The sequence below is a fragment of the Leuresthes tenuis genome, unplaced genomic scaffold, assembly GCF_036924035.1.
Source record: "Leuresthes tenuis unplaced genomic scaffold, fLeuTen1.0.hap1 SCAF_16, whole genome shotgun sequence".
In the NCBI taxonomy this organism is placed as follows: Eukaryota; Metazoa; Chordata; class Actinopteri; order Atheriniformes; family Atherinopsidae; genus Leuresthes; species Leuresthes tenuis.
The window spans coordinates 9,728,353-9,872,531 of NW_027325370.1; the positions used below are offsets into that span (position 1 = coordinate 9,728,353).

The following is a 144,179-nucleotide window of genomic DNA, read 5'->3' on the forward strand; positions in this document are numbered from 1 at the left end:
ACCGTGAACGGTCACTTTGTTCATCATCCTCCTTTACGGTTCTCATTTTGTTTTGTAATATTGTGTATGTTGGCTTCATTAAAGACTTAGTATTATTTCAGGGAGAGTGGTGGACGATACTTGTAGGAGTCCGTGTGATTTCCGATAAAATTGTTAGCCTTGACTTTTCTTTATCAAGACTGTGACAGTTATGTACTTGAGTACACGTGAAATATGCTGGTGTCCCAGAGCTAATTGTGCACAGTTTGTGCTTGTAGGTAAAGTTAACGGCTGAGAATAATCATTAAGGATGTAGCTTAAAGTAAACTAATCCTAAAAGTTCAGCTTTCTTCTTGGCACCGGAGTGAGATGAGCAGTGGCTTACCAAAACACAGTCTGTTCCGATCTACAGTTTTAGATACATTTCCTCTGCTGCCTTCAATACACTGAATTTACTTTTGTGTGCGCATGGCCTAAAGTCCTGAACCTCCCAGACAACTCATGGTCCTGTAACAACATGTAAGGGAAAGTGGAAAGGAACATGGTGAAAATTAAGTATGACCACCACATACAACAGCTTGGGAGTACACCATTAAAAGTCATCTCACGTCAGTTTGGTCTCTTTCAAATGGCACTGTACCTAACTCGACCTTGCTGCCGTCAATTGTACAGGAAATGATTTCCTTTAACCACATACCTGTTTTGGAAGCTAGGATTTTGAACTGAAATAAATGATGATACACATTATTTCACAACTCGTCATTGTTTTTTCCTCATATCGATCGGTTTATTTGTTATAATGAAAGAAGAGATATTTATACACCTTATTTCTCTAATAAATTAATATATATCTCTTCATATATATGTAGGTAATTGTATAAGTAAAACAAACAAGCACAATTCCCCTCTTAATTTTACATCTAATTTCAATGATGTTGTATTTCAGATTGTTAACTATGTATTTGTAGACGTTCTTTGTCTCTTTTCAGTGGTTTCACATCTAAATATGGATATATTTTGTATCATATTGGTCATGTTTTCTCCGTCATTTAGTGTATCGTATTTAGGACCAGTTACGCCGTGGCTTCCTGTCCCGGCTGTCTATTGGATCGTTTATAAATGTATGTGGACATTGTGAAGTTGATCAAATACACGGCAGCCGTTAGTTAATGCCGCACGGTAAGCTGTAGTATCCTAGATTTTGTCGGTAGACGGCGCTCTTTGCGGTGACCCTTGGTGATGCGGTGACAGCGGTGCGGGGAGCGGTAGGTAGAAATCCTGCAGTGTGGCGTCACGTTCGAAAAATGGAGAAAGACCACACCCACCGCCTATGCTTCCCGATATAGAGGTTCGCCATTGGCTCCTCGACTCATTCGTCATCCATGGGTGCTCGTAGGTTGGCTCCTCAGCCTGTCAGTCCGTACGCCGTTGAGGGAGTTGACGTAATCTCTTCGGTAAATCAAGGCGATCCATCGATTTCCATTTTCGCTTGTGTGCAGATAGACGTCCGCTTTCCATCCACCTTTACGGGAAAATTAAAGAGACGCCGTCTTCTTCCACAAATCCATCCGGCGGAGGATACCGCTATAATGGGTGTTTTTCACGGAAGTGGATGTTGTAGCAGTTTACGTTCGCGCAGATTCTGATTTAAAAAAAAAAGAAAAAACAACACGTCCAGACGCCCGCAAGCTAACGTCGGTTCTCGCCTCTGTCCGGTGGTGTCATATTGGTCAGAGTCTCCAAAACGTGTGAGTATGGATGAAAGAAAATGTTGACATATTTAAATGTGAAAGGGTTGTTGTGTACGTGGTTATTACAGATTAATTTGTGCTGGTTTGCAGCTGAGTGTATTAACTAACATGAAGTCACATATCAGCGCTTCGGGTTCACACAGCGGGTTTTATTTATGGGAAATTTGCAAAAATATATAGTGTTACTTGTTAATTAGCTCTGTGTTTGTGCATGGCTGGACAGCTGTTAACACTCCCGGGGTTAGTTCAGTCTCATGTCTGTATCCTTAAGCTACAGCTGCTAACGTTTTAAGTCCTAACGCTAGCTAACAGTGATTAAGTTAACGATTATCATTTCAAACTTTGACCGTTTTCGGGTTTAATGGCAAATGCTTGTTGTTTTTTTTTTTACCCTTCCGTGCAGGATAGATGTGAACAGAGTGTTCAGCCTGTGCTGCAACCACAAACATGTAACTCCTCCCTGCACTATCCCACAACATGCAGCAGTGGCGGATTAACCCGCTTCCTAACATCGGCGAAATTAAGGTTGAAATTCAGGCATTTAAGCTCTTTGTCTGCACGGGACTAAGGGCGTCAGATGTAGCACACGAGCCCGGCTCGCCGTCCCACCTTGGCCCTCACCGAAAAGGGGGTAGATAGAATTTCATGGGCGTATGCTTCAGCAAGTATGGCTGACTGCAAGGACATGGAAAAACATGGGATATTTAGGCTGTGTAGTCACTGGGTGTGGGACGTATAGCTTCAGCTGACAGTGACCACATAGGGAAGTTGTGTTGTGATCCAGTAAAACTCAAAAGCCCATCGACCTGCTGCAGTAATCATATTTTGTTTATGGCTAAAACGCCCTCCTCCCCATATTCTGTGGATTTGATATAAAATACAGCACATTTCATCTTTTATTGGCTGTTAAAGGTTCGATTGGCTGCTTTGTTTACAAAATATCAAAGGTCTCAATGGCTTTGGTCGGCCATGTTTGTTGTAGGCTGTCTTGACCAGGAATTGGGAGGGAGGGCTCTTTTAACTGCTTAAATTTCTGCATTTTGGCCGAACCTGAGATGTTGTTATCACTAAACGGACTCCTCTTTTCTCCCCCACCTCCTCCAGGAGGGATACACAAGCAGTCTTACTGGGAGAAGGCCCTGAACCGCAAACATGTCCGGGGCGTCTGTGAAAGTCGCTGTTCGAGTTCGGCCATTCAACTCCAGGGAGACGAGCAAGGACTCAAAATGTATCATTCAGATGCAAGGCAACACTACAAGTAAGTAGCCCTCTGGCATGCGCACAAGAACACCCACGCAAACCGAGCACCAGGTCTTGAATTGATGCGGGTTTGCCTGTTGAGGGAAGTTTGGTGTACCGCACATCCTCCCGCGGAGTCTTTGCAAAGTACAGCAGAATGAGCAAACTGAATAGTGGAGGATTGGGGACAAGCAGCCTGAAAGAGAATAAAAGGCTTACAGAGTGAAATTCCTCCTCCTCTGAAGGGGCCTGCGTGCCTGAAGGGTCTCTGTGTGAGAAGATTTCAGTTGGTTCATGCTGGGAGACCCAGGGGTCGTCACACAGCCTGACCTGCTGACACCCACAGTTCATCTAGGCTTTATCCCGCAGTTATAATGAACCTGTGTGTTGCTATGGTGTTTATCATTGCCCTATCTCTGAGCATAAAAAAATAATCTTATGCTTAAACAATATAGTGAAAGAGAATTGGATCAGATTCAAAATTCAGCAAGTATTAAAAGTGTTTTAATTGAACGATTATGCTCTCTGAATGTATCGCCCAGGTTTACATACAAACTATAAAGGTTTGATGTGTGGAAGGGGCCTTGCCTCACTATTTGGCATCCACGTGGAATCTATGACTTTAAGAAAGGATTAATATCAGCAGAGGAAGAGGAGAAGACCTGAATGTGGCTTTTTGTTGTGTGAGTCAACCTGCTTTGGTGTGACTTTGAGTCATTAGGTACAGTTAGGTGTTACCTGCCGCCTTACTCATGACTGGGCTGCATGTCCCATATGAGCTGGCAGACATTAGTATGGAAACATTTAATGACCCAGTAACATGACAGCATGTGACACCAGAAAGTCGTTCTTCCAGCAGGCTCTCTGACTTTCCTCGAGTCGTGTCTCTCAGTCTGATCAACCTCATTAGACTAAGCCTGTATGAATCTTCCATAAGATCAAGTGTCCCTTACTAGATATAGCCCACTTGCTCTTTATCTCTCACACTCTACCAAAGAGAGGCTTTGTGTTAAATCCCCAGTTCTTTTACTCCATATCCTCTGGTTTTCATTATGCCAATGTCACTCGAAGGAGCTGGAGGGTGACTTGTGGTTTGTGACCGAACTGCAGTGGCATATGCAGTGTTTTTTTTTTGGGGGGGGGGTTGGGTGTTTAGTCAGCGTGCGTGTAAGGAGAGAGAGGAGTAGGCTGCAGCAATGCCTACTCTACCTCCTATCACATGGGCAGATTGCAGAGCAGAAAGGGAGGCTGGCAGGCAGCCATACTCTTCCTTCGTCAGGACTTCATTGCAGATGGTATGCTGAGAAAGCTGTCTTATTAGGATGCTGAGAGTTTGAAGTGGCTCTAACGTACATGGATTAATATAGCTGAGATTATTTAACATGCAGTGAGAAAACTGACCTTTCTGACGTCTTCTGTCAGATTTACCAATGACGGACAACTTGTCTTTACTCTAAACTATTCGGCGTCAGTTTGTGCGTAAGGCAAAGAGCTACTTTGCTCATTGTTGAATTGGACTGTCACAGTATTTTTGTCATATCGTAACATTTTCATTGAATTTTTCGATTTGAGTAGTAAGTGTTTGCGCAAAAACATATTGACTAATCTGAACAGAATTCGTGCCCGTTACCGTCATTCTTTTTTTGTTTTTAATTCATGTTTTGATAGAAAAACAAATCATAGAAAAGGCTTTCTGTGCAGAAGGGTGAAAATGTTTTTTTCTCCAGTGAATTCAACATTCAACTGATCAAGTCCTGCTTTGCAGAGAGCAGATGTAAGCACACAACAGAAACTTCTCAAGCCCCCCCAGAGTTCATTGTATCATACTATTGCTAATAGACAATTCAAAGAGCTGTTAAAATCAAGTTTGGTGGTAAGCTAGCGCTAGCCAAACACAATGTCAGCAATATATGTCCAAGTGTGCTATTTTCGGTGTTCTTTGGATTTAAACAGGGCTGAAAGCAGTCTGGCGGAAATGGCATATTTCATGGAGTTGTTTGGTCAGCTCGTAGGTGTTTGGCAGATGTGTGTGAGAAGCCATGACACTCCCCCTATGGGGACTTACTCAAGGGCGTATGTGCCTGTCTGTGTGCATGTGTCAACAGCACAGAGAAAGACAGGGCTTGGGGGTAAAAGCAGGATATGCTATCTGCTCCCCTCCCTTTAGCTCGTCTTTCTACCACGCACAGAGGCTTGTCAAGGATGGGGAGCAAGCAGAGGGGCAGCAAATTGATTATCCTGTGTGCATAGCCTCCGCAGGCAGACTTGAAGTAAGCAAAGGCCTCTTTCAGCAGAGGCTCTTAGACATACCAGAGATAATGTAATTATAAAGGAGAGACGCCATAGGCAGTTACACTGATTTGTGTTGGTGCTTCAAATGTTGAATAACTCCAGCACCTCCAGAGTCTTCATTTGGGCGTGATGTGGTCTTCACTTTGGTCTCTGTCTTCTTATGCAACCTATGCGTCATGCTCCCCTTCAGCCAGTGAGCTGACACTCATGAATGTAAAGGCCAGATGTTACGAACAGAAGCTGTGCTCAGACTACTTTCCCTGTTTTTCCCTTTAAGGGAGAAGGATGGCGTTCATCGTGTCCAATCACTAAAGACCAGTTACTTTCCAGATAACATTTCGAAGAGCTGGATTTTATACAGCGCTATCCCCTATGTGAAGAGTAAACTAAATGACAAACTGGTAGAGCAAACAGAAGGTCACCACAACAATTAAACCGTCACCTTTCAGATATAATTCTGACGAGTGCCCTCTCAGTAACTGCTAAGTGGATGGTGACCTTACAAAAACCCTGCAGGGAGGAATCTGCTCAGCTCCAGTGTCGGGTACACATAGGAGGAGGCCATCACCACAACAGAAATAACAATGAACCTACCCTGTATGAATGAATTATAGAGTATGCTTGTGGGACAAGTGGGGAGCACTGGTTTGTGTGAAGGATGGTCATCCCTCTGCTGAACCCTGTGTTGGCAGGGCCGAATGACCCGATTAGGCCCAATAATCCACTGGCTTGCTTCAGGTCGCCACGCCCTACTGCCATAATCCGTCTGACCCTTGTGGGTGCACACATGGGATGTTGCGTTCCTCATCAGCTCCGGCTTAGATTGTTTTGGAGCGACACATGTACTACGCACAGATCAGACTCACACATTTCAGATTGACCGCCTAATGACTAGGGAGGACGGGCTGATGTCTGTGTCCGTCATCAGCTTTTTCTGTGTCACCACACTGTCGGGTGACGCGCACAAGCTCACGCTGAGGCCCTCAGCCAGTTCTCAGTCCATCGACCTGAGACGGCTCACTGATGCAAAGTTCCAGAGTTGGCGTACCAGTCTGAAAACTCTCTGAGGGCGAGTGTTCGAAGCTAGAAAGACGCTGTAGGACTTTTTGGATTGAGAAACGGACTGGTCACAGCATGGAGAGAATGTGGGTTAGCTTGTCTTCCGCCAATTATTTGGCGCGATCAATAGTTTATTCAAACACGATGGCTTTTGTTGCTAAAAAGAGCATCATTTTGTGCTATTCTAAAGCCCAAATTATAGTCCTGGCTTTGGTTACCATTAACGATGAATGTGTCACCTAATGGTGAATTTATTTATTTCACTTGAGTATGTAAAATAAGGATTATACCCAAAGAGACACGTATGAATGTTTTTCTTTTCTTTAAAAAAAAAAGAAAATACAAAAAAATTTAGATTTCCTGCTTCCACAAAAATGTACTGCTGTATGAACTCTCCACCACATTACATAGAAATTCTCAGTTTTGAGCTGTGACGTACTAAATATGAGTGTGAGGAGTCTGATGTGGCCACCGCTGTCATATGTTCTGCTGTTGTCTTCCTTCCTGGACTGTCAAAGACATAGCAACCTTGTTCTTCTGCTTCAAAAATATCTTTACTGAATGAATAAGAGCCTGTTTTCTTTCATGTGCTTTACTTTTTCTAAGCATCATGTGCTTTGCTGCCTTGTTTTGCTTTTCCTGACGTAGGTTTTTGGTTTTTGCGAGTTTTTTGATGCCGAGCCTCGGCTGTTATCTAACGTTAGACCGTCGTTATATGTGGGAGGATTTGGGTCGCGTTAACCCAAACGTGTTTATTTGAAAAATAAATCCTCGTTTTGTGTGGCTTTCCGTCACATCTGTATCATAGAGTTTTCAGTTATGCGAGTCTTCTCTGATTATTTGAGGGACATAAAAATCCCAGTTAAGCTATACCACTGTTATTTGGATCAATTCTTTCTTGGTGTTACGTTCGTGGACCTGTGACATAGCGCTATTATTATGTTCAAACCAAAACATTCCCGCTAGCACCAAATTGCTTTTCATCAATAAGTGTTTGGAAATGAATGAGAAACCACAACGGGGCAGCACACATCCTGAATAGGCTGAATGCTGGTGTACGGTGCTTAATGTGGCAGTAGTCAAACAAAGTCTTCTCATGATTAAGTAAATTCCACTTTGCCGACCAAAACCCTTGTGGTGTTCCCTCCACAACTTATATTAGCTCTTCCCCATATATATATATATATATATATATATATATATATATATATATATATATATATATATGTATATGTATGTATGTATGTATATGTATATTTTAAAGTGACCATCATAACATTTGAGCCCATACGGAATTGTCAGTTTACTTAAGCAATAACCCACCATTTGAATTGTCCAAGTGCAAAATCTTGTCTTTATATTTCCAATGAAAAATCTCAGGCTGTTTAAGTAACAATTTGGTTGGTAATCACCATCAATTGCTTGGGGATCAGGTGCCTTTTACATGAACTATAAAAACACAAAAAAAGGCTGTACATCTGGAAAACCGGTGTTCCTCCATAAGGTGAAGTCTCCTTCTGTCAGGTCTGTGGTTCATTGACTTTAGCTCCTGAAACCAGTGGAATGCTAGCTGCAATAACCAATGTGGAGCGGTGATTCTGGATCATTGTATCTGTTTTTTTCCATCCATCATCTTTGCCAATGTTTTGTTCACCCCCGTTGTATATGTTTTTAGCCCACCCTTCGTTTCAGCCTGTGATTGAGCTCTGCAATCTGAGTGAGCCTTTTGTAGAAAATCTGGGGATATCGGAGAAGCTGACTTGAGGGGGGGAGGGGGGTTTAAACATTGCTACGGCAGCAGAGACAGTGAAAGTCGTGCACGAGCGCTATTCACGTGGCTGACAGCGTGAGGCAGCATCTCATACCCAGCTGAAATGATGAGGTTTTTTTGTCATACTGATGGAGGCTGGATAATACATTCAGTTTGCTAAAACTGAAGAGAAGGCAAAGCTGTTTGTATTTGTATCAGTGTGTGCTTTCATTTCAACACACACAAAATGGTAACCAGCGTGAACAAAACTGGAGGGAACTTGCCCCAGTGTTCTGTGGATTTAGACTCATGGTCCCATTTGCTTCTGAGTCTTCAGACTGACTCAGAATGATGATGTTGAGATCACTTCTCTGCGGTGGAGTCATATCATCACTTGCTGCACCTTTTGTTCCTCTTATTGTCTGGACTTGTCTCCCTGATGGCATTGCGTGATGGATGAAAATGTAAACACGAAAGCTTTGGCTCAGAGTTGCATGCGCGTGGCAGTTGGAGGGAAGCAGCGTAATGCTTGATCCTGTGCCGCAGCTCCCTCGCATCTGACTTGCTAATGGATGTTACGCTCACGTAGGCCTATGTGGCTGGATATAGATTTATGTACTAATGAATTTATAGCAGAGCGTAATGCCCTTGTGCTGTCGGTTTAATACCGGCACCCTGTTCTCTTCACACTACCAGCAGACTTTTCACTTGTCCTTTGAGGTCGTTGCCACAGCAGCCCACATCCATTCGTCTCTGACTTGACAGTAAAAGAAGGGGCTCAAAAGCAGATAATGGCATGTTTGTTTTCCCGTTTTCACTGTCCTGGCTTGGTCCTTCTACCTACTCTTGGTTCATTGCCTAAGTCGGGTTAAATGGCTGGACTTTCCCACATTCAACAGCGTGAAGTTTTCGTGCCCTCACGACACCGCTCTCTTTCCAGACTGTATTGTTTGATTTCCTCCCACAGTCTGAGGGCTGCATTCAGACGCAAACTCACGAGCTTTGTAGTCGAGGCACGGCGGCTTGTTGGTGGCATGATGCTGATTTTGTATTATTCATGAGTAAAGAAAAGTTTGGGGACTGGCAGCGTAGTATTTTTAAAACCTAAATGATCCAGAAGAGCTGACTGCTGATCAGGTTGGCCACTAAAATCCTGAGCTGCTTCAATATGGAGCTGCCTCATTCTGCCATTTAAATACCGTGAAGCTAATTGAGATCAGTAGAGCATACTCGCACGCTTGTGAAAGCCAACCCATGCTAGCGCAAACGGTTTCAGACTCATTACTGTTCTCCTCTGGAAAAAAGGAGGTTGTGGTTTGGAATTAACTTGAGGTATCAAGTTGTTTTCTTGTTTCACATTTTAAACGAGGGATGCAAATCAAATGAAAAGCTGTGAGATTCTCCCAGATTCACGTGCCCGCTCTGTGCTCATGATGTCATGATTATATAAAGCCAGAAAGCATTTAAAGTGAACTGCTGAGTGGAGGCTAGTTGAGGAAATCCAGGTCACTGCTCTGTAAAATGGGAGCCTGTTGTGCGCAGTGAATACGAGGGCCTCTGTGTTTTCCACCGTCTGCACAGACTGGTTTACACTGTTCCCACTCAGTCTTTGTGCCTGGATAGTATGATAATCTGCATGCTGTTTCAGACAAATTACAGATATGGAAAATGTGTTTCCCTCTCCATGAGTTAGCTGCTGGTCAGCAGCGGCAGATATTTGGGAAGCCTTTCAGGGCAAGGTGCTCATTTTAAAGTCATGGCTCGCTTGAGTTGGAATCTGAATATTTTTTGTGGGAGAGAACTTTTCTTACTGTTCCTGCTCTAGGTTGCTGTTAATTATTAGCATTACCAGCGAAGTCGATGACCAAACTGTTCCTTCGTAACCCCTTAAGGATGATAACACATTTCCAAAACAGCAGCTGTTTAGGAATAGCTTTCTTTTTAATCCTTTTGTTTCTTCATGCGGAACATGCAGGCCCACTTCCTTAAATCTGCTTGTGACTAGGCCTACACAGGAAATGTTCAGCTGCCAATACATGACGTGCTATTTTTGAACAGGAATATGTTGCCGCAGCCTTTTCATGATGCAGGAAGTGTTGGATAAGACCTCTGACCTTTGAGATGGCATCGGCAAGGAGAAAAATATGCTCACCGGGTCTGATCCATGTAGAGAATATAAACCTACAGTTTTATTGTTATTTAAGCTCTGAAATCATGATAGCGTTGTGTGGATTGTGGGTTTAACCCCTCATGTCATCATCTGAGAGGCTGCCTGGTATCCCTCTTCTTTGTTGTGTTTCTGTGTTTGTTTAGCTTCTGAATGGATTCCTGCTGGCTTTGCATGTTTTCCCTGTCTGGTGGCTTCTAGAAGCCTCTCTTTAGTCTATTATCCTGCACTCTGCGAGGGAGTCAGTCCGAGGTTGCTTATATCAAAGGGCCTCGCAACCCTAGTTAGGTGTCAGTGTCTGGGAGCTGGGAGCAATGTATGGTTTGGCTTAGACTTCAGCGGAAAGATTGGGCGGCTGAAATCTGTCCATTCCTTCCTGTCAGTGACAGTCTGTCGGCATGCAAAGCGCTAGCTGCCATCTGCTGCTGTATAAATAGACAGTAGGACAGGGCTGGAACAGCTGGCATATAGACCAAAACTGTGACCTCTGTCGCTGCTTTCTAGCCTAACAGGCAAACTCACTCCAGTTATTTTATTTATATGGAATGAATGGGTCACTTTTTTTCTTGCAATGCATGTAAACACACAATATGACTGCCTGTACAGAGTACACCGTATGTCTTTTCTTTCTATTAGGAGAAAGTAGGTAAAGCAGTGTGAAAAGGGTCATTGTAACAGTGGGCATTGGGCATATAAAGCCTTGTTATAACAGTTTACTTAATGTTTCGTGCAGGCTCTGCTTTCAGCTGAGATACCCTGCTTTTTGGTGCTTTGTTCTCGCTTCTTCCTGTGCTTTTTCCCTTCTCCTTTCTCACAGTAGGAAGAGGAAAAACGACGTTATCAGCCATCTGCATAGTGCTTTATTATTTTGAACTAATTACCTTCTCTCACAATTCCAGTAATATCTTTGATTGGTAGAGTTTAACAAAGGAATTGTGTGACGTGGCGACTGTGATATAGATCCCCGTCATCTCCCCTCACTAGGCAAGCTCATCTGTTTGCCTGAAAAATTCCAGTCTTCATGGCAGGAAAACTCAGTGGGTTATTATTTAATTAAAGGCCACATGACCTCGTCTCACCACAGATGAAAGTGCACTGCACTCAGTTGGGCAGTTGAGATGCCACATGTTAGTTTCTGTTTTGTAGATGTTGTGCATCCTGTGTTGTGGTTGCAGCAAGCTCAGCTGTTTGTCAAATGCGGACAGCCGTGCTCAGACTCTACTTTTAGCCCTCAGCTTTGAGCCGCATTCAGTGATAACTCTTTCACCTGCGCTGCAGCCTTGGTAACCGAGCCATCACACACACACACACACACTCTGCCAAAAAAACATGCAGCAAGCATTTCTGTGGCCACCTCAGCATGCATCCAACGCAGTCTTTCTGTTATCCGTTTCAAGACAGAACAACGTATTAGCATTACTGTGGCCGAGCTCACGCAGTCGGGTCATGTCAGCAGCTGCTTTGCTTTAGCGCTCATGCACAAACTCTGACACAGGTGGGCGGTAATAAAGTTGTGTGTAGATGCAGCATTATGCTGTGATGGTACAGCTCTTCTCTTTATGTGGTGGGCATGACAAACATAAACCAGTCTCGAAGTCCCGTGCTGCCTGAAATGATCAGCCAGTGTCGGCCATCTTTAAGTGGCAAGTAATTTATTGGTGGACTGGTTAATCGGTCTGCTACCACGCTGCACGTAAATCTCTCTTACGATAACTTATTGGTAAAAGAGATACCTGCAATGTAGACGTACTCATCACTACCACATGACCTTGATCAAAAGTTTATCAATTATTTAAGGGGCCATATTTATGTGGACGCCACTGACCTCACAGTAAGAAGCAAATCCTGTGCAGCATTGAACTCTCTGACCGCTCTGTGGCATCAGTCGCATTATTTAAGTTTATTTTCTGCTTGTTCAACAAGCGTTAGGACTATCTGCTCATATGCTGGATTTGGTTGCTTTTATGGGGTTAGTAACAATCTTCCATGTGTCTCTGATCTGAGGCGACACTAAGAGCAGAGGATAAGAGAGGGGCAAAAAAGATTCTGAATAACATCAGATTAAATATTCTAGTTTCCATCCAGATTAATATCTATTATCTAGGAGAGAAGATTGCTCTAAACTTTTTCATTAAGCCCAGAAGAAGATCATTCCATCCGATTTGTTTAATTTATCTTTAGGCTTTATTACTGCCTTTAGACGGCCATTTGTAAACATAATCTACATAAATTAAAGAGCAGCAAATTGGTAATTACTGTATCACACAATATTTATAAAATGGAATATTTAGAAGCTTCGTATGAGATGTGATGGACATTAATTTTGAGCAGAACACTTAGCGGTCTCTCGTGGAATAAAAAGTTAAGGTCACTAATGCTGGTGTTGTTGCTGAAAAATAAACACTGTCATTAATGAAATCATCTGAGATATCGGCCACATGTGTACAGTTATATCACCCTGCTGGCTACGTGCAGAAAGACATTAAAGCCATTAAAATGCATCAGTGTTGCTGAAAGGAGCTTATGTGCTAATTGCAGCTCCATTTCTTTGGAAGCCTGTGCTCCTTTACCAGCTCATCCATTTGTTGGCCTTTGAAAGTTTCATGTATGGATTTTTTTTAATGCATTTATCCTCTTCTTGTGATCCAGTATAGACACTGATCAATCTGAGAGAATAGCTAACTGGTCCTTAGATGGTTACTGGAAGAGAGAGGCTGATGGGTTCAGCCATTTTAGGCTTGTCTCAGGTGAAAGGGGCTAGCTTTTAGTCCCCATCTGGTGCTCAGAGACCCCCTAACAGCCTAATTATGGAGGGGTGTTTTTGCTTTCCTGGTGGGGTTATAAACCCTTTAGATGGCAGGATGTGGTTAGTTTACTCGTATCCACCTTGCTTTGAAATGGAGAGCTCCTGTGGAGGGCTGGCAACTGATCAGTTTTATATTCTGCAACAGGAGCTGAAAATATAGAGCAGTTACATTTAGGAAAAATGGGAGTCACCCTCTTTGCCACCCGGTGGCTTCTCTTCACAGAACACGACTGCATTTCTCAGTCCTGAGAGAATCGTGCCTCTTTAGTTAGATGGCCTGATGATGACTCATTATTTGACCATGTGCCCAAATACCTTTTTGTGTCAATAATAATTTTGTGTTGAATCATAAACTGCATTTTCTGTTTTCGTTTTGTTTTCATATTGCCCACGGAGTCTGACATAAGTGGCTTCACGTCTTAAATATCCCAAAGCTTTGCAGACGGAGCCTCCGACGTGTTTCAGAGACTTTAAACCATCAAAAGCTTGAAATCAGTATTTGATGTATGACTGTAATTGTCTATAAACCTGGATTTCAACTAATTTTAAGAGCGCTGCGATAAGGAATGCTTGAGAGGAGAGAAAAGGGAACGCAGTGTGCCGCATCCTCCCCTTCTGTGCCAAGTTGAAGTTGTTATGGCAACCGGAGTCTGGTCTTATACCTGTTGCCATGGTTGAGAAAGACAAATTGATGACGTTGTTTATGAGACAGCAGAATGTGTCTTCCATTTAAAGTGCAGAGTGAAACTCCGGGTGGAATATTTACTATAAGTGGAAGGCAGAGGGACTAACTGTCTAACGTCTGGGTTTGAGTTTGATGTGTAGGTGCAAGTGTAGTGACTATTGAATAGAATATAGGGACATTTATTGTAGGGGTGTACAGTATGTAGTTGATTATAGGCTGTGAACTCGGGAGGCAATCTTTGAACAAAGCACAGAAAATAAATTTAATCCCACCTACTTGTCAGTCTTACCATCGTCGTCCTTCAGTTGGCACAAATTTTACATCTCCATTTGTGTAGTGGTTACATTCCTTTCCTCGCTTCACTTTTATAGGCTGCTCAATGACAGACGCACATGTCTGACGCACTTACAAGACGACATGGGTGAAGCAGCTATCTGTTCTGAGTGGGCTTATGAATGAGATGTTTATGCCACATGAGCATGATTCACCTTTGGAGCTGAGCAGTGTTCCAGTTGCTGCCTGGTTTGACACCTTTTTAAAAAAAAAAAAAAAAAAAAAAAAAAAAAAAAAAAAATTTAACATAGAAAAATTCACTCTGGTCTCTTCTAAGAGTCCCAATGAACTGGGGGAACATGAGTGACTCAGAAAGCTCACATCATGCTTTGTCTTGCCAGGACTCAGCTCAGCCTGTAAGTTTAGTCTGTCACCATCAGTCTACCGGCTTGTAGTGGGCATTTCACACATATCCCACATGTGCCGCCATCTTTCTGTTTTTTACTTCTGCATGGTTTTACTGACACTGAATCAGAGTATATTCTGCCTCCTCATTAATAGCCACTGTAGATTGTTCCAGGAAAGGGTAATAAGGGCATCAGTAACCGAAACCTCCCTTCATTTCTTCTCTAATTATAAATAATGCCCAGTCTCTAATTTCCCGCTGGAAGCAGGTCAGGGGTGAAAATGGGCTTTATTTAGCCACCTGTCTCGCTGTATCTTCTTCCAGTACCCAATATGGAAGCTCCCTCTGTGTACCTTAACCTGCAGGTCCGAGACAAGCAAACGTGTCTTTTTTTTTTTACGTTTGCAAGGTTGTTACAATTGCAATAATCATCACATATTTAGCAGCTAGTGAGCTGGTTTCTGAGGACATGCTGTGCTTTTCTGTCAGCATGATGTGACCCATGGAGGGCGATATGCAATCCCTGTCTCTCCACTTCCCCTGCATTATTGATAAGTGCACTGAAATCCTCTCAGCACATAAGGCACTCTGTTGGCGACATCTTGATGCAAAGCCTCTCAAGCACCCTCGTGTCCAGGAGCTGGACCTGGTTTTAATTTGCCCATTAACGAAGTGCAGAATTTGCATGAAAAAGGGCTAATTACCGCTTTGCGGTAGGCACTGCAGACTTGCTCAAAAAGCAAGTCAAAATGCTTTAAATACTTGACATGCACAGTTCCGTCCTGCTTTGTCTGATTTTATTTATTTCTTTTTTCTTTTTTTTTGTTAGCCTCTTTCTCCCTCCTTTCTTTTCCCTTTCATACCCATTTCTAACTGTGGAGGTTTGCCCACCTGGCCTGAGAAAACTTTACCCATGAATCAAGACATCTTTAGTTAATTATGGCTACAAATGTCTTGCAGGAAATTAGCATCATTCTTCTCCCCCGTCACATATCCAGTGCTCAGTCTGAGAGGTTGTACACTTGTCCCACGGGTACCAACCAGCATGGTTTAGGGGGGGTGACATACCAGGCGTGGTAGCAGATTCTTTGTCATTATGAAATGTGTGTGGCCGTGGGGAATGGCTGCGTTGTGTGGAAACACTCTGTCAGCAGATGCTGCACAACAGGTGAAATGTTGCGGTGCGAGTAGGCTGTGTTGCTACTCAAACTCTGTCATTTTGCTGTGTTAATAGCCTATATGATATCCGTTTAGATGCTGATTAGAGATGACATAAAAGATGAATATTGTGCAGTTCCCAGAAAAATAAGAAAGTCACAATGTGTCACTGATCCATGTGACTTATGTTTCCAAATATATCGCTGTTAGTTCTCTGATTGAGGAACTGGACAGTGAGGCGGACAGCCGTTATACAACAAGCATAAGAATGAAGTCGAGTGTCAATTGGGTCTCATGGTTTTTAAAATGTGGTCTGAAGACAAAAGCCAGATGAATATAAAGACATTTTTGTGTCTTTTGAGTCTTAAATTAGAGAATGTAAATAGATAAATAAAAGCCGCTTTTGGTAGATGTTTATTTGTGGGAGAAGTTGAGAGTTTTACTCTTTAGTCCACTCTTTGAGTAAAAGACCATAACTAACTTAGCTCAAAGTAGCCTTTGAATGAAACTATAAGATCATAAGAGAAGTTGTTGACATTTAAACCAGATGTTTTTTAAACCACATTACTTGTGTTGCTCCTTCTCCACAGCTATCCTTAACCCCAAAGCCCCAAAGGAACCAGCAAAGACCTTCAGCTTTGATTACTCCTACTGGTCACACACCACAGTGAGTTTTAACGTGTTCTTTGCTCCATTGTCTATGATCTAAAAATATTTTTAAAACTTAACAGGATACATCACGTATTTCCTGTAAAAAGATGGAACGATTTTGTGCTTGTGTACATTTTAAAGTATCCCTTTCTTGCCCCACAGCCAGAAGATCCCTCCTTTGCGTCGCAGAATCGTGTGTTCAATGACATCGGCAAGGAAATGCTGGAGCATGCTTTTGAAGGTTATAACGTCTGCATCTTTGCCTATGGCCAGACTGGAGCTGGCAAATCCTACACTATGATGGGCAAGCAGGAGGAGGGACAGGAAGGAATCATTCCCATGGTTTGTAGAATACATCCTGTAGAATTTAAGATAAACCTGACTTACTTTACTAATGCGGTCTCTTGTCTTAAATCAAATTGCAGCCTTAAAATTTCAGAGAATTTCCGTTTTCACCCTTTGTTGTGTCATATAGCACCATGGCTCTGCAGATTTTCCTGCTTTATGCCTTCATTTATCTGAGTCCGGCTGGTTTTAGCCCTTGCTGGTGCCTGTACCTGCCATCTGACTTTCCAATTTGCATTAAATGGTTGTTATTTTGCTGTCTTTTGTCCACATGTCTCTCATCCCCACTTAACTTTGCCTTTACTTCTCAACATGCACTTAATTCGGTCTAAAAATGATTGTTCTCTGCTTCTCAGCTGTGTGAAGATCTGTTTGAGAAAATCAATGAAGACAACAACAAAGAGGAGCTCTCGTACTCCGTGGAGGTAAGTTTTGGAGATTTTAAGTCTGTAATCCCTGTTGTTACACCCTGCTTCCTGATTCTTTATTGAGCTATCCCTTGTCCTCTCCTAAGCACATCGGGTAAAAGTCAGACAAAGAACACATATTGAATCAGCCTTTTATGTTGTTGGGCTTTGCCAGTACATTTTTTTCTCACACAGTCCCAAAAACAGTTCGATTTCATGTAAGAACATCATGTTCTAAATGTCAAATATCAAATATCTTGCTATATAACGACATGTCTACATAACCGAGAGTTTCATAACGATATGTCTAATACTGACCTCATGTTACTGAGTGGAGGTATGGTTCTGAAGCACCTGAACTGATGCTGTCACATTGGAAACTGTCCCTAGGTCAGTTACATGGAGATCTACTGTGAGCGGGTGCGAGATTTGCTCAATCCCAAGAACAAAGGCAACCTACGAGTGCGAGAGCATCCGCTGCTCGGTCCCTACGTGGAGGATCTTTCCAAGCTAGCTGTCACCTCTTACACAGACATCGCTGACTTAATGGATGCAGGCAACAAGGCCAGGTGAGCCAAGCACTGGGATCATGTCAAGATCTTTGGATGTGGTGACGTGGTAACCCACATTTTCCGTGTTTAAGGCTGACAAAAAGATAAAAATGTTCTGGATCATCAGTTATGAGCATACTATGAGTAGTAGCTTCCTTTTTTTGTATTGCTTATTTGTAATAGTAGCTCAGGCTTGATCTGACGGACTTTCATCCTTTATAGAAAGAATGGCAGGTAATGAGTATGTTTGAATCAAATAAATGTATACCACTGATTGCATATTATGCATCTGTGTTGTATGCTTCTCTGAGGGTGTCATGAGAGCTCCTGTGGGGAGGGGTGAACAGCTTTAATCTTTCTGTGCTGAGTCAGAGGGCTTATTTCTAGAACGTGGCGTGTAAAGCCCGTAACTCCCCTGTGGCCATTCTTCTGAGTGCGCCTTGTGCATTTCTGTTTGGTATTATCCACCTCCGCTGCACAAAGTAATCCCTCGGATTCAATTCACTCTAAAAGGTGTAAAACCCAAAAATGATGCCATTTGTAATGGCCAAGGCCCTGTGTGCACGCCTAACTATTGTGGATAATGCAGCAGAAGGAATAAAGATGCTCAGAATGTTTTGTGTTCACAAACTGTAACGCTGTGTGCTAACCTACAGAACTGTGGCTGCCACCAACATGAATGAGACCAGCAGCAGGTCCCATGCAGTTTTCACCATCGTCTTCACACAGAAGAAACACGACAGTGAGACAGACCTCTCTACAGAAAAGGTCAGAAATACAGCCATCTTATTGTTATTTAACAACGACACATTCACACTGTATGACACTTGAGGCCTTGATGTCGTGTTTTTGGGAATGCATATTTTCACGACATTTTTTTTTTATTTTAAGCCTGTTTAAACCTGTTTAGTTTCTTTAATTTGATCTTAATCTCTACTATGGTTCCCTTAAGCTGTTTTCACACATGACTTGAGATTTAGGACATTGCCTGATGGCACACAGAGGAAATAGTCTGTGTCAGATGTGTTCTCATATCTGCAAATATTCTATTAGGTGTAGCCAAGGGGGTTGCCCCCCCCCTGGGTGGAGCGCGCAGGCGGCAGGACATGACACTTATCTCTCCACTTAGTTATTTCCATTGGCACCCTTGTGGTAAATGATTTCCTTCTTCAACATGGGTGTTTCGTCCAGTTTTGAGCTAGTCGTATGATAGAGACGTCATCAGAACACACACACACACACACACACACACTCTCCAGACAAGCACTTGCTCTGTTCACAGAGGCTTTTGTTGTAAGGAAGCTGAAAGGAAAAAGTCTGCAAGACATTTGGTCCCGCTGATGTGGACTTTTGCAGCTTCGCAGAGATTTGTCTCGAAAATTTCAGGGATGTTGCGAATGTGTGAGAACATCTGAATTCAGTTCTAAATGTGAAAGGGGGGGGATTTTAGATTTGGCCCTTTGCACTTCCTCCATCTGTAGAGACACAAAGACCCCTGTGTTATTGTAAAGACAATACTTATTGTATCTGACCACTCTATCAGATTTTACTGCCACGCTGCAGTTCACTTGACAGAAATTTGAGAAAGATTTGCTCTTCTTTACAGATGTTTTTATTTAGCCATTTGAAAGTATTTTTGATTTTGTAATTGATTTTTGGTGGTCTCGATATACTTAATCTTCTCTCTCTTTATAATTTAAACTGCAGATGAGAATCAGTTGGGTTCAGTTTGATTAAATGTGATTCAAAATCCTTCTTAAAACAATAAAAAAACTGAATGGTTCACAGCCTTGTTTGTGACCTTTGTGACTATGTTTAACATATAAATGACGTTTGATAAGGGAAACGCACCTAATTAGTAATTTATTACTATCTATGTTGTTTTCTTGACGCATCCAATAATTTCACTGCATTATCCTGCAATCTTTTTCCTGTACATGAAAACAATGGATTGAAAGTGTAATTTATTGACCAACGTTATTGGTTATTTGCGTTTTTTGCAACAACAACAACGCCCATGCATGCTATTTTCCTGAATGTTATGTGTCTGCAGTGAAGAACAGTCTCTGCAGCAGGACCAGCACGAGCTAAAGCAGTCATCCTCAGCTATTGTCCACTCTTGTCCAATTCTGCTGTGCTCATTTCAGGAACATATTCATTATGAAAATCTGTTTTTGCCACAGTACAAGCAGATGAGCCTTCTAAATCTGTGAATCATCTGCCCTCCTCTAATTCAAACGTATATTATTTATAAGCTTGATGCATCTAATGCGCTCACTCCCTCCCATCAGGTCAGTAAAATTAGTCTGGTAGACTTGGCAGGAAGTGAGCGTGCAGATTCCACTGGAGCTAAAGGTACCAGGCTAAAGGTAAGACTTGCATCTTCAGAAACACCTGCAAACTGCATTAATAGACAGTTGGCTGATTTTATCTTGATGAGTTTTATTTGTACTTGTAGGAGGGAGCAAACATCAACAAATCTCTCACCACGTTAGGAAAGGTTATCTCTGCCTTGGCTGAAGTGGTGAGTATTTCAGTTTTGATTTTATTTGTCTCATCTCCCTTTTTCGTCCTCCTTTACAGTCTGTCTTTTACCCTCTGCAACTTGACCCTGTCTTCTCAAGGACCTGGTATTTGTAGCCTGACATGCTGTAATGTCTGCTCTCTGTTTTCTCTTCTCTTTTCCTCGTAATGCCTGCTTACACAGGATAACTGTACCAGCAAGGTAAACCCTTTGACAGCTCAAGCATTAACCTCTAATTCATCCCACGAGACAGGCTCGACAGCCTTTTGCTCTGTGCAGTGTAAACAGATGCAGCCATTTTATCACCTGGAGTGCTGTGCTTTTAGGCACAATGCACTGTTACTCTCACAATCATTACCCTCTACCCATTTTACTGTTTCATCCTAATATTGAGCAGTCTACCATCATCTTAAGTTTTCATCAGTTCTGCCATCAGTTTTTTTTCCTCTTTACTTGCCTAATATTTCTTTCTTGTTCTTTTTACTGCAGAGCAAGAAGAAGAAAAAGAGTGACTTCATCCCATACAGAGACTCTGTTCTGACCTGGCTACTGAGGGAGAACCTCGGTATGAACATTAGTGTAACTTGATAAATATACAGTACTGGTGAAATTTATACCAAGACATATAGCAAGACATACCGACCCATTTGTATAATGGAATAGGATGGAGGGGTGAAAAAAATGACTGGAGCTAGTGTACATTACTCTCTGCCATTTTAAGAAGAACACTGTCAGCAGACTGTAATTCACCACAACTAGACAAGGACACTCCTCCCTTCGGTTCGTGCATTCATAGAGAAGAGAGATGTGCAGCCTAGCTTTAGTCTCAACTGGCATATGTAGTACATAATATTTCAGTTTTTAGTTTATTTAAGTAGAACTCTTGTACCTCGTTCTGCTCTGCAGCTTGTTTAAAAAAACCCGCTCGCCCACATTGTCACATAATTGACACCTCTACTGAACTCTTATTAGGTGGAAACTCCAGAACTGCCATGGTCGCTGCCCTCAGTCCTGCAGATATTAACTATGATGAAACCCTCAGCACTCTACGGTAAGCTTTCTGTTCGGGGCATAGATACTTACTCACAAAATTATTACAGTTGGGTACATAATTATGGAATATGCCAATCTTTCAAACTTATTTTTTAGCTACGCCGACCGAGCCAAGAACATCAAATGCAATGCTGTCATCAATGAGGATCCCAACAATAAGTTGGTGCGTGACCTGAAGGACGAAGTGGCTCGACTGAAGGAGCTGCTCCGTGCTCAGGGCCTGGGAGACATCCTGGACAGTGAGTTTTACGCCACCACACGGCCTTTACCGTCTGTCAGGGCCTTCCACAAGCTGGCAACATCTTCTATCTTCATTACTGTCTCATAGCGTTCAGCCATCAAAGTTTGTTTTTCATTACAGGGCTTGTATCTGTACATGGTACAAAACTAAAACCTTTAAAAAAACAAACAATTGAATTATTCCTCCTTTATAAATATATGTATTTTGCAATAAATGGGCTGATTCCTGTTGAACACAAATGATGAATTTATTTAGTGACGTGTCGCTGGTTGTGACTAACAACACAGACGGTAGCTTTAAAGCTACATTTAAATGTCACACACCATTTGCTGTACACTTGAGTAATGGTTCTTATCAATTAGAGACATAATATCCCAATTAATAAGTTCTAATAGCTGAAGTGATTAATAGCCCGCCTACATGCTAATGCCTGCTTAGATGATGTGTAATGACGTGGTATTTAACAAGTCAGTCCATGTCATTTATTCTCATCCTTGTCATTGTTTTCATCCAGTTTTCTAAGAAATCTCAGTAACCTTTTCCTCTCATTCTGCTGGTGCTGACTTCTGACCCTTCTCATCTTTTCCTGCCTCCCCTCAGTTGATCCTATGGGGGATGATTGCCCAGGAAGTGGAGTCAAATGTGTGTATATGTGTGCCAGTCATGCATTGTATATCACTATTTGCCCTAATTATAATGGCTAACATTGCTTACGACCCCCATCACCCGTATATCAAAACTGCTGCCAGCTTTGCATGTAAATGCTTTTAAAAAAGCAAAAGCTTAAGAGCGTAAAACTCTGAAATGCAAAGCTTCAGTAGAAGGGCTGATTTGGCAGGGTTAGCACGCCACTAGGTTAGCATGCTTTGCGCTTGCTCTTTAATTGTGGGGGTGAGGCAGCTTTTTGCAGGCTCAGATCCAATTGTTTTACAAACAAATTATAGAATTCCCCTTTTTAGAAACATAATTTAGAGTAGCATGTCCGTCTTCCCCACCCCCAACGCAAATGCATCATTTATAACCATTTCTCATTTTCTGTCACTCACTCTCTGAAGCTTCTTTTGTTGCCAGTGGCTCCTGCTGCTTTTTATTGTGTTTTCTTTTACTAATCCTCCACTACAGGTGACAGTGCTCAAAGCTTTAAAATGCCACTTCTGAGTCCTCAAAGTGAGGCTCAGAGCAGCAGACGGAAAGGTGCATAATTTTATATTTCTAAGTAGCCGCACCAGAGGTGTGCATGTATACAGAGTTGACTAACTTAGTGTGCTTTAATAGTTTGTGTTGAGTAGTTTGGTAGTGTGCTCTGATCTTAAACTTCCCTAACACATCTGCCCTTTTGTCCTCTCATAACTCTTGGCAAAAATGATGGAATCACCACTATTGGCAGATGTTCATTCAGTTGTTATCTTTGGTTAAAAAAAAAAAAAAAAAAGAATCATACAAATCACAGATATGACCAAAATAAATGTGATTTAAAAGCTGAACGCCATGGTTTTCCAAAACATAAGTCAGAAAGATTGAATAAAACAAAAAAGTAGAGAAAAATATATGGACTCGTGCGGAAGAAATTAAGGAAGTCTGAATTTGAGTCTGCAATTGAGAGTGACAGGAAACATGGCCCCAAACTAGGGAGCTGGCAGTGGAAACCGTGGAAAGAATTACAAGTACAAGCACAAACAAAATGGGAAAGCTGTAAAAGGGAAAAGTACAGGTCGACCAAGAAAGACTCAAAGCATTATGTCTTGAAATAGAAAACGTATGGGCAGAAACAGGACTCAATGTTTGTGATCAAGCTTTAAAGAAACAAAAACAGCTGAATGAAATGGGATTTACCAAGCTTACAGTGGGCTAGGGAGATGATTGGACAAGGAGACGGTGTTGAGACTTTAGTTTGGTGCTGGTCAAATCAAACGTGACTGATGACCTAAAGAAAACAAACGCATTTCCAGTCTTTGATGACATGGAGTTGATGTCAGGTAAAGGACCAGCGGCGACAGCAGGACACTTTCCTCTTTTGTCGTTTTTCAGGATGATGATGGTGCATTTTGTCACAGAGCAAAGAGCATTTAAGATGTTCCTTGAAAAAAAGAAGACGCATCAACTCAGTGACATGGGCTGTAAGGGGTCCAGATCTCAGTGCCATGGGAAAAAAATGGTCCACGTCGAGGCGACATCCTGCAAAGCTGATCTGTTAACTCCTATACGAGAAAGTTGGAACCTGACTGATGAGGAGCATTGTTTTTCATTAGGGAAGTCTTCAAAGACTTCACGCTGTCAGAGAAGTCGGAGGCTAAAACAAGGCTAATGTCAAAAGTACAACAGTTACGTTTTTGTAGTTTTGTTTTACAGAGACAGAATCTTCAGCTGATAAATAGTTTTACGCCATATCTTTGTTTTTTTTTGTCGTTTTAAATTAACTGAATGAACAACCTCCAAGAGCAGTGATTCCATCATTTAACCTGGAGGTATATGCTAATAATCTGTGAAAATGGTCTGAATTTTTCGTGTGTTTCACTTACTCGCTCTTTGTAATTTGCAGGGTAAAAGCAAACATTTTGCTCCTGCATTGTGTTCTTGTTAAGCTTAATAGCTCTGTACTTTGGGTGTGTTTCTCAAGATTAAGAAAGCCCGTTTCTTCTAAAAGCCTTAACTCTCAAGTTATTTAACCTATACTTGTCTGATGGAATTGTCGGCTCTTTCTCAGCACATTGTCTGTTATCGTAGACATCCTTGGAGCCATTATGTTGACATGAGCTGCCTGACCTTTGAGTGAGGCTGCAGTGGCTTTGTTATGGTGTGTGTGTGTGTGTGTGTGTGTGAGTGCATGTGTGTGAGTGAATCAATCGACTCAACTATGGGCTGAACCTTGGCAGCATGTCTGTTACTCTCCTCTGCCCCATCATTGGACCCTCATGCAGTCTCCATCTCCCTCCCATCCTGTAGTTGATAAACTTATAGCAGTTTTCACACAGCGTCTATTCATTCATGTTACAGCTCAAGACAAAAAGACCAAAGTGACGCACTGTGACTCGTTTGATTTGTGCAAACTAAAAACTAAGAGCTCAGAGTTCATTGCTCCAATCTCTAATTCTGGCCCTAAAAAGGATCGGTCCCCGGAAGACTCTTAAAGGAACTTTGGACATTTTTTTTCTTTCTTTTTTGCAACTGTTAAACTTGCTGGAGTGAAAACTGCTGCTCTCAGTTGCAGACCATCATGCTGGGTGTTTGTTTTAACCCTTTGACGTACAATGTGTGTCTTACGTTGGTCTTTCCTCCCCTTTGTCTTTTCTCTCTCCCCATTTTTCCTCTCCCCTCTTCCTGTTTGGCATTTGGTTCCTCCATTTTATGTGTTTATTTCCTCTATCCTATATCCTGGGTCTATCCCACCTTCCTCTCTGTTGTTCTCTTCTTCTTTCTCTCTCTCCTATTGTTGGCTCAGACCTCAAAGACATTCAGAACAATAAGCATAGATACTTGATAGCCTCAGAGAACCAACGCCCTGGCCATTTCTCCACAGCCCCTATTGGTTCCCTGACAGCTTCTCCATCCTCTGGCGCACTGAGCAGCCAGGGGGGCCTGACGTCAGTCACCAGCATCCAGGAGCGAATCATGTCCACACCTGGAGGAGAGGAGGCCATCGAAAGACTGAAGGTAAAGTAGATGATGTCGAATGCAGATCTCATGTTCCTACACCAGTGAAGAGAGGAGAGGAGTCTCGCAGCCATCTCCCCACTCTTTGATTTATCTTTTGATTGCACCAGAGACACAAAAACTTTATTTTATTTTTTAGTTATTTCTTTTCCTCTTCTTGCCATTCAGCCCCGGTTGAGATAATTCTCTATAATTCTGCCATTTAAAATCTTAACGAAAGCCATATGCTAAACTGAAAATTCCCACAACAGCTGCAAAACTTACACATGATTTAGGCTTGCCTAAGGGCTTAAAAAAGTTAATATTTTATATGTATATGTTAAGTAATGACGTTCTTTTCACCTTGCTCTGTTGAATATCTGTGAACTATCGTTGCTATAATCAGAATCTATTGACTCATGTTGCACTGTTTGATTTAAATGGCATAAGAGAATGAAATGCAAGACCTATAGTAATTTCACATGTGGCCTTGCGTGGCAGGTGCGTAATTTAAAGAAAAAATTCTCTTCGCATCTTTGAATTGATAAATGGATATGAAGGGAAAAATAAAGAATTCACAACACGTTGAACTAAAAGCGCTCACACACCAGGCGGTGAGTTTGTTGAATAAATTATTTCAGTGTCAATGTGACCCCCCCACAGAGTTTAATAAAAATTTGTTTGGCTTCTCAGTCCACATGTGGGCTCTGAACTTTATATCGCTCTGGCTCTCAGTGCACACTCTCCGTCTGTAGATAAGTCAGCACACAGGACTGCAACAACCAGCCATGAAGAGCTGCAGTTTCCATAGCAACCATGGTGCTCAGTCTGTCTGTCATCCCAATGACGTCAAGCACCGACGCAAATACGGAGGAAATGAGACAAAAATAGATTCAAGTCTTATTGGCTTTTAGTGGCGATATTCTCATCGTAAAGTTGTTGTTGCTATTCCTGGTGACCCTGAAAAAAACCCATTACGCTGACGGTTAACCTTTATAGTTCTACTACAAGCGTAGCTCTGTTGACCGTTTTTTTTTTTGTCTTGAATTAGTATATTCTGCCTCATTAAATATTTACAGTTCAGTCTATCATTGAGTAGATCAGTATTCAGAGCAAGGAGCCACTCTCTGCTTTTCAAAGATCAGATGTAGTTTCTGTGCTTAAGGAATTATAAAAGCTGGTGAATGATGGCTGCATACATCTTTGTTACTCCGTCCCTCCTTTTGGAGAGTTGAACCCTGACCCAGTTGTCTTGTCCCTGAGAAAAGAGTATCTCAACTTGAATAAGAAGACTGATTTGTCACCAAACTAGATTTGTGGCCACCAAACACTGCTAATAGCTACGATTATATTACACGACTTGTGCTTTCCTCACTTTTTGCCTCTCGTGTTCAGGAATCGGAAAAGATTATCGCTGAGCTCAATGAAACCTGGGAGGAGAAGCTGCGGAAGACAGAAGCAATCCGCATGGAGAGGTCAGTATCATCAGACAGTCCTGCTCGTTTACATCTGCATCTCTCGAGGGAGGGGGGCGGATATGTGTCCTACGTGTGCATCCACCCTGTCAGTCTTAATTGGGATTTATGGTCTGTCTGAACTGCATGTCAGATGGTCTGATTAGCCCTGGAAAACTCCCCCCACACCTTTGTGACGTCAAGGCTGGAGTCTGTGTCACCCATTGTCTGTTACTTTCCAGAGCAGACAATCGGACATTTACAGCCAACTCCCGCTGTGATTGGCCAGCTGCGTGAATGTGAGAGGCATTGTGCTTCTCTTTCTACCTCTCTTTCGCTCCCGTCTCTTGCTTAGCTGTTTGTGGTACTTTTTAACGCATCCAGCTAAATGTAATACTCTGGATATCTCCTCGGAGAGATCATTTGAAAATGAGCGCCGTTGGCCCCGTTTGTAAATGATGCCTCTCCCTCCTCTCATTTAAAACCGCCACTAACACTTTAATTTGCAACATTCTTAAGAGCTTGTCCTCGAAGACTATGATTTGGCCTTTAAACAACCCTTCGAAGCTCTGTCACCATCATTTCTCTCCTCTGTGCCGTCTTCTCTCTCTTCGCCTATCTGTCTCTCCGGCACCAATTCTGTCCATTTCCCTTGCCTTCTTAGTCGTCACACACTGCTGCACAAACACCCCTGTCACACCCTTTCTCCCCCTTTATCCACTCATCTGTGGCTGCAGACATCAGCCATGTGTTACATGTGCACCGATCACCTGCTCTTATGTCGCGCACCATTAGTTTTCAGCCTCTTCTGCTTTTGTTTAAGAAAAGTGAATTTGTGAATAGATGCGCGACTGTTATAGAGTGCAAGAAAATACATGTGACCTGTCTGACTATGAACTGCCATTGCTGAGTCTCCGTGTGTTCTGCCTTCGTCACAGGGAGGCTCTGCTTGCAGAGATGGGTGTGGCAATCCGTGAAGATGGCGGCACGCTGGGCGTGTTCTCTCCCAAAAAGGTAGGGCAGATTGGATGGGAAAGAATGAAACGCAAGCTTTGAGACCGATGACAGGGTGACTGTGTCAAATTTTCCATGGGCGTTGATACTCGGTCCTCCATCATTCAGTTTTCCATGTTATTTCTATCCCATGAGAATGCCACCCCCCCCTGAACTGTCACAGTTTTTTTTTCTCACAATCTACTTTATCTTCCTGTCTTTCCACCTTTTTATTTATTTTCTTCACATGCTCAGCTTAGCCACGAAGGGCCATTTGATGAGCAGTATGATTGTTTTTCTGCCACTAAGGTTTGTTTAATTGAATAAACAGACAGAGCACCTTTTCTGCACCAGAACTAGCCCCAAAACTGGCACTTTAGTTAAGCCTTTTCCGTAGTTTTATTTGAATGTAATGCTTTGTAAGTTAGATCAAACTTTACCTGTAGCTGCTCAGATCCCTCAGTGCTATCATTAGACTTATTCGATTACAGGTAGTAATACTTTCCTTTCCTAATGATACTATTCAACAACAGATGTGCTTATTGGCAGAGTAACGATAATGACTGTGTATCTTTAATCACTGACAAATAAACTCTCTGCTCTGTTTCATCATTGTTAGAGCTGTTTTAACCCCCTTCAGTCTTCTGCCTCTGTGTCATGTGTTCCCCCCTTTCTTCAATTCCATTTTTCTACCATTGATTTTTCTTTTTTCTTTTTCCTCTTCTGTCACTCGCCATGGCTTAGCATTTCAATGAGAAGCCTTGTGATCTCTATACAGACTTTAATGGGGTGTTTTCCCCCAAAAAGGTTGGTGGGAGCTGGAGTAGCTTTTAGGATTGTTTGTTGTCTTTTCAGACCCAAGAGCTGTCATGACTGTTCCTGTGCTTACGTTTGTGTACTGTGTCACTGATGGAGTGGCATCTGTGTTTGAAATATATGAAGCCAGACTCGTTTTATTGACTGTCCTTGTGTTGATAAGATTTCCACATTGCTAGATGTAAATGAAAGAACTGTTATTGTGCTGAACTGTCTGTCCCTCATGTTCATCTGCAGACTCCACACTTGGTCAACCTGAATGAGGATCCTCTTATGTCAGAGTGCCTGCTTTACTACATCAAAGACGGGATTACAAGGTAACCTAAATCTAAATGACACTGAAATGCTGCAGTGAATCTGGAAAAGTTTGTATTTTTTTTTATCTCTTTGTAGGTCATGCAAGGGGAACCTTGAGAATCAAAGATGCAAAATTTAATTAGTTTATTTATTTTTTTGACAGTCTTAAATGACTTTTCTCCTCTCTTTGTCCTTTTGCTCCCTTCTGGAGACTATTCACTTTGAGTATTTTGTTACATTTGCACCCCAGGGGGACAATAAGTGATGAAAGAATCGATTGTGCTTTAGCCTTGCCGTCTAATAGGTGTCGGTTTAAAGGTTCCATTTAGCTTCTGCTGCTGACCTTTTCGCTGAAATGGTTGACAATGTAACGATAAAGCAGTACGCAGTCTCAAAATGGCCTCTGTGACTGTTTCAGGGTGGGCCAGGCTGATGCTGAAAGAAGGCAGGACATTGTTTTAAGTGGAGCTCACATCAGGGAGGAACACTGCATCTTCCGCAGCGAAAGAAACGCCAATGGAGATGGTGAGACTTAATTGTATTAGTTTGCTTGCTGTGTGTTTGATTTAAAGTAAAATTTTTAAAAAATCCTGTTTAGATTACTGACAGACACTCCTAAATGAAAGCAACTGTTTATTGAGACAGTGAGCTTATTAGACTGAATGATGATTGATTGGTTGCTTTGTTTTTGCTGAAGTTATTGTCCTGCTGGTGCCCTGTGAGGCATCAGAAACCTACGTCAACGGCAAGCGTGTGGAGGATGCGATCCAGCTTCGTTCAGGTGAATATCCCATTTTTGAGTGGAATGAAAATAATAACTGAATATATCGTGATATTTGTTTAATCTCTTTTTGGATCAAATCTCTCTCATAATAACTATGATAAGGCCCTTCTCTGGACTTCGTAGATACTAGCTGAACAGCATGTCTCGTGCTCTCACACTTTTTCCTGCCACACATGTGTCCTGCCTTTGTTTAGGCAACCGTATCATTATGGGAAAGAACCATGTCTTCCGGTTCAACCACCCAGAGCAGGCCAGAGCCGAGAGGGAGAAGACGCCATCTGCAGAAACCCCCGTGGAGCCCGTGGACTGGACGTTTGCTCAGAGAGAGCTGCTGGAGAAACAGGGCATCGACATGAAGCAGGAAATGGAGAAAAGGTATTCGAGCTGTCCTGCTTGCTTTGCTTTCAGGAATATCTAAGAGTCTGTCTTGGCAGTTGCACATGTTCAAATATGGATTGTAAAGGAGGCTTCTTTATTGTTAAATGAGTTTCAGAATTATATATATATTTTACTCACTTGTGCAGGCTTACTGAGATGGAAATCTTATACAAAAAGGAGAAGGAAGAAGCAGACCAGCTCCTGGAGCAACAGCGACTGGTGAGTTCAAATAATCTGGAACATAAAGAGGCCCACTTTGTGAATTTAATGGATTCAATTGGTTTTCTCTTGGCATTATTTTAGCTGTTTGAGACAGGTTAGTGCAGAGTGGGTTTCAGAGGAGTCAAGTTATGATTGAGATTTTTTTCTATAATCATTAGAAGCAGTCTGCTTTTTTCCTCTATTTTGTGTGTGATTTGGAGGGAAATGTTATTCCACATATTATAAGTTAAAGCATGAATGATTATGGTCAATTACAATTGGAAAGCTTGTATTAGTTTCTTGGATGATAATTTAATTTGGTCCATTGAAATCTGGTACTAATTCTGACTCTGACACTTGAGATTTGTGTGAATCACACTTTTACTGCTAGCGCATGTCTGTTCCTCTTGCATGGAAGTTTCTCTGGTTTTGAGACAGATGAGCTTTTACTTGCCTTCATCTGGAGTTTAACAGATTTTTTTATTTTTTTTTCTGTAGCAACTTGATTAAGTGAAAGTTAGATTTTAAAGCTTTCCCCTCTCCAAACCCCCGTTTCCCCTTCCTTGTGTCTTCTGTAGTGGATCTGAATCTTGCAAAACAGCATATTTCAGCTAAATTTGACAACAAGAAATTTGAAAGTGGTTCAGTATTGGCCACCATTGAAACACAGACCCCTGCTATTGTGAAAGAAAAAACCAAAATGCTGCTTTTTGCTCGGTTCACGTTAATAGCATGTTCTCTTAACTCATTCAGTACATGTTCTTGACTAAGTTGCGGTGTTTGCTGTTGAGCTGGTCAACTCTGAAGTGGCTGTTGATTTGCTTGGATTAGATTTCTACTCTAGTTTTCTTGCTCTGTTTTGTCCTGAGTTTCATCTCCTCAATGCAGTTGCTGACATGTACAATGCATTGTGATAACATAAAATCCTGCTGTAGTTTTTGACAGATAGTGACAATGTGGTTTCTCATTGACTTCTTTGGCTACCTTTCTTTGCTAGTCTAACTTGGCATTCGTGTAGCACACTGGGGGCTCGGCTCCACAACAGAGTTATCACCGCTCACAACTGAGTCAAATGAATCTCTCTCATACTCTGTGGTTTTTACGTGCAGAAATACAGGCATAAGTTGTCCAATTCTTGCCACAGACACAGTCTCATACAGAGCTGAACATCCTACTGGTACCTACTGGTTGTGATCTGTAATGTTTCTTGTCTACGAAAAATGAGAAACTGCATTTTTGTTTCCAACTAACAACTTTCTTGTAGTGGATTAACACTTGCCCTCACTTCTGCCTCTCCTCTCAACTGGCTTTCTTATCAACTGCAAGAACACTCTGTCTTCTAACTCACCGCTAATACTAAAGCAACTCAAACCTTCTGGACTAAAGGGGGGAAAGCTCCAAAGTCCATCTACATGCATGCCTCTGTAGCATGTTTGGGATCCAGCTGTCAAATCACAAATTTTTCAGTTAAGAAGAGGAATATGAAAACATTACTGAGGTGCTCCAATCAGCAACTATCATCGATTGATATTTCCTTTCTAATCATGATAGACATGCTTTACCTTTACTTTTAATATCGGTATGCAACACTGGGAACAAATGTGTAAGAAATATATTCCCATTACTGAGAGCCATGTTTTTTATGTGAATATTTAAAAATATTCATTTCCATATTGAAATTTCTCTGGGAAAAAATACAAGAAAGAAAAACTGGAAAGAAAGTCAATGAAGCCACAGTCTGTTGTACGTTTGGGTAATTTAAAAACTTTTTTTTCCCTCTCTGGCCTCATTTTGATTGTAATCTGGAAATGATGCTGCATGGCATGGTGCCATACATCGTGGACAGTAATGATGTATGCAAAATACATACAACATTTGAGTTTAATAGGCTCCTTTGGCAAAAATTCTAAATCTTAAAACAATAAAATTCTTGGATTTAACTTTGACTTGAAACGTGGTTTAAGTTCCCATGTTGCATATTTATACCATTTTTATTCATTCTTATTTTAAAACCATCCTTTCATCCTCTCCCTGATTTCCCATTTTAATTTCTCCTTTTTTTTTTTTGGGAACCATTTGGTTTGTGTCCTGTGTTGTTTTCTCAAGGATGGAGACTCTGATAGTGGGGATGACTCAGATAAGAGGTCTTGTGAGGAGAGCTGGAGACTGATCACTTCCCTGAGGGAAAAGCTACCTCCCAGCAAGCTGCAAACCATAGTGAAAAAGTGTGGATTACCCAGCAGTGGGAAAAGAAGAGAGCCAGTTAAAATGTACCAGGTCCCTCAGCGACGCCGCATCACGAAGGACTCCAAGTGGGTGACTATCTCTGACCTAAAGATCCAAGCAGTCAAAGAAATCTGCTACGAAGTAGCTCTTAATGACTTCCGCCACACACGGCAGGAAATTGAGGCACTGGCTATTGTGAAGATGAAAGAGCTTTGTGCTAGCTACTGCAAGAAGGACCCCAACGAGCGGGACTCGTGGAGGGCAGTGGCTCGAGATGTTTGGGACACTGTTGGAGTTGGTGATGAGCGCATCGAGGATGTCTTGACCAATGGGCCTCGACCAGGAGGAGTTGTAATGGATGAACTAAAAGTACACATTGATAAACTCGAGGACATCCTGCAGGAGGTGAAGAAACAGAATAACATGAAGGACGAGGAGATCCGCGCTCTAAGGAACAAGATGGTGAAAATGGAGAAGGTCCTCCCGCTCATCACCCCAGAGAGCCAAGAAAAGCCTCCCAGTGGGGGCGCTTCTACTTGTGCCACTAGAACTCCTAGCCCTCGAGAAGGAAAACCTCCTTTGCCCGAAAAGCCTGATGGAGAGGATGCAGAGTTGCAAACAAGCCAAAGTGCTGGAGATGATTCAACCCTGAAGCGAGGCCAAATGCGCTGGATGCGCCAAGAGCAGGCTCGCCTCAAAAGTCTGCAGCAGCAAGAGATCTCTAAGCAGCTCCGCCGGCATACTGGACCACATCGCTTTATACCACCAGAGGACCGTAAGCTACGTTTTCCCTTCAAAAGTAACCCCAAGCACCGCAACTCGTGGAGTCCAGGTACTCATATCATAATTACAGATGAGCAGGTCATAGAACTAAAGGTCCCCAAAGAAGCTGTAGAGGAAGAGGAGGGAGAAAACGAGGCTGACGTAGCATTACAGCCTAGAGACCAGATGGAGGCTTCAGTTATGCACACCATGCCTCCTCTGCCAAGCCCGTCAGTTCAGCGCAGAGGCAAAGACTTCGAGCAAGGTTTAAACCAGGGTCACAGGCACAACTATAGGAACAACCAGCACCAGCAGCCCCACGAAAGAGGCCGCAGCAACTCTTTTAATCACCGTCAGCGACCTTCTGGCTCCATGGAGTCACTGCAGCAGTCTGAAAACAACAGGAGGCACACGCAGACCATCTACCTGCCCCGCCACCACCAGAACCAGCCAGCATACCCCCCTCCTCAACATCAGCAACAGCCCTGCCACTATAACGGCATGATGTATACCGACGGCAGCTTCAATGGCTACCAGCAATACCATCACGCTGACCACGTTAACCACCCCGTCAACTTTCATGCACCTCCGCGAATGCGCAGGCAAATGTCTGCTCCGAATCTGAAAGCCAGCAGGGAGACGGCAGTCTGACTTGTGGAGAGAGGAGTTAGTTTCGTACACTTTAAGTAGGCAAACGCATTACAGATCACAACAGCAAAATTGACTGACTTTTGCACTTGATCAGTGTGTTACTGGTTGATCCAAGTATTCTATGTACTATAAAGCAACGTTTTCTCATCATCCTCATCCTCATCATCATATTTGCCATGTTCATCAGTTTTTTGCTGCACTGTGTGTGTCGTCATCATTAGCACTGGGTGAGCCGTCATTAGGATTTGCAGCCAGCCGATGATCATTTGGACTGTTTTTTTCGCAGGAGAGACATGCCACGCCTGCTCAATTAGCATGTGTGACAATTCATGACTCGTGCTTTGATTTGCCAAAATTGTGCTCATGGTTGATATTCTGAGTTTACATTTTTTGCCATTTTTAGTATTGATTAATGATGAATGTTTGTAACCACTACACTATGGATACATTGAATTTTCTTAAGACTTGTTGTTGCCGAAGCGAGGAACAGAAAGCGGTCTCTATTTATTTCCCTCTATGTATAATTAAACTGAATGTCAGGATGGGAAAATAAGTCCTCTTTGCAATATTTACATCTTGTTTTGTACCTCAGAAAGCATGTTCTGTCATAAGTCATCATTGGCCGTGATCAGCAATCAGAAGAAAATTTTAAAACGTATATTGTATTAGCTTGATGCGCCAGTCAACTGTGTGCCTTTTTAAACTGAGACTGAAATGGTGTTAAATGTAAGTGGTATTCAAAAAGTGCCTTTTAACGCACTAACTCTATTAATCCTGCTATGCAATTGCTACTCAGTGTTTTCTTTTCCCCTCGTTAAGTGTATTTGCAGGGCTTTAGCTGAATATTGTGAAACTCACCTAATCAAAACTAACTTTTGTGCATTAACACTCTTATTTATTCAAATTCTTGGTAAGCCACTACATTTCTTGATCTATTACGTTTTCCTGAGCTTTTCTTTTATATTTTGATTAATTTCACATGTATAACTGCCACCACTTGTGTTACAGTATTTTCCACTTCCTGGAGTCATGATTAAGCTGTGTATTTAGACACACTTTAATTTCTACATGTTTTATTTGATTCCTATTTTTTTTTCAAACTTTTCATTGATGGTTTGTTGTCTTTGGATGCTGGAGTTCACTAAGATCTCAATGAACCACTATAGTGAAATGCTAGGACATAGACCTAGCTGATGATTTAATGAAAATTATCCTTGTGTGAAAGTTTATCTGTGAACAGTCCATACTTCTCAGAATAAGACCCTCTCCTGTTGTGATTAGCCATACATTATGAGCAAATCTATGATTTGGTTTAATCCAGTCTTAAAATTTTAGCTTTGTGGTTCATTGAGTAAGCACAGAGCTCACTGTGTTTCAAATGGATACCCACTGAGTGTTGTCATGGTTCCCAAAGTCTGGCCTTTAAAAATGTTGGAAGAGGCACAAAGACTTGAGATGTTTGCATGATTGTTATTCAGGAGAAATACCCATATCAAAAGAGATTTTGAGAGCTGCCTTATTTTTGCTGCCGTACACTTAAAACGGTGTTTATGAAATAACTTGTCCACCTCATCACCTCTGTTATTTGTGCTTCAGCTGATGCTTCCAGTTTGCAGAATGTTCAGTCTGATTTTTCATTTTTTTGTATTTCTTGCTGCGATTGTAGCTTCAAAAGATCCCCATTAAGTATTGTAACTCATTATCAGGTGGCCTTTAGATCATTTTATTAAAAACTGAGACATTCAGCAGCATGGCAGAGGCCTTTTGAAGACTATCAAAATGTTAATGGAGTGATGACATCATTTAGTTTTATAAGTTTCAACTGTATATTTTCTGCCTAACTGTGCCACTTTGACTATCTTTGCATGCAGCAGCGTACATATCTTCAGCCCTCATGTTTGCTCCATTAAAGAATGGCATTTAGCTTATACTCTGCTGCTGATGTCGACTATGTAAGCTGGAACGTATATACAACACATTTGAGCTAACTGTTCTAATCTTTAAGCCAGCTCTCAATTCAGCGTGCCTGAGTGTTGTACGTCTGCTTTTTGGATCCACAATATCAATGCCTCATTGTGGCTGTGTAGAGAGTTAAGCTGCTCCTTCCTCAAACATTTATTTGCAAACATATTTGAAAAAAAAAAAATTATAATACCCCTTCTATGTGTTGCTAGAGGTTTATTTTCAAGGATGACTGAAATAAAAATGACCTGCTTCACGTGCAGTTATTCGTTCTGAACGGGTGGTGTTTGTTTTTCTGTGCCAGGAAAAACCAGTGTAGGGACAGAATAAAGTGTCGACATGTACAATACCAAGAGTCGTAGTTTGAGATGCTGTAAAACAATTTATTTCAAGCTACTGTATAGATTTCTATAATGTTTTACTATGGTTTACATAATTATCCCTCGTAAAAGCAGACCTCTTTATAATTCTTTAATTCTTAAGACTGTAATCACTGAATCTAACATCGTGACCATGTTGCACGCATGCTTGGAAATTTACGTTGCGATTCAAAGACAAATGGAAGTATTTTCAAATAAGTCATGTAAAACAGCCTCAAATGCCGGAGCATGTGGGTCACTGTGGTAGTTTTTAGCTGCTTTAAGTAAAACAGGGACTTTGGGTGATGGGCTGTTGGTAGGATACCAGCAGGGAGGAGGTCAGCGACAGATGAAAAGGCTGCATTGTCTTCCCAGAAGACTGAACAAACAGGATGAGGTCATCGGGTCCGCAGCCTGTCCTTCTCTGATGATGATGGCGCCCCTCATTGGATTACAGTTGACTCAGCTTCTACCAGCACCTCTCCTCTTCCATTGCAGCCATTTCTCTATGAGGATGTTGGTTCAGTTATTGATTCAGAACATGTGCTGGAACAGTTTGTCATTTATTGCACTTCAGGACAATTACTTTATAAACAAAAGCATTTGAGCTCCATGTGTGTCTGCTCTTAGGATCTTGATTAGAACAGATATTTTTGTTGTGGGGGTGGGGTCAATTTGTAGTTTTTTTTTTTCTTCAGATTTCCATGGAACACTTTCCTTGTACTCTCAATCCTTTTCACAGCAGCCTTTGATGTTCAGAGTTATTCAATGCATCTCATTCTACGTTAGGCGTGATCCATTCCCCTGTTACTCCGCAGCAGGCTTCATTTGGTCCAGCAGTCAAAGTCTGCAGGGCTAGTTTTTCAGAAGTAGATTCCATGCGGTTATCCTGACATCGAAATATGAAATGTGGTTCTGATGGCTCGAGGAGCTCACCTGTCGTTGCAGCTGATGGACAGCTGTCCGTGTTCTCCTGTGTGTTGGTGTCCAGGTTTACGAGAGCAAACTGCAGGAACTTCAGAAACAGGTGGAAACTCGCTCTCTGGTAGCAGAGACACCTGATGAGGAGGAGCTGGAGGAGGAGGAGGAGGAGGAAGGTGTGTATTGCTGACTCCTCAACCCTGTAGATATTTCTCTTACAGTGCACACTTCATGTCATCTGTATAAATTATGTTTGTTTTCTTCCACATTTCGTGTCCAGAGCCTAAACTACTGGGATGTGCGTATAGCATTTTATACACGATATTATACTTAAAATCACCTTTTTTTTCCTTTTTTTTTTTTCAGATTAAAATGTATTAATAGTGCCATACTAATTACCCACAGAAGATATCAAGTCAAGACTAGTCCATACATATCACATCATCAGATTCCTTTAAAGTGAAACGCAACTAATCCTCTATAACTTGAAAGTAAAAGGACCATACATGAAAGTTTTCTTGTTTTAGCCCATTAACTACAATGTGTCCTTAAAAGTATGGCACCATGTTTCAGAGTATCCCAGGTACATACTGGTTTCCATCACGCCTTAGGTAGATTCAGTTTGGGTTTTCCAGCAGCAGCGATTGTGAACTCAATGCTTTTCTTCATCCGATTTTGGAAATTGTGCTATAAAAAGGTCACTGAATACCTTGGAAAGAAAAAAGAAAAATAATTGTGGTCAGTTGTTACAATCAGTATTGATTTAGTATAAAGAAGACAAAATACTGAACATGACTAATGTGAGAGAATGGATCTGTGGGGGGTTTAAAACTATCAAAACAGCAAGTATGGTCCTTTTTTTTTTGTTTTAGCAAGTGTTGAGTTTAAATTTGTTTTATACGCATAGTGTTAACTTCACCTCTGCCTGCCGTCTGCCCACAGTGCCGTGGACTCAGCATGAGTTTGAGCTGGCTCAGTGGGCCTTCAGGAAGTGGAGGTACCATCAATTCACCTCCCTGCGTGACCAGCTGTGGGGGAACGCTGTCTACCTAAAGGAAGCCAACGCTATTAGTGTGGAGCTAAAGAAGAAGGTAAGTGGAATGATGTTCCAGTTTTCTTAATCGTAGTTAGATGTTTGTTATTATCTGGTTTTACCGTAAAGAGCAAAATACTAAAAATGATTTACTGAAGGTCAGAAAGCAAAATATTCCCATTTTTTAAGGCTTCCAAAGTAAAAGATTTGGTTAAAGAACTGATGCATGAATTCAGGGTCACAGGTAGTCACTTCACCACAAGACAAACAAAAGACAGGAGTCCAGAACCGCGGAGCAAACTACCGACCAAGAACTTCTGGAATCTTGAGCCAAAGTAGTCTTACTACATTCCCTTACACAGTGTAAGAAACGTACGTTTCCCTTTTATCTGTCCCACATTTCCTGAGAGCTGTATTTGAGTTTAATTATATCAATGTCAAATAAAAAAGCTGCAATCCATCCGGTTCATGGGTGAGTTACTGTGACGCAGGTTGACACGTCATTTTTAAACACAAACAGACATAATGATGCATTAAGGCCATGGAGGGCATCACAAGGGAAGATAGATGGCGCCTGCTGATGTAAATAGGTCAGATGCTTGAGGCTGTCACTGACTGCAGAGGACTCACCACATGATAATAAACATGATGATTTTGTTAAGACTTTGTGTGTGTTTACTGTTTAAAAGGGCTGTATCTCCCGTACAGTTTGTCTTGTCTCTATGGAAAACAAGTCTTAATTGGCACTTGAATGCAGCATCAGTTATTTCCTTTGTTAATGTGCTGAAGTCTGAGTAACAAAATGTGGAACTTTCCACTTGGCACGGTGTGGACTGTGCACAGGCAAGTGTTTTAAATCATTCAGAATAAAACATTGATTCGCTGTCACACAGACGAATTGAATTGGCTGCAAATCAAAAGCTGCTCCGCTGTAGTTTACCTTCCCTATCAAACCAGGATGATTTACACTCCATACTGTAGATGCTACAGGATTGAAAATGTCATGTGACAGATGACCCTTCTACAATATCTTTAGGTTTCTGTCTGTGTGGGATTTATATCCAGTGTGGTTAATTGGTGTAGCGGGGGTGCTGGGAAGAGTGAGGCCGTAAAATGTAGGTTTGATCTATTTGATGTTTTTAGAATGCCCCCTCTCCCGTTCCTCAGGTGCAGTTTCAGTTCGTCTTGCTGACGGACACGCTGTACTCCCCGCTGCCCCCTGAGCTGCAGCCTCCAGAGCCAGAGAAAGAGCGCGACTCCAGGCCTTTCCCTCGCACCGTGGTGGCTGTCGAGGTTCAGGACTTGAAGAACGGAGCCACACACTACTGGTCCCTTGAAAAACTCAAGTAATGCCCTTAACTTGAAAAGAAGAGATGTTATTTACTGAAATAATAATGATATCTTTTCTAACTTCCTCTCATATCAGTTATACTGGCCTCAGTTTCAGAAGAATAGCACAACGTGTAATACATAGAAACCAGTACATCTCGCAGCATCTCTCCCCTCCTGCTTTGAAATGAGCTGTGTGTTCTTGCTGCTTCCATTAATACGGAGTGTCGTCATTTTCAGGCAGAGGCTGGAGCAGATGAGGGAGATGTACGACCGAGCAGGAGAAATGACCTCCACTCACCAGGAGGACAGCGAGGGCTCTCTGACAGGAAATGACCCCTTCTACGACCGTTTCCACTGGTTTAAGCTTGTCGGGAGGTGTGTGGCACTGAATGCACGTTTAAAACACACTAGATATCGAGATCGAATCCTACTTGTTGGGCTCAGTGTTTGTTTTTGTAACCAACGGGTTTTGGAATTTAAAAGTGATGTGTGCATTTCTTTTGGCATTCCATTTTTCTCTGTCCTCACGTCATTAGCAGCTCATGTTTCAGTGATATCACATGTTTCTGGCATCACGTTTTTATCATTTATTTCTGGGTGTAAATGTGTCATTGCATTTTTGGTTGTTTCACATTTGTGGTTTTATTTCCTCCATTTTTGATGTCATATATCAATTTGTCCCTTGTTTTTATTTTATCTGACATCACATTTTGAGTTGTCTTCTTGCCATCGTAAATTTAGTCTCTTTCATTTATGCCTTGCATCATTTTGCCCTGTCTGTTGTTGCCATTTTCATGTCGATATCCCCTGTAATTCACACAGAAGCTTGTTAACAACCTGCTGGATTTGGATAACGTATGAATGTGCGGCATTTTGCATTTCATCCTCTTTCGTCCAGGATACACAAGCAGATTTATATGTTAATCCTTTAAAATGGAATTTCATTTTGGTTTAAAATTACCACATTGCTATAACCTGCTATGACACCTGCTATTAGCCTAATACGTTATGAAATGAATCCTCCTGCTGCATTTGTTGTAGCTCTTTTAGTAGCTGCTAGAAAAGTGACCGATTGTTGTCCAGCTGCTGTTAGTTGATGACTTGGCAGGTCTTTTTTTTTTTTTTTTTTTGGGATATATATGTCTGTTTTGTGTCTTGAAACTATTGCATAGCAATTTGTGAGAAAATAATATTAGTTAAAAATCAGACCTTATTTGGCCTGTTTTAACTCTTCTATCACTCCACTGTTACCTTTCCTTGGTTCTTGCCATTGTTCCCAAACTGCCATCCCTCTCAGCTCCCCCATCTTCCACGGCTGTGTTAACGAGCACCTGGCCGACCGCACACCCTCGCCCACCTTCTCCACTACCGACTCTGAGATCACAGAGCTGGCGGACGAACGCCAGAGCGAGATGTCAGACTTTATAGATGATGAGGCGTTCGTGGACGACACCAGCTCAGACGCCGGCACCGAGGAGGGCTCGGACATCTTCAGCGATGGCCAGGACCCCTTCTACGACCGCTCCCCCTGGTTCATCCTGGTGGGAAGGTTGGTGACTGGCAGTGGTGTTTCCTCGTCCTCCACACGCACAGGCTGGGACAGGAGAGCTGATGTTGGCTTGTTGTAGCTTAGTTTGTTTTTATATATGATGTTAAAGCCCAAATTTATGTTGCAGCTTACAACAATGGAACTTAACATTTCATGTGTTATTTGAACAAATCTGAACTGTAAGCGTATCATGTAGTCAGATCATGCATACAGAGCCTTTTTGAATTTGATATGATTCATCATGCTTCTGTGCTCTGAGGCCAGCTTTTTTATGGGCTGCTTTAAAGTTAGACTGAGTTGAAAAGCCACCATCTTTTTCTGTCCACGTTCTCGCAAAGCAATGGCTCATCTCCCACCAACACAGTGCTGACTGTATTAACTCCCATCTGTGTGTGGAATACGTGTATTTACAGGCTGACTAAGTATTTGTCATTTTTGTATGGTTTAAGCCTTTGCTTTTTATTTATTTATTTATTTATTTTTTTTGGTGCTTTTTCTTCTTTTTTTTTTTTTTCAAACATTGTGTTGAAATTATTTTGTTCGCATAACCATGTTTGTGTCACATTGTTCTAAAAATGTATTGTAGTGCTTATTAATTCACTCGCAGTTGACCGTCATGTTAACATGCCGACTTGAATTTGTTTTGGTCGTCGTCCACAAAAAATAATTTCCTTCAGCAGCATTTGAAATTTGATGTAGCCTCGGTGCTATAAACATGATAGCTTTGTAATAAACACTGCTCTCAGAGTCCCTGCAGGTTTCCAGCCAGACACTTTCTGAAGTAGCTCAGCGACCTGCATTACTGTGACTTAGAGATTTTCCAGATTGATACCTTTCCTCCCTCTTGGCCTTGAGTCACTCATTACTGTGAGGGAGGGAGGATTGGGGTGACAGAGAAAGAGTAGGTCACTAAGGGTGCAGAAAAAAGCAAATCAAGTCCCACAAAACATCAGCGGGTGACTGAGAGACAAACATCTCCATAACACAACACCGTAAACCAGTCTTTCACAGCCTTTACTGCTGCATCCTGGCGATCAGTCATAAGCGCCACGCAGTGAAAAAACGGTTGTAGCCGCAGCTTATTTCACTGCCCTAAACATCCTTGTTGTTATGTTCTCTTCTTTTTCTTTTTTCTTTTATTTTCTTGTGTTTGTTCCTTCACATAATTGTCACTAATATTTTACTGTAGTGTACTTTCATTAATACGTGCTAAACGATGAAAATGATTGTGCCCATGTTGGATGTTTAAACCACTGGAAGACATATTTTTTCGTGCTATATACACCCTTGTGATCCTTATGTCGATGACTTCTGGATCTAAACACTGCCGCAGTTGTTCCACGCTGCACCACACTGCCCCACAGGTTTTCATGTCTCTCCTCTTGTTTTTGCTCTCAGAGCTTTTGTGTACCTGAGCAACCTGCTGTACCCCGTACCACTGGTTCATCGTGTTGCCGTAGTAACAGAGAAGGGCGAGGTGCGAGGCTTCCTGCGCGTGGGGGTCCAGGCTATAGCTGGTAAGTAATTAATGAGGCTGTTAATGGACAGACCTGTTAGAGCAGATAAGAAAGTCTAATGTAGATATGCTTATTACCACTTATTATTGATGACTGTGTATGGATGCAGGCTTTATTTATGCTATTTGAATAGTATATTTTACTGAATTTACCAAATAACTAGATAAATATATAGTTCTGTCTTAGGATTTAAAAACAATGTGGCAACATGTGAAAGGGCCGTTAAGCGACTGATCTGCCGGCAAAGCAGAGATTCCCTTAGATCCTTTCTGTACTCCTTCTGATGTGCTTTGACAGTTTAAGTCAGCTGTGTCTGGGACAGATTCTGATAAAAGGATGGTTTGTTTCTTTGTAGCTGACGAGGAGGCTCCAGACTACGGGTCTGGAGTAAGACAGTCAGGGACCGCCAAGATTTCCTTTGATGATGAATACTTCAAAAAGGTGAGCCCAGAGGCAGATAAAAGGAGTTTCAAACTTACATACTCACTTTTTCAGTGTGCGTGTGAGGCAGCGGGTGTGTAATATTTGGGTTACAACATCAAGGAAGTGGAGAAAGTTTTTTTCATGTTTGATTTTTAATCTTGGTCTTATCATTCTGTTTATTCAAGACAAATAAGGATTGTCAGATAGTGTTCCCAGCATCTATCAACCATCCTTGAACAAAACAGATCCACATGTGGGTCTTCTGAAATTCTAAATCCTCTGCCAGCTTTATGCTAATGTCTTGTTTCCTCTTGCACATCTTTTATCTGCCCTATCAGAATGATTTCCCTTCCACGGTGATGACCCGCTCTGGCTTGTCCCTTGAAGAGCTGCGCATTGTGGAGGGTCAGGGTCAGAGTTCAGAGGTCATCACACCCTCAGAGGAGCTCAACAGAATCAACGACATGGGTATGACTGCCAGTCCTTAACTTACCCGCTCGTAAATGTCCACCTCTCATCCCAGGGGGAAACACTTTTGGCAGATGGTCCTGAGATACAAAGGAGAACTTTTTTTGTTATATTTTGTTATGTAAATTCGACTTTTTTTCATGTTTTCTTGCTCTGTGAAGGAATCTGCACAGATGCTAAATGATTAGTAACCAGAATCGGCTACAAATCACAAGCTTTGAATTGTGCAGAAACTGCTGCAGAGGTTGGAATTCTCATACAGATTGCAAAGCACAGTCCCAGCTGCAGTTGTCGGTCACTTAAAATAAATCAGCCTGCGAGCCCCACTGACCTTCCCTTGTTTTTCTTTTCTTTCCAGACCTCAAGATGGGTAACATTGCGGACACCAAAGTGAGTCACGGTGAGGGTCTGGCAGGACAGTTGGAGGTGGGTAGCATCTTTACCTTCCGTGTTACCGTCCTCCAGGCCAGCAGCATCCCGCCAGAGTTTGCTGACATCTTCTGCCAGTTTAAGTGAGTCTACATTCCTATATCTTAATGTTAAGTCTGGTTTACCTGATGTGCCTTTTGTCTAAGCTACAGTAGCTGTGAATAATATTTACATGCCCTGGGAATTAAACTGTTAAACTGCGATGCTATGCAAACAGTATTGTCTATGAAAAAACTGTTATGTGGCAGTAATGCTATTAAAAAAAAAAAAGAAAAGACATGAATGTTTTTGATAGTAGGTTTTAAAAATCATTTGATTTGAGTTAATTTATCATGTCACATTTAACCTGACAATGGATGCCACTTTATCTTTAAATTAGGTTAGCAGAGAATAACAAGAACAAAGACGAGTTTGAGCTAAATCCTAGAAGGCGGCCTCTTGTTTTTGTGCTAAAACAGTGAACATAACACTGACACTCGAGCACGTTTCTTCCTTCAGTTTCCTTCATCGTCACGATGAGGCTTTTTCCACTGAGCCTCTAAAGAACACCGGCAAAGGAGCACCTCTGGGCTTTTACCACGTCCAGAATGTGAGTGCTCACACTCGCACAACTGAAGATGCACAAGCTGTACTTTGTTATAGTCGGCTGACAACTTCCTTTTTTCACTGTGCATGCAGGTTTCAGTGGAGGTCACAGAGTCTTTTATTGAGTACATCAAGAGCAAGCCCATCGTGTTTGAGGTGTTTGGCCACTACCAGCAACACCCGCTGCACGTTCATGGTCAGGACCTGATCAGGTGGGTGGAGCTGAAAATGAATTCATTCTTCTATAGGGATGCAGTGAGAGTTTGTTTCCTTTACAAAATTAATGTTTGGAATAATATTCAGGTATTTTTGGACATTTTCTATAGTTACAGTTTAATTTCTCTTAACAGTCCTCCAACACCATCAAGGAAATACTACCCTATTCCTATGCCTCTGTCTAAACCAGGTAAAAAATACAGTCTTTACACAGCACACTGTAAGAGCAGTACGCTCCATCACCATCAGTTCAGCTTGATTTTGTTTTTATGTGTCTTACATAAGCATGCCTCATATGTCCTTCCCCTTTTCCCATTTCTTGCTTCCTTTGGATTGTTTTGTCTCTCATTTAATCGTTCCCCCACAATCTATAATCCTCTTACCAACTCTTTCCTCCCTCTTCCACATCTCTTTTTCTCACACGTCCCACCCAATCTTTCTCACCATTCGCACAACATTGCACACCCAGACCATACCCGTAAGATCGAGCTGGTCCGCTACCTAGTGAGCGGCTATGTAAACGGCAAAGTGCTGGACACGCTGTCTGAGCACGCCAACGCCCTCGCCTCTTCTGCCGTGGCCACTTTGGAGGACGAGGCTGACCAGCTTTCGCATTTCCCCTTCCTCCAAGTGACCAACGACCCTGTGCTTATTGTACCCAGGCACCATGGTTGGTACAGTGGACGCTGTAGTAGCTGATAAGCCTGGCATTAGATGCACCTGTGTTGTGGTGGCTAGACTAGTGCTTTGCTCTTTTGGTGCTTTGTGACTGCAGGCAGTCGCACAGTAGAGCTGTGCGGTGTTGTGTGCTGCACCTCACTACCGGTACGTTTAGGTCCTGTCAACTCAGGCAACCCTCTCCTGTTGCTTAGAAACTGACCTGAGCTGAAACCTTCTGGTAGATGGCACATTTATATATTTATCGAATTTTAAGCTAAATAGTTAAATAAATATTCATCATATAAGTTACTGACATAGCTTAGATCAGACTCCAGAGACCTAAACCCTCATAGGTTTAGCTGCATTCCAATTATAGCATTTTCATGTGAAATTATTCAAGTGTGTGTTAGAGATGAGCCTGTTTAACACCAACATAATCCTGATGATGTTTCAGGGAGCAGGGTGCTGTCAGTGATGGTGTAATCTGTGATTTAGCCCCTCACAGCTTCTCATTACACTTTTTTCCTTATGAATTTACCGTGTTACTTCTGGCATCTGTTTTCTGTGTAAACCGTCCGTGTGTGGGTTCGTTGCTCAGTATCCAGAGTCAGCAGTGTGTTCACTCCACATGTTCGTCCTCTGTTTAGTTATCCTGATTATGCAGTCGATATCGGACCCTTATTTTCATTAGTGCCCTTCAAGAAAAGACCAAATTGATTATCTTGAGCCTGTGTCTGTTAATGCATTAGTTCCAGCCACGAAGCTGAACACCATCACCAAGTCCAACCTGGGTCAGTGTGTCAGCAAGTACGACCTGCTGGTCTGGTTCGAGATCAGTGAGCTGGAGCCCACTGGAGAGTAAGTGTCTACCTCTTTATCTTTTATTAAGAAACACAAGCTAATCAGACATCATTGAACACTTCATCATCTTCACCTAGCAACATTTAAGCTGAAAGTTAAGTAAACTCAACGAAAAGATGTAAAAGATGATTCACACATATGCAGCAGCAGGGTTCTTATTTACTCATAATGCCCTTGTTCAGCATCATGCATTTTAAAATCCAGTTTGATTCTGACATCTCTCCATCCACAGGTACATCCCAGCTATAGTGGATCACAGTGGAGGACTTCCCTGCCATGGCACATACCTGCTGCACCAGGTACTGGAGACTTGCACCTTTCTTACTACTTATAATCAGCAAATGGATTAAATATTTTTAAGACAGTAAATGAATTAGTCATTACTTTTCACCATTACCTTGATCCTAATCTCCTGTTGTGTTTGCTGCAGGGGATCCAGCGGAGGATCACGGTGACTCTCATCCATGAGAAGGGCAGCGAGCTCCACTGGAAGGACGTCCGCGAGCTGGTTGTGGGTGAGCAATCTCACCTCAGGGATTTCTCTATCACTGCAGCAAATGAACAGAAACACTGAAACAACGCTGCTTGTAGAGGTGGAAAGTGTGTTGTCATGTGATCAGGAAAGTCGAGGGACACCCTCACTATGTGATACGACACCTTTTATAGGAGTTTTACACTGAAAGTATACCGCACAGTCTTCTCAGTCTGGAGAGATGCTTCAGGCTGCCTGCCATTCTAGAATAATTACATTTCACATTTTAGACATTTCAGTTGCTGACACTCATGCTTCTTAGTGAGGATACATGTCCGGGTGACGGACACTGATCAGGGCTGCAAACGGATAAACTTGCAGTTAATCTCTGCTGACTGGGGTCCTCATTTTGGCATTCGCATTCCACCAAAATAAATTCTTCTAATTGTATTGATGTGTTTTGCTGCCCTGTGTCTCATCAGGTCGTATCAGGAACAAGGCCGAAGTGGACGACAGTGCAGCCGATGCTGTCCTGTCCCTTAACATTATATCTGCTAAGAACATCAAGTCATCCCACAACACCCACAGGTAGGATAAATCCCCTCTGAGAATTTGTCTGGCTCTGATTAATTGGTAACAAACACACTTTAGACACAACATGCAGAGGTGTACATTCATCCATTTGTGCATGTTAGGATTTGTTCTGATGGAGGTCATTAGCCCAAGTATTTATTTATTTATTTTTTTACCTTTTAGCCACTGTTTTAGGGAATATGTTGTTTGTGTTCTTGCCTTTTTTATGCTGAAGGCAAATCAGGATGACTGCATGACCATTTCCATTTTCATTGCTGTTAATTTGTTCCATTGTCTTTGTTGCCTGACTCTTTGTGCCTCTCTTTTTTTTTTCTTTGCACTCTTCCCTTCTGCTGCGGCTGGACTCATGATTGTGCTCAGGCTTTCTATTGATAAGGATATTGATAGGTACCAGTGAACAGAGAACATAAGGCTCCTTCCCCGAAGGGTCTTTATGCTTCTTTATAGTCCCATAGATTCTTAGAAAATAAGTGCTCCACATTTTGTGTTTTTCATTCCCTTGCATGTTGCTTAAGAGCTGTCTTTGTTTCCATTGACATTTAGCTTCTGTGAATCAGATTTCCAAATGTTAATGGACATGCAAAGGCAGTCTTGACAGCAAATGCAGCCCCCTTTTCTGTATTTTATATTATAAATTTGTGATTTTGTGACTGCAGTTCACTGTGAGTTGATCTTCTGATGTCTGTTTCTAAGTGAATGCATTCCTCTCACTTGTTTTCCACTGTATGAAATTTAACTCGATTATAGCCATGGCCTGTGTAGGGAGGCACTGGCAAGGCAGCTCTGGCTCTCAGTCTGTGTCTAACAGCTCCCCCTGCTGCCAGAAACAGTGCAAACTCGATGAGACCCTCACAAACATTTCCTTTGAGATGATAAGGCACATTATTTGTAAAGCAGCACACTGAACATTTAAACTTTATGTTCCTCTTATCTTGGTTTGTGACAGTGGACACTCTGGCTTCTGATGTCTTTGTGTCCAGGTCTTACCACCGTTTGTTTCCTTATATTTCATCATGAGAGGGATGAGATCTAAGGCCACTTCAGTGCTTGCTGCTTAATCTGTCAGAGCTGTGTTCACAACATCATTAACGGAATAACCAAGTTTTCTGTCACAAAATTCAGTGTTCATTGAATATAAAACTGTAAGGGGGTTAAGTTCTCTGTATCTTTCTCCCCTTCAGAACTTTTTATCGCTTTGAGGCAGTGTGGGACAGCTCCCTGCACAACTCCCTCCTGCTAAACCGAGTCACTCCTTATGGAGAGAAGATCTTCATGACCCTGTCTGCATATCTGGAGGTTCGTCTGCTCTGATTCACTTTATCATATCTGTTTGCCTTGGGTTCTAAAGTTTACCTCTCTGTATGTCAGCTCACTTCCTGTGTCTCCTCTTCACAGCTGGACCATTGCATCCAGCCTGCCATCATTACCAAAGACATCTGCATGGTCTTCTACTCCCGAGACGCTAAGATCTCCCCTCCCCGTTCTCTCAGAAACCTCTTTGGGAGTGGGTACTCCAAAACTCCAGACTGGTAAGGCTCCCAGCTGTCACACTCTGACTGTTTCTATCACACAAGTAAACGGCATTTCTGCCATCTTAAACTGCCATCTTAGAGCCTCTTTTGCTTCATTACAGCAACCGAGTCACTGGTATTTACGAGCTGAGCTTGTGCAAGATGTCCGACACTGGAAGCCCAGGTGAACAAACCAAAAAAAAACTTAAGAAATATTTGAAGACACTTGGCTGGTTTATGGTGCGTAGTCTGAGAATTTCATCCTAATGAAGGGTTTTTATCCTGAGCAGGGATGCAGCGGAGGAGGAGGAAGGTCCTGGACACATCGGTGGCTTATGTGCGTGGAGAGGAGAACCTGGCCGGCTGGAGGCCCAGAGGAGACAGCCTCATCCTGGAGCACCAATGGGAGCTGGAGAAAATGGAGCAGCTGCATGAGGTGGGACCTCCAAAAATTATGTTTCACACCCACAACCTCAAGTTAAATTAAGTCCCTCTCAGGCCTTTCAAACTTTCCTGTGCTCTAGCTCCCTTTCTCTCCTAAGAAAAGCACAATATCCAACCTTCCTTTGAAAAGTTCAATTTTATTTATATAGCGCCAAAATACAACAAATGTCATCTCAAAGCACTTCAAAGACAGTCCAATTTGAGCCAATTAGAATCCAATTCATTGTAATAACATCATAATCCAATTAAATCCATTTCATTAAATTCCAGTTTAGTCAAATTCATTCATACAAAGCCAATTTAAAAAAAAAAAAAAAAAAAAAAAAAAGAAAAAGAAAGAACAAAGGTAGCCTAGCTAAGGAAACCAACAGATTGCACCGAAACTTCTCTGGCTGAACCAGACTCAGGAAGGGCGGCCATCTGCCTCGACCAGCTGGGGTCTGAGAGGACTGAAAAGAGGGGACAACAAACACCATAACACCAGACCAGGGACACCTGCTGAGAAAGAGAAACACAAGCTAATGACAACAATGTACATAATGAAAAAAGAGAACAGAGTGAGGAAAGGTGCATCATCGCAATCTAGGCCTACAGCAGCTTAACTATGGATGTTTCTGGGTCACCTGAGCCACCCTCAACTATAAGATTTGTCAAAAAGGAAAGTTTTAAGCCTAATCCTAAAGAGGGTGTCTCCTACCTGGATGTACTGAATGTACCTGGACTAGTTCCTTATGAGAGGGACCTGATAACTGAAGGCTCTGCTTCCCATTCTACTGTCTGAGAGCGTGCTGTGTTGGGAAAATATTGCGCTATGAGATGTTTAAGGTATGATGGAGGTTGGCCATTAAGAGCTTTATATGCGAGGAGAAGAATTTTAAATTCTATTCTGAATTTAACTGGGAGCCAATGAAGAGAAGCTAAAGCTGGAGAAATATGTCATGTCCTTAAGACATGCTTTTTAGTCTAATCAACTGATGGGTTTCATCTGGTTTCATAGACCCAACATAATGCATAACTATACCCATAGCTAGGTACAGCTGAGTATCATCAGCATAGCTATGGACATTTATGCCACGCTGTCTATGGAAGCATGTATAAAGTGAAAAGAATCGGTCCAAGCACAAAACCCTGTGGGACTCCATAACTTACTCTGGTGTGCAAGGAATATTCTTTGTTTACAAATGAATCTTAACTTGTACCTAACCCTTCCTCTGTCATTCCTCTAGGTGGAGAAGACCCGTCACCTCCTCCTTCTGAGGGAGAAGCTGGTAGAGGCAGCTCCAGTTGGAACAGCTCCTACAACCAAGTCCCTGAGCGAGTCTCTGTCCTCCAGCATGAGCTCAGGCACTCTGTCCACCTCCACCTCCATCTCCTCGCAGATCTCCAGCACCACCTTTGAAAGTGCCATCACGCCCAGCGAGAGCAGCGGCTACGACTCTGCGGACATCGAAAGTCTGGTGGACCGTGAGAAGGAGCTGGCTACTAAGGTGAGAACCAATGAGGATTTTCTATATTCAGCAGAGCTGATAACAGCTGCTTCCTCTTTTCTGCCATGAACTTCAACTGATCAGTCTTGTTGTTTTGTAGTGCATGCGCCTCCTGACACACACCTTCAACAGTGAATACAACCAGGTGGTCAACAGCATCAGCGACTGCAAGGTGAGAAAAAACACAAGCCATCTGAAATGTACAAAAGGTTCACATCTCATTTGTTTTAAAGTGAGTGTAGCATCATGTCTCAATAGGAAATATTTAACTTCTGCTTCTTGTTTTTCTCTGCAGCTGTCTGACATCTCACCCATTGGACGCGACCCATCAGTGACCAGCTTCAGCAGTGCCACCCTCACCCCCTCCTCCACCTGCCCCTCTCTGTCTGACTCCCGCTGTAGCTCCTTAGACCAGAAGTAAAACTGTTTCCTAAACCTCTACTGAACTTAGATGTTCCTTAACACATTGAATGCATGTATTTTGAGCTTTTGGCAGTTTCGCCATATTGACAGTTTTATACTAACTTGGTATTTTATCTCCAAGGACCCCAGAGAACTGCTCTCGTGCCTCCAGCCCCTCCTGCTCAGACTATGAGAACTTCCCAATGGTTCCCACTCTGGAGACTTCCTACCTTGCAAGGGCTGGGAAGAACGAGTTCCTCAACTTGGTGCCTGATATTGAAGAAATGAGGCCGGGGTGAGTATTACTAAAGCCAGATCTTTGCTGTGCAGTGTGCAGAAGTATCATAAAAGCTTTGTCGATATGAGATGTATCTCAGAGCCCAGACACAAGTGGATAATCCTGTTTTCTAACTCAAGCAGAAAGAATGTGAATAGACTGCGCTTGGATGATTTTAGTTGGACGCAAATTGATCCGACTCATCTTCATGAAAACAAGTTTCTCCTTAATAAAAAACCATGAGCAAGAACATGTAAGCGATTGTTTTTTTTTGTTTTTTTTCTTCAGGTCTGTTGTGTCCAAGAAAGGTTTCCTAAGCTTCATGGAGCCACGCTCTAACTCGTGGGTGAAGCACTTTGTGGTTGTTCGCCGGCCCTACGTGTTCATCTACAACAGCGACAAGGACCCTGTGGAGCGAGGGGTCCTCAACCTCTCCACATCACAGGTGGAATACAGTGAAGACCAGCAGGCCATGCTGAAGGTAGGCCCTCAGGTTGTGTCAGGGGTATCAGCACCTACACATGGCACACGGGTCATTTACAATACATGCACAGGGACTGTTTTGCAAGTGTCAACAAAACATCAGTAACAACTTTAAAGAGAATTGTCCACTGATTCAGCAGTTTAAGGAACCCGTGTTGTGCTGATTTAGAAGTTCATCATTTAATTTTGAGAGTTTACAGGAATAGTTCACGTGCATTTAAGGGCATGCATTTCAAAAAGCTCTGTTTCAGCTCCTTTCTCTTTGAGGCTCCTGGTCCGACAGGCCCAGCCTTTCTGAATGGTCAGAAAACCATACCAGCTACTGAAAACCTGAACCACAAAAAACACATTTCTTGCAATTTAGCAGCAATGCCTTAGAGTCACCTTGGGTTTAATATCTCTGCAGGACTGCTACACGCTCAAAAAGCTGAATATTACTTCAAAACCCCACAGATGCACAGCATTACAAATCATTTTTATTCTTTTCAGACTCCCAACACGTTTGCTGTGTGCACAAAACATAGAGGAATACTCCTGCAGGCCAATAACGAGAAAGACATGAATGACTGGCTGTATGCTTTTAATCCTCTGCTCGCAGGAACGATAAGGTACAAACACACTACTCCACTTTGCACTTTACACGCAGCACCTCAGAAAGTGCATTTTCACCTCACCGCGACTTGTTGTCCCCGCAGATCGAAGCTGGCGAGGAGGCGCAGTGGCTTGACAAAGAACTGAGTGGAGCGGCACACAGAAACCCTCGACTCCCACTCTTTCTGAACAGCCTTTGAACATACCAAGTGTTAACACTTATTAATCATTGTGATTCTCGGGTTTTCTCTTGTAAGTAGACTTGTGGCTTAAGTCTCCTTTCATGCGACTAAAAGTTTCAGTTCCAGAAAATCTTGCCTCCCCATTCCCTCCACCAACCCTTTGCCAACTTGGCTTTCCTCCTCCTCCCCCTTGGCTTTTTGTGTTTATATTTTTATGACAATGTTTGGGTCTAATTTCGTTCCGCTTTGTTGTCATTCCTGAACTCCCTAACTAGTAGCATGTTGTAGTAGTCAACTTGTGTGTGCACGGCTCTTCAAAAACTCATTTTTAGTTTGCCAATCATCTGTAAAAGAAAATGTCTTTATCAGTGTTATTTGTCTCCCAAAACAAGTTTTATTCAATTTTTTTGCTTTTCCTGTTTTCGATAATGAGCTCGCATGATAACTGCAGCATTTCTCAGGAGAAGAACCCGGTTTGCTCTCTGGAAAAAAAAAAAAAGGAAAAGAAAAATGAAGCAAATCAGATAACCTGTGGTTAAATCGCGAAGGAAAATCTCCAACTATCCCTAAATGAGTGCTATTTAATGCTCTGCTACATGAACTTGTGCTGCTAATAAATTGATAGTTTATTTTTTAATCGTAAGGGGCTTTGCATCAGGCTGCTGTTTCGTCTCAGAGCAGCTCCCCTGGACTGTCGCAAAATGTTAGAATTAAAAAATTCAAGCAAAATCATGTCGAGCTAAGGGAGACACGATGGCAGCACTGGATCTCCGCTGTCATCCGCGTAATGTTTAGATCCCACTCCTCAGCCTCTGTACATACACCAACTCCAATCCTCAATAGTGCCAGTGTCAGTCAGTGCATTTGTGTCAACATCAAAAATACATGCTAACTGGATCAAAACGAGCAAAGATTTATGATTTTTGTATCTCTGCATTGGAAATGCAAGGATGGGTCGTTCCAGCAGGAGTAGATATTTGTCCTTTTTGCTATTTCATCTCAAGAAAAAACAGGGTTTCGAGGAGATGAGGAGGAAGAGAGAGTTCCATTTATAAATACGGTTTGTTCTGGGATCATTGAGATTGTAACTCACATTGAAGACATTCCTCTTAGCTCCTCTAGCCTACACTAACATGCTGATGTGTTATTTATCCGTGGTGAGAAGAGGATGAAGTTGCAGTGTTTTCCACAGTGTGATCCACTCGCTGCCTCACCAGTGTCGGATGAAACCTCTAAAGCTAAGTGCTTACAGTTCAGCAGCTCCACACATAACCTCTTCATCCCATTTAACTCTCATTGTCTTTTCTTTTTTTATCCTTAAAACTGTTTGTGTTTTTCTCTTTTACAATTATTCTTTTGATCATTCCACAGCGATGTGTTTTTTTTTTATTTGCTAATTGTAAAAGGGCATTTATTTCTTGGTTTGTAACCAGCATTTATTGGTGTTTCACCTTATTTTGCACATTAACTCATATCTATAGCAAAACGAAGACAGATCACGTAGGAATATGTCTGAGCATCGGGAACAATGACGAGAGCACATATCGAGGCTACACTGAATGACAGTCAAAAGGTTTACTGAAAAGAGATATTAAAGGGATGACATATTCAAAGGTTTAATTTCTGATGTTGTTCTTGAAAATATTTGCTCTGCACGTCGTGCTGCAGCTGCTGCATTTGGCTGCAAGTAAATTAATTTTGTGGCGCATCCGTTTCTACACGATAGAGCTGTGTTACGAGCACAGATGGGTGTCATTAAACTCTGGCCTACCAACCAGCAGTGTGCCCGCTGTGTCACCTGAAAGCGACAATTGGGGTAGAAACAGGCGCTTACTGCAAGTATTTGTGTAATTATTGCTGATGTACAGACAGAAAACATTTGCGCCGGATGCAACATGATAAAGGCAAAGCATCACTGCCCTCAGGTCAGCCAGCCTGCTGGACAGCGTGACAAAAACCTGCTAGAGCTTTGATTTCTGTGTAAATGTCATCTGTTAAGGATATCGCAGAAAGACAATATTAACAAAGAATCTGTGCACTTATTTAGGCTCAAAGTGCGCCGTACCTCAAACGGACCTGAACAAGAAGAGATACATATTTATACGAGCACTTGTCAGAGCAAACGTTTTCACCTCAGTGGCTAATTTTCAGAGGTGTATTATTTTGGATTGTGTATTTATTGTTTGCAATGTATATATTAGTTTGCAGCTCTTTGCACATATTAATAAAAGGTTCAACTAACTGATGAAATGAAGTCTGTGCGGTTTAGTTGTTCTGCTCATAATGAACCAAATGAAGGTGTGGCAGCCTCCTCTGGTGTGAACTGGGAGAGAGTTGAATGTACGACTTAAGATGTGTTTTTTTTTTCCATCATTGCAAAAAAAACAAAAAAAAAAACAGGGAAAAGAGACCTAAAATGTGACCCACTGCACCTTCTCAGGACAAGATGAGTTACATTAGTGCTTCCTCTTTTATCAGAAAGTGGTTTGAGTGACTTAAAAGTCTGCTTTTGTTTTGAAGAATATTTACCCACAGTTCAAGCTGGCCGGCTGTCTTTAATCTAACCAAGGTGGTTTTTAATCTAGTTTTATTTTTTTCTAATATCAGGGAATTTAACTCAAAGTAGCTAGTGAAATCTAAAGTGACAGGACACTATTGTTTGTTGTGACGGTGTCCTTCTTCACCTCATCGCTTTTTTTTTTGGTTTGTTTTTCCGTTGATGCCTTTCAAAAACATAAAGATTTAAGATATTTTCCATCTTCCCCTCTGACAATTAAATTCAGTCGCCTACGTTCCCTTCCGGATTCCTTCATAAAAAGAATAAAGGACAAACCGTGACATCAACACTGTACATTATTTGTCAGACTGGTTTCATTTTCATACTTATTTTGTAAATATCTGTGTTGTATGGAGCTTGAACTAAAATGTAAATATGTTTACTGTATTTGTAATAATCCATTCGCTGTATAGCATAGACGTGTCATGCAGATATCCTAATTCTGTGTATGGTAATCTTGCACCATTGAACTGTTTAGTGAATGAGGCAACAATAAAAGTGCAAAATGTGCATTAGCAAAATAAGTGACACTCGTTTGTCCTCTCCTCTGTGCTCAGCATCACTGCAGTCCTCTTTTTTTTTTTTATCCGATGGTGGCTTCCTGTCATCGATTTCTATTTAGAAAAAGATGCTCATAAAAAGTACTAGAGTTCTAGTGAAATAAACTAGCGTAAAACCTATATGAAGAAGTTATTATTTTGACCATTTTTTACTCAAATGATTATATATTATTGTTTACCACAACTATCTTTACTTGCATGAGGCCTTACTTCTCACTTATTTCTTTATTTGTCTTACAGAAATATGCCTCCATTGCTTTCATTTTCCTAGTTTTTAGTGGCTTATTTTCTACTGCTAAACTTCTTAGTGTACACATCAGGCATTTATGACCAATTAAAGTGTATAAGTGACAAATAATAAACCTTTTCTTTAACTCTCATTTTTCACCCTGAGGGAATTTTTATGCACGATAAGCTGTTAGGACATTAAAATGCTTTAGTGCAGAGTCCTTTTCATTTTGGAGAAGAAATGTGCAGTTTATTGAATAAAAGCTGTATGGATAGAAAAGGGAGAGCGTAAAGACAAAGACGAGTGTTTGAAAAGGCAATTAGCATTGTTTTTCTGTATTTTCTGACCTAGCTACAAAAAAAAGACCTTTTTTTTTAGCATGTTAACCTAACGTTGTGTTGGAGAGAATCTTGTGGCCTCAGAGCTAAAGGAAGCTCATGAATTCAACACATGATCTTGTTATCAGATGACCACGCAGCCACATCGTGTCAGCTGATGTTCTTTTGTGTAAGCGATAAAGCGATAATTGAATGATATTCAGTTACAAAATGGTGCAGCAGTGGCCCTGCAAAAAGAGCTCAGGAGGAGCTCAAAGTGTCTGAGGTGTTCCCTCAATCTGATTGGATCTGTTGGAAGCAAGCTCACAACCCACAGGACCTAAAGGATCTGTTAGTAAGACACTCAAGGACACCCTTGCATGTTCTTTGTCCACATCTTGACTGTTTGGGGGTTAGTTTGGCTACATGAGGAGGATCAATATAAGGCCGACAATCACAATGTTGTCGCTGATTGTTGTATACAGCAATACAAGAAAAATAAAAAAAGAAATACAGCTCATGCAGAGCTGTTGGGAAAAAAAAAACTTTTTTTTACATATACAAGAGTTCAGGAACCGAGAATAGAAGTTGTTCTGAGATCTTCTTAGTTGATATGCAAGTTAAATGATCCACAGTTCAGGGCCTCAGTTGCAGTCATTTTACAGTCATTACTTTCTAAATGTTTTCATCAGGTGACAAGTCTGGCTTTGAATCAACATCTTTGTTGTTTTTGAGCCAGAAAGGACCACATCTGGACAGGAGAGTAGAGTTTAAGAGTGATACTCATTTAAAGATTACTACTGAAGTTTAGTTAAATTAATGATTCCATAATGGCTTGTGGCAAAAATGTCCCAACTTAGTATTTCATGAGAGAGGTTATCACTTTTTGAATGAAAGCTGGATGTCCACAGATGTCCAGTTGCACTCTACAGCATTTCCACAACAGCTTCAAGTCTGTCATTGGATGACAACATTCATCTTTTACAAACAGTTCATGCTTGTCCTACGTGTGTACAGAGATTTGTCCTCAAAGTGTATTGATTGTATCATGTACCACAAATGATGACATCCTCAAAAGCTTTTGTAATTGCCATTTTTATTAACGTTATTCTTAAACCCTTTGCTCACACAGTCTTTCATGGAATGGTCAGTGCCTCCCAATATTTACTCCTGAAAGACTTAGTCTCTCTGGGGTTGCCTTTTGTTTTTGTTTTTTCTATACTCAATCATGTTTCCATCCTGTTTTCAATGAACCTATTTAGATGTAAGATGCTCTACCCAAGCCCGGATAAATGGTGAGGGTTGCATCAGGAAGGGCATCCAGTGTGCCAAATTGATGACGCGAGATCGACTTGCTTTGGCGACTCCTGGTAAAGGGAGAGGCCGAAAGAAGAAGAAGAAGATGTGAGATGCTCTAAAAGGTGTATTACACAACATTTCCTGTCTTTTGTTTCCCGGCGTTAACTTCTTAGACACATGTTATTGGCATCATATTCAACATGAAAATGGAAATCAATGATGAACCTCACACCTCCAAAAACAATAGCATTTGTCTATTTCAACAATTGATAGATATTTCATATATATATATTACTTGTAATTTGTTTTTATTTTACAACTTTCTATAGAGTCCAGACATTTTTGGAAACAAAGTTGTGGTTAAGATTGTTAACTGTGATCCTGATAGATTGTTGGAGGAAAGAAAATTTTTGAAAATTGTGTTCTTTGTATGTGTGCAATTTTAGCGTGCTTATCCATATCAGATTAATTAATTAATTTATCTAACTATAATTCGGATTCAATTTTATTGTCCGTAACAGAAGTACGACGCAGAAGAGTAACTGCAGTCACGTATGCTGATTTCAATGTGCCTCGGAATTGGTCAAGTCATTTTCGAGCATAATGCACTATATTGCTTTGTTGGTTGTGGTCAGTAGTTATAACTTTTATTTAGGTTAAAAATAGCTAAAATGCTCTAATTGTATGTTGTTTAATGTTTTATTACATGTTTGATGATAACTTCTTTTCTTTTTTCCCCTAGTAGGAAATCAGAAATTCTAAGCTCCCATATTGGATGAATACAGCATTACGCCATTTCATGTGGGCGTGGCTGATGAGAAAAAGAGTGACGCCCGCTTTAACCAATAGGAGAACGGATACCTCTGCTCAGCGGTTTGAACAAATCAGAAACCACAACTAACATCGCTTCACTTCTCTTGACGTCCTCTGATTGGTGGATGCTGTACGTAGGCGTACGTCAGCTTCTCTGTCAATTTGGATCAGACCCACAGGACGAGGAAGTGAAAAACGAGTCAGGAAGAAATCGGCAAGGCATTATTGGCGTACGAGCTCGGCAGTCATTTAAACGCTTGTTAACTTACTGTTACTTTATCCTCGAAGCACGATGGCTCAGTAAGTTTTCTAATGAGTCTTTACTTATTCAGAAATAGGGATATGTGGAGAGTTGTTTGCTGACAGTTGAGGTTAAATTGTAGTTTGTAGTTGTTTTGTCTGTTTTACTGAGATTAATCTTCTTTATCGTTTAGTGTAAGAGGTGCTGTTATCTTGTTATGTAGCCGTCTAGCTGTTATGTTTAGCAGAAATGCATATGTGATATTTAATGGAAAACTTGACCGATACAATAATCGCTAAGTATTCTGGGAATTGAAGTGTTTTCAAGGTTAGGAAGATGTTTTCATTTGCGTTTAATAAATGAAAGTACATCTTCCTCATGCATCTTATGAGGAAGCTGTGAAATTCCTTTTTGTGATATAGCTTGATTCCCATCAGGTCCTCAGAGTAAATGGATCACTCTTGTTTTTATAGAGCAGACATTGCACTCATTGGTTTGGCTGTCATGGGCCAGAACCTCATCATGAACATGAACGACCACGGCTTTGTGGTAAGACCATTACTTACATTAGTTTTCACTTCCTCGGGGTAAGACTGTCCAACTGTTGTTTCACTGGGTAAACAAATATGTCTCTTACAGGTCTGCGCTTACAACCGAACCGTGTCCAAGGTGCATGACTTCCTGAAGAATGAGGCTAAGGGCTCCAAGGTGATCGGCGCCGAGTCCCTGGAGGACATGGTGTCCAAGCTGAAGAAGCCGAGGAGGATCATCCTGCTGGTCAAAGCTGGACAGGCTGTGGATGACTTCATCGACAAACTGGTTTGTATGAAAGTACGTTTAAACCAAGCATCGGGAGCTTGATGCTTAGAGTTACCAACGTAGTGCTGGATTTGTTCTCTTTCAGGTTCCCCTTCTAGATGCTGGGGATATCATCATCGATGGTGGCAACTCCGAATACAGGGACACAACAGTAAGTCACTTAGAATTGCTGTGTGATAGAAACTCTTTATCTAACTCGGTGGACATCCTCGTAATTCTCCTGCGTTCGTGTCACACAGCGGCGGTGCAAGAGTCTGAAGGAGAAGGGCTTGCTGTTTGTTGGCAGCGGAGTGAGTGGTGGCGAGGAGGGTGCACGATACGGACCGTCACTCATGCCAGGTGGACATAAAGAGGCCTGGTAAGTCCTGACAAACTCTCATTGCGTGTCAATTCCAGCCACTGATCATGTTGGATACATGTCAGACATGTTGAATCTAACACCCACTGTTACTATTCTTTATTTAAGGCCACACATAAAAGACATCTTCCAGAGCATCGCTGCCAAGGTGGGAACAGGAGAACCTTGCTGTGACTGGGTGAGTGCAGCATATTTTTTATTTTCTTATGTATGTGTGTGTAATTCTTACTACACTGATTTTGTAGGATGCAGTGTCTATTATCAGGTCAGCACATCTTACAGTACATGTTTCTCGGGCAGGTTGGAGACGAGGGTGCTGGACATTTTGTGAAAATGGTCCACAATGGCATTGAGTATGGAGACATGCAGCTGATCTGTGAGGCCTATCACCTGATGAAGGATGTTCTGGGCATGGATCACGATGAGATGGCACAGGTGAGCTCGTTGTACCTGTCTGACATCATTTTTATGATGTAAAATCAACTGAAAAACCAACATCTCACTGTGGCTGAAACGCTCAGGCTTTCGACAAATGGAACAAGACAGAGCTGGACTCCTTCCTGATTGAGATCACAGCCAACATCCTGAAATACAGGGATGCCGATGGGACACATCTGCTGCCCAAGATCCGTGACAGTGCTGGACAGAAAGGCACAGGGAAGTGGACTGCCATTTCAGCCCTGGAGTATGGCACACCTGTCACTTTGATCGGTAAGAGGAAGTAAGGAAGTTGTAGACAAGGAAGTATCTCGTTTCTTTCTCTGCTTTCGGTAAACTGTGCTAACCCAACAAAAAGCATTGCACCACAACTGTTTACATTTCAACATCCAAAAAAAAAAGAAAAGGCAGCCAAGGCCAGTGATACAGCTTTCCATGTGAGCTTCCTCTTGGAGAAGTGCTCAATATGAGGCAGCCTGTAAGAAGATTGACGGCTTTTCTAATGGCCTGCTCATCTCAAGTGACATAAGTGGGATTTGGCTTTGGCGTTTGCTGTGACTCTATGATCGTCTCGTTCATGAACAGCCACAGACAAGAGGCAGTAGTGATATTCAAAGATGTCATAGTATTGGCCTTGGAAGAAGTAAATTATTCATAAAGTTTGTTGTTTGTTTTGTAGCATGAACTGGCCTCTCACCAAACCACTGCACTGATTGTTCGGATTAGACTGATTTCATGTTGCCTGCGTGGTTCCTGTCGGAGCTGCACATCCACTTGTGATAGAGATGGCTGCAGTACAAAAGGCTTCATTGTGTCAGCACTGATCCAGCCAGTGTGGAGTAGTATGCATGGCTGGATTTCAGACCCAACGGGGTAACATTCCCCTCCAGGACACTGTATCATGTAGCTGGGCAGGTTTTAGCAAGTCATGCCGACTGAACAGATTTTCTTCCTTTTGTTTTGACACAGTGGCAAGGAAATGATAATTTTTTTTATGTGGCAACTGGCAAGCTTGTAGTTTTTTCCCTATGTCAAGATGACACACCTTCTTAACGACAGTGTAAGAAATGGTGCTGAGTCATGGTGATCCTTGAATATTGTCGTAATGATAGTGTAGTGTTGCTGTAAGTTGGTGTTGTCTCGCATGTCCTCAGTAATAATTTGCTGTGGGAGATTTCAGGTCATTTAAACGACTGTTTAGACTCTTTATCGTGATAGCTGTCTGTTTTTGTGTGACACACACGTAGTGTGACGTGTACAGAAAGCTAACCCTGTCCATTTCTATTCATCTGTTCCCTCTCTCCCCCTCCCTACCTACTGCTCTGTGTCTCAGGGGAGGCTGTCTTTGCCAGATGCCTGTCCTCTCTAAAGGATGAGAGAGTTGAGGCCAGCCGCAGCCTCTCAGGGCCACAGGGGGTCAAATTCAGCGGTGACAAGGCTGCTTTCCTGGAAGACATTAGAAAGGTAGAACACACAGTGTGCTATGTGTGTGAGAGTGTGTATGTAATTCGCACAGTTTGAAAGCTCAACATTCAGCGACAGAAAGATTACGACATTTGAATTTTATGTTGTAATTACCGTTGTGCTGTAAAGGTTAAACCAGAATCACATGTGGTTCACATTTGGCAACTAAATGCAGGAGAAGTGATGAAAACTATGACCTCGAACATTTGCAAATGCTGTGCAAACCTGCAACATTTCTCCTTTCTGTGAGCACCTGCACAAATAAGGGATGATTTTCAAAAAGGCAACGCATTTCTGTAACATTTAAAACACCCCTTTTCCATTTCCAGCTTTTTCACTTTTCACACATCTAAAAAGGAAAAGCACCCAAAGTAACCGTTTGTACCGTCAGTTGATGGCTACACCCTGATCAGCAAGCAGCCCAGCTTGTTGACCTCTTTTAGTTCTTGTTCGGTAGATTTTCTTTTTGGTAGGGGTCTAATTTGCATGCCATGCTCTGTTGAGATGTTCCTACAAATTGTTGATGAGTCTGCGGGATTGTGAGCATTATTGCAAATCCTTCAGCTGTGCACCTCATTCATGCACATTGGGTCATTGTGGATTTTGAGGTGTGTTTAAGGACCAAAGATCATTTTGCTGTTGCAGTCCCCCTCTTCTCCTTCATTTTCAGTTTTTCACACTGTGATATTGGCTTTCAAAATGTGCAAGTACTACACTGAATCCTGCAGCACAAGCCCAAAGCCTGATCGATCCAGTGTATTTAACACTGAAACATGTGCTCTCCTAAAATTCTGCACCTTATTTCTAACCAAAGACACCTCAGCTCATTGAAACTTCATGAGTCCACAAAACTCATTTCCAAAAGAAACTGGGTTTGTCTGGATGTTCTGTAGTAACCTTTAATGTAGAACTTTGTGCTGAGGATGCAGGACACTTTAAAGAAGCTCATATTTGTATAGGTGTACCTGCACATTAGGAAGGTGCACCACCATGTCACAGTTTGTTCCCAAAGGTCTTTTAAAGTCAAACAGCGCAGTTCTCTCAAAAACTGGGTTTTCCAGACCTTAACTTGACCTGCTTTGTTTCTATTCACAAGCGTTTCAATTTTAATATTTATTTTATATTTATCAGAGTGCTGAGAAGCTGCTTAGAGGAACCCATGGCTGCAGATTATTGAGACAAGACTTGAAGAGTTGTTATAAAGCATCCAAACTTTCACCACCAGATCTAATACGCCTTTGCTCAAACACACTAATTAACTTTAATTACGAGAGCTCAAATCTCTCAGGGTGTCCGCATTTGTGCATGGTGCTCTTCTGTACTTTTTCCATTTTAAAGCTGTACAAAGCTAAAAAAATGAATCCCTAAGCTTGCTTTATGGCTTTTGCTCATTAACTTTTCTCTTTACAAATTCAGACAGTGGGGCCCAAACTTTTACTTGCTTTGGTAACATGTAAAAATTAATTCTCCCCTTACATTGGGACCAATATCTATCTGAAATGATGGCGTTTTTATAATAAACAACTGATCACTTTTCATTCTTCAGGCCCTCTATGCCTCCAAGATCATTTCCTACGCGCAGGGCTTCATGCTGCTGCGGCAGGCAGCCAAAGAGTTCAGCTGGTCGCTGAACTACGGCGCCATCGCTCTGATGTGGAGAGGAGGATGTATCATTCGAAGGTACATTTAACCTCATCTGTCCTCCTACATGCTATGAGTTTGGTCTCAAGATTGTCTTGTGCAAAATCCTTTTTTACAGTGATGGTGTAAATGTGGTTGGTTGGTAAGAGAGACCGCTTCTTGGGAAAGCAAGATGGTGTGAAGTGTTCATGCAATTCAAATTATGGTTGCAACATTGGTTTGCTTTCTGCAATCTTAGAAAACGTTGCGTAAATCTAAATCAAATACAACCCTGTATGTCTTGCACTAGAAAATAGGTTTTCAAAGTGCAGTTAGCTCACTTGCAGGTTTGATTTTGGAATCGCATGAATATATAAATATGACATTATTTATGGAATTACTGCAGAGTTATTTCTCTTTTCCTGAGTTTACTAACGGCGTTCTCTCCTCTCACCAGTGTGTTCCTGGGCGAAATCAAAGAGGCTTTTGACAGGGATTCTGACCTGCAGAACTTGTTGCTGGACAATTTCTTCAGTAACGCCGTGCAAGACTGTCAGGTATGAGGAAGGAGGAAGTGGCCCAACACAAATCTGCAATCGCTACATTGACAAAGAAGGAAAAACAACTTATTTCCTTCTTTTAGAGAGAAAATGACTGAAGCAAGGCTCTGGCTTCTTGGCTTAATTGTCAGCAGTCTGAGATGGCTAGTAGTTTTCAAACTGAAGTTTTCCCCTTTCAATAAACCTGTTAATCCCCAGTGAAAATGTCTTGGCATGGGAACAGAGACAATTAATTTGTAAACTGTTTTTCTCAACATGGTTGAGCATACCGCATGCTATCAAATCTGATGCTGAACCTATTTGGATTTAGAAGATCTGAAACGTATAGTTACACAGATATGAGTCCGGTGTCAGTGATATGGTAAAAGCTCGAGATTGGTCTTTGTTTTCAGAAGCTGATTCCTATCCTATTCCTGACCAGATTTCCACTAAATGAAATTAGCACAAGGTACACAAATGTAATGAAGCTACTAATCGGTTCCCTCTTTTGTTTTAGGAGTCGTGGCGCAGAACAGTCAGTGTTGGAGTCCAGCATGGCATCCCCATGCCCTGTTTCACCACAGCTCTGTCCTTCTATGACGGCTACAGACACGAGATGCTGCCTGCCAACCTGCTCCAGGTAAGAAAACAGCAGAAACTACAGGGCAGCGACCACTGAACATATGGCCAAGAGTATATCAGATTAAAAAGATCACATGTAGGTGTGGTGTGTCGGGATCTCAGGGCTTTAAGGTCCTGACAGGGTGAGGTGTGACAACTTGACTCATTTGTCTGTGGACTTTTTTTTTTTTTTAACTCTTTTGTTTGCATATTAATGTAATGATCCCATTTGATCTTTTATGAAGCTTAAGGAATATCTATTAAGAAAACAACAAGCTCAAAAGACAGGTTTGACCGTGCTGGAATGAATCATTACTGGCATTTTCATGGTGAAACTTCTTCTTGTTTTGCTAATGCCGGTTTTGTTTTGTAGGCTCAGAGAGACTATTTTGGAGCACACACATATGAGCTGCTGTCAAAGCCCGGTCAATTCATCCACACCAACTGGACAGGCCACGGTGGAAATGTCTCCTCCTCATCCTACAACGCTTAAGGATGATCTTCAAAGCCGTGAAAACCACAAGTGAATAAAGGCCGAGGCTGAGGGAACTCTTCCTGTGAGAGAAGACGTTGCACATTCCACCCTCATAACCACGCCATCCACCCCAACAATCACCTTCATCCGACTTTTTACTTCCTTCAGAGACTTGATGTCGGTTTATTTATCAAGAAATCATAGATGACCTGTGTTCTCTCCTCCCTGTGTGTTCTGATGTAACAGTGACGAAAGGGGGAGTGAAAATGTGTCGACTCCATCTGGATATCTGGCTAAGGTTTACCTGTCATGTTGAGCAGGGTTCACGGTGTTAACACTGGATTAAGGTGAACTGTCACACTGTACTGCAAAAGGCTAAATAAAGATTTCAATCCCTTTATAATTAGCTTGTGTGGTCCTTACTCTCTGGGAGCTGTAAACAAGATTGAAGTATGTTTTTGTTTTTAAATTAGGCAACACATTACAGAGGCTGGTGGATTTATACACAGTTAAAAAGGCAAAGAGATGCTACTCACTGTGTATGAATACATGCACATGCATAAACGTACAATGGTACATTAATAACATAATGAATACACATGTAGAACTGTCACCATGGTTACATGATCTGAACGTTTCCATGTGCAGCTACAGGCAGGCTGTTTTTTAATGTAACACCATCTGAGGCACTATTCCACCTCACTGGATACAATAACTTACATTTACTGAAATATCTGAGTCATATCATTTGTTGTCCAGCAGGTGGACCCGTGACCACTTTAAACAGCAAACAGCAATTCATCCAACTGAAAGTAGTGTTGGGACTACAAAATAATCCAAGCTACAGTGCAAGGCCTCCCCATAAGCGTATAACCTTTGTGAATTTCACATTTTTAAGGCTATTTTACTGGACTGCATAGTATTTTAGGGGATTATTTAAATAATGCTTAATACAACAGTATATCGTCAACATTACAGTAGAAACGGGTATCAGAACAAGTTCAAGGCTCAGCATAAAAACATCTGTGTAGGGCTGATCTGTCAGGTGTGATGTTTGTGGCAGCCTGTTATGGGCTGCTTTTTTCTTCTTCTTTTCCTCTGAAGGTTCTGAAGGCTGACAGGTACGTAATGACTGAAAGTGTTTGACAAGCCAAAATCCTTTTGTATATTATCCCCTGAAAATATTTCTTTCACTGAAACAACTTGAAGGGACGTGCTCACCTTCACAGCCGAGGAATTCCACGTCCTTAAGGCTGGAAATGTAGAGGTCCCTCCCTCCACGATTCCTTTGATAAGTACACGCCAACAGCAGCAAAGCGGGACTTGAGTTTGGCTTGAAACATGTTCAGGTGTGTAAAAAAAGAAGCACACAGTGTTACAGGACAGTTTAATCTGCACTGGAACTTATTATGGTTCGCAGTTTTTTTTACTCAGGACTCTGCAATACTATAAAACCAACAAGTTATTGTCCACATGATAGCCAACAAACACCGTGTGAAAGCAGCATTTGATGAGCTTCAAATACAGTCCAGTAATGGTGTTATGATTTTGCATGTCTGTGCAGTGTAAACATTGCTTACCCCCGTGCTTCTTAGCTGGTGGGGACCTCAGGTTAGGAACAAATGATGTAGATTATGAAACCTAAGAAACAAACACACAAAAGTCAGTACAGATATGTTTGATCTAGGATGAGAAGTTGTGAGCAGGTGTCGTGTCTTGAGGCCTTCTGGTTGCCCTCGAATTGCAACAGCTCTGATTCACGTCCAGCTGGTGCTGTTGCATTTATCACCCGCATCTTCTCACCTCATTTTCTGTCACTGTTTGGCGTTTGCTGCCAAACAAGCAACATGTAATACTTCATTTCTGGGAAACAACCAATTGACCTTGATTGCGGTAACTTCTTCAAAAGGAAAAGGCAGCACAGACTGTCGTGTGACATCTGAAGATTCTGGGAGGAAGAGATGAATTGACTTTATGGACCAGCTTGTAAAACACGAGGGGAGTCGAAACATCCTCACACTATTGAAGGTCAGTTAGGACATTACAACAGCTTTGTCTCTTGTGAAGCCTTTTCCAAGCATGTCATTCTTTTAACTCGCTCTCTTAAATGGCTTCTCAGGGAACTCGCAGCTGTTGAAATAAATGTGTTAACACTTAAACTCCCACTGCAGTGAGAGGTGTTGTACCTGACACCAGTGTGTCACAGCTGCTTTTACACCTGCTGTTAAGCAGTAAACAAGGCCTTCTGTCAGAGCACCTGTGCTGCGATACCTTTGATTACTGCCATATTGATGTGAAGCTGAAGCTTTTCGTCAGCCGTTTTAGGAGGACTCCTCTTCTCAGAGCTTCGATTCTGAAATGCAAAAAAAAAAGACTATAAACAGAGTAGCTCTTATGCTTAACAACATACATACACACACACTTAAAAAACACCTTAAACAGCTTGCTCAATTATCAGTGTGAGGATCACTGAGTGAACTTTTAGGGTGTTGTATTCTTAACGAGGACTCATAAAGTGCAGATGTTGTATTAGTGTAAGAGACTATTAGACCTTAGCGAGGGCAGTGCAGGCAGAAGAGTGAGTCATCTGCAGAAATTATAGAGACACAAGAGAGTATAATCATGAATAATGAAACACTCTACTTCCTTTTCCCACATCGCTGACCAATAAGCATGCACTAAATATTAACAAATGCAGCAGCTTAAAGGTTTTGCCTCTGTTGTCTGACATTAACATATTTCTATATTCTATTTACATTCATCCCTTAAAAGCCAAGGCTTGTCAGAGCAACAGGGCCTTGGTTTCATAGCAGTGACAACAAAATACTTGCAGACTTGTATCAGATTTTGATTAAACGTTGCTTAATCCTGAAAGACAAACAGTGGTCTTCTATCTCCAGTAAAGTAAAAAATATACATCTATATTCCTGCCATGTTTTAGTGTAACCAAAGTTTTTCGGGTGTACCTTTACAGGGTTTATACTCAGGACTGAACATACTGATGGCACGTGTCACCTGGTGCAAAGAAGCTGCACATTTTCAGTGTTTTAAAGAGTTTTAAGACACAGTAGCTTTATGGACAAGAGGCAGAAACTCCATCAGATTACACACACAAAAAACTAACTAGTTTATAGGATCAACTAAATGTTGAAAATGTTTATTTCTTCTAACTTGTTAAACATTTTTTTGCTTTTTGTTACCAATGAGAATAAATCTGAAGAATCAACCTATTTCTTTCTGAAAATTATTTAAATACACCTTTAAATCATTGACTATATCTGCGTTTACACATATTGTGATCTTCAGAACTGTGAACTGCTGCTATTATGAGTCTGAATCTAATCCCTTTGGACTTTGGTCAGTCACACTATAAGACGAGTTGAAGACACTGCCGACATCTTCTGTATCATTGACAGCTAATTATAATTTAAAAATACAAATGAAATCAGAACATTACACAGTGAAGATGAGTTTCTAGCACAAACTGCACATTGAGCAGAAGAGAGAGGGACGAAACTTTGGTTAAAGTTTGGATACATCGATCCGGAGAAGTACCTCGGTGAGAGGCCGCAGAGGACCGTCAGAAACCGGATCACGTCCCCTGAGGAAGCTTCTCCTCCTGCTCACAGTGGGAGAAAGCACAGAAAAACCAAAATGCGATCACTGCATTCACAGCAGCGAAGGGTTAATTAAACCAACTGTAAAATGCATTTTAAAGGCTCAGAAATATATCTTTGGTAACTTACCATTAAGCAAATTCAGAGCCCTCTCTTTTAAATCACTTTTTTTTTTCTTTTATTGCAATCAAGAAGAATCAGTTATCTTATTGATTCCCACAACCTTTGTTAGAGTAGACATGGGTGGGTGCACCTACAAAGATGGCACAGGTGCTCCATCCACAGGCAGAAAATTGAAACTACACCTAGTAAGAAGCCAGCTTAAATTTTTGAAGCACACCTCCGCACAGTTCACAGACTGGGCTGACTCTGAGCTTCCCAATGAAAGGCTCCAAAGTGAAAGCATGGAAATTTGTCAAAACAACAATTGAATGTGAAGAGTGACAAAATACTATGCTTATCAACACTGAGAGACCACAGGTGATTAAAAACTCAAGACCTTTATTTTACAATGCAACACTTCATATTTCAATACATAAAGTGTAAATTTTGTGCTGGCATGTTTAATCAGTCAGGTTTCTTAAAAAAAAAATCATCAGTCAGCTCATACATTTGATCATCTTTACAAGTAAACAAAAGACTAAGAAAACTCCCAGCCATGCCGACAACTTTCGACATTTAAAAACCAAAACGTCCGGCCACGACGTTCAGAAATAATCAGCGACTGTGAGGAAGTGAAGGAAAATAAAACCCCGACTGACAGATGTAGCTGGTTTCAGAAAGGCAGAATTTGTGTCAGATTTGGACAGAAGTAGGTGCAATTTTTGAGGTACAAAAATGTACCGAAACCGTTTGTGATCAAGTAAGGTCCGTTCTAAATTTGGTGGTCCAAGGGTTCTTGCTAGCAAGATGATGAAGATCCTTTCAGGATTAAGGCAGTTGTGCAGTAATTCCACTTTGGTTTGCACCAGCTCACCGAACAACGGCTTCATCTTCCACGTTACTGACTCCCACCTGGGCTTTCCGTGTCCGATGTCCCTATACATGTAAATTAAAGTGTTGGCAGTTCAATTAATGTGAAGTCAAAAACAAGTCACTGTCAAGAGGGTATTATACCTAGTCAAAGTCACTTTTATTTCACTTTCCTTTGAATCACAAAACATAGAAAATGCATTCGTAACCACTTCAAACAAACTTTCAATGGGAATTTGTCAAACATTCACCACATCAGCTTCTTTCAAACTTCACTTTCATTGTCCCAGCCCCCCCCCCCACACAGACCTCACTAACATAAAGTCACATTTTCACACAGAGGGTGATAACAAGAAGAAACTAAAGCACACAACCAGACGCAGCATTCACATATCAGACAGCAAGAAAGGTCTACAAAAGGATACAAATACTCTTAGCACTTGATATTTCACTGTGATTTTGAAAGAATTAAGGTCGATAGAAAATTATGTGAGAAAGCAGAGAGCTTAGGGAACTGGAGATGCAAGAAAAGTCCTTGTGATGGCCACTGGGAACACACTCGTACGTGCTTCTTCCTCACACACGCACAAAGCCACAGGTTCTTCTCAACTCTCGCAGGCATTTGTCTTTTTAAGAAAAGAAAATAGAAAAAAAAAAAAAACAGTTTCTTCTCACACTTTGCTCTCCCGCTCGCTCACTTTCACTCGGTCCATCACCAATCCCACTCACTGAGCTCGAAAAGCGACAAAGGGCAGACAATATTTCTATAATCCCAAAAAAAAAAAAAGGGGGGGAGGAAAAAAAAAAAGACAACACCCACCGTCTAACACAGTATATGCAGAGTGAAGCTCTGTTCGTGGACGACAAAGCATTTTACACATGGGAGGAGGGGAACTGATACTGAGATCTGCCGAACATTGCTGCCAAAGATGTGATTCCTCCCGGGAAATTGCGAAAGAGTTGGTGAACTGCAGAAGAGACTTTTATGAAGACGTTTCCAAATGATGTAAAACAAAAAAAGAAAACAAAAAAAAGGATACAATAAAATGCATACACATATATACATAATCATATAAAGCCCATTTAACAGTGGGCTGTGGGGGGATCTCAAGATGCTCGTGCATGTTTATAAATAATTATGGCGCATGCACAGTCATCTTTTTGTTACGTATTCTCACAAACAAAACAATAGTGTGGCAGATTCCACTAACAAACTAAACTTTTCACCCATTCAATGCATGACTCCACAGTCAGTCACACAAATATAAATCTTCTCTTTAATAAAATAAAAGGCAGTGTATTTGTTTTTAAATTAGATAGAAGCCATTCCCCCCCATAGGTATACTTACCAGATTAGCCTAACAGCAACAGAAAAGGTTAACTTGTATCTATCTACATTCCCCAACTAGAGGACTTAGATTCCATAGACGTGCCAAAGCCGGAACTGAACCCACTGTTGGAGGCGTTGTTAGTGCCTGCAGCCCAGCCAAGGCTAGCTGAGCTGGGGCTGCTGTAACTGGTACTGGCAGAGCTATAGGTCTGATCTCGGGTTGTAGTGGCTGTGCCTGCCGTTGTGGTCAGACCCTGCTGGTTAGCCAGCATGCCCATCATTCCCCAACTGCTCTGCAGGGCTGCTTGGGCAGCTGCCACCATTGCTGGGTTAAGGCCTAGAGCCCCAAAGTTAACCCCTCCACTACCGCTGCCGAGCCCACCGCGATTACTGCCATACCCCTGACTGAACCCACCAGCCCCAAACCGCGCTCGATCCATCATTTGCCTACTATTATTGTGTTTGGGCTCAGCGTTGGAGATGTGCACGCTGACACCCTTGATGATCAAGTCCTCTCCACATAGCGCCTGGGCAACCTGAGAAAGAGGTGAAGCACGGGGATTAACATTGTACTTTTTGGGGTTTTCTTCTCCTGACACTTTTTATAGGTGCATCATCTCTGCATCTGGCAGCGCATAATAATACAAATCTATGAATATGAATATCTTTTAATTCACTCCCCAAACTTCTCTGTTTATAGGTTCAACATAAGTATTTGGAGGACAACCCCAATTCCAAAAAAAGCCGGGACGCTGTATAAATGTAAATCAAAGAGAAAGACAACGATTTCCAAATACCATAAACTAATCTTTTATTCATAACAGAGCATGGAAAACCTACTGAATGTTGAAAGTGGGACATTCTGTCATCTAATGAAAAATACTGGCTCATCTTGAAATTGATGGCGGAGACAAGTCGAATAATGTTGCCTCATTCTTGACTGATATAAGATGGTAACTGCCCAACAATCAGGTTTTTGTCACATTTTTCCATTTCATGATGCACCAAATGTTTTCAGTTGGTAAAAGGTCTGTACTGCAGGCAGGCAGGCCAGCACCCTCACACTTCTATTATGAAGCCATGTTGTTGTAATCGATGCAGCATGTGGTTCATTATTGTCTAGTTGAAATATGCAAGACCTTTCATGAAAAAAAAAAAAAAAAGAGATGTGCATGGGAGCATATAGTCCTCTAAAACCGGTGTATAACTTTAGTCATTGGTGCCTTTCCAGATATGCAAGGTGTTAGTTCCATAGACACCAATGCAACCCCATGGTCCCTTTCCTCTTTCATCTAAAGGGTGTGGTATCCATGATTTCCAAAAAGAATTTCAAATATTGATTCATCCGACTGCAGAACAGTTTTCGGTTTTATCTCAGTCCATTTTAAATGAGCTTTGGCACAGAGTAGACGTCATTATTGCTGCATCATGTTCACATATGGCTTTTTTATTTGTTTTTTTTTAAGCAGTCTACACAGCGTGCCATTCTTTTTTCTGGATTTGAGGTTGTAGTCTTAGAAAGATGTCATCTGCTAATTTTCAAACTCTCCCAAGTGTGGCAACTCTTACCTGATCATCAGCAAATGTGACAAATGCAAATGCCCGGAAAGGTTTGGGGATGAAGACATCTGTGACTTCACCGTACTGCATGAAGTACTGCCTCAGCTCATCAGTTGTCATGTCCTCTGTGCATCGGCCAACAAAGATTTTACGGCTCCGCATGGGCTCATCGGGACATGCCTGAGAGGACACAGATATAAAGCCATATTCAAAATATGATATGAAAATGTATTTTTAAATATAGTCACAGAATGATTTAGAGTTAAGTTACATTAGCTTTTGTAATTTGTATAAATCCTTTTCCACCAATCAAAATTATGTGAAAGTATAATTTCAAAGCATGACTATTAGAATCATTACAGTCAAAAGAAGGTAAGAATAAAATTTTATAAATAACAAGCAAAATAAATGGTTTTGTAGCAGCTTTGTTCTGGATCAATCAATTGTTTGTTGACTCAAATAATTTGTATATGAGATTATAACTGCAAATCTACTGAGAGTTCAAAATCGTTTCCAACATACCTTTGAATTTGGAAGTTTGCAGTCACACCATCGGCCATCAATCATGTGTCTCTGAGCAATGACTTTAGTTTGCGTCTCATAGTCGGTGAACCGGACAAACCCAAACCCTTTTGAGTTGCCAGTTTTTACATCTCTCTTCACCTGGAGTGAGAGCAAGTACGTGAGCTTCATTTCTACTTCTAAATATGAGACATACCCTAAACACACTGAAAGCTTGAAAAAAAAAAAGTTGAAAACAATACCTGCACCATGATGACCTCCCCAAAGGTGCTAAAATAATCTTTCAGGTCTTGTTCTGTCGTTTTCCACGGTAGCCCGAGGACAATGAGATCTGATGTCTTCTGAAAGCCCCTTTTAACTTTCACAGCCGAAGCAGCATCTATTTCATCCATCTTTCTTTTGTTATCTGTGAAGAACAGTGTCTTACATTAGAAAAACACTTCTGTAACAATCTGTAAACTTCAAACTGAGCAGAAAGGTCAGGCATAACCCCTTTTGGGCACTTCACTTTATGGTGATGCACAGCAAAATTACACTCAATAAATGAACAAAGAATCCCATATAACTAAGTTTAATATAGATTTAAAAAAACAAAACAACAAACTATATGCCGTCATAACAGTTCCCGTACTGTTTTAATAATTCATCATAAGCAGTAGGTGTTGCAGCATTTTCCCTGTGTTGAGCAACAAGACCTTACATGCCAAAATACTTGAGGGATTAAGGCACAGCTCTGATGTGGTCATGATTTCATCCTTACCAAATACAGAAATAATTTCCTATACAGACTTGACTTTGATGCATATGCTAATAAAGCAAGCCTTGAGTAAATGCCTTATTGGAGGCTGCAATTTGTAGTACTATTGAGTTGTGAAGCGCTATACTGAGGGGTACTGACCATTTTACATATATATTAGGTTGGACAAATTATTATAAATGCTTTTTAGGGTAAGCATTAATAAATAAAGCATCAAATTAAAACACAGTAAAAGGTAGAGCCATTGTAATACACTCCAAGTTGTAGAAAAAGATCACCTTTGGGATAATTGACGACATAGACCAGGTTTCCCCAGTCATTCTCGGGCGCATGCAGGACTCCCTCCACAAGCCGGACCCCCCTCATACATTGGGACTCTGGGTTCCTGTACCGAAGCCCGCAAGCCCCCGGGAACTGAGCTGCCACCGACGATAGCAAAACAGTACCGTCGTCCTCTGAAGGGATCTCCATGGGTTCTTCGTTTTCATCCTCAGCCACCCGAATGTACAGCTCTGACATGGTGTCCTGAATGTCTGAGTCCTGGTCCAAATGGTGTCAGCTGACGGAGCTCAAGTTATTAGTAAACACCGTAGTGCTGCACACGAGTTTGAGATGTAGATCCTGACTCAAGTTCGCCTCAATTCAGGAGATGAAGCAAATGTGACGCAAATGTGGTCAAACTTTATGGGACACACACGCTGCAACTGTAACATTTAAAACCAGGCGGCCATGAAAGCGGAATGTTTTGACTGCACGCGTAAACACATTAGCAAGCTATCTAATAAGCTAGCAAACTCAAGACAGCCGGAAAAATGAATGACCCTCCAGTTTCGCGTTGAGTGTGGTGTCAACTCATACACAAGTCCGTGTCTTATCTAAGAGTTCGTAGCCGGAAAATGTATGTAGACAAAAACAAGGACAAGTTTTCTAATTCCACTTAATATAAGCACAAAATGTCCACAGCTGCATACAGCTAACCTCTATAACCCCAGGCTAGCTAACAAAATGGCTGCGGACCGCTCACCTTGTAAAGATGACATCATCGAGTTGGGAAGGCGCACTGTTATTTTTTTTGTAGGGAGGTAAAAATTTAAATTGAAAGCCTTTTACTTATCGTTGTTCTCCTCAAATTGTCAGTTATTGGTTAACAGTTTTGAATAAGTTGTAAAGGCTATGTGGGTTTATGTATTAATCTAGTCGGGTCTCACAGTTTTTAATTTTCGAAGTTTCTATCAGTCGATGTCACCTTCGAGGTCTGTCTACGACGTTCACTTTGAGAGCCCAAACAAAAAGTGTGATTATCATGTGTATTCGTCACAGTGGAACCATGTGTCATGCGATACCTGCGGTTGAAGTTAAATACTGAACAATTATCAAAGACACATCAGTCATACAAAACGGACTGTTTTCGTGTGCGAAAAAACAATGTTCAAATGGTTGTTTTGTTGGTTTTGCAACTTAGAAAACGTCAAATGAAGTCGGGGCCTTTCCCAGAGTCCTTTTAGCGCCTGGAGTCAGTCTGAATACGTATTCCACGAATCTTTGTCTTCAGTGGTGCTTAAACATTTGCGAACCCCTTTGAATTCTCTATATTTCAACATGTAGATTACCTGAAATGTCAGATTTATTTATTGAAATATATGATATAAAAGATATACAAAGCATAACAATACATGGGAGACAGGAAAAATGTAAACATGGCAACAACCAAAACAAAAAATTGTCATAGCAAATAACAAAAGGAAGTTTTTCTTTTTCTTTTCCCTCCGACCTCATTCAATCATGGCTACAAGTCCTGGTAATATTGAAAAGATTGAGGAAAGTACAGCTGGCATGTCTGCCCCAGCCAATGGGGCCAGAGGGATGTCAGGGTGGCACCAAGGAAAGGCTCCAGAACGGGCCAGCAGGGCCAGGCACATCGGTCAACCAAATTATTGGGATATACTTTTAAATCTTTGAAACAAGACATGTTCTCTCTGTTTGACAACCTTGGGTCATCCCCAGACCCTTTAAGGGTAACATCCATTCATCTATCCATTTTCTATACCCACTTAATCTAACTCGGTGTGAGGTTTGGCTGACATTGGGTGAAAGGGAGGGTACACTAATCCATCACATGGCCACCCAGAGACAAACGAGTCAAGCAACCACGCACGCTCACTCCGAGGGTGAATTTAGACGCGCCAACATGCATTTTTTTGCATGGTGGGAGGAAGCCAAAGTACATGGAGACATTAGCACAAAAAGTGGGTATGCACTATATGCGGCACATAGGGACACTGCACTAGAAGGGGTGCCAGAGCGATTGCGGAAAAATAATTTCAAATAGGCATTTTCTTTATTTAACAGCTTTTCTGCATATGTAAATCATATGATCAATAACAGAGGCACATTACTGATTAGGCACCCCCTCCCACTTCACACCCCCACGCCACACAAAACACTCGCACTACACAACTACATAATCAAAAATCATTGTAACCTTATTACTGTAATCTGATTACAGTCATCTCAGTCAGTCAGTGCGGTTACATGCGTGCCATTGGATCGGATTAATAGATAAATTACGATAAGATTGAGTTATTCATTCATGTAGACACCTTAATCTGACAAGAAATCGAATTGGATCGGGTTACTTGCGATTGAAATAAGACCCTGGGATAACTCAATCAAAATGCCCACTGAAAGCGCATGTAGTGGATCGGACCGAGCGTTCTGCGCATGCTCAAGATTTTTTCCCGCGATCGTCACCCGGAAGTCGAAGGAGATGACATTACTGTTGTAGTCGCCACGTCAGAAAGAAAGAAACTGCCGTTGTGCATCGCTTTGTACCATAACCAGCTCATCATAAATGTACAGGGACATCGCTTTATCTTGCTTTTTGTTTGCCTTCTTTCTCGAATGCCTTAGTTATGTTGTTGTTGTTGGTGGTGGTGAAGACGTCAACCGGAAGTGGCTCTATTAGCAATAGTTAAAATAGGTACAGCGCTACTTATCATACTGGGGTATGACATGCTTTGTGCCAGTGATTCGATTAATTTGCCATCATATATCCAAGGATAATTACCCTTGCTCAGATAAGGAGCATAACCGGGGGCTCACACCAAAAGCGTTGTGAGCGACTTGAGCGGCCAGCTGCCATTCATTTTCAATGTAAGCTGGCGTCGATGAGCGGCCGGCGTTGTGAGCGGCGCGTTGTGATCTTCATGAGCTTCGTGAGGTAAACGGAAACGGCAGAGCGCAAACACAAAGAAACACAAAGAAGGCTGCCCAGCGTACAATCCATGGTGAAAGAGGGAACCGATGTATGGATGGATTATTATATATATCTGATAGTTGCTATACATATAAGCCCTTTGGCCGCTTCCGGCTTCTCCGGCCGCTTCCGGCGGCAGAAGAAGTAGAAGCGGCGGGTCGCTCACGACGCTTTTGGTGTGAGCCCCCGGTAACCCAACTATAGCTATAATGTCATCATGTAGAGCCACTGGGTAATCTGATTACAGTAATCTGATTACTTTAACCTGAGTAATCTGACTGCAGTAGTCAGATTACACTGATCTACGTAATCTGATTACAGTAATCTGATTACTTTAAACTGAGTAATCTGATTACAGTAATGTCATTACTTTAACCTGAATAATCTGATTACAGTAATCTGATTACTTTAACCTGAGTAATCTGATTGCAGTAGTCAGATTACACTGATCTACGTAATCTGATTACTTTAAACTGAGTAATCTGATTACATTAATGTCATTACTTTAACCTGAGTACTCTGATTACAGTAATCTGTGTAATCTGATTACTGTAACTTTATTACAGTAATGTGATACTGTAAACTTATTATTGAATTGTTATGAATGGGGGGGTGCCAGTCATGTGTCTGCATACCCCTCAGAAAGTAAGTTATTGCACCCCTGCATGGAGAGATCCCATGCATACATGGGGAGAACATTCAAACTTCACACAGACAGACTGGATCAGCTTCCTTCCTAGAGTCTTCTTCTATTTATCTGTTTATCAAGGTTTTTTATTTATTATTTTCTTATTTCCAGATGTAAAACCTGATTTCCAGATGGGACTAGTCGGGATGGGAGGTGATTGGGAGACGATACGATATATCTGTCATTCCTTTATTGTCTTGTAAACTCAAACTTATCTGTAAACTTATCAATTCTGCTGAATAGTAAACAGTTTAATTTCATCTGTGGAACTTGATAGAAAATATTTTTTTGTGTTTTATCTTGAGGAATGTGTTTGCCATTCAACAAAGAAAATGGACTGACACTCCAACAAGAGTACCAGGTATGAATTTGTTCTCTTAATACCAGTTATAAGTGCTTTTACATGGATTTTCAGAAAATATACTTTCATTTTCAGAAAGAGATGTAACACAAACATTTCTGAATGTAAGGAGATGTGGATCAACAGCACAGATATTGAAGGGCTTGAAATCTGGCTGTCAAAGTATTTACAGTCAAGCACATTACCATGATCAAATCTTTACAAATTTTTCAAATGTCCAGTTGTCTGTCTGTGGATTCTCACTTCCTAAAGATCCTGACAAGAATTTTATTTTTAGAGACAGCTACCAGGGATGTTTAGTCCAAAAACAGGTGTGTCAATGTCCTACTGAATTTCTATTCCATATGTACAAACTCTTTTCCCTTTTGCACCTGCACGACTTTCATGTCCTTACACAGAATTTGATGAAGCGGATAAATCAATACGGAGGCAGTTTGCTGATGAAGTGTCCCATGGTTACTGCAATACACAGCAGAGAGCAAATCAAGTGGGCCTCAGAGCATACTCAGGTAACAGATCACTGGAGTCTCGTGGTTTATTTCAGGAATTTTAGAATGACATTTTTGGTGTGTCTTCAGGTGACCAGACAAGTTCCCCATGGAAACTGGGATAATGAGGTGGAAATCAGATTCAGTCATTTTAATTGCCCTGTAGTTGTGTGTCTCGTTTGTCTCCGTGTGTCCCTGTGATGGACTGGCGACCCATACAGGGTGTACCCTGCCTCTCGCCTAATGACAGCTGAGATAGGCTCCAGTGCCCCCTGCAACCCTAAATTGGATTAGACAGGTAGAGAAAATGGATGGATGATTGCCCTATAAATGTGCATGGTTTGTTTGTTTACCATGTTTTTGATTTTGCACTGCAGTTGCATTAGTCACTGTGTCTGGGTGATCATCTAGGTGACTGGAGCAGTTCAAGACAGGAAGACAGAGATCCTAAGCCTGTTGCAGTGAGAAACTTAACACATCATTCTGCCACCCAGTGGTCGCTGAGAATAACACAACTGAAATACATGCACTGACTCGTTGGTTAACACAAATACTGGAAAATGAAGGGGAATTAGAGTTGGAGCTTATTGTTCTTATTGTTCTTTTTCTCAACCAAAAATACTGTAGCTTTAAAATACAACATGTTTTTTACAATTCTTGCTTGATATAGGGTTTCTATCTTACTGCTCAACAGTTTGGGGTCTCCTTTGTCCATTTTGTCATTCAGTATTGTGACAATTGTGTTATTGGGCGTAAGGTCTGAACTGCAGACAGGCCAGTTTAGCAGCTGGGCTTTTTTCCTACAAAGGTGCTGTGATATGTGCAGAATATGTTCTGACTTCGTCTTCCCAAACAAAACAAGGTCATCCCTGAAATAGACCTGTAGACATAATTCAGAATTAATATAGCCTGTGTAAGTTGCAAATGCCATGTGCACGAAAGGTCTTCCATACTATCATTGTAGCTGGTTTGTGGATTGTGTGCAGATGACAAGCCAGAAAGTCTTCTTTTAGCTTTTAACATGTTGAACGTTGTTCTGGAGAAGGTGGAGTGTTTCTGAATCTTGTTTGTTTTGTTTTTTTTCTTTGCACAGTACAGTTTCAAACCTGCACTGCTTAATGTAGCAATGTAATATGTTCAGTAATAGGTTTTTGAGAGACGTCGTTAGCCATGTGAGATTTTCGACCACAGGAGTTTGTTTGCTTTCAAAGCAATTCTGCCGGATGACCCAAAGTGAAAAGCTATTCGTGTTATTGACTGATGATAGCAAAATCCACAAATTCTTTTCAATTTTATATTGACAAATGTCAATCTTTTTTTCTTTTTTCTTTCTCAGCGTGGTGAACTCCTTCTCTATACTTCTGAAAGACTCAGGCTCCGTATGATCCTCTTTGTTTTCTGTTCTTTTACACAATCACATCACTAATAAGTGGACTAATACCCAAATTAGCAGTGAGATATTTCCCCAGTTGCTTGTGTTTATTCATATTTTACCCAGCATTCCAAATATTTGGGTAATGATTTTATCCTTCAAGTTGTATGTTTAGTCCAGTGGTGCCCAGGCTGAGTCAGTGTTTCCACTACTAATAACACAGTTGTATTCCTGTCATGTTTCAGTGACAACCTCCATAGCAAACGAGGCCATGGTGCACATTTTTAAACAGAGCAGACGAGGCAGCAATCACAAAGAAGCACTGACAGTCTGCGACATGTTAGTTAACCAGACAAAAACCCTCACTGTCCATGAGACAAGACAATTTGTAACGCCGATCATTCGCACAGCTCAAATACATCTGACCAAGGTTAGTGCTGCAGCAATAAATCGATCATTCTGAAGGTTCGTGAATGTTGTCTAATGCAGAGGAGACAAGATTTCTTAAGATACAAGCCCCTGTAGGTACTCCTTACACTTTGAAACATCTAAAGCAGGTTTGTCTTATAGCCCTGCACAGACAACTAATATCTCCTGCAGCTCTTCTACAGGGTGGATGCTATGTTCACCTTCAAAGAGACAAATCACAAAATGCACTGGACCATGGAGAACACACTGCCATGCAAAGGTGAGTCTGCTGCTGATGAACACAGTAAAACTAAAGAGGTGAGTAATTACCGAATGTTATTGTTACCATGGGCTATTCCATTTAATGCAGTCAAACCAGGCACATTTGTAGTAAAGAATCCATTTAGACAATTCATGGAAAGCCACAGTTTCCTTTATCAAAACGTTCTATAAAGATTATTAAATGTAATCATCTTTTCTGAATTCTGTTTTTTTTGTTTGTTGTATTTTTTGTCAATCTTTACTTGAAGTACAGTTTCAGTGTAGCCCCACGCATTGGCATTGTTTTGTTTTGATTCCTGTCAATACCACACACTTTTAGTATGTTTGCAGTCGTGAAAGGTGACGTCGTGGTCAGTGAAGGTTGACTACACAAGCAGGAATACGGACAGGCCTCTGCCAGACGTTGCCTGAGAGTGGACATTATCCAGATGCAGATGAAGCAGGCATTAAATAAACATGCCGTCTTTTTCCGAGCAGCATAACAATCTGATGGTGAGAAGATCCGGCAGTTGGCTCAGCTGATGCCACCTTTCAGAGAAAAGTTTCTTGATGACGCAGGTGATCAGCTTATTAGTGATGATTGTCAGAGAGTTATTTTGATTTATTCTATTCTTTTGTAAAATAAGACTTTTTTTTCTGACAAAACACACATTTATCTACCGTGGTACTGCTTTAGTTGTCTTTGTTGCAATATCTTTGATTAACAGGAGAGGGCACTATTGAATGTGTTTTCAAACATCCTTCTGGACAGGCTGCAGCCTGCATCCAGATGGTGTTTTTTCAAATTAACCGGTTTTACGTGTTTTAGCAGCAGACTCATATTTTCTATTCTATTTTTCTATTTTTTCTATCCGCTCTAACAGATAAACTGTATGATTCTCATTAAATAACCCTGGAATAAGTAGTAGAGAGCGGGATTTTAATTGATCAGTGTGATCAATTAGTTGTTTTAGATGTATTGCTGTCTTAAGAACAGTCACTTAAATGAACCAGAACCTGTAAACTAGAAGGCCTGAAGATGTTTCACTTTTGTTTTCCAGCCTTTGTCTTTTCACTTTTGTTATTGTGACCTCTTTGCATGCACCGAAGCCCTTGTAAATGATACTGGCGTAGTGTTACGCAGTTACATGCATCATATACAATGGGCTGTGGGGCAGAAAATCTAAACTTCCTTGTGCCTTTGGTTCCCATCTGCTCAGTGAACTTCTGAGCAGGAAATGGAATAAGCAGTGCAAAAAAATCTTGCCAACATCCTCCTTCTTTTCATGTGGCCTCTCTTGGCCATTACCCTATCTGTATTGACTGTTAAGAGTCTTTACAAAGTTAAAAATCCCTTTCATGTTCCACTGTTTCTTTTTTGTTTTAATTTCAGTCAGAGCATATGGTTAGCACATCTGGGAGATGCTAATCTTGGTGGCACCCAACCCCCACACTGCTTGGGTGAAGTGATCCATATATGGTCTTCATTGTTATTGCTCATAATCACTCGTCATTAGGAGAAACAACTTCTTGTTTGCTGATCGCTTTGAGTTTGCTGCTTAGTCAAGTTTTCTAATTTTAAACAAAACTTTAGATAAAGTGAAACTTATTTTTTCCTTTTTTTCTGAGCTGAGAAAAATCCCAGCGAAATCTTTTTATATCCAACCCTGCAATTGAATTTACCTTCCTGAGAAGTTCCTTCTAAACATTTTTGCAAACACAACCATCAGCCTGCTAAACTTTAATATTTATAATTCATATTCAGTGTCAGAGTGTTCAGAGTAGTTTAATAAGAAGACTGTGACAAACTGTGGGCTGTGTCATGTGACCACAAACGCACAATCGGGATATTCTGTAAGTGGATCTCATTTAATTTAATTTCAGAATAACTGCATTTAATCCTACATAATAGAAAGGAAGTGCCATTACTTGGCAATTTAGTGACACCAAAATTAAGTCAAAATCACTATTGTGTACAACTTTGGGTCATTAGATGCCTCTTCAGCATCCTCTGCTTTCTAGCTTCCAGCTCTCAGGCAGACGGGGTTTCATGCCACTGGAGAGAAATGGGGAGCAAGAGGGGGAGGAAGGCTATGTGTGGCTTTGAGTGGTTTGCTGGGCCTCTTCATCTCGCTCGGCGGGTAATTACAGAATCATGGGTCAACCACGCATGTAACCACGGTTACGTTGCACAGTAGCAGATGTGCTCATGATATTATCCAGCACCAGAGCAAAAAAAAGGTAAATAAAAACAGATGTGGCTAGTTGCTACGGATCTTCGCCAAACTTGCGCACACTCCTAATTGTTCCCATGTGGGCCTGCTGAGCTGGAGTAGTAAAAGGGGTGGGCATACCCTGCTTAAGAATTGCCCGTGTTTCTTAACAGGAGAAATTTATGAATGGGACGAGGAGCCTCTGGTGTTCTTATATTGTGCTAATGTGTGTTTGGCTTTCGATGGAGTAAAAACCCATTTCAAGCTTATTCTTAAATGTTTTTATTTCTTTTGAGGAGAGGGCATCACTCCCGTCCTCCAGGCCATCTCTGAGCATCCCAACGGTGGTCCTGATGCTTTCTATGTGAAGCCATGCCCGCATTTATGTCTGTGACACTGCGCAATGCCAGGGAGGTCCCTGACTGGATGTGAGCCAGATGAAAAACTGACTGAGGAAGAGGCTTCATTTCAGTGATATCCTGTGTTTGCTGAGGATCAGATTCCTGCAAACAATCTGCACCAGAGCTTAGTTTGGTGTGTGATTCCAAGTGTGTGTCTGCAAGTGTATTTGTTGGAAAGTGTTTACAATAATGACAAGCAGGTTAAAATGAGAGTGCATAGGCTTCAGTGTGGACTTGAAATTCCTGATTTAAAGACGTTTCACAGTTTGAAATTTCCCACATCTTCTGTGTTCCTCCGTTGAGCTGGAATGTAATCTATCCTCTTTTCACCACAGACACACACCCACACACACTTGCACGTCTTACCCTATGAAACCGCCTGCCAACAGTGTGTGCCTGCTCTCCCTCTCTCATTAACCGCAACTGTCAGATCTTCCAGATGAGGAGCAATTAAACTAGATAATAAACACTCGCCATCAATTCCTGTTTGTTGTTGTTGTTGTTGTTGTTGATGATGTCGAGCTGGGGCTCCTCTCCTGCCACCTCAGTGCTAACTAGTACTTGAGTAAAACATAAGAGCAGCAAATGGAGAGTCCTTTATAACACTGAGAACCCCTCTACCTACTGCATGTATGGCAACACTGGGTTGATAATAAAAACGACTCTGAATGTTAACAATTAGATCCTAATCAGACACAGCTCACGGAGGCTGCTCTTTTATCCCTGGGCTTCACAGAAAAGGCAAACAAAGTGCCGCAGACTGTCAAGATAAAACACTACTTGGGATTGGTGGTGTCTTCGTGCTTCTTAAAGGACAGTGATCTCAGCACGTGTTTCTTCCTGAGATGGCATGCTGTGACGACTCCTGTGTTTGCTCTTGTATCGGAGAGATCTGGCCGCTCCTCATCAGCTTCTGATAATGCTCGTCTCTCTTGATGATGAACTGATTGGGAAGAGTTGGAGAGACAGGGAGGACAGCCATGGAGGTGTTTTACACTGTGGAGGATTGGGTTGTGAGAGAAAAAGGTCGCTCCAAAGAAAAGAGTTGAACTTGATATTTGAATTGTTATTTTGAGCAACATCCTCAACTTGTTCTTTTTTTTAAAGATATTGCATTATAAGAACATTTGAAGATGGATTTCGTCAAACGAGATGAACTCTAGCTGACCTAAAGTGGTGCGTGTTCATTCATCATTGTTAGGCTTGTGAAAAAAATAGTGCCTTGGATGGTTTTCCACTTAAATTTGAAGGCTGGACAAAGCCTTCTTCTTAAAAGACAATACCCTTTCCTCCAAAGGCTATAAAAACATGTATACAGCTGTACAAGGAGTTTCCTGATCCAAAGGCAAAATACAGTGTCAGATATTCCTATTACCAATCAGGATGTCGTGGCCTGGAAAATAATGCACAAGATGAAACTGTGGCCTGTTCAGAAAAAGCTGAAAAAAAAAACTGATCCGATTTCCCTTTCTCTGTGGAAAAATAGACGTAGCCTCTTGTTTTGAAACCATATTTCCCTCGAAAACACCCTGAAAACTAAACAAAATTGACAGTCTTGGATTTATTGTCTTGCGCTCTTTTGTCTTTGGTCACCACTGTTTGTGCCTTTGCCATGGAAACGGCAGGGTTATTTATCTTTACAGCCCTTTTACAATAACGTCCCTTTCCTGACCAAACAACAGAGGAAATATCAGGTCAAGCCTCTTCCTCCCTCTAATGATCAGGTCAATTCAGCCTCGGCATTTCAGATGGCTCATGCACATTCACATGCATTCACACAGATTTGTATACAGGTTATGATTAAGATTTCCGTCTTCTTGGTGTGTGCGTGTGTTTTTTTTTTTAAAACACTTTTTGTCCTAATATTAAAGGGAAAGGGGAGGTCAGGGTTTTCTATTTATGCTCTGGATGTCAGAATGTCACTTCTCGCAGAAACACTAGATGGAGACAGAGAAAACTGACTCCCAGGCTGCTTTTTTGACAGTTGTAAGAATGTCGCTCACACAGGATCCTTAAAAACACAGAACTGAATGCATTACGTCTAATATTTTGATGCATACAAGTTAGACGATGAATGTCTCTTGAAATGTGAAAAACACAATGAATTTCACTTGCTCTGAGTGCCCCATTTCGCCCTTTACAGGATAAATCTAATAATCTGTTTTTCACAGATATGATGTGCTCTGTAAAGCCATCCGCAAATCTTCCTCATCTTCCTCTCGACTTGTGTGTACCCCAGTATACTTTAGCTGTTGGTTGCTCCCCCCCCTTGTTTTAGCAGGGGAGATGAGCTATTGCTCCTTTTAAGGAGCTGTTATCCTGAAAGTTGCACAGAGTATATACAGACATCTTTCCACAGTCCACATAAACAGCACAGATAATAGAAGAAACTGACAATGTAGATGAGGAGGAATAGGGATAAAAGCGTGAGGTGTGTAGAAAGTGCATGTCACAATTAAATTACTTAATGGGTGAAAGTCCCGCGATAGATCACATGTAATTTACATCAAGAGTCACTGTAATAAAGACTTTGTAAAACTTACATTGAAATTCAATTAGAGTGTTGAATGCATAACCAAAGCCGTGAAAAATGAACTCATTGGGGGTCCCTTTTCATTACTGCCCGGAGGCAAAAGAGACCATTAATTTAATACATTCCATGTTTTTTCACATGAGCATTTTTAAGTTAGCGCACATTTCCATCCTAATGTATCTAATACAAAGAGAGAGCCTGCCAAAGACTGCATTATACAAGCAGCAAAGAACAACCCCCCACTTTCCCCCCTCCAGTTGTTACCTTGAGTAGTCAGACCACTTTCAATCAGTCAAGCTTGAAAAACGACCTGGCCTTAAAAAAAACAAAACAACAAAAGAAGAAATTATGATATTGTTTTATTGATTCGTAGAGTGGTGAATATTCCTGTACCGCAGGTGCCGTGTCCCCCTGGTACAGAGGTGCGTACAATGGCGCCGGAGAGTTAGACTGTAAACAGCCAAACAGCAAGTCTTAATTAAGATATTGCTGTTTTATCTGAGAACAGTGGATCTACACACTTCAGTCAACCACAGAGCCGAAACAAAGCAGACCCCTTCAGAAGTTCCACCCTTAAGAGGAGTGCTAATTAAAAGACTATTTCATTAACTGTTCCAGCTTGGTAAATATAAGTTTACCAGGGGTCAATAGACTTTACAACACATAATGATTTGGAATATAATTACTGTGCAAAGGGAGGTATGAAAAATGCCTTCAAAAAGTTGTTTGTCTTTCCAACGCTGAACCACTATGTCAGTCTTGGCAAGCACAGTTCAGATGGTGGGTCATGTCAGTTGCTGTCAACTTGATGCACCAACAGTTTATCAGACTATTTTTCACCTTTATGCAGTAAACATGGCACTTGGTGTGCGGTTAGGGAGCTGCATTTCAGCTCTGGTACTTTTATTTGCTGTTCAAGCAAGTATGAGATGTAGAACAATTGCGCTAATAACTGCAAAGAGAAATGACAGCAAATGCTCTGTTCTGTTAAGAATCATGTTGCATCAGTAATAAGATTCAATCTGCATTCCAGATTTTAAATAGTTTCATGCAGAGGAAGAAACATACTCAGATTTTGTCATGTACAAATTAGTTTAAACTGGACCCACTTTGTCTTTTTTCCTCCTATTGTTTTTTTTCCAGTTCTGTACACACAGCCTGTTAATGAAATCAACTCATAGAACAATGCCTCATATAGTCGGGTATTCCTTTTAATGAGTGGATGCAAACAACAGTGCTGCATGTGAAAAGTCGTAAACACATGTTTTTTCAGGGACGAAGATGAGAGTGACACTGGAGCCAATCTGGGCGAGTACTCGTGAAGCAGGGAGAAAAAAAAAACATGTATTATTCATTGAAAAACTGTGAATGTTAGTGCTTCTTTTCCTTGTTTCAGCACGCATTTTTCCATTTGTCTTGTGATGCTAAATTTTTAACGTTTTCCCCACATTGCATTGGTGTTGTATATAATTAGTGACTTTACAGCAAAATCACTCCTGACACCGCTGTGTTCACAAATTACAATCCTTGAGGAGGATTCAGCAGGGAGAGTGGGTCTGGGAGAAATTGTCTAAATATTATATGTGCTGCCCTGGAAAAGTGACAAAATCACTTGAATTAACAGAAAAGATGTGAAAGCTAATTTGAAAACTCTTGGCTTATTTATATATGTTGGAAACCTCATCATGTTTTCAAGAGCAGGCTGTGCCCTCCGCAAACATGTATCCTGTGCAGAAAAAAAAGGGCAGGAAACACTGAAGTGCGTATTTGATTTATTTATTTTCACCCAGACGGATACTCAGAGCTTTATACAGATTTTGCCATTTGGAGGTTGAAATAATGGATGGGGCACTCATCCATTTTTAATTCCTCCATGTTGTGTGAAGGGTAAACATGCTGTTTGAGATGTCTTTTCTGTGCTGAACTGTGTTTTCTCATTATGAGATTGTGCATAGGGAGTGAAAACGAGTCACTAAAGTGGCTTGCAAACAAGGCATAGAGGGTACCTTCTAATAATGGTTATTCTGAAAAGCCAATCATGTCTCCAGAGCTAAAAAAACTGATTCCATGGGTGCTTCCTGTCACATTTTATATAAAAGTAAAAATTCAATAGCGGTAATTTTCTTCTAATTAATTTGTAGTGTTCACTGATCTAAGGACAGGGATCTTTAGAGACAGACCATCCACACATGGGAAGTTATCTGAGAGTAATACAGTGAAAACAGCTCTCAGTTTAAACCCAGACACCGGCACACAGATCCACTGATAATTTGGAATCATTTTTAATAAGTCGTAATTACACAGAGGGTCTGATTGTGCTCTGCAGCCCTTGAAAATGAAATATGTTACATCGGGGCCTGATGGTAAAGGATATTGCTTGCCGTTCATACATAATTGAGAGATCTTGAATGTCAAACCAGTGGGAGAAAATGCAACAGAAGCAACAGTACACCTCACCACAAAAGTACACTGAATCGTCTCCACTCTGAGGCAGCCAGCAGAGGGGAACATGTGTTATGTGGTGTACCAATGTGCCCGAAGGAGATGTACATTGACAGGTTTTGTATTCGATAGTGCTTTTCCCCAAATTGCTGCTATTTACTATTTTGCCTTCATGGATCTTAGATAGAAGCATGCCACATTTTTCGGCATCAAACTGCGTCTATGATAAACTTTCACAGTATCGTAGCAGAAAAAGAACAAGCTTTTCTAAATCAAAAGCGATCAAGGGTGTCTGTAGTCTGTCCTTTTCCCATCCCCGGTTTCTGACGGAGGCTGGGGGACTGGCAGGAGAAAGAGAGTTGTCTGTAAACACATAACCTGACTTTGTTAGTCAATGAAATACACAAGAGCTCGCCATGGAAGCTTTTTATTTTCTCCTCCTCTTCAGAGATAAATGACTTGCTGTCTCCTGAGCAAAGAGCTATCTTTATATTTTTGACATTTTCCTGTTTAATGTGTTGTACATTTTATACGGCCCATCTTTATGCTCTGCCTTTCTGCATTTTCTCTTAAATCTTAAAATATAGCTATTGATGCCTTGCCTCGAGTACATTATGCAGAATTTGTTTGTAAGTACCATTTTTGCATATTGACGGTAACAGGAAAATGCACGTATGGAAATTCTAATATAAATTGACTTATATATATAGGCTCAGACTGTGCTCACTAAGCTCTTCTGCAAATAATATATAGTTCTTTATGCTGCTAATCCTGAAGAGCAGCCTTAAAGGCTGTTGGCTGGAAGGAGAGAAGAAGAAACAACCAGGTCCTTTAGCTTTTAAAGACTTTTATCTAATATTACAGGAATGACGGATTGTGCTTCTTTCTAAGGCTTTTATGCTTTGTTTCAACAGGACGGGGAAGAAGAGAGATATGTGAGGAGACGAAGGGTGATATTGATAAGGATGGAAGGTGCAGAAGAGTGTACTCCGGTGTAATGCAGCTTTATGGTGCCCTTTTTCATTTAGCATGAATGCTTTTTATGATTCCATTTCTTGGGTGAACAGGGATGAAAGAGGACTAAGGGGTTGAAACTAACAGAGGACACATCAGGACCACAGAGGAACGTTTAACTCTTGGCTCTGTCAACACAATAATAAAAAAAAACCTTTGACACAAAATATCTAAACTATTTTCTAAGACAAATGTTTTAAAACTGACATTCAGGCAAAAACACGAATGAATCTGGCAGTGAAATTAATACGTTTCTCCTCTAAACTGCAAAGTCTTGCTGCTAATAAGCTGCCACAGCTGCATATGTCCTTTATGAACAGCTTGCAGATTTGGTTAAGCTATACATTTATTACCTTATTATCAGATTTTATTTGTCTGGGTTCTTCGTATCAATTGAATATAATCATTTCTTGTCAAAGCCTTTACATTTGACACACTGTGCTTTTATTCTCAATCTCTGACACATTTTTCTCACACAAGGAGCAGTTTTCCCTCTCGGGTGTATCTACTTTTGTCACTTTCCCTCAGAATACTCAGAAAAATGAGAAATCCTCACTGTCACCAGCATCAGTGCATTTTAATTCATTTTGACAGCATATGAAAGCAGATTCACATCAGATATGTTTCCAATTCCTTTTTTTATGAGTAGTCAGGTTTCTGTCACGTGATACACGAAATGTATCCTATGAAGTAACGTGTGCAGACTACTTTTATTTTAGATTTGATCAACATTTCCTGGTTCATGCCTGCAAGTGAGCTTCCTTTCTAGTTTATGCATTTCCAAACAAAAGATTTAAAACATCAATTTCTAGTGGTGATTGCTCACGGTGGATCAAATATTCAGATCCGTTTGCAAAAATGACATCACACTGAGCAACATCACATTGCCAACACCCGTTAAAGATTGTGAGTTGTGTCTATTTCTTCCAGCCCAGTGTCACAAAAGAAAAAACACAGAAACAACAACAAAAAAGTGCAATAAGTCGTTAAAATGTCCAAAAAGGAGTAGTATCACAAGAAAGACTGTAGAATTATAAGATGGCAGCATTTTACTTTGTTGTTTTGTTTATGGCAGTGTTTAGGTGATATGATGCCAGCCTAAAGCCATGTGATTAATGCTAATAATAAACCATGCGTTCTTTTTTTATTATATTTAACTCTAACCATGTATGTAATAGTAACTAACACTAACTTTATATTCCTCATGGCCAATCCTAACCATTAGCGACTGACTGCTAAGTTAAAAAGATGTTTATATGTAATAATTTTGGAGCCCAAAAGTGCAGTAAAAAGTGTGGTAATTGTACAATTTTATAGCTTTTATAGCAATACTTTCAGGTTTTTCCCTGTGGACCAACATGGCTATTACATATTCTAGAGGTTGATTCTGAGTTTGTCAATGACCACTCCGGAGAAAGCAGACTTTGGGGTATATAGAAAATCCAGAGAAGCTGGTCATTTAATTTAATTATGCTCCTCTCACGTAAACTCAATCCCACTTTAATTTCCTTTATTTTGTTGGTCACTTGTCCATCTATTGTAAGATAATTTGCAGGTCAAAGCCTTGTACTTGTCAACTTATTCTTGTGGAGAACAGATGGAAATGTTGTTGAAAGCAAGCACATTGTTAGGTTTCTGTCTGACATCAAAATAAACTAATAGAATGAATTAAAAAAGAGAAAGATGCGATGTTCTGAATGAATAAAATAAAGAAAGTGTTCATTTTAAAATGATCTGATACATTTATCACTTGATATAGTTAAACTATTCTTTCACATGCATGATTAAAGACTAAGTATTTTCTTTTGTTTCCGAAAGTATTAAGATATAATGTATTTTTCTTTCTGCTGAAAAACTTTATCACAATCAGAAGCAGATCTAATGATTGTCCAAAGACTGATGTTAGATCTTTTTCCGCTCCGGCTACTGGCACGAAACAGCAGCTGGTATGTTTCTAAACAGGGAAATGAGGAAATTGTGATAATGTTGATGAATGTATCATCTGATAAACTCTTATAAATCCTTTAACTCTCGATTGGAGTGGACCTCAGCATTGAAACAGAGACCTGAAAAGGTTTGTAAAACATATTAGAGGAATGCTTTGGATGGATGACTTCCTTGATCTTTACTTACTCATCTCCGCTCTGTGATCCCGATACTGATACTAACGTTTAAAGCATCCACTTCTCAGGAGCAGAGCGGTCATTTTTCTGTCTCCCAATAAGGTTTTGTGGTTATATCCTCTATGTCTAAGGCACATAAAGGCTTTATAAGGGTGCTTACAGACAGACTCCAGCAGAATCAGGGTTTTTGAATCTGTTTAAATTATTTTAAAGGCGGGGCTGAGGGCTATGATTCACTGATTTATTGCTTCCCCCTCTTAGTTCAGATTGATGTTTTGCTTTTCCATGCCTTCCTGCTTTTATGGCATCATCTTGCGTCCAGAGATGTGGCTTCCCCAATAAAGAGCCTTTTAACTTTGCTCACATTTCTATAAAAAAACAAAAGAATGAGAAACAGTTTTGAAAACGCATGAAAATCCATTATATGTGAACCGTGTTGTGTGCATAAAACATGTGATAAGAAGGAAAATTGTGGCAATTCCTGTGCTGTCAGTGACACAATAAAATATAAAAAGAAACTACGCTGATATTTTATTACTGGTAGTACATTTATAATTCTCCTTGAGGCTTTCAGCAAGGGACAGCCAATCACATGTTATTTTATGCTGCCGTATTAAGACTCGTGCAACAAGAAAATCCTCTGAACCACAGTGTCCTCATGTCATAAGTGTCACGTTGGGCTGTTGTCTAAACAAAGACATGGCCTGGAAACCAGAAGGAGTTAGGGGGACAGGTTAGGCACAACGAGAGACATCCATTTTAATTAAATGTTACACAGTCCCACTCCCAGGCCTTAATACAAGTAGGCTTACTGCAAAGATCTCATTTAGGACAAACAAGATGACTGCATCTTTCTCTAACTATCACCCACAGCCGAGGAGCGCACTGTGATACAGAGGCTGTAAAATGACTGATGTTTGTAAAAAGCGACATTTCTGCCTGGTAAGCACTTCTACAGGGACGCTCCTGAGTTTTTATGTGCGGGTTCATAAACTCCCAGACTAATGCACCCTGACACTCTGTTTTGATATCATTACAGCATTATACTCATCCTTTTTTGAGTGAAAAAACGCAAGTACTTAGAAAGTCGAAATTCATAAATAAATTTATGTCAAGCTGCACTTAATATTGATTTTGTTAGTGTACAGATTCAATAATAAGGTACCGTCTACATGAATATTTAAATATAATCTTCATTTCTGCATCTCCTAATGGCCTTTTCTCCTCTACACTCAATTTAAACACGATTTGGAAACTATAATGTATTGAAAATGACTGGAATTCAGCTATAAATCACTGCTCGGATAGTGTGGGTCTTTTATAAGATAGGCCAATATTAGTTCCCAGGGGAATCAGCACGATTAGATTTCTGTTTTTTAAACTTAGCAATTAGTATTCCAGCTATTGTTTTACTAGAAATGGTTATCTCCCCATTTTCATTTTCCATGCAGCAATGGAAGAGAGTCTAAATGGTCTGCAGGTTAACCAGAGATGTCAAAGGTCAAATTACAGCGAGTGAAAGTACAACCTCTGTGCACCACAGAACAAATTGCAAATTGATCCCCGCAATGTTACTCTGTTTTCACTGTTTGCTGGAGACTGGGCAACCTGCATGAAGTCAGTTATTGTTAACAGTTAATGGATAAAAGTAAAAGAAGAAGAGTGATGCGCTGGTCGAGGCAGCAGTCCAAGCTAGCGTAAATGAATGAAGAAAACCCTCTAATAGGCATGTGGAGCCACAGTGTGCGATCCATATGATGGCTATCAATAATTCATTCCTGGCTTTGGCCTTTTGGGAGACATTAAGGTAATATGAAGAGCAGTCAGGCCAAATGGTTTGCAAATCCTTTTTAAGCAGGATACACGGTATCATCTACCTGATTTCTGCACAACTAGCAACTTTATTGTGAGTATAACTGTTTTAGATAAGCACAATCAAGGGCACTTATGTTTCACTTTATTTGAAAGATTAGAAGCAGCGACGCAATATCAAAACAATTCATTCTCACTCATGGTTGTCTTTTTTTCTATTGTGCATTTAAACACAATATGAACAGTAAACAGAAAATGTTGACAAATTTAAAAGTATTCACAGCAGACACATTTGAAACAGTAAAAAATCATTTGAGCAATGATTACAGTGGGACAACATGGGGCTCATATGGGCTTCACACTCTACAACTGCTAATAGTTTGTTGTTGGAACTTTTGTTATCATCATCCCGGTCCATGTGGTTCTGGTTCAACAGCCAGTCTTTGTTGTCTTAGCTTGCCCTTAGAAAAAGCACAGCTTCAGCATTAATAATTGGCTTTTCAGAGACGTTTTGATTTGTCCCCGCGTTTGGAAAGCCATATGGATGTGATTTGTTTTGGAGAAACAGGCTTCCACTCACTCAAAAACTGTCAATTGATCTCATATGTTGAAAAGTTAAATGAGGATTAGCAGACTTTAATCCTTGTCCAAAGTAAAGCAAAAGGGGAAGGATACTCCTGAAATTGGTTTTCTGAATGTGCTTGTGAGTTTCTTACAATTTCTGGAGCCTTCCAAATTTTCCCTCCATGTGGAAGTGGTGAACATACTGTACAGTACAGATCCACAGCAGTTTGACACCTCAGCTCAGTGATTAGTCCACACGCTCCATATTATGTAAAGGTGGCCCGGCAGCAGCATCTAATGGCCTCCCTGTCTCTATAAGTTATGGATGTAGCCTTTCGTGCGGCAGGGTTGCACATAAAGGCCCCTCTTTTTAATTCACAGTCACCCATGGTCAAGCTAAATGGCTGACAGTGGGATTGGAGGCCCATACACACTTAATCTCAAAAATGGCTCTTAACACTAACTAAAAATCTCCTACGCTGCAATTTTAGGTTTAATATTTAACAAAATGGATTTTTTTAAATGTGTTTGACTAATGTTTTCCCTGAGAAACTGCATGAAAGGAAACATTTCACATTTAGTACTTCTTACAACAGCATTTAAACATGTTTTTCCTCTGTTATTTATGTTTCATTAGTGGACACTCTTTGAGATTAAAGACTGCACATTAAATTTTATGACTGCTTCAGTAAAATTACAGGCATATCTACAGTAAATACAAAGATCATGCTGGTAGTAGAAAAAGGATGCATTTTCAAAACAGTCTTTGCACACAAACACTCATAAATGTGCCACACAGTGTGGTATCACATGTACACCTGCAGTGGTTAGTCATCTGTCTAAGTCAATCTTCACATGATAAAAGCTTGGTCTGGCCGCCTTTAATTGCGTCTGTGACTTGGAACAAAACCTGACAACAAAATGTAGCAGAATCCTGATCTATGCTCTTCTCAGCAGCACATTTTTTTTTCCTTGAGTGGATTATTAAAAATTGATCATTCTTTGTAATAGAATAATTTCTGTCTGTTTTCATATTTTAATCCTGTTTTAAGGAAAACACGATACATTAATCAAATATGACAGAACATACTCTTAATGTAATCATGCAGGGGGATATGAATTGCAAATGCCCCACCACCACCCTCCTTCAGCCCAAATGTACTTCCATTAATGTTGCAAAATAAAATAATCATGACCATTTTAAATAGAAATCAACTACATGGAATGCGACAGAATATTTTAGAATTGGGTTTGTGTGAAATGGTGAAATGCAGGGGCTTTACATCAAAAGCCGACGGCATAATGCTGTGAACAAGCGCTGGCGCTTAGGGACAGCAACTCAAGACAAATGCAAGTCGACGCACGCTTCGCCAGGCCCCATTTCCTCACTGATCGAGATGGAGCACAAGTTTTCTGTGTCAAGAACAAAGATTCTTCTCAGCTGAGATGATTCTTGACTAATGGTACATCGTCACTTCCCGTCGTGTCCTTGTTGACCAGATTGAGTCCACAGGAGCGTTGAACGTACACGAGTGCACCACAGAGATTACCCCATGTCTCCGCTCTCAGACGGGATAGTTATGAAATTTAAGATCAAAGTATAACACTGTAAAATGAGAATGAAAAGCTTTCAAATTGTGGGGAAAAAACAACAATTGTTGTTCAGGGCTTACAGAGAAAGGGGAATTAGTGCACTGATAATATCCTGCAATTAATGTATTACATTATGAAGGCGCCACTGTATATCTGAACAGGACTGCTTTTATGGACTAAAATATCTCATAAGCATTTAGACATTTTCCTTAAAGAGACTGGGAATGAGCATTCCAGAGACATTTGCTTGGAATGGAGAGGCACCTTTCAAAACAAGTCAATATTCAGCACAGAAGAAAGAGGTCCTAATTAGATTCATTTGCCTCTTGGATCAATGTTTTCCTAGGGATGTGAGTTATAAAGTCAGAGTGGAGCATAAATAATCAAAAACAAATAAAGATGTGTGTTTGGAGAAATATGGCTGATGGTGCTCATAAAATCTCAGCCCAGCATGCAAAAGCAGAATGAATATTTAAAGATGGGAAGAAAAGAAAATAGCTTTGGTAGAGAAAATGGGAAGTTTCTGAAAAGGTCTGACCTTGGCCAGCAGACTGGAGGAATCCTTTAGAGGGTACCTTGGCCATACTTAGTGAAAAGTAGATAATTTGTTAATGTCACGCACTTGTTGGAAATGGCAGATAAATGGATTTCAGCCATTATTTTCCAGCTTAAGTGAAGTGAAGGAGGAAACGTTGCGGAGAGGACAAACCCAGTTATGACTGATAAGTGTCTAAAAGCTAATGAAGGCTGGCTAGGCCAAGGTCAATGGCTACTAGTGAGATGCTATGTGCTGCTCCGTTGTCCTGCTGCTTAAATATAGAGGAAATATACATTGAGCTTTTAACACCTTGAAACATAGTAGAGACTGGTATATGAAATATGGGCATGTAATGGCTTTTTAATGACGGCCTCCCGGCCCACTATTCTGGCCTGAGATTGGAAATCGGAGGTGAACCTTGATATCACTGCACTAAGTGCTTGTAATGCACCGTAACTTCTGGCCATCCTGTTGAGGAAGACGGTTCAAGCCAGGAGATAAATGCTCCCATACTGGACAGGGGGACACTGCACTCCCTGTGATCCCAGCTGTAGTCACTCTCAAGTTTAAAAGAGTGACAGACAAGTAAGTGGTGATTTGTTGATTTGCAGGTGTCTAGACATGTAAATGACTAGACACCTGCATATATATATATGTATATATATATATACATATATATATATGAAAAGTTGTTGGAACAATGTTTTCATGCAACATGTCTAAACTGTGCACTTGACCTAAGCTAAGTGGAACCCCCCCTCAGTTTGTAGAGGCTAACACGAAGAACTGCTGGTTTACAAACTGAGGTTTTCGCTGTAATGGTTGGTTCCTGTGTCATGTTTGTATGTTCAAGCAGTCAGCATACACTTATGCTGTCTAGACCAATTACCTTACATTGCGACAGATGGTTCTTCTCATCTTGTGAGAGTCTATCAAAGCAGGTTTGCAATTTCTGCAGGACACAAAAAAACTGAAAAATATAGATAAATGGTTCCCAGACTTTTTTCCTCAAAAGAAACCAGGGTACAACAATGAGTCTAATGCGATAACGTGACAAATCGGAAAATTTGTACTGTGGAAAAGTACATAGCAAATTTCATAGGCAAAAGTGGGTGGGTTGTCTAATAACCTTGAAGGTTGGTGGTTCAATTCCCACTCTTGCCACTCAAGGACACTGACAGCTGGAGGGGTGTCAGTCCACCTCCTTGCTATGGCTGAGGTCCCCTTGAGCAAGGCACCATACCCCTGTGATTTTCTGCCCACTGCCACTGTGTATGGCATCTGTCTCCATGAGTGTGTGACCCTGTGCATGTGAGTGTTCAACAGGTGCCAACCTGGATGGGTTAGAAGCAGAGGAGAACTTTTGTGTATTTCACTACATAACATTAAGTCTGATCTATTTCTTTAAAAAAAAAACATTGTACTACACCCACATTTTGGTTTCACAGTTCTCCACTGTTATACAGCTCCTATGCATTTCTGATGGCAGTCTCTCATGTATACGTTTATATCGTGATGATGTCTACAGTTGCCACCTTTGGCAAGAACAAAACTCAGTCCCCAACTTCCAAGCTAAAGATGACTGGTTCAAATACCAACTCTTCGACTTTGGACTAAGTAGAAGAGTTAAAAGTACATGTTTAGGGTTAAAATCAGTGTACATAGTTAAGTTTACATATTTATAAAGATTGCATGTTCCTGCTTTTATTTCGTTCCATAAACTGCACAAGAACTTGTTCACATGAAATGGTCTCGTAGCACAAACTTTTGATAATCCACCAAATGTCTATTGCCGGGTAAATAAACCTATCCCAGCGGTCATCGTGCGAGAGGCCTGGACAGGTCGCCAGTCCATCACAGGCCCACATAGTGACGAACGACACAAACAACCACACACACAAACTCACACTCACTCCTGACGATTTTAAAGACACCAAATAACCTAACATGCATGTTTTTGGACGATGGGAGGAAGCTGGAGAACACATGGGGAGAACATGTAAACTCCACACAGAAAGGAGTAAATAAATTTATCTTTTAAAATTATGAAAAAAATAAGCATTGTTCTCTACCCTTAAAACACTTGGGTAGTGTGAGCTGAGGACACTGCTTGACAGGTCTCAGACAAGTTCGAATTAACTTTATCAATAGGACAAACAGAGGGGAGGGTGTTTAAACTAAACCTAACCACTAAGATGTGAAGTCACAAACATACTTTGCAGGACTAAACTACCACCATAAATAAATTGTGCAACTTACATTCATATGGCAAATATGTCCTGAAATAGAGGTCTCGACTGATGTAGCACATTAGCAGCTGAGGTAATCTGGTCATGATAAACTACAGCAACACATATGTTAATCTCAGTTGTCTGAAGTAAAAGTTGGTGAACCCACTGTGTAAAAAACTAGACTGATGTTAGTGATGATTCTCAACTTCCTTTTGGCATGTCTCTGCATAAAAAAATAATCCAGCATGTCTAACTGTCCCAGGTGTCCTATAACACATAGCCCTTTAACATCCACGGTGTGGTGTTGATCCTTCACAAAATAAATCCATGGTGTGTTAACATGGTAAATTTGTACACATACAGTTCTGTAACATCAGCAGTGTGCAAACCAACAGGCATAAATCTGATTCTCTGAGCTGGTGTACAGCTACTTCATCACAATTCCACATTTTGACTTTGATCTTCACAAGATTAAACCAGTTCATGTTTTCATTAGGGTGACAACGACTACACAAAACATGGTGAGGAACCTCCTGTGGACTACATTAATAGCTGGGTGTCACAAAAGAAAGCACAATTCAGGTCCATCTGCATAAATGTGATGATTTCCATTTTGTGACATAATACCTGGCTGATTTTAAAGATTCACCTCGTACAAATTTTTAGGCTTTTAAAATTTCTCACTAATCGAGAAAATATTTATCCATTACACAGTAGTTTGTCTATAAACTGTACACAAAACAGGGTTTATATGCCACAATTCAGCTGTTTCTAGCTCCACTACAGTGACTCTCATTAAAACAACTTGCCTAATTAGCACAAAATGTTTGACAGTTGGTCTATTGTAAAATGCTCCAAATACTGAATCGAGGCTACAGATACAATGAATAGATGGGTTGGGGGAAAAAAAAAGTTTTAAAGATAAATATCATCGCAATATTCATCGCCAGACAGAATAAACATATCTTTTGCTCTTCATTTCCGTTGTGCTTTCACAGTAGAACTACTGAGTTGAGTGGAGGATGCTATGCTTGCTGCTACTACAGTTTGGCTATAAGATGACCCTTGGCTGGACTCTCAGTTTTGACTCCCATAATCCAATCATCTAAGTGAATAATTAGCAAATAATAACACCCGTGCAACATCATCTTGGCTCCATCCAGTAGAGTGGCTTCCCTTCCGCCACTTGTGTGCTTAATGTCCTCTAAAGACCCATATTACACCCCAATTAGATGGCACTCTTGTTTCCTTACATCAGGGCCTTGACTCTACTGGCTTGTCACCCTCCCTTGGCCTAATCAATTTCATTACTCCAGTTACAGCCCCAGCCCCGGGAAAGCTGTGCCCTTAAACTTCAGCTCCCTCTTCAATCGATCAATAGCTCGAGTCCCTGCCAAGGTTCCATTTAAAGTTCATTTATTTCAAGCCATCATATAAAACAAGACAGAGCATCGATGCAGCCCCACTTTGTTTTATTTGACTGAGGATTTCCACTATGACACTCAAATCCACTCCAGTTTACTCCCAAAGCTGTTCTGGGAACAGGCACTGGGTAGGATCACAATACGACCACGTTTATTTACTTCCTGCAACCTGGCACTCCTGAGTCACATGTGCACCATACAGACAAAAGACCATGCAATGACATAAATCCTATTAGGATTTTGCCAGAACTGAAGAGATTTTCTCCTTTTGGAAAATTTTCCCTTAACGTAAGCTTTTGCCTGAGGATACAAAGAATGAATATCATAAACTTGAGCTATGAAAGTAAGTTTCTGTGAGTAGTTTCACACATAGAATTTCACAGAAACATGTTCAACTTCTGTGCGTTTCCTTTTTCACGGTTCCCTGTCGATCCTGTAACATCCTAAATTATCACCAGTTAATTAATCTCAATGATTAATGAAATATACCTAGGTTTATCTCCTCCATTACATGCTTGTGAAGTCTATAGAGATACCAAGCTTTGGTGTGCAATTATACTGTATACAAAATTAATATCCTTAAATATTCATAAGGGTTATATAGAAGATGATCATGATTGTGGAATCCTGCATCTTCAGTCCCTCATTAAGCAGACAACTTCATTATCATTCACAGCTTGACAAATCACTGGTATGGTTTTGGAAACCTAATGAGGATAATTTGCTTTGGATATTGTGAATGAGGTCCCAATTTGAATGAAAGTGGCCCCCAGCATTGACTGAAGTGGTGCGTTTACTTATTCTGCTGCTGGGATGTGGTGCCATATGCTACTGTATCTCCTAACTTACAGTAAGGCAGATTGTTACTTAATGTCCATACGCTCTGTTCAGAAATCAACAAATAAACAAACAGGCACAAATTAAGATTAAGTTGAATGATAGACGTCACAACAAAAACTCAAGTGACTCTTGAGATTTTGATGATTCGGGCCACTAGTGAGTCAAAGCTGACGGGTCAACCAGAGCCAGACTCTTCAGACGTCCTGTCACTGCCTCATAAGAGTGACTTCACTGCTTGTCAGAGAGCATTTCACCTGCTGCAGTCACATCTCCCACACAACTGCTTAATTGCAGGATATTTCTGAGTTGAAGCTCACTCATAACATTGTTGAACTAAGAGAACAAAACTAATCAAACGTTTCACAGATTATTTATTTTTGACAAAAACACATTGATATCTAGATTAGTTGATTAAAACACTGTTCTACCAAAGAGTGCAAGTAACGGATACATTTATCAGGAATTTTGATTTGGGAAATAAAGCTTGTTTTGATATGGTAAAACTGTCCCTTAGGTGGTGAACTAATCATTATAGAAATCATGAATAAGTCACCTAAATGTTTTGTAATATGCTTTTAACAGCTGAATCAAACCTCAGCAGCTTCCCCTCTTTTGATAGATGAGGAAAGACTGCTTGGAAAGTCCTAAAATTAAAATATCATTCATGCAAGCAAAGACCAAGGAATAACATTAGAATTAGGGGTCTACTTAATTTGACTTTTTATCTCTTTAAAAGTGCTTATTTCATGCACATTTACCTTAATCTTAATTACAAAAAAAAAAAAAGCTATTAAATAGGTATAAAATTAAAGGGTTCTGTGTGAAAAAATTATAGATATGACTTCAAACTCTATGGGGTTTTACTGTAATAACAACTCTCAGTTTTAAGAGCAATGTTTCATGTTGACCAGAGTTCCACTGTGGCCTCTTAGAGCGCCACTTTGATGGAGGAGCCTTGATTCAGTAGCACATTTGGGTTTAAACCAAAAAAAGAGCCTCTTTCAGTAGAATGAGCATGTCAGCTTTGCCACACATGGCAAGCGCAACTGCAGTAGGGCTTGGCAGGGAGAGGCCCATCTCTGGGAGTGATTTCTTCCAAAGCTGGCCCAAATGAAAGCATCTTGTTTTAATCAGGGATTCTGGCTGCGATTGCTGCAGTGGGAGCTGCGACTTGGCAGTCAGTTCCAATGCAGTCTGTGGCACTCGTACAAAATACACAAATATTTCCACAGTAATTATGTGTCAAGTTAAACAAGCAATTGAGGGCTCAGGCTGAATGTGTCGGGGTGGGAGCTAAGCAGAAGTGCACGGTGTGTTACTTGGATGTAGGGGATAGAGTAAGACCCCCAACAAGACAAATTAGGCCAACAGGCTTTTGGACTTCCTTTTCTCTTTTTTCGGCTTCTGTCATTGCAGCAGACCACATTGTAATTGCGAATACTCAGTGGATTGAGCAATATTATGTGGTGTTGCCACATCTCGTTCCAATGTAGGAAGGCGCTCTCAGTTCACAAGACGGAGTTCAGAGACTGGGTGGATGGCCAAAGGGGCTAAGTAATTGTGAGATCAGTGACTTGAGCTTTTTTGTGGTTCCTGGTTTTTATCGGCACATTTGTAAATCTACATTGGCACGAGTACTTGAAATTGAAATACGATCACTGAATGACTATGATCTCACTAAAGCTGATTGAAATGGTGGAAATCTAGTGTGAGAAGCAGAAATCTTGCATATCAATTTAAACAGACACTATAAAGCAGTCATATTCATTTCATGTTTGTCCTGGTGTCCCAATGTGTTGCTTCATAACAATAAATGTTGGATTTTTCTTCATTTATTTTTTTCAACCCCCTTTTCTTTAGATATGACATAACTATGAGACATGGAACAAAAAAAATGCCTGTTCAAAAAAATCAGCCCAGATTTACCAAAAAAAAAAAATAATTACATAAACGTTTATCCACATCTCCAAAATTATTAGTGTCACAATCCTGGGTTGTAAATTGTGGGATGGCTGTCACTTTCTGTAAGGCAGCGTCCAGATGACATAACAGAAATTATGATCTTTGAATAATAATGTATTTAAGCCCCACCGTGTATATTTTCTTCCAATTCTCCATATTTATTTCAGTCACATATTTATGGTGTATCCCTAAGCACTGAGAATGAGAATTATGACTAAAAGTTAGGATTTACAACATAAAAGTGAAAGGACTGAGTGAAACACTGTAACTGGTGGGTTTTAGATGTTGTGGTGTCTACAGTTTAGCACCTTCCACCATCCCCTCTTTCCTACTTATAACCCACACAATAGTTCCCAACCTTTTTTCCTCAAAAAGGAGACATTTGCCAATTAGGGCAAAAATGTTATTCTCAACAGCTGAAATTTTCTCCAAAGGGATCCATCTTTAGGTAACATAAATAACATCAGTTTTGTGCCCCCTTGATCTTGTAATTTAGCAGACTGGTCCTTTCTGACACTAGAACATCATAAAACCCTAGCTCATAGGTCTCTAATTATACTACAGGCCTTTTTCCCAGTGGCCATGGTTGATTGTGTTCTAATTTGTCAGACACCACGTTTTTTACACATCTAAACACAGATCCTTCAATCCTTCATTTACTGCATAAGCACACACATTGTGTATATGTTGAAATGTCTCTGTGCTTTTGTTAAATAACATAAGACTGCAGTAACATGGATTAACAGGAACACAAAACATGGATTATGAGATTGCCCAACATTATGCACATATAAACTATGACCCCATTGCATCACTTCAATTTTGGGGACTAGAGATAAATCTTACATTTCTCTAGAGGAGGTGACATCGTGAACTCGGTGCTTTGCAGAAAGGCGTATTGGATCCACTCTTTCAGTACAGTGCAACCCTTTGGTATAATGAAGAATTGAATGTTAACGTTATACTCGTCAGATGTTCAGGCAGATGTTCATATTTTTACTCCTACATTCTGCAAGTCTGTGAGAGGCCAGACTTTGCTTTGATCATGTTGACCTTAGAGCGCCAATGAAAAGCATGATTGATTATGTCTTCGTGACATGTCACATTTTAAAGATGTTTGCATTTATCGTTTTATCTCTGTCACTTTTGTAACTTTGAAGGATTTTTATTTTTTTTGTCTCCGATGGTATTCGGGCTGTCGTATTTGGACACTTCTTGTGGAGACCCTGACCAGTTAGCTTTCAACTAGTTTTAACTGGTCTATGCTTTAGGTTGACTGTCTTCCGCCTTGACTCTGATGACAACACAATAGTCATGAGACGTTTGTCTGATTCCATCATTAAAAACTGTAAAATGTCAGTTCCAGCAGTTATTTTACTCTTTCCTACTTATAACCAATCGTGGTCCCATCAACTGCTTTGAATGTGTGAAAAAAGTAGACTTAATGACATATGTATGAAAACGTATGCGTATGTTGAACACCAACATAGTCACATATCTAGTAAATGTAATCATGGTAAATGGCTCTGTAGTGACCTGAGTAAGACAAACGTAGTAATTGTACATTTTTTTTGTCTTTACTGTTAAACTGCAGAATTTTTTAACTGTGGAGCAACATAACTAGTATATGTTGAAAAAATATTAAATTTGTCACAAGTAAGCATTCGTAAAAAGACTCAAGTCTCACAAACAATGATACTTCACCTACCATGGAGGAAAAAGTCCAAATAACGAAAGCTTTTTGAAAACCTGCAACAAAAACTCCTTCCATGTGTTATGGAAGGAGTGAAGTGTGAAGTGTTTCATTCAATATGTTTTTCCAAACAGTTTCTTTAAAATCTTTTAAAACATTTTCCAAGACAATGCAAACTAAAGAGCTAACAGGACTCTTATGCCACCAGCTTAAGAGTGATTTGACTCAGCTGACAGAGTCAGTTTCAGCCTCTGTGTTGCATTAACTTCCCGTGACCTTCCACCACGAGGAAACTCTGAGTATCATTGCACCTGTTTTAATGCTGACTGATCTGAGCAGGAAACCAAATACTTACCCTTCAGCAAAAAAGAAAACCTCCCACTTTACAGGTACATGTCAGTGCAACTTAAAAAAGCTCTCACAGGTGACAGCAGGCTGAAAAAGTAACATCACAGAGATTCCTCCAAGTCACTTGAGACAAACCTTTGAAGATAGCATTTGTAAAAATTGTGAAAGATGAAAACTCTGTGGCATTATTATGTGAAGTGTTTCCAATTGCCACACCCACTACGCCTACAACCATACATAATACATACAACACAATGATATCCACTTTGCACTGATTTACAATAATAAAAATAGATAATATAAGGTAAAGCAACAATAAAAAGGAGCCAGCCAAAAACAAAAATGTATTTATTTCAGTGAAGTAGCTCTGGCCAAACAAGAATGTGACCACGGTCAGAGACAAACCTAAGGCTGATTCTTTTGGGATTGGGGAAGCTGAACCTGAGCGGGTGAGTCAAAAATAAACCATAGCTTCAAATAAAGTTGCTGATAAAACTTGAAAGAACAACGTCACATCAGTTCATCTACCAACAAGTCTACCTGCTTCATCCTATTCAGGTTTGGAGTAAGGCTGGAGCCCTATCCTAGCCACCATCAGTACACCCTGGGCAGGTCGCCTGTTACAAAGATCTGTGAATTAGAACCTTCAGCCCTCGCTTCATTCTTCCAGAAGCGTCTGCAGCCAATTCAACAATAAATCAAATAGGATGTCATTACATAGGAACCAGTATGGTGACGTAGGACTTCAACCTGCTGATGAATCAAAGCTTGAACTGAATTAAAAATTCAAAAAATGTAAATTGAAAACTTATATTATATACAAAAGTCTTTATTGTGAAACATCAACATTTTGGACAGTAGATCAACTTATCTATTTTAGTTTCTGTAATGAAATTAGTCGGTGTATGTTATGTCACTGTTTTGCCCATGCCCAAGATGTAAAAAATACCTTTTGAGAAAAAGCTGGAAAAAAGCTTTTTTGCACCATGATCTTTTCCTAAACCTAACCTAAACCTAACTAAGAATTCTACTTATTAATATTAACCCTAACCCTAAACTGTCCCCAGTGTTTTATAATGTGACACCAGGTGTACCTGGCTAAACTTTGACATGAGCAGGGGATGAGACAAGGCCTGAAAATACAAACTGAGTTCAAACTGCAGTTCACTGAACCACCACTAAGGGTAATAAAAATGGTTTATTGACAGTAACACTTTTAAGCTTTCAAGGCATACTGAGCAGTTAAATACATGTTTCCATACATGGCCCCTTTGGTGCAAAGTAAGAACCGCAATGGTCAAGGGAGTGAATAATATACTGCAGTTTGTCACAGAACATAGCAATAAAACGGAAATAAAAATCAAATCGCTTTCATGGCGGTTACTTTGTAAGGTACAAACTCTGTAGGATGGTGCTGCATTGTCAGAGTTATGTGTCATTGACTAAAGTCTACATACCCTCTGTCCAAAGGGTGCATCATTACCACATCAAAATAAGCAAAAAAGGTAGAAACACCAGCAGAGGGCTGTGTCACTGCAGAAAAATACAATGCCACCCTCCTCTACTGGGTCATAAGGTGTGATTGGGAGGGAAACTTTGGGACGTGTCTATATGTATACATATACTTATATATATATTTCTTTCAGGAAGGAAAAGCCTAAGAAAATGTTATTACGTGCATGCTGAATCAAGGCTGTTACCAAAACTAATATTTCATGGGCTTGGCTTGTCTCATAGTGAGAGTAAAATCTGAATCTGCAAAGCAGCTACAAATAATCATATGATCATATAGAAATGTAAAGTTGCAAATATTTCCTGCTAAACGGTAGAGTCAAGGATATTCTCAGCCACCATCATTACTTTGGTAGAGTATCTGCCTCTTCTCGATCAGCCAGCATGCAGCTCCTTGTTTTAATCACAGTTTAACTCGACATTACCTGTGACATATATTTATAAAGACCATCTTCCAACAAAATATATGCATTTCAGGCCTTACCATAATAAATGTTCGTGCCCAACCACTGAGGTTCTCACAGCAGTGTAGCTGCGATGCTCTCATTACACCCAATCCAATATAAGCCCCCTCATTTCTCTCCTTACTGTATGGAACCAGCTCACAGAAGTGACACCAGCCCTCTGAAAGAATATGCTCATTAGCAAAACTAGCTAACAGTAGATCTCCCTATGTCTATTAGTGTTACATTTACATGTGGCATGACAGTGATTCATCACAAATATTGGCTTTGACTGGAATCCTGTCTCTGTACACTCCTATTGCTGCTGTGACAACCATTAAATCACCTGCCACAGAGCAGCCACTTTACTGATGCTGCTGTTGATGCCTGGCTGACCTGTCTAGCCCCAACGGTAGGCTGCATACTTCTGTTTTATGTCACATGGAACGGCAGTTCAGAAACAGACAGGGCTTCTTACTGACTGATCAAGTCAAGCAAAAGAAAGATGAAAATTACATGTAATAGACGGATGAGGAGATCTTTCATCTCGTATCATACAGTGACATTTATTGCCTTGCTGAGCCACTGTTGTTTGGTTTAAAACTGTTGCCAATGTATTCTTTCACACCTGGAAAAACAGGATTTTTTTCTTCTTTTTTGTGTTGCTTTGATAAACTGATATGGGAATTTAGAAATAAAGTAAACAGTCGGGCTCAGATTCAATTTCTTATTTAAATGTTCATATTATCTGTGCCAAAACTCTGATTTCCCTCCTCACTCTGCTACACACAAAGCTCAGCTTCCCAGGTGTCTGCCACAGATGGCGATAAAAGATATTTGCCTTTTGAAGGTGTTGTCTTGGGTTTTTGTGTAAATCCATTATTTAGGATATCCTTGGTCGGATGTTTATTGTTATGGATTTGGAGAAAACGTCTTGGTTCCTGGTGGCGTGAAGAACGAAGGAATACCCTCTGGATAGTTCAGCTGTGTGACTGTGGAAGTGAAAAAGTTTTAATCAAAAGTGAGGCATGAATGAAAGTAGTTTATCTGCAGCAGGCCGGCTGCTCTCATTCTTCAAGATCCTGCATTTTTTTCCTCGTAACCGAGTATTGCAGCAGCTGGTTAAGCTGACTGGCCCACTTTTAACCATAGAGAGGGAATATCTGTTAAAATCATTCAGCGGATCTGTGGGACTCGGTGGCATATTGCTGAGAAACAGAATTAACGGGGATCCAACTGTCCTGGTGGCTTGTTTCACAGTGGAATCAACATACAGTTAACTCAGCACTGGACCTTTGTCTTATCCTCTGTCTTTTGTATTCCTCTGTCTATCACTGCAGACTTATCGAAAACATAAACGCATCAAATAGTTAATGCAATGCAGATTAGTAGTTTTTAACTTACTGTATATTCCCATTGAATAAACTGGCCTACACCCATTAAAAACTGATTAACCGAAACAGCCACAGATTACACCAGCTGATCCCATTTTCAACAGTCAGTTTTTCACATGAAACAGAATTAAAAAGCCATATCATCAAATATTTACGAAGTGTGTCCTTTTAAACAACTGTGCAAAAGTCTTGAGCCATCCCCCATTTCTTCACATACTGCCAGGAAAAACTTCACTTTGTTAAGTTGTACCTGAACACTGGTTCACTCCTTGGTGCTTGAATGATTCATAGGTTCATGTTAAGTGGCTTGACAAGGAAAAGAAAATGTTCATCTTAAAATGGTCAAGTACAAGCACTGAACTAAAAAACAAAAATTACCTGAAATTCTGGCTCCATGGAAGCAAAATATAAATAATTGAGGGGTGGCTCAAGACTTTTGATCAATACTGTGCTTAACACAGCACTGGCAAATAGTCCTTTTTCACATCACATATTTTTGTTTGTCATAGGAGGAGAAACAGGTATAATTCATATTTTAAAAAAACTATGGTATTCCTGTTTGACGAGCTGACTGAGGGATCTTTTTAGCATCCGGTTTTGCTCACCATTATGACTTAACGGGGCACTTTGTGGAGCTGAGCCATCATTAACAGAACTGTGCACTTTCTGCCATGGCTCACATGATTTTACTGTTACATGGTTACAGTACTGTAAAGTCAGATGCGGTCTCATTGCTCTGTCTGCACCTTATTCATTCTGCCTCATTCTTTTCATATTCATGCCATTAATCCACCTCTAAACAGCATCTCCGTCTCAAATTAAGGCCACTGTTACTGGAAGAAGGTGGTCAGGTGTTTGATGAACCCTGCAGGGAAACTCTGGTACTGAGATGCGCCAGTGGGAGGCGCTTTAGCCGTGCTGTATCAGCTGCCTGTGTGCAGGATGGAGAGGCTGTCTGCTCAACGCGAGAAAAGTTTATTTTTTGACAAGCGTCTTTTTCTTGGAGAATTTCGACAAAACTACCATCAAATCTACAGCTGTATTTAGAATAAACGTGGTTATTTAGTGTAAGGACATGACTAGCATAGAGGAAAATCGACAAGACATCTCAGTAACCATTTATATTTAAGAATATTTGTGCGGCGCAGAGGTACATATGATCGACATTCCTCCATAGCTGTTACACCTTGTGGACACACAAACTGCAGATAGTTTTTTTTTTCTTTTCTTTTTAGTGGTGATCTTGTCTATTGTATCATACATTGTAGAATCGTGGGTCTACCTACAAAGTGTCAAGAAAAAATAATGAAAAGGGGCTGCATTTATCAAAAAAAAAGTCTAGTCCTAATGGTTTAAAGCAAGAAAACACAAGTTCACCCACAAACACTCATTAAGAAACCAAACGCCCAAATGTTGTTTATCCACTTAATAAAGGCTGCGCAGCTGGTGACGGATGGGCTCAGGGTCAAAGTGCTGTTTCTCAGATTTCAGTTCATTTGCACAAAGACAGTCAGACGCCTCGACTCCCTGCGAGTCAATATCGTTGATAACAAAGGACACAATCCTTGTGCGACAACGCCTTGAAGTTGTCTCCCGATGAACTCACGCAAGCACAAATGGAAAGTGTAGTTCAGCAGTGAGAAGAAAAGGGGAGTCTTAGCACCAGTACTCTTGTCATTTAGCTGCTGAGTTTTATAACAGGGGACCTGCTGCAAATAGCAGGGAGGAGAGAAAATAGCTGAATGCAAACGATCTGCTCTTCTCTTGTTGGGTATTAAACACTTTATAGAAAATTAAACCTTTCAGAGGTAGCAGTAAAAGACCCGGGTGCATCTGTCTTTTCTCGGCTATAATCAGGCATTGGTATCCAAACAATTCGAGGATAATGCATTTAAATACAAGTCCTATTATTTTTTATTGTTATTTTGCATTTTCTCATTCCCTGCTTCGCATCTTTGGCTACCAGATGTGTCTCCACACTGAAGAATTATTTCTCCTCCCCAGAGTCAAATAAATGCAATCAATATGAGTATTGCTCTCAGGCCTTGAAATATTACATTAATGTTCCATGTGGTGACATTTTAGCTGGAATTTTCAAATACATCATGAAGGCTCAAATTAATATTTATCAGCAAGAGGCTTTTATGCTTTGCAAAACAGTATTAGCGTGGAGTCCAATAATCTTGTCCTCTAAATAGGAAAATGGTGTCCGCATAGGCTCGGTTAGACAGGTGTGGATTTAATAAGCTAAATAGATGTCTATATTTTTAGCCCAGTTTCAATACTTTTGTTTTTTTAATGAAAGAAAATTAAACAATTATTTTAATTGTCAGGATTTTCTCAGACCTAAAAAAAAGCACCTAGTTTGAGGTTCATTGATAACTATATGCATTTTATACATTTATTACATTTGTTGTAATCCCTGGAGGTGGCGAGAGTCAGATTCATTTCACTTAAGTAAGGGGGTTGGTGGCTTCAGCACTGATATAATTATTTATTCAGACATGTTAAACAATTTGTCCTCCCTATCTCTGCTGATCAGAGCAAAAAAAGGGCTAACAAATTCAAAAGACATTGATTTCTCAATATCTACTTGAACTCTCCAGATAAAGGCATGAGCCACCCAGACGGGGAAAGGTGTTACATGCACACACATACCTCATATCATTATTCTTTTTTGGCCACACTTACATGTGCATGTATCTTTGGTAAAGCTTGAGGGGATTCATCCTGTCAGTCTAGAAAAATGTTATGCATCTGTGACCATAGGGAATAGCATTCTATCGTTTATAGATCTGTTTTAAATTATTCTTGTCATTGAGCCCCAAATTTATGCCATCATTGATCCAGCAAGGAAAATATGAAACGAATTGGGGTTGCTATTAGATGACCTGCAGGTCAAGGAGATTTTAACATTGGTATTATTGAGCGTGGCATCTGTCGTTTTTCACCTGGGCTGCTGCCCTCTTCACTGTCTCTGTTCTCTTTTGCCAGAATGAAAACAAACGCTTCTTTATGTGGCATGAAAGCTCCAAATCTGTTGCTGGCAAGGTGACGAGTCTGCACATTACACATTTAAGATCATACTGAGGAAGATTCTCAGTTTGTATGAGGCTTATTTACTGATGTATGGAACAAAGCGTCTGCGACTAAAAGTGCTTTCTCTCTCAGTCACTAAACCATTTATTGCATGTTGTACAGGGTACTTATTTTGATGTTTCTAAATGGTTTTGCAATGCTTGAAAGTTAATGTTAAGAGTAGCGATAATCGAATCAGTTCATAAAAATGCAGCTGTACCCAGCGGACTTGCCGAGTGTATCATTGAACAGCCCCTTTTCATTATTCATATGGTTAACTTTCCATAGTGGAATTTACATGACATGGGCCATGTGAACAGTGGATCCTGTGCAGTCCTGGAGCAGCCTATTTTCAGTCAGATTGCCAGACTGTGTCAGAGCGTCACCACTCTGCCTCCGAGCTCTGAGCAGAATGAGCCAGGTGTTGTGGTAACAGACTTCCCCTGTGGCCCACTGATGAAGAACATCTGGAGTGCTTCTGTTCCGCCACTTCTTTCCTGTCCCCAATATGACCAGGCGATGTAGCTAACAGTGCGATGCATGTCGACACATGGCTCCAAGGTCCCTAGATAGACTATGAGATGCCCAGATATTCTTACTTGACAGGGCTGCCCCATCGACACACTGTGAACTCTTTCCATATGCCTGGCTGGTGTTGGGTCCAAGGGTGCAGAACCCAGTCAGAGTCTCTACCACAGTTCATGTAACTGCTCTTTGGGCCTGAAAGGTGAGAGACAACAGTGCAGGAACAGTTGTCTGACAGTGTGACATTTTGCTCCTAAGCTTTCAATGGAAATTAAAATGACAACTCATGTGAAACCCCCTTGAACAGTTGTTAAATGTGTTAAGGTATACCTATTTCGTGTCCACATTTGATATCTGGTGGACTACCACAGTTTATCCAATTCGGCATTTTTTCCACCGATTTGACAAAAAAAAGATGCCAAAATAGATAAAGTTCCATTCATAAATCTCATGTCTACACTAGTCAATTTTATAAATCTCTGATTAAACCGTGGCAAACAGTGTCATCACTTGCTGTACTTTTAAAATGTTCTACCTATATCGATTATGACAACCAGCACTTATGCTTGCACAACATGATTTACCACCGAGAATAAAAGTCTAAGGCAAACTAAGTAACCCAACGGTAACTTTTCTTTTACAGTGCTGCAGTCATAGATCTTAAATCATCCGGAGACATTCACTGGACCTCGGTGACAGGTGAGTGTTTAAAATACAGTATCTACATGCGAAACTCTGAAAAACATTAACTTTTGATTTTCAAACATCACCTGAAGTTATTCTTATTTGTGGAAAGTGTTGAACGCTTTATTGGTTTAACACTAAATATGTATCTATAAACATTTTGTACTACTTTTATTAACACAAACAATTGATGTATGATTGTTTTTGTCCTTCTCTCCTCTTGACAGCCAAGGCTGTAAAAGAGTTAAATCTTCTGGAACCCTGCCCTGCTGGCCAATTGAATGGCAAGCACAGTAATCCAAAACACCCTCTGCAGAAATAAAACAATATATAGAAATGCGCAATAGTGGGATTTAATTTTCACACTACCATCCATTTATATAATACATGAAATGAACCTCAAATTAATTTGCACCGAGGCTCTAAAGTAACAATGTAATCTCGGTGTTATAGCCCAGTTGCAAATGGATTTCTGTCTCTTGTAATTTTGTGAGAAGCACTCTAGGGGTCACCTTAAAAGATGTCGCTATTTTTTAAAAGCACAAACTGTCCCGTGGCCTGTCAGCAAAAGGGAATCTCTGCAATGCAATCTGTTTCGTGCCATCGATTTGTCTGGTGTTGCACCTTGTCACATGGTTTGCCTGTTAGGTTTGCTGGTATTGGCAGAGATGACTAATATTATACCCAGATGTCTATAATAAAGTGTGGAGTATCTGCTTACTTGTGCGCAATCTGGTCCTTACAACTTCCTGACCAGTGCAGAATGACTTGAACCCTGCTAAATGTTAAGGGAACAACATTATATTACATGGCACAGCAAGAGTGTCGGAGAGAGGGACTCAGCAGAATACGATGACGCTTCTATTAGTGTCATCTTGCTAAAGGATCTGGAACAGAATTCCACAAATTATCCTGGATTGGGATGCCTCTGATGCTGAATTCATAGCTTTGTTTGAGTATTTCATTTTTTTTTTGTTAGATTTGGATGTAGAAGACAGAAGGGAAAACATCCATGAGATAAATACACATTCACATGCTTCTAATAAAACACAAAAAAAGTAACAACATTTGTATGTTTCCTTATTCAAAAGGACACTTATCAGACACTTGTCAAGCAGCACCTGTCATGCTATCAGTCACTTCAGAGCTCTCCCCCACAGCCATAATGTGTTCCCTCTTACACTCAAAATCCACTCAGCATTTCCAGACCTTTTCATACGTCACATGAGCCCACCCAGATATCTCTTGGGTTATAACTCTGTACCTAAATTTAGACAATATATTAAGACGCTCCCCTGTGGACCCGATTGTGACTTTTGCCTTTTTTAGGGAGCAAAGTACAGCATTTAACAGAACCCGTCTCCGTGTGGTGTTTAGTTTTCAAATTACCACAAAGTCTCAGTGCAGGTCACACAGAATATACAAAGTGACGTGATTTAAAGAGTGTTTCCACGACAGTAGCAGTTGAAAGTTGAATGCCGCCGGAAGGCACGCCGTTTTATAGATTCGTAAAGACAAAATAGATTACATTATATATTTGAATTGGTTAAAAAGAAAAAAAGAAGTCTAATGTTTGCGTTTCATTTTCGACCTCAGTGATGTCATCGTGATCCCGCTCTTCTGCACGTAGATGGCTCTGAGCAAACAACTGTCCTTCCACCTAAACGCCTGACACCTTTTCTGATCATTTTGTGGCTTCTTCATTTCCTCATTTCAGCGCTGTGCAGTTACTGCTGTGCTCTTAGACAAGCTTTTCAGCTGACCCCCCCCCCTCCGTCACTCTGTGAATGTCAGCGTTTTCTCTGAAGGAGGAATTTAGAGCTCAGAAAGTTTATAAATAAGCCTTCTATCAAGTTCCACAACAGGTGTGACCCCTGTGTCCTAAAACTGAACACTTTCAGTGGCTGGCTGCTGTTTGGTCAGAGAACTGCTAACCATCTTATCATTTAAAACCTCACCCCTGTACACATCACGGTATCATGGTAAAAAATATGTAAAGTTTCCCCTTTTTTAAAATCCTGTCCGAGCTATGACAATGTGTTAAACAAGACCAGTTTGTGCACACGAAAGCGGCTGTAGTGAGGACGGACTCGTCGAGTTGTGTTCCTGCCTCAGGAGTTTAAAGTATTCAATGAAGCTTTCAAGGATAAACACCCTATCAGGTGATATACTGTACCCAACAGCACTCAGAATGACACACTGAGAAGAATGCAGCTCGTCCCTATGGTGTTTCCATAAATGCCGTGGGAGGAGGACTGTAGAATTTGGAAGTGAAATCGTGACAGACTTTTTGACACCAAACCTAATAACTGTCGTCACTGCTCCCACTAGAGCTCAAGGTGTAAACAGGCTAGAAAAAGCAAGGGGTTGTTGAATGTTTAGCGAAATGACCACTTTGGAGTACAATCTGAGCACCAAAATCCAGAGAGAGCTGTATGCTGAAGGCACAGGATGCACAGCGGCTTCTGCAAAAATGAAAAAGCTGTTGTCGCAGCTTAGCAATTTGTAACGCAAGGATAAAGAAAACTCCACTTGCAAGTTGAAAGTGGAGTACAGATGTGCCTGTATTCATCTGTTGATAAGCTGGTATAACAGGAGAGGCCTCTGTCTTTTCTTTTTTTTATGTTAAACAGGGTAGTTGAAAAATTAAACGTGGAAGAAGCTTTTAAATCCTGAGGGAATAATTATGGTCAATCACAAAACTTTATCATACTATGAGACAAACAATGTCACAGAGCCTGAGCTGATTGCTCAAATTCAGCTTAAATGATTATGCTTGGTCATGCATGACTGATGTGCTCTAATGTACTATTTAAACCCCTTTAGGTTATCAATTTAGTTTCCTATGATCAGCTCACATTTCTCAGTCAAGCTACAAAGAAGTGGGAATCGTTGTTTAAAGAATCAAAATCTTAACCACTGAAAGAGAGCTCATATCATGTTGTGTAAATATAGAAAGCTTCTTTTATTGTTGCTCGTATTGCTGATTGCATGTCTCAAGGGGGGTTGAACACGACATTTTATTTACCACAACATCACTGCTAAAATAGGTTGAGAAATAAGAGATGATGGGTAATGGTGGGTAAAATGTCATCCTCCATGTTACTCCCATGTCCTTAAATGTCCCTCCTGTCCCCTGTCAACTGAGAACTGTCTCAGAATTGGGAGCAGGTGAGCCAAGAATGAAAGCTGGCCAGATTACTTTACATTATTTCAATCAATTATTCAAATGTTCCCGTTGCCTCCATGATGGCTTGACGAGGCATGGCAAATAATGATCCCTGCCCCGTGCCTGCAAGTTTGGACACACGCTAACTTACAAGTGTGCAGCTGAGCATGAAAAATTCACATGCATGAGTTCACAACAACACCAAAACACTAATTTTAGTGCTGTTGATTGGAACCAACTGCGGAAAGCTGTCGGGTCAACCTGTGTGAGGTCAATACCAGTGGGTACTAGAGCTAGTTGCATTTAATGTCTCTGTTACTGTGGTCATTGACAAGCAGCTGATGCAGCACAGTGAGCTGGGGAGGGGAATAAGTATAGCCAAACAAGTGTAAGAGGAACAGGGTACCCTTTGTCCCAGACACTGACTTTAAAGTGTGTCAAAAGCTAATAAATATTTTAGAATTTGGTGTGTGTTAGGGCAGGCCTTCTCTATCAGACGTCTGCTGTTTATTCTCCCAGGGAGACAGGTGCAGCCACATGAAGGAGAATTTCATTTCAAAAATAGCATTTAGCATTTTACTCCTCCTGGAAGCCTTCTCTAAGAGAAATTCTCATGTAATCATACACCACGGTTACTGAAAACTTCTGAAGTTGATCCACTGAGACATATGGTGTCTTGGGGAGAGGAGGAGCAGCAGGGTCTTGATGGGTGTAAACAGGATTTAAATGTGGTTTGGTTTGTCATTATTTACAGGGGACAAATGTGTCAAATTTCTGTAACAGCCGCATTAATTGAGCTGCTTTTGATGTGTCATGGTCCATGGTCCACAACAGTTAGTTACGAAAAAAATGTTTATGAAAAAGAGAATTTCTCCATTTTGTTTAAGGACATGTTCCTGAACATGGCTTTATGAACATGGCTCGTGGATTTTCATTATTAGAGGAGCATATTGTCTCTTGAACATTCAGGTCCAGCTCACAGTCCCTTTTTGCATTTTATTTTGTTTTAAGTTTTTCCATTTGCGTTATCAAATGCTGCCTACAACATAATGAGAGATGTGGCAATTAATTTTCTTTTAATCAAGGTCGAAATGAAGTAAATTGGCACGGCTTGGCAAGCCCTCATTTTCTATTTTTGCAGTGATGCAAAACAAATACGATAAAATTATGGCCCTCCTCACCTTCTGTAATTAGAAAGCATGAATGATCACAAGGAGATGATATGGGCTATACAGTACCTCTGCTTGTGCCTCTCCCCCAGGAGATCAGATTTGAGCTCTTTTGAAACAGATGACCATGTTTTCCTCCCCTCGCCTCCCTTATTTGTCTGTTCTTTTTTTTTCCCTCTGCTGGAGTTACAGACAGAGGGAGCAGCTCAACATGACATTGACCTGCAATGTTGTTATAATGCCTCTCAAATGTTATTAAAAATCGCAGCTGTGGAAGACCTTGCTGACTCTACACATTTCTATTAACTATGTTGTTTCAGTGTCCCTCCAAGTTGATTAGGAATTTATTAAAATTAGATTTTACCCTGCCCATCTTATCATCACTTATAGTGTAGTGACGGCACTTGTTTTTAGTTCAGACATGTGAATACAGCTTCTGTAATTATTACTATGAGATATCATTTCCCACTATGAGATCTGAACGCAGACCTAAATGGATCTCTTATTGGAGAATATACAGTTTGTGTGGAGAAAAGTTGAGATTGCTCTGATACTGCAGTTTTATGGAGGACCCACACCTTAATTTCCTGTTGGAAGTGATTGAGGAAGTAGCCACCTACCTCTTATTGTTTGCTGCCTAAACATGTAAATGTCTTAGATGGAGAAATTATATTGCCCCTGTATGAAAAGACAAACAACCAGGTTCAGTAAGACATTTAGATAACATTTGTGTTTGCACATTTTCTTTTTTTAAATGATACCGTCCATATTTCTCTGAGTGCCTTTATTTTTCTTATTCTTTTTTTTTCATGTCATATGAGGTCACATGAAAATGTATACCTATCCATGAAGTTTTACAGAAAAGTTATTCACTGTCTGAGGCATTTCAGCTCGTGCCCTCTGCTGCGTGTGTGCTGTGTGCATCTGTCACACCAAATGTGTCTCTGTGCGGCCTCAAACACAAGGTGTACACAGTGTTGAAATGTACTGGAAAAATATATACAAAGGCTTGATCGAGCGTTTGCTCTAAGTCAGCATAGTGAGGTGGGTATGGCGACAGCTGTCCAATCTTGCCCTCACCCCTCCTCCTCATAACAGCCACCATCACTTTTCAAAAATGCTCCCTGTTTACCATACATAGGCAGCTGCCACCACTGCTAACTTCCATAAGACAGCCACCTGCTAAAGGACATTTGTACATGTCTTCATTTAATTAAGGCAAATGCCAGTTCATTGGCTCCCTCATGCAATGTGACTGAAAATAAGTCGACCTTGATAATCCTTCTGCAAGTGGACAGTTTGGGATCTTGTGGAGGGCACGTGTCTTCTTCACTTGTGATATGGTTTCGTTTTCTACAAAAATGTTATGTGCTTTATCTGTTTAAAACTCTGGAGTCAAACCCTTTAGTCAGATGTGGTGATGAAACATAAGCCAGTTTGTTCCTTATTAGCTATTCCACATTTCATAGTTACATCTAAACAACTCCATCTGCAGTACTACTCCTCTAAAAAATACCTTTCTATATCTAGTTTTAACAGTATTCTTGTAGCCCAGGGAAATAAAGTATCACTTACTTGCAATATGACACTTATTTGGATGATCATGAACCAGGTATTTTAGCAGACACTGATAGCATGCACACAGAGTGCTCAGCCAACTTTCTGTTTTGGCTTTTATGTAATATTTCTCAAAAAGCTGGTAAATTGTGCAAAATGTATTTTGAACAGTTTGATCGGAACTTAATGAAATACTGAAAAAAAACCCGCCTCATTGTGCTAATTTTGTTTTCTTTCTTTTTTTCTTTTCCATGCCTGAGTGACTTTGCTGTTGATATCAAAAGACAAAAAAGTTTTTAGCATCAGAGTCTTAGAAAAGCGGCCTGGCATTTTGGAAAATGCATGATATGGAATCAAATCCCGTATTTGATATCAATTTCATATTACAGAGGTCAAACAGAATGTATTTAGACTGGCAGCAGCAGGGGTGTGTCTAGAGAGGGTGGCACGGTGTTACCTCCCTCTCCTTTGAGCCATCCATTTTCCATACCAGCTTCATTCTATTCAGGGTCGCATGGGGGAGACTGTCCCAGCTACCATCAGGCAAGAGGCAGAGTACACCCTGGACAGGTCGGCAGTCTATCACAGAGCAATACAAAGACAAACATGAAAAACAACATGGCACATTCAGTCTTCGGGTGAATTTAGAATCACCAATTAAAATAACATACATGTTTTAAGACCATGTGAGGAAGCTGAGATTCAAACCAGGAAGCTTTTTGCTGTGAGAGGACAGTGCTAATCACCACACCACAGCCTGCATAACCTCCCCGTCTCCCTCTAGCTAAATGATTTTCAGGCTTTTGTATACAGCACTACTTCCCTAGACATACACACACGCACACACACACACATTTATATATATGTAGTACCAGTTTGTTATATTACCAAGTACATAGCTATGGTTAGAAAACACATTCTTCTTACAACTCAACTTTTATGGTTACGGATGTCACTTTTACACTTTCCATGCAGTTGCTCTCATGACCATGGGAGTTTGCATTTTGCTTGAATATGATTATAGGTGGTTTCTGCTTCTATGAACAGAAAACCAACAGATACGTTTTGGGGAGGAAGACAGTAGTGAATGTATACATGTAGGAGTAATTCCACTCTCAAGCCCATTATCTGGATGAGTCAGAAATAAAGAGCTTCAGTCACAAGAGCAACAAGCTGTCCTGCAACAGATGGTACAGTTTGGCCTTCACAGAGCACTGCTCTTCCCATTGTCAAGTCAGTCTGAGATTACATTGAGAAACAGAAGTAACTCAAAAACAATAAATCCACAGATATGTGACAAGTTCTCATATTTCATATCTCCAAACACTATGTGCATCTTAGGAAAACTGATGCTGCATTGTAAAGCCAGTTATTTATTTAATCAATTTGTGTTTACAGCACTTTTCATTAAGTTATTGTATGTCTTTCTTAACCTTGAACTGCTGTGTGATTTGCTTTTAATGTTTTGTAATTAGCAGTTCCAATGGCAAAGGAGTCAGTAGGGCAAAGGTGGGGTAGATACGCCCTTGAGAGCCGCCTTATGAATAAACGGCTGGCGATAAATGGACTGGATCATTACTGAATCAAGTGATCTGCAGAATAATCTATTGATTTTTCAGGTCTTTCTTACTTCTTTATTATTCTGTATCACAGTATTGCAACATCAGGAGGAACCAACTGATGGATGGGACTCTTGGACCTCTGCAGTGACCGTTGTGGATTTGTTTAAGAATGTAGTATATATAACACATCCCAGGGTTGTGGATATAAACTGCGTTCAATAACAAGTAGATTTATGTCTCACAAGGTGTGCTTTTTCTCATCTATCACTGGGAATCTTGACAATTTTTTTGGAGAGAGGCAATGAGTAAGTGCACTCTATAAATGTATAGTCGCAGACAATAGAAGATGAGTCTCAAGTATGACATTTTCCTACATTACTTTTCAAATAACTTTATTTTCAGGGTTCTATTCAAATAAAAATAGTCCCAGGTGTTACAAGGCTTTCTATTTCCACTAAAGTGCCCAAATTCCTTTGGAAACCTGTAGTGTTCTTATAAAAGAGACGATTCAGTCAAATTAATCAGCCTGATTTTGAATTTCAGTAACCTAAAGGACATCTTTAGGTTAGATGATGCCCAAAAATTTAGTTGGTCCCCTGATATGGAAATGAAACAGAAATTATTTTGATATGACAAATGAACTGGCCGATATTGTATGTATGGAGATAAACCAGGCACTGGGTCACAAATGTAGAATCCTGAACTTTAAGGTAGAGATTAAAGCATTACCTTGTTAGTTGACTTTGCTATCGATCCTCTTGATTCTTTATTATGTACAAGAGGACACATCACAAAACTGCTAATTGGCAATAATCTGTTTGTCAATAGTTCACAAGACTGCAGAATTTAGATAAGGGAAGTTCAAGTTTAAAATACATTATCACAGCCCACTATTCCTTTGGGCTTTGCTCCTGGAATAGCTTCAAGGAGTCTCATGCTCAGAATATTTTACAGTAAATTATTGATGTATGTTAAATGGTAGAAAAGGTGAGAAGGAAAGAAAACAAACTAAGGGGGTGACATTAGTGTTACACCGCTCGAAAGGTAAACTTTAAATTGAATGTGGAAATATTACATTTTGCACTTTATTAAGAATCTTCATCAATTAACATTTTGATATCAATACTAAATCACATGACCGTTGTGCAAAAAGGGTTGCGAGCAAAAAAAGCCCCCGACATTATTATTCATTTGTGAGAACGCAAAATTCCTTAATTCAGAGAGTTTGGTACGTTTTAGCTCTTGGTTTTACTTTTACAGTTGTAGACCACATTGTTTTCATTACAGCTCTTCTGCTCATAGTAAGAATGTCGCGGGTTCAAAGCTCAGATGGGGCCTTTCTGTGTGGAGCATGTTCTTCCTGTGCCTGCGAAGATTTGCTTCAGGTGCTGTAGTTTTCTCCTTTATTCTAAATAATGCTGGTTATTGGTTATTTTGTACTCACATGTCATCATGTCATCACAAGGCTCACTTTAATACCTGCTCCACTCATAAGTGGGCTCAAATGGAAAACCATACTTTTTGTCTTGGTTAAGTGTCTGATATTTACCACCTGAGTGAAGGAGTGCAGGAAACAGGGTGTCTCAAGACAGTAAATTCATATAGTCGAACATGAAACATTTTGAGAATAAAATACTCCTGATTAGTGCGTCCAGGGGAGACTCACCAGATATATATACCTTATCTTCTGACCATGTGCCTGTGGACGGGGAGCGCGTATCATCTTCGTCACCAAATAGGGGAAAACCAACAGAAAACCTGTTGGATTTAACAATTCATACCTGTGATGGGGAAAACCTTCCCCTATTTGGTGACCCTGAACTTATGGGAAGAAGCACCAACAGTGAGACAGAGATTGCATGGACATTTGGGCTTTGAAGATCTCTTCAGGTATGACGCATCAATCTGTAATTCTGATATGGACCAGGTGGACAATAAAAGGTTTCTGTGTTCGACCAAGTCTGTTTCAGCAGAGTTCTTCCTGTTTAAAGGCAACCATCCACATTACACCACAAAGAAAAGGCATGCTTCACCTTGCAAGACTGGATCAATGTTGTTACATCTCACCTGCACTGCTGCATTAATCAAACTATAAATCCTTTTGGGTTGGATTTAACAGTTCATACCTGTGATTTTATCCCAAATAAGCATCTGTAAAAAGTATCCCTTTGGTTGCAAAAAGCTGATGATGTCACTAAATTCTGCAGAAATTGACCTTAAAGAAATTACTATTCTAATTATTAAATATAATTTTGCCCTCACATATAATAGCCTAAATATGTCATTGGAGGGGTGTAATTTTGCATTTATAAACTGCAGTAGATGACAGTTAATCACAGCAAGATTAGTAGTCGGTTTTATGTCAAGATACTTGATACAACAGCTTGTATGAAGCCCATCCAGTCAGTTGGGTTTGATTCTAGACATTAAATAAGTTAATGTAAAGTAGCAGTGTGTTTGCTAAGCTAATGGATATAGAAAAGTGAGGTACTATAGTAATGAATAAAAATATGTCATTGCAGCCATGTGCAACTATCACTACTGCAGTACCTGGGCAAAAAGAGATATTTCATCAGAGTTCTAGTAAATTAATAATGTGTTCCAGGTGCATCAGTTGGCTACCTCAAGTTAAAAAGACAACTAAAAACCCTGTAGTACACTGTAACCTAAGCTTAACAGAAAAGTTTTTCAACTACACCATATTTAAAGAAAAAATGTCTTGATAATTCTTAAACTATGATGGATAACGGAACTAAATTCCAGTTCTGGTTTTCCAAGCAACACCTGCGATCTGAGAAATTCAATTAGGACTCCTCTTCCCACTTGGAGCCGGTCTCCAGGGCAGATCTTCCGGGCTACTCGCCCCGTAAGAAATTAGAAAATGCTACAATATAACCTGAAAAACTGAAAAAAAAGGTGGGAAGTTCAATAAAGACAGCTTTCAACCCGTCTACCATAAACACACAGGTCCTTTTAGCTGGAAGTCAGCGAAAGACAGCGAATAAGCACAGGTAAGAGTTTTCCTTTTCCTCTCAACTACTGTACATGCTCATTTCATTTCCCTGCACACTACGCTGAAATGGACATCAAAGTCCCACTCCCTCCAGCAGGGTCAGCTACAAAGATGACTATCAAGCAGTGTTTAAGCATTTATGAAATGTTACTGGAGGATAGACAGTTGATGTTAGGACTTGTCGGCTGGCACGGTGTGACTGCCTGTCTCGGTACAGCGGCGGCGCCGACAGCAGCAGCAGCAGGTCTGGAGCGGCTCTGCCAGTCTGAGCGAACCTTATGTACCTTTGGAAATGCCGGCGACAGGACCTGTCTTTCAGTAAACTTTGGTAATACGCACAACGGTTAAATGAAAAGCTGTGAGAGGTCGCAGGAAAACCAAGCGCCTGCCACACTTCAAAGTTGAACAGAAATGTTCAACTTTTTCTTTACAGTTCGTACTTTTTGCACACTCAATGCGAGCTTAAATGCATCGCTGCCATCCTTGAAATGTGGACAATAAAAGACAAAGTGAAAGCGGAGCGTACATGTCGTGTTCATTATTTATGCAACTGCTTAGACCTGTAGTGCAGGTTGTTACTATAAGCTGATACTTCTCCAAAAATGCAACAAAACGACAAAATGTGCGACCACTGGTGTGACTTTTAGCGCCGAAAGTCTCAGTTTTAGTCAAGATCAACTTAGTGAAACTCTTTTGACTGTCCCTAAACAGGTAGTAGCCTCCGTACAGTATCATTTACTGTAAATAGGGGAACTACTATAAATGCAGTCAATTCTCAAAGCATGAACTGCGGAAGTTCTGCTGAAAAAGATCTAACGAGTTTGAAAAATGTTCTATCTTCGTCTTGCATGTGTAATTTAGGGTGTTATCTGAAAGAAGCCAAAACTGAAATCTGTCCTTTGCATGCCATGTCTGAAATTTCCCCATTAATTATTATTACTCATCAGCACCCCCCTCCAAAAAAAAAAAAAAAAAAACATTTTTGGAAACTGTCACTTTTCTGACACTCCACATACATGCAGTAAGTGCATTTGCTCTGGTGCATGTAATCCAGTTTCTGTCCCCTGTCAGCGTATGTAAGGTTGTCTGACTTCCACCCTCTGTAGAACGAGCAATCTGTTAAAACACTGTATGCACTGTGCATGTTTGGTTAGTTGTGATCTCTACAAAACGCCACTATGATGTGAGATTTAATTTAACACGCTTTTGTAAAGGGTCACTGTTTGTTCTCTTGTGCATTTATAAATGTCTGCTGTGTACTCTCCAGTATGTTTGTTATTATTCTCAGGGATGAAGATGAGGACAGGAATAGATCACTGGCACTTTAAGCCCGGATTTCTCATATTCTCGCCGGATCTTTCTCCTTTGCTAATTATTGTGTTGTTTTCAGAGCAAATATGTCATATCCATGGCGACCAGGCAGGTTTATTGTCTCTCCTGTGCAATAGCTCACAAAAGTAATTAATTATCCTTTTTCCCCCCTCTCCCTCCTGTCTTTGGTTAAACAGATCATTCAAGGAAAGCTATCTTCTATATTAAAAATGCAACTGCTAGTACATCACAAGGTAAACATGAAAGTTTTCTGAGCTTTTCAGTTTTGATGTCCCTTTTGTGATTTGATTTAATCTTACAAATCAGTTGAATTTTTAATAATTCTATAATAAAAAGAAAAATGAAAAAGATGTATTATGCGCACAGTGTGTGAGTTTCAGCGATTTTTTCATGAGATCCTCATGATGCAGCAGCTGTTCAGCCTAACTGTTGCAGATGTATTCATGCATGCAAAGCAAGCACACACTTGGCACTTACACTGGGAAGCTTAAAAACACATGTTTAGACATGAAATCAGCCTGCTTTTTGTGTGTTCTGAATAGCAACCATTAGCCACTCTGAAGGTAAGTTTACTCTAGCGATGTCTTTTTATTTCACAAGGTCTCGAAAAACAATAGCCAACAGCAGGTGACACTGCAGGGAACGACTGTTCACCACAGTGCTTTGCAGTATTGCACATGCACTTTCTTACGGTGCGCCCAAAGAGAGCGGTAAAGTGAAGGAGTTTCCAACTCTTCATCCTGTGTGCTCCCTCAGTGTAGCACAGGAGCGTGATGGCATGTGTCTGCTGTCCAGAGGTCCATCTCTGGCTGGACACCGGCCAGGTGTCAGATTGGTGGTACAGCTTCTCATCTCTCTTCAGCATTGATGAGACATTGCAGTATCCATCTGTCAAACATACTGCCCCTCTTTCTCTGCTTGCCTTTTTTTCATTGTCACTTTAGGTAGAAAGAAAGCTTGGTAAATTTCAAGAGATGATAAAGCTGAAGTGCTCATTTTCAGTTTTCACTGTTGTGTCTGTTTAGTTCAAAGTTCCTGCATGCACACCTTTGGGTGTCAGTTTCTGTTTCTTTTAAATAGTCTTGAAATGTTGCCTTTAGTGCTTCGCCTCATGTTCACTAAACTAGATAAGAATCTCATTGGTTAATCAGTGTGCGATGACTCCTACATTCATATTGCTCACAGCCCTATCAGTCAGTGAAATGCTTCATGTCTCATAAGTACCCATCTGCATCTGTCAAGGGGTGTGCAGAATTAAACTCATGTGTATTCCTCCTATGTTTGACCTTGGCTGTAGACCTCAGGTCTTTGATGTCAAATAAGCATCAGTAATCCCAAGCGGCATTTGACAGGCTTCAGGAGTCATGACTTTTGTTTCCCCGGCACATAAGCTTTATCAATTGCCCTCAGTGTAATGATTTTGTATACAAATTCACACTGCCGCAACCATAGTGTTTTCCTTGTAAAAATATACTGCTTTCAACATCTACGGTTATACCAGCACAAATAGCACACATGTTTTTTTAATCATCGTTATTGTTTTTATTTTAGTGCTGAGGAAATGTCCTTTTTGCATGCTTGATCAGCCAGTAGAGAAATCCAATATAATGGAGGTTCAAGGTGAATTGCATCTCGTATACCCCCCCCCCTTCGACCGAAGGAATATTCCAAAGCAAAATAAACAAATCACACAGACAACAGTAATATAGGGTTGATTTTGAAGGCATGAAATAAGTATCGATTAAATCCTGCAGTTCATAGATGAAAATGGCCTTTTTAGTAATTTGTCCTGGGTCCTTTCAATATGATGGAGAAAGACACAGACAGAGGCATGGACTGGGGAGGAGAGAGGGACTGCAGAGAGGGTGGAGAGGAAGAGTAGAGAGAAGAAAAAGACAAGTGAACAGCAAGAAACAGAAAGACAGAGAGAAGAGCTTTCATAGATTTGAGAAAGGGACAAGCTGCCCCTCTCCGAGCTCATTATCATTCTTAATAAGTCTTAAGGAAAGAAGGAGCATTGAGTGTAAATGCATGGTAATCCTTACACTGGCCAAGGTTAGTAGGGACGTCAGCACACGCGCACTGTTCCCAGCTGGCCACTTTGGGACAGGGAGCACAGTTAAGGATAGATGTTCAAGGAGAAAGTGAGGACGTTTAGACAGTGTGTAAAGGTTATAGGCCCTTTCCCCCAGCCTGTATCTCCTCAGTGCCTGCGCCACCTGGCATTTAATGAGTAAACAAATCTGCATCTGACTTAAAACTGCAGTATTTGGCCACAAGACTGAGTGCATTCAGTAATAATTCAGGGGAAGAACGACAGAGGTGAGAAGTGGAAACTGGTTTGATTAAAAATCTAAGTGGAGTAGCTTTTACTTCATCACATTGGATTCAATCTTATATTTATACTCAGAGTAACTGTTGACTGCAGCGCACGCCTAACTCAGTGCTATTTGGGTGTGGCCCAGAAGCAAGCCTTAAGATGTATTGGATGAACTGGTGACCAATTAACTCATTTAACAAATTGCAAGTCACTTGCAGTGGTTGTTCAGCCATGTTGCTTTAATGGAAATCCAATGCAGTACTTATTTATGTACTGTACTAAATTGACAGTCCAGTCTTGTGTCCCAACATACATTATACAGTGTTAGTAATATTAAAGTATTTCCGCTCATTAATCAGATCAGATGGGAGAATGTCTGGCATATCAATCTTAGTTCTTAGCAAAACCACAGTAGTTAATGGAAAAATACTGCAGCAACAAAATGGTCTGTTGTAGGCCCTGTTTCACAAAGCACACATTGCAACGCTGAACAAGAGTTCGATGAATAACATATCTGTAGATCTCTGTTGTGAGAAACACTCCCTCTCTCTTGCTTCCTGAGTCAGACCATTTATTTATTTTTCATTTATGTAACTTTTTTTTTTACTACTTCCTATGTGAAAGTTCTTCCCCCGACATTGAACTTGCGTAGCTGTCGGTACATACTTTGAGCAGGATATACTTCCTCAACAAACATAACTCCCTAGGAATATGCATTTAGTAGTAAAATTATGTATAAGAAGTTTAAAAAAGGAAAAAAATAGTCAGCCAAGCCGATTTGCAGTTAGGGTGTATATTTTACAATCGCAGTCCTCACACAGAGAAATGCAAGCATGATAATAGAGAAATGTGCTGTATCAGTTCTGCGCTGTAATTTGAATGTGTGTCCACTCAGCTCAGACGTTGTGTCCTCCACATTGGAGAATGAAGACTTGACTTCAGTGTTTGACCTCTACTAGTTCTAGTAACTGATGACCATGCACATTAAGAATTGCGACGAGTGCACAGACAGTGGACATCCTCATTAGACAGGCCTCTGGAAAAGTAACCTGAACTGCCAAATAGTTTGTTACATAAAACCGTTAGGAGAGTTCTTTTCAGAAACAATTTTTGGAATAGAAGGGCTCTTATAAAGTAAAGCACTAAGGAGGTGATCGGATGCATCAGCAGACACCAACTACCTTGAGCTAATTTCAACCAATCAGATCAGACAAGGAACTGAAGTGGAGCTTGTCAGTGAATAAGAGCGATCTGAGACTGCCAATCAAGAATCCGAATATGTCTAAACTTTTGTGTTTTGACCACATACAAGCTTTGAGGCTGGAAAAAGATTCCACTTTTAGGTATGTGATGCACAGTATATTGACTTAATGGAGGAATAATCCATGTTCATGGTGTGCTTTTTGTACTTTTTGTGAAAGTGATGTCATTCTGTTATTCGGACAGTGATTATGTTAAAATTCATCATGGTTTCTTTGAAGTTAGGGTTGGGGGAAATGTTAAGCTTCTCCAGCTGGCCACTTTCAATCAAACAGCCTACAAATGCAGCTATATTCTTGGAGGTGTGTGTGTGTGTGTGTGTGTGGTGTGAAGGGGCTGGATGGGAAAGTCCTTGGGGAGTTCTTACTCCCCACAGCCTATTTTCAGCTAATGCTATCATGGAAAAGATACAAATACAGCTGCATGATATTAGAAAATTACAACATTGCAATAGTTTCTTATTTGGTGACATATTTTACAATATCAAAAAGATACAGACATTTTAATGAGATTACTTGAATACACGTATGTCTGAATAATTCATAAACAATATTTTATTATAACTTAAATACTTTTCTTTCAAAGTTTTTTTCCACATACCAAACAATGGAGAGGAGGCCATTCTGTGTCTAGGAGTGAAACTATTGACTCTCTCAGTGCAGTTCTTTCCAAGTTTGGTATTTAAGGATGTGTGTGCTGCCTTGTGACTATTGCACATGGATATATCAGAATAAATAAAGAAAATAACAACATAAAAAAAAGACTTTGAAGATTTTGAAGTACATTATAATTGTTTGCATGGAAAAAAACATGAATTATTTTTGCTTGATTTTGAATCAACTAAGATAACATTGCTACTGTATCATCCAGCAATAATCCCCACAGCTTTTTAAAAGTAAATACAGCGCATGCTTTTATTAGATGATCAAATTGTTTTTGAGAAGGTGTCATGTGAGATATATTATGTTAAATGTTATTATGCCATTTGTTGAAACAGAGATAACGATCATTTTTTCCTCAGAAGTGAAAGACATATCACTGAAATATGTCCCCTCTCTTAAATTTCTCATACTGCCAGTAAATATGGATCTTAATATTGACTCTGTAGAGCTGTTTTGGAATGTGTTGGCTTATTTCTCCAAGAAGGGGACAACAGTAAAATGAGCAAATGAAACTGGAGCTGATGGTGTAGAATGGGTGTGCCCTTTTGTCTTCTTGCTCAGTGCAATGCCATGTCTGTGCCTTTCTATCATGTAAAGATGATTTACCAAGAGACAGATGTTCTCAGACCTTTGCTCATGAGCCTACACCATTTTGTTCTATTTTTTGCTCTTTTAAAGGTTAGGTGTGAAATGCTTTCCCTGCCGCATGTCAGGATCTTTTGATTGCTTTGGTGTCAGTTTCTCTGCTCAGCTGTAAGTGGAGTTTAGATGCTTCACTCATAGTGGACTTAAGTCTCCCTGTGTTGTCATGTTACACAAAGAAAAGATTTGTAGAAACAAGGCTTCTTCACTCACTTGACTACATTTTGGTTAAGGCACGGTTGGCAACCTGCTCCCTTACTGCCCCCTCCTCCCCATCGTCAACCATCCAGTCACCTCCAGGGAGCCTTGGAAGACAGAGAGCCATCACCATGGTGATGTGAACACAGATCCCACACACACCAGTCCATTGTGACTGGCGTGCGTTGAGGTGAGAGGGAACAAAATGTCACAGCAACAGGTTTTTTTGTGTTTTTGTTTTTGCCTCAATCCCCAGAGGAACTGTGCTCAGATCCATGCACTCGGTCACACTGGAGAGACTGGGGAGACAGGGAGTTTAGGAAGCAAGTTGATTGGGGAAACAAACATGGAAGGAAACTGTAAATACTAATAAGTCTGTGTTTCTGTTTTGCTTTTTTTTTTTTATATCTGTGGTGATATAAGATCATAATGAGAAATGTCTTGGAATGTGACACCCCTACCCCTCAAAATGTTATGGTACTGGAAACCGGAAGGCCCTTTAAATCCCACTGTCCACTTCTGCCAGAGTGTCCCGTGATTAGCTTACGATGCAGAATGCCCTTCAAGCATTCAGTTTATGCTGACCTTTGACCTGTCTTGATCCAGACAGCACGCTATTGGCTCCCAGGGATGGGTTTAATAGAAAATATGGCTTTGAAAAAGTGGAGCAGCTTTTGCCCTCAACCCTGAGGAAGATGTGGTCTGTGTCCTGTGACAGAGCCAGGGTTGCCCTCAGTCCCAGAGGTTGTGAGGAGGGATCAAACATGTGCCAGAGGGCCTAAAGGTGACTTCAAACTCCCAACCCTAACGTCTGGTGTAATGTCCGTGCCTCCTGCCCTCTGCTCTGAGTAAGAAACATACATATCTGTCCTGTGATATTAAGTTTCAAAGAAACATCTCTGGATTTACAAACATACATTATACACTTCAGTTTTATTTTGCTTTTAGGGTCATTGCCATGTGCAGAATACTGCGACTCATACTACGACCTGTGCTATTATGCAAGTGCCAGAAGTCTCATTAATATTTGTTGATATGTAGCCGTAACAGTCAGGTCTTTTCATGCCAAGTATGTAAGAGTCTGCCATCTCCATTTCCTGAGCAGATGCAAAGGTGCAGGTCCTGAGAGATCCTTTTATGTTTGGAGACCTCTCCTTGCTCCTTTGACTGCGACCTCAACCACAGCACTGCTCTGTTTCAATCAGCCCTCTGCTGTAATCCCACTTCAGAATTCCTCTTGGCTGTGGGAGTAAATAAATTTTTCAGCATTTATTAGAATACAGCTTGCCATAAGGGACTCCTCTCTCCTTTCCTATTGCTGCTCCAGTAATTAGTAAATTGATTAGGAGAACTTCAACACACCTCCTTGGCTCTTATCCTCCCATTCTAAGACAATATTGCTGTGCCATGGGACAGCGTAAATATTTTAAAGGAAACCCTCAGTGAATCTCATTAAATGGCTCTGGGGCAGAGCAGATGTCTCCTGCTGAAGGTCCCTGCCAATTTTCTAAACTATGATTAAAGTAAAGTTTTGGATTATTTAAACATGCCATGTCCTGTGGGTTTTTTTCTTGCCACTGAAGACCTCTGTGATTCCTCCACAAGTCCGTGCCAGGACTGCTCCTCTCCCTTTGGATCTATTAGTTTGAAATCGTTTGGGTGATGACTCTTTGAAAATGGTGGTCATTCTGGGAAGCTTTGTTCAAATGCATTGCAACAAAGGCCTCTCTTTTATGCATAAATGCTAATTTAAATTTTCACCCCCCTTCCCCAAGCTGCAGAGGGAAAGACTTGGTTGCAATTTGGCAGATAATCAAATTGCATTTTAAATGGAGCCGTTTAAAGATGACTCTGGTCTGCTCAGAGGAAGACACCGTGACACAAATTAAGCTCAGATATGCTGCTATGTACACTGAGGAACAACTAAAACACAAAAACAAATGAATTCATAGAATATTTTGATTAGGTAAAAGAAACTCAAGTCCACAGAATTGTTTCCACCAAATGCATGCATGCAGGAATTCTGTGTTTCTTTTAATTATGATCTTCTTTTTAGCAAGTGGCATAATTTCATAATATGTCCTTACAATCTGAACAATTGCAGCAAAGTGCTAATAGGACATGACTTGCTAACGGATGTGTTACCTAGGAAAAATTTTGCCCTTAATTTTATATTTTCAGCCTGACAGAAATGGCAAACTGGGTGGAAAATCTTGTCAACAGCTATGTTTGTCCACAAAAATATGTGCTTAGAAGCTGTCCCCCCGGATTTGGTATACATCATTAAGTTCTTCATGGCCAAGCAAATTGTCTGTTCACACAGCATTCCAGTACATATTAGTGACATCTCATTAGCAGAAAACAGAAAAGTGCCACAAAAAATTTGGGAAACAGGCCTGAATTGTTTATCTCTCAGAATAAGTTAAAAGTGTGATTCTCATGAAATGATGGAATTGGATCAAACACGCAGCTCCTCAAAGCTCTCTTATCCTCGCTTTTTGTGTCCCAGAATCACTGACAACAGCACGTTTTTCTCTCAGACCACATTTCCTGTAAATTAACCATTCATCACAAGACCAACACTGCCATTTGCAACTGTTCATATCCATAAAACCTTATTATGGACAGCACAACAAGTGATGCTTGACATGTAAGTTAAAAGAGGTCTTAATTGGCTGTGATTTGCTGGCTGTTCAGCCTTGATTGTGCAAGTAGTGCAGTGATCCCCTGCGGATGATACATGACTTTTCTGTCAAATTAATGCACCTTAACACTGCATGTGCCTATAGACTTCTGCCAAAGTGTTGCTGTCATGCCAGCATCATCACACACTGCAGGTTGACCTTACAATAAGTAGATGTAATGTGAACCTTTTCCAGCTTCTCCGCAGAAGCTCACAACCACAGAAAGTTTTCATGTTAGATTTGTTGTTAAAGGAATCTAAATACATTTAGGGGACTATGAAAAACCAGTGCAGCATGACTTTAGAGCAAATATCTCTCATCATTAAAGCATATATTGGCGTATCGTAGGCACTTAAAAACCGGAAGCACCTAATATACTTCAATATTTTAGGACATATTTCACAGTAAGTGAAAGACACATGGAGCAGTATATCCATTTTGATTTGTTAATGACAAAACTGAAGTAGTGTGGTTCAGTTGTTTGAGTGCAGTAGCATTCTAACACCAGTTTCTAATTTCTTTGCTCAACACTTTGTGTCACCTTTTTGAACACTTCCAAAAATCTTTTTTTGTCAAATTTGTAAGTGCAGCAGAAAAGAGCCACACAGTCTCTCTCTTATGATGCTGATTGACAAATATTGTTTCAAAGTTAATGACACAAGAGGGATTTGATTGATCATGTGGATGACTGATCATAAAACTACAGTCAATATTTAGCTGCAGCTTTATTTCCCCTGAACAACAGTGTATCAGGACAACTGACATGACATAGCTAGACTGACGGCGATGGCAAAACACATATTTACACTTCCTCTCTCCTTGAGTGTGATGATGCTCCCTCTGTTTGCCATACAGTAAATAATATCCCAAGATGCTAAAATGAGCAGTCTTAGGGTATTTATTCATTTGGAGCAAAAGGTATTGGTTAAAGCTGACCAGTTTTTGAGTAGTTGGGATGAAAAGCTCCCTTTAATTACTGTACTGTGTAGATCCTTTGGTCCCAGTTCCTCTGATGGTATTAAAAAAAAGTCTGTTTTATTTATAGAAATAAAATTTTAGCTTCAGGGACAATAGGGTAGTTCTTTTTTACGGAACAGCAGACTTTATCTTTTTAATAAAATTTCCTGACTTGGTGAAAGTTTAATTAATAAGGGACTTAAAGCTAAGAGAATGAGCATGGGAGTTAGGTCTTTAAGGGGGTACTTATTTTTCCATCTGGGCTATCCTCCAAAAAAAGTGTCAATTAGTGCGTTAAGCTGAAGAGACAAAAACGTCATTAGTTCCTGCGAAAAGAATAATGAGTTTTAAATGTTTTGCTTCAGAGGAAAGGCCAAAAGCACAGTGAGACTTATGTATTTTCATTTATTTCCTGTAATTATCAGAGTTTGAGGTGGGATTTGTTGTTATAAGGTGAATTATTGGGGACAGAGACGCAGTGGGTTACCTTTTCTCGTAATTATCTACCTCAGTTGTCTGAAATAAGTCTGTATATTTACTCTGAATATTTACTCTGAATATAGCTAGTTTTGTGTCAGCAGAGGGAATACTGCTCTTAACTGGGAGTGACCACTGATATCTGCTGGATAGTTAATAGCTGAAAACAAAGTCAAGTTCAATATCACAAGGCTTGTTTGCTATCCTCTTGCCTTCTTTAATCTTTTGGACATTTACATTTTTTTTTTTTTTACATGTCTTTTGGTTTTGATCAGAACAAAGTAAAAATAATGAAATTCTTTGTTGAACATTTCGAGCCTTGAGAATAAAATGCAATTTACCTTGCAGAAGGACTTGTGGTTTGGTAATCTGTGATTGAGCAAGACCAATTTGTAATGAACTTTCTACCTTTCACATGGCCATTTGCAGGGTTTTTATGTAGGCACAAAGTGTGACATTGGTACTTCAATGAGGCTCACATTTCTGGTCATAGTTCAAGAGGTTTGAGGCACTGAGCCCAAAATATGTCAGTGACTTGTGCCACACACAACAGGAGATGGCTTTTGCATCACAGTGTGAGTGCTAGTAAATGATTGGTTACAGGAGATCCTCCAATAAATTAATTGTTTCCACTTCATGGTTAAGTATGTGCTACTCTTCCAAATCGAGTGCTGGTACTTGGTTATTACACTTTAATAGCTCGCTTGCCAAACTAACGATATATTACTCCATGTGCTGGCTCAGATCAGAGAAGATGAATTGGCTATTAATTAGAGTTGCACTGAGAGGGCACAGGGGAGAGACTACTCATAGCCTTGCAATCAGTGTCAACGGGGGCCCTTTTCTGACTGGGACAGCCAGGGCAGGTCCAGGTCACTGCGTCTTAACATGGAAACCAATGAATCTGTTTAAAGTAGCAGCCTAAAACATGGCCATCATCTTGCCCAAGTCCAACAAAGGACAAGAGAGTTTTAACATGAAGCAGCTGCAAGTTCTTATGATGATTTCAGTCAGGAGCACGGACAGAATGGCAGAGTTGTGTGGGAGGTTGTTTGGCTCCACGAGATTCTTTAACAAAAGCCTCACGTCCGAATGACTTTGAAATAGAAAGTTATGGAGGAAATATTTGACAAGCAGAGATGATTTGTGGGGAATATTATTGTTTGGCTCACTTTTCTTGTGCAGACTCTGAATTAGCCCTTTTATCACAATTAATTAAGCTTGCCTACAGGAGATATTCCATCTTGAGCTCATCCACACAGGATAAATAAGTCAAAGCAGCAGGATATATGTCCTTTTATTGGTTGACTTGATCTCAGAGGCATCTGTAGTGTTTGGAGATGCGGATGGGGGTGTGGGGGGATGTCTCTGTGGTGCGACTTTGTGGAAGAATCTTTGCCATCACTCACTTTGAATGCTTCTTTTATGACTCGTTTTGTTAAAAACCTCTTTTTTTAATGCAAGGTATCAGGAGTTATGGCCTGTCCATGCAAATTAGGAAATTCTGACACTTTGTTATTCATGTCATCGTCTTTTTAAACACTTAAAGGCAATAAATTTCACTGACAGGCTGCTCCAAAATTGCCACTAAATATTATTAAATATTTTAACAAGTTCCTTGTAAATATGCCTTAAATGTTTGAACGATGGGCAGGAAGAAAAATGGCTTTGCATCAACTTATTAGAGGCTATAAAAGTGGCAGTGATTTATCATGGATGTGGAGCAACTCAGGCCATCCTTTTTTTGTTTTGCTTGTTTTGTTGGCTTGCATTGTTTCGATGTGCACATTAAAGAGAGAAACATTACGTTAAAAGCCTGCAGTTTCACAAGTCATGAAAATGATAGCAGCAGATACTCTTGTACCTGTAGTCCTTGAACGACAGAGTGATGTATGGCAATAGCATTTTAAAGTTTTAAAGCTTCTCATACCCATTTATAGTTTTACAATTTGTGATATCACTGGCCGTAACACAATGCATTTATCAAGAAATCTATGATGATTTATTGTTACACAGGTTTTGCTAACACAAAGTTTCTGATTTTTAACTGTGATCATTTTCTCCTCTTCTGGTTGCAATTAGGATGGGACACATTTTGTGCAAAAGAAATGTTATCACACTGTTATTATGTCACTGCCCATCACAATATCAGTGGCTCTGTGATCAACCCATCAGTGTTCAGCAAATACTGAGAATCAGAGCAAAATTCTGTCTCTTGTGCTTCCTGGAGATGTACAGTACTGTGATAATTTTCTCTGTGATTCATAAGGATTTGAGACATCACAATCAGTTTCTAAAGAGAAATGAGATGTGACCCAGACTTGTGGCTTGTGCTGTGTCTTTCCTGTTGTAGGGTTGGCAATTTAGCATTGAATTTAGAGTTAAGTTCCTGAAGATTCCCTTTTTAGCACTGACAATCTGTAGATTCATTCATCAGCAGATTTTGTGACGTGAGGTATCTTTTTATTTAAATTTGTTGTACCTTAATTGTGCAGTGAAATGATGCACAGCACCCACAAAGAAAAGAAAAAGAAAATGAAATAACAAATTGGTTCTAAACTAAAACTTAAAGAAAGCACTGTCTCTTTCACGGTTCCAATTCATTCCAATGGGTCCCGTTCATTTGCTGGGTAGTTGTTTTTACTACGCAATGTTATTGTGTAGAAACTGTTAAAAAGGCCTGTTGCTCATCTTTTGAACAGCCATGTGCTTCAGTTGTGCTTTCAGAGTGAGACTATGTGTTTTATTTGCTGTATTTTGTCTAGCAAAAGGGCAAGAATCAGCAGTCAAAAAATAAAATGTATCAAATGTATTGAAGATTCTGTAAGAATGTAAAAAAAAAAAGCTTAATTTAAACTGCAGAAATTTTAATCTGATGACCAAGGATATTAAGCTTGAGATTTTACTCGTTTTGTCAGTTGGAGTTCATGATCATCTTGTGTTTCACCGCTTTGAGCTTCTTTATGCCTCCTTTTATATGTTTGGATATGAAGGAGGCAGTCAAGTGCTGAAAAACCCACTCACAGTTTCGGTATGCAGCCACTACAGTATTCCACAAATCTCAGCGCTGTCTTTGCACATCACTCTTACCAGTTAGTATGACGTGACGGCTGCCATGTCAGCAACATGGCACATCTCTGTTCTCCCTCTCTTGAGCTCTCTGCGAGTTTTCCCTGGGGTTGGCAGAAAATGAGTGCCCCCATGTCTGAGTGGCTATAACCTTGCCATCAGCTTGTGTGTGCTTTTTTTTTTTTTTTCAAACTCTAAAGACTTGAACACTGATGAGTCAAGCCACACAGAGCACACCTCAGGGAAAATTCAGTGTGAATAAAAATAACAAGTGGATTTTTGACTGCAGTAAAGACGTGAACATCCTGGCACTGGGCTAAAAGCCTGAGCAGATTTTTGCCCCCACCCTTACCACCCTCAGTTCATTTGATTAGACTGTCTCGTGTTCAGGAAGTGCTGAAAGGCACTGCAGATTGTATCTGCACAAAATGCCGTCCTTACGTCCAGAGACAGTTGCCAGTCCTGGTCTTTGAAATTCCAAAGTAGTTTTCAATCCAGTTAAGGCTCCGTATTGTGGTTGTCTTTTTGTGGCCCCCATGCTGAGGGCTCTTATTAGAAGGGTTAAGAATGAGAAAGCCTGTGTTGGTATTTCTGAGGTTGCTCATCTGCGCACCGCACATGAATTTTTCTAAATTATTTATTTTCCTGACATCACCATATGGTGCTGTAACGTGTTTGTCTTGGAGCACACTGGAGCAGTGCAAGACTGAGTAGGAATTACTTCTTGTGTATACATACGAGACCCCCTTCAAACAACGGCTGTTTTTTTTGTTGTTTCTTTCGCTGGGTGGGCTCTGTTGATGCAATCCTATGCAACATGCTACTAAAGTTCTCTTCTCATCTACTTGAGAGTAAAGAGATAATAAACATGATTGGACCAAAACGTAGAGATGTTTCAAAATGAGGCACACAGTCTGCTGTCACTGGTCTTCAATGGATGGGACAACTGAGCAAGGCCCTAGAAAAATTGGGTCCTGATCTTCTTTGAAATGCCACAATTAATTGCTATGCGTTGTCCCCAATGCATGGGTGATTAAATGTGCTCCTAAACTGCCCTGATTTGTGGGGGCACCTTGCCGATTTTATTTGCCACTGTTAACATTTTCATTCCTACATTATGCATGGTGCTGTGGGGCAAGGAAGTGCTGCAAACAAATGGCCTGAGGGATCAGTGTAAACACAGCATGCCATAAGGGGAGAAGACTAACAGTTCAGCACAGCCTCTCTCAGCAAGTCTTCATTGACAAACTAGACACTAACTAGACAGCTTGGCTGTGTCTTAACAGATCACTGGTGTGGCTGTGGATGTCAGTTACCTCAGGTCCCCCAACATATTGACTAAAAATGATCAGATTTATTCAAAGAAGGTAGGGACAGGTTTGGGTTTTGAAACAATGGAACGCACTCTTCTGTATCTTTATTAATCAACAATGAATGCATGTCTGATACAATATTTCTATCTTACTAATTTAATGTGATTCGTCCTCCTTCAGCATGTATAGGCTGAGGTCACTTACACTAGTTAATTCTGACAGCCAATGCGATGTGGTGCTGGCTGCTTTGTGTAAAGGGATTTTTATTCCTCATTGCAATAATCAGTGACTGATGGAAGCCTTAGTGTTATATGAAGGCATGCCAAATGACATGTGCTCCCTTTTGAACATGAAACATTACAGAGCAGAAATATGAATTTTCACATTAGAGGCATATTAACTCTGTGATTAGGATTTACTTGATCTGGGATCTTGGCTGTTAGAAGTGCAACGCTGCACACAAGGCCTGCCTGAGTTGTCAGCTGTCATGGCACTGGCCCAGAGCCCTACACTTGGCAGGTCTCCACCCTCTCACCTCCGGCTGACAATGCAAATACAGGCAAAATATGTGTAGCTGCTGGACAGCTCTGTATACGCTTGTGTAATTCCATATGAAAAATAACTTTAGTCTGGTGTAAGCTGATCATTATAGTTATGATCTTTTTCACAATGTTTGTCTGCTGTTTTGACATTGGAATCAGTTTTTCATAAAGCGGTGTTCCAAGTTCTTTCCAGTGTAGCCTATATGTGTGTGTGTGTGTTTATTTTTTACTCCATCTCTTGCCATCAAAAAGTTACTAATGTACTTGACAATGGAAAGAGGGCAGATATTGTTTTTTATGGCCTGACCTTTGAAACATTATTATTTTTGTGATGAATAACTGTTTACTCTCAAAGCTGTTATGAAACAAGTTTCCTTAAGTTTTGCAGTCATATCTCCTGTCGAGCGAAGCCCGATGTTAGTTGAAATAGAAAGGCTGTTTTAGTGGACTGGAGGGTAGTGTTAAATAGATGGCAACCAGTTCATTAGGATGCCTTTCAGAGCATGAAAAATGACCTTTTCCCTTGTAATTGTAGTTTGAGCTCTTAGATAGTTGACTGGAACCAGAGCATACTGTATGTTGACAAGGATCACTGGAAACAATTAGCATTGCATATCACTAGTCAGTCTGCAGGCAGCTCTGTTTTCCCATTATTTACACCTTTGTGCATAAATGCCCATCTTGATGTGATTTTATGTGACAGAATTAAAGCAAATACAAATCATTTTTAGTTAAAGATTCAAATGCACTGAACAAACCTTACAATATTAAGGATTATAAGATCATACCTAAATAAACACACATTTACAAGCATATGTTTTCTATTTTTGATTACAGCCAGCTTAAGGGGAGACAGACTGTGGATTTACTTAAACTTAATTCTCATTTTATGAGCTAATATGCCTGTAATTTTTGCAGCCAAATTTCAAATTGGGTCTGTCTTGGGTGTAGTGTCATAAATTACCGACGCTTTTGGCTATTCCGTGTGCATATCAATATTTGTAGCAGCTATGTGTGGTTTTCTCCAGGTAAGTTGTGATTCTTGGGGCTTCTCAACCTGGGATTTCACCCCATCCTTGACATTTTTGGTTAATTCAACTCAGTATATATTCACAACTTGCATGTAACTGATGAGACCTCTCATTAACTTGATTAAGGTAATCTCTGCAAAGTAGATATATAATATCTACTTTGATATAATAGAGAGATGTCTAGACTTAGTTTTTCCTCTTCTCAACATCATTGTGAATTTAGATTCGAAGGGAAATGTCACATATTCATGGCAAATTGATGTGTGACAATATTTTCATCTATAATATCAAATGTTGGTGTAATATATGTTGCCATATTGAACTAAGGTTACAGATAGTATAAGACTTTATTTAACAGTTTTGGATTACTTCTCATCTTTTAAACTATTGCTGCCATCATCAGAAATTCCCCTCTTACTCTCTGATGTTTTGATAAAGCAAATGTGGTTGAAGAGAGCAAATATTTAAGGTATCTGCAAATGTGATGCACATCTGTCAAACAGCCCAAGGGTGAAAACCAGCGCATAACAAGGCAACAAATGCTGATCCGGGACTTCTCTGCGGCAAAATAAAATATGGCTCAAGTTTTCATTAAGGTGCTATTGATTAGCTTTTCCTGGCAATGAATTATAGACGACATTAAATAAAAGGGAAAATATTTTTATGACTTGCTTAGGCCATGCCAGATTTCCCCTTTGCCTCTCGTATGCTCGCCCTGACAGGCATTTTGTTTTCTCTCAAATTCTTGTGGCTTCTGCAAGACCAAGATCAAGTTGAAAAAAAAAAAAGTTGTATCTCTTTAATTCTCTCATGCAGAATTATATATGTTTGTAAAATGTTTAGGAATGGAGACCTAAGAAAGGATTTAATTTTTCTTTTTTTAATGAATAGAACTTTCTATATCAACTCGTCAAAAATGCTCATAGTAACTTGTCAAATCAGGCCACTGTTTCCTTTTGTAGGCTCAGTATAGGATTTATCTTTTCATACATCCTTTTTGATCATTGCTAATTCTCTTAATACCTAAGATTTCCATCAGGGCTGGACAATTCCTCAAGAAACTCAAATACTCAATTCACTCAATAATGTAGGTAGCAACAGCTGTGAGTCACTTGCACATGCATAATGTAATCCTCACAGAGCGCCACAGTTTGGACTGTGGGAGAAAATGTCATTTCGTCACATCTCTCTCTTTGAGTGATCATTGCACATGATCCGTGTACACACACACATATATAGACAACACACATACAGACAACATCTGTGCATTGAAATCAATGCACAGATGTTGTCTTTGGATTGGGATTTTGTCAGATGAAACTGAGATTATACATACATACATAATTTTATGAGAGCAGAGCAAGAGTCTGTGTTTCAAGAGTTGTTGTGTGATGAAAGAAACGGAAAAACATGTGAAGGGGAGTAACTTCATTTTTAATTTGACTGTATTAATATACAGCATACGTGAACACAGAAAGTAGGAGATAAACAAAGATGGTGGCTTGCACAAAGCACAATGCAAATTCAATGAACACACATCCCTTCTCCAAATGTCATGCTAGGTCAAAACCTGAGAGCTGAGTGTATCACCTGTTAGAATCCCCAAAGATCATATAGCTATAAGCAATAATACTAATACAAAGCAGACCTTACATGACACATGGAAAAAATAGTTTTCCTCAAACTTTTTTCACTCTGTTCTGACACTATAAACTCACAATGTCAATGTGTCGTAACATATTTTGGCTTGATTTGATTAACACAATAAACCTATTTTTAAGCTGCTGCAAATTAATTTTCTGTTGATGGACTAAGAAATGACCAAATAATTTAATCTCTTTTAAATACACCCTAACAATGATATAGCTGTCTTTATGTAGTGTAATCAGGATTTTAATGGCTAAAAGTAAAACATATTCCATTGTGAACATTGGGGATTTAGTGCCTAGTGGCTCTATCTGCCTCTAACTGAAGATGACCCAATACCTTCTGCAATGACATAGCCCTCCAGTTGAAATGGTGACCCATATTGGCATCCTATAAAGTACTGCACCCACAAGCAGCAGGGGGGCAATAGAACTCATCTTTTAAGAGGACACTCTGTAGGAGAGGATATAGCCGTTTTGCCATCGCTTTTGATCGTGCACCTGCATGTGATGTGCGATAGAGACCAACCTATGTCGACTGTTTTTTCACTTCTCAGTTACGTTTAGTCAATAACACAACAACTCTTCTTGGCTGGGTTTACACAATTATGATACTTGGTTGGAATTAGAAAAAGATCAAGGTTCGAGCTAAAGTACGGTCTTTTTACAATGCAACTCTCACTTTCATGGCCACTGTTTTGCTGGTTGCCTTGTTTACATGTAAACATGTTATAGTGAAACTCCTGGGACCTCCTGGTTCCCTTTAGATAACTTCACATGGATAGGGTTAGATAATGATCATGGTTAGGGGGCTAAAAGACTTTCTTATTACAAGGAGAACGTCACCTACTTGGACGCCATTTTTGCACTTTATATGTATTTACTCTTCTGACCACTAGAGGTCACATATTCTTCGAATGTATTGATGAGTCGAATGCGAGAAATGGCTTTAGCTTTGACAGATAATAATACATTTTTAAAGCAATAAATAGTTTTTCTGAGAAAGGAAATAGTTAGATGTTATTTTCACTGTTTATATATTATATTTTACTGTCTATATAATTTTTCTTTGGTAAAGCATCTTCTCCAGTCAATTAATGTTGTAATCATTAGAATATTGCGTTAATAAAGTAAACAACAGATGAAGCCCTAGTTTCCTCTTGCATCTGGAGATGGCAAAAATGATGAGTTTTCAGACTTGGATTAATTAAGAAAAAAGTTATCTTTGTTATCAAAGCATGAAATATTATATCAGAGGTCACTGAATTATTTCATAATCTTTTTGGCATTTCAATTTAGTCACTTGGATAAGTGAATTGCCCCTCAAAGCATGGTTAACTTCACTTACATTTCTGAGTCTTCGTGTTTCTTTTACATCCTTTTAAATGCACCACATGCTGAGGCATAAAGTACCTTAGAAACAACATCAGATTTTTACAAATGTACAACCCCTCTGCAGGGTTTTCAAGACCTGACTTTGATGGCCTGAAAAATTAAATAAAACACGGTAGTAGTTTGTTCCATATCTCCTTTTCTGTATAAACGTCTTCTTCCAGCCATATGTGTTGCATGTGGGTAGAGAGGCTGTTTGTTGCAATAGCTGTCACCAGATGCTATCACTGAGGGAATCAAGGGGTCACCAGAGTCATTAAATTAGAAACTGTGACACTCAGGGTCAAATACAGTTAAAAACGAAACACACGTGCTATTGTCTATATCTGTGCTGCATTTCTGACATAAAAGGCATGAACAACTGCTCTGTTACAGGAACAGCAGCATTTTCAGTCCTTCCTTAAGTTTCGGTGTACAAGTGGAATGTACTGTCGTTGGGGTTAAACACTTATTAGAATAACTACTAATATCTCCATACAGTAAACTACAGTTCAACCTGTCTGCCTGGTTTTGTGTTCTTAAACACGTTTTATCTTTCTACATATAAAATCTCTGTTCTTTAAACTAGGAGTTACCAGTTTTCTCAACTGAAACATAGTTCTCTTCTTCTCTTATGTTCTTTGTTGGGACTCAAAGTAAAATATCGGATGCTAATATACTGATTTGCAAATTCAACGTGTTATGTCTTAAATGTAAAATTTGTAGAGTAACAAAATGTCACAGTTATGTATTAGTTCAATGAGAGTGAAAATCCCCCAAAAAGTTTAGAAGTGTACTTAGTCGAATGAAATCTGATGTTATTTCATGAGCAAAAGTGCTTCTCAGATATTTAGTGTATAATTTGCTCACAGCAGGAACTTCATGGATACTGTAGATGTAAAGCAAAACACTGTGTTTTCAGTGGCATCTCAGCATTCCATTCGTGCTGTTTGTGTGGTTTCAGAAGGCACAGAAGACGTACAAAAATATGTCCTTGGCCTTTTGCGTCATTGAAAAAAAGAATCTTGTCTTGTTTTCGGGGAAATGCAACCACGCCTAAAGATTCTTACAGGCGGTTTGAGCTCTTGTGAAAGTATTTTCTCTTAACTGTGATATTTTTTGCATTCATGGGAAGATATGGATAGAAACTAGTTCCTCAAGTGACAGAAGAAAAAAAGTATTTTTGCCTGCTGCATGCAGGTGAAAAGTACTTTAGACATTAACATATAATGTGTGATATTTTTTTTAATGAATATCCTTTTCTGATGTGTAAAGTAAGTCCAGTAAGGTATTACAGTTTATTACTTAAGCTTCTTTTAAAGTGGTTACTTGTAAATTCTGCTCTAAAACCTGCCTCATAGTTCCCATCAGCTGTACAAGTTGTCATGTAATAGAAAGAAACTGCACTTTAAAAAGGCTAATTTAAGTGTACTATGGCTATTGGCACAAATTATCTCAATTTATGTGCTTGTTTTTTGTAATGAATCTCAACCCTTAGTGACAAAATACATTTTCATCCATTTAGCATTCCTCCATGAAGGAGCAGTAGAGTAAGAGTTCAATAAGAGTTGACTTATTTCAATTGTATTTTTTTAAACTGATGGCTATTTGATTGTTTTGAGTAATTCAAAAGGTAAAATGCATTGAAATGCGACTTTGGTAGTTCATTAACTTGCCACATTATGGAAATCAAGAAATGACTGTTACAAAGCTGCATTGCAACATTAATAGAAAATCTTTTTCGAAGCGACAGTGCTTTATAGAAGAGTGCCATGACTGCTTGCTGCTCTTCAGTGTTCAGACTGCAGGCAGTTAGTGTGCCAGGTGTTTTGCCCAAGATGTTTCCACAAGACAAATGGAAAACTGCCATATCCTTTAAACAATCCATTAATATGTCTTATAAGACTCACCACGACTGAGCACCAAAAGCTCAATTTTATTAGTTTCTTGTCTTTGTCAGGCATAGCTTCCAGTTTACGTTTTCAGGTAATTATAGCGTTGTGCACCCTAGAGTGGCACAAATTAGCACTTTGGAGGAAGAATCAGTTGGCTTGATGCCCATCATTGCCTGCATCGCCTGGACATGATAAATGCACAAGCACAAATGCCTGTAAAAGGCCTCCAAACTGTGAATCAACACTTACAATGGAGTTTCACATAAAAGCTAAGATAGTTTTGGAGCACTGTGTCTTTATTATTGTGTTTTAATGATGAGCAAACGTGATATGTAAAAGCAGGCCATGATGAAGTCCTTGCAAGAGCAACAAATTCAGATAGGACTGAGTAAAAACTCTTTCTTGGATAATTGATAAAGTCTAAAGTCTTTGGGTCAGCTATCTTTTCAAGGAAAACAACAGCTGAACAATACACTGACAAAAGCATTCTAACAGTAACTGGTGAAATGAGAGGACACCTTATGAAAACACATTGTCGGGGCTGAGTCTTTAGACATTGCCTGTGCATGTGCTTAACGTTTGAGGAATAATGCATAAGGTTTGATGTGGTCTGAGGAGTTTTTCTATTGCACATGCCTTGAAAGAAATCTCATTGCTGTACTGTATACTGTATGCAATTCCTCCTCATTACATGTGGAATTTCCTCCCAGATGA

General features: G+C 40.4%; 3 protein-coding genes across 18 annotated transcripts; 2 read left to right on the plus strand and 1 right to left on the minus strand.

Annotated features, from left to right (window-relative positions):
* The first annotated feature begins 1,385 nt into the window (after window positions 1-1,385).
* On the plus strand, window positions 1,386-55,372 carry kif1b (kinesin family member 1B). 14 transcript variants are annotated; one of them, XM_072366224.1, is made up of 50 exons: window positions 1,410-1,727; window positions 2,835-2,988; window positions 16,156-16,232; window positions 16,379-16,558; window positions 16,918-16,986; window positions 17,359-17,537; window positions 18,176-18,287; window positions 19,811-19,888; window positions 19,978-20,043; window positions 20,227-20,244; window positions 20,533-20,608; window positions 21,016-21,094; window positions 21,193-21,335; window positions 21,938-21,979; window positions 24,777-24,988; window positions 26,363-26,442; window positions 27,360-27,435; window positions 28,468-28,547; window positions 28,946-29,052; window positions 29,225-29,308; window positions 29,506-29,686; window positions 29,836-29,908; window positions 36,842-36,947; window positions 37,052-37,069; window positions 37,714-37,862; window positions 38,972-39,150; window positions 39,374-39,511; window positions 40,434-40,685; window positions 42,084-42,202; window positions 42,558-42,643; window positions 42,964-43,093; window positions 43,452-43,605; window positions 44,021-44,111; window positions 44,201-44,319; window positions 44,458-44,513; window positions 45,733-45,841; window positions 46,077-46,143; window positions 46,275-46,359; window positions 46,799-46,904; window positions 48,092-48,206; window positions 48,306-48,439; window positions 48,544-48,605; window positions 48,712-48,857; window positions 50,092-50,352; window positions 50,453-50,524; window positions 50,648-50,769; window positions 50,897-51,049; window positions 51,320-51,512; window positions 52,004-52,122; window positions 52,210-55,372. In XM_072366224.1, the coding sequence occupies exons 2-50, from the start codon at window positions 2,883-2,885 to the stop codon at window positions 52,250-52,252; spliced, it is 5,502 nt and encodes a 1,833-aa protein (XP_072222325.1). In that variant the 5' UTR covers window positions 1,410-1,727; window positions 2,835-2,882; the 3' UTR covers window positions 52,253-55,372. The 14 variants fall into 14 exon arrangements, with proteins under 14 accessions (XP_072222337.1, XP_072222338.1, XP_072222325.1 ...); XM_072366229.1 differs by having other exon boundaries at window positions 24,855-24,988; XM_072366232.1 differs by lacking the exon at window positions 40,434-40,685.
* Window positions 55,373-58,233: 2,861 nt separating this feature from the next.
* pgd (phosphogluconate dehydrogenase) lies at window positions 58,234-65,040 on the plus strand. The gene is made up of 13 exons (XM_072366443.1): window positions 58,234-58,362; window positions 58,777-58,852; window positions 58,943-59,122; window positions 59,208-59,273; window positions 59,362-59,480; window positions 59,589-59,658; window positions 59,781-59,915; window positions 60,002-60,191; window positions 61,252-61,382; window positions 62,929-63,062; window positions 63,460-63,559; window positions 64,059-64,181; window positions 64,536-65,040. The coding sequence occupies exons 1-13, from the start codon at window positions 58,355-58,357 to the stop codon at window positions 64,653-64,655; spliced, it is 1,452 nt and encodes a 483-aa protein (XP_072222544.1). The 5' UTR covers window positions 58,234-58,354; the 3' UTR covers window positions 64,656-65,040.
* Window positions 65,041-68,738: 3,698 nt separating this feature from the next.
* Window positions 68,739-74,410, minus strand: tardbpa (TAR DNA binding protein a). Of its 3 annotated transcripts, XR_011907843.1 has the most exons (7): window positions 73,674-74,409; window positions 72,881-73,044; window positions 72,639-72,779; window positions 72,126-72,296; window positions 71,008-71,092; window positions 70,047-70,194; window positions 68,739-69,292 (listed from the first exon to the last, which is right to left on the minus strand). XR_011907843.1 is itself a non-coding variant. In XM_072366448.1 (6 exons), the coding sequence occupies exons 1-5, from the start codon at window positions 73,912-73,914 to the stop codon at window positions 70,619-70,621; spliced, it is 1,191 nt and encodes a 396-aa protein (XP_072222549.1). In that variant the 5' UTR covers window positions 73,915-74,410; the 3' UTR covers window positions 70,105-70,194; window positions 70,576-70,618. The 3 variants fall into 3 exon arrangements, 2 of the variants coding, with proteins under 2 accessions (XP_072222549.1, XP_072222548.1); XM_072366448.1 differs by lacking the exon at window positions 68,739-69,292 and having other exon boundaries at window positions 70,105-70,194; window positions 70,576-71,092; window positions 73,674-74,410; XM_072366447.1 differs by lacking the exon at window positions 68,739-69,292 and having other exon boundaries at window positions 70,107-71,092; window positions 73,674-74,410.
* Between the last annotated feature and the right edge of the window lie 69,769 nt (window positions 74,411-144,179).

Excerpts from the sequence above, each read along its gene's own strand:
- pgd (XM_072366443.1), top strand. Across the intron at positions 58,853-58,942 it reads TGAACGACCACGGCTTTGTG|GTCTGCGCTTACAACCGAAC; the intron begins GTAAGACCATTA and ends TGTCTCTTACAG. Across the intron at positions 63,560-64,058 it reads ACGCCGTGCAAGACTGTCAG|GAGTCGTGGCGCAGAACAGT; the intron begins GTATGAGGAAGG and ends CTTTTGTTTTAG.
- kif1b (XM_072366224.1), top strand. The coding sequence starts at position 2,883 with ATGTCCGGGGCGTCTGTGAAAGTCGCTGTTCGAGTTCGGCCATTCAAC. Across the intron at positions 29,053-29,224 it reads AAGAAACGCCAATGGAGATG|TTATTGTCCTGCTGGTGCCC; the intron begins GTGAGACTTAAT and ends TTTTTGCTGAAG. Across the intron at positions 43,606-44,020 it reads GACATCTTCTGCCAGTTTAA|TTTCCTTCATCGTCACGATG; the intron begins GTGAGTCTACAT and ends TTCTTCCTTCAG.
- tardbpa (XM_072366448.1), bottom strand. The coding sequence starts at position 73,914 with ATGTCAGAGCTGTACATTCGGGTGGCTGAGGATGAAAACGAAGAACCC. Across the intron at positions 72,297-72,638 it reads GCAAACTTCCAAATTCAAAG|GCATGTCCCGATGAGCCCAT; the intron begins GTATGTTGGAAA and ends GTGTCCTCTCAG. Across the intron at positions 71,093-72,125 it reads TCACATTTGCTGATGATCAG|GTTGCCCAGGCGCTATGTGG; the intron begins GTAAGAGTTGCC and ends CCTCTTTCTCAG.